Genomic DNA, 141241 nt, shown 5'->3' on the forward strand with positions numbered 1-141241 from the left:
TGCTGGATGAATGTGTTGGCTCATTATAAGACTGATAGCACAGCTGGAACAACTTCTAGGGGTAAATGTATCAAGCTGCAATTTTTTTCGGCGATGTAAAACTGCCGCAAATTTAGAGAGATAACCAGCGATTTAAAGCGCAAAACAGCCATATGTATTAACCAGCAGTTTTGACTTTCCAAAATCCAATCTTTGGCGATATGTTTCGATTTTAAAACCCCTATCTCTCCCATGTTGTAGTCAAACTCGCCGGAGATTAAACACAAATTTGTCCGAGTTTCAACAGAAACTGAAACTCGCCCGAGATAGAGCAGAAATGAAAGCATGTAGTGTAAGCAATCTGGTCAATGTTAGTATAACAGGAGGTACAATGGAAGTTTAAATAAACCAAGTTTTTAGTTTGTAGAGGGGCAAAAATGATTATGAACTTTCTTACGGGGGAGAATTTATTTTAAGAATAAATTGGTGGGCCAAATGTAATTATAGATTAAATGTAAGTGTTTTTTTATTTTTACAGTGGCTTACTATTTCATCACCTGGCAATACTTGAAATTTCCTGATGGGGAAACCATTAAAAGTATATACTTGTGGCACTACAGGTGTTAAAATGCACATGAACACTTGTAGTGTCACAAGTCTGTACTTTAAATGGTGTCCCCATCTGGAAATATAATGTGTTGTCATATCATGAAAATATAAATATTGCCCCACTCGCTGGAAATGCAAAATCACAGCTTGATACATTTACCCCTAGACTGCAAAGGAAGAGCTGGTATCTTTTTTCACTCTTCAACCACTTCAAGTCATTTTTATCATTAGTCATTATTCAAGGCAGGGGTATTTACCAGGATGTCAGGAGGCTAACCAGCCTTAGTAATATTCTTTGGGTCTGAAGATCTGAGCTATTCAAGGATCCTTAGCTCACTTTGGACCCGAGTAGTCTTGGTGGCCCTGCACATGTGGTCGGCTTGCCCAGTATTGTAGGGGAAGAAAGGGACAGTTTAAATTAATCAAAGGGGTAGTCCTAAACTGATCGTAGACCTCATTGGTCTGCCCAACACACTTTAATGTATAGGCATTCCCTACACTCTTAAGAGCTACCTCCACAAACTAGAAGTACTCCTTGGGGTAAATGTATTAACTTGCGATATTTGACGCTATTCGGCGAGTTTGCAATGAAAATTTAAAGTGGCAATGGCTTTATTGGCTAAACAATGACTTTAAAGCCATTGCTGCTTTAAATTTTCACTGCAAACTTGCTGAATAGAGGCGACTTGCAAAGATCGCAAGTTAATACATTTACTGCTCAGTTTAGCCTCCGTTATGGCTTAAAGGAACTATGAGTGTTCGAGAACATGGACACTGACTTTATACACAGTTAAAAAAAAAATGGAGGTGTTGCCCATAGCAACCAATCAGATTCTATCATTTATGTAGTACATTCTAGAAAATGATAGCTAGAATCTGATTGGTGGCTAAGGGCAACACCTCCATGTTTCCTTTTTAGCAGGTTTGATAAATCTACCCCACAATCTGACATTTTCTGCTGTCCCAGTACGATAGACGCTTCTACATCATTTTTAAAAAAACAACACGATCCACTGTCCTAACAAATGTTTAATTCATTCATTAAAAAGCTACTTTTGCATGAAAAACTCAGCATCTTGGGCACATAACAAAATGCAATTATTGGCTGTATAAGGTTGGATGGATATGGTATGCTATGAGCATAGCCTGGTATTGTACACCTGCCTCTCAGCAAGTTTCCACAAGATAAGATTCAGAAGGAATTTAACATGGACTATGGCGTAGAAACACCCAGTGAGAAATTACATTTCCGATGTCAAGTCAAATTTGTGGATAACAGGAAGTTAGACCTAATCAGGGGTGAAATTGGTAGGAGAAGTTAAACTGCCAGAAAAAGTGTAACTATTTAATGGGATACTATGCTATGTAGACTAGTTTATCAACATTACTAGCAATACTTTCTAGCAGTCATTACGAAACAACAAACCAGTTAAAAAACAATACATTTTAAGTTAAATATATGATTTTGCTCTAGAAACTATATCTAGGATGGTAGAATTCCATGGAGGGATATAATTTCTCAATATCATTGTCACACCACTCAAACACAAGAGAAATTCTCACCACAGCCCTTAAATCAAGGGAGAGATATTTATAGGCAGATTTGGTGAGTGGCGTGTAGGGGGTTGTGAGTGGCATGTAGGGGAGTGTGAGTGACAGGAAGGGAAGGTGTGAGTGGCATGTGGGGGGGGTGAGTGACAAGTAGGGGGGTGTAAGTAGAATGTAGGGGAGGTGTGACTGGCATGTGTGGGGGGGGGGGGTGAGTGACAAGTAGGGGGTGTAAGTAGAATGTAGGGAAGGTGTGAGTGGCATGTAGGGGGTTGTGAGTGGCATGTAGGGGAGTGTGAGTGACAGGAAGGGAAGGTGTGAGTGGCATGTGTGAGGGGGTGAGTGACAAGTAGGGGGGTGTAAGTAGAATGTAGGGTAGGTGTGACTGGCATGTGTGTGGGGGGGTGAGTGACAAGTAGGGGGGTGTAAGTGGAATGTAGGGGAGGTGTGACTGGCATGTGTGGGGGGGGGTGAGTGACAAGTAGGGGGGTGTAAGTGGAATGTAGGGGAGGTGTGACTGGCATGTGTGAGGGGGGGGTGAGTGACAAGTAGGGGGGTGTAAGTGGAATGTAGGGGAGGTGTGACTGGCATGTGTGAGGGGGGGGTGAGTGACAAGTAGGGGGGTGTAAGTGGAATGTAGGGGAGGTGTGACTGGCATGTGGGGGGGTGAGTGACAAGTAGGGGGGTGTAAGTGGAATGTAGGGGAGGTGTGACTGGCATGTGGGGGGGTGAGTGACAAATAGGGGGGTGTAAGTAGAATGTAGGGGAGGTGTGAGTGGCATGTAGAGGAGGTGTAAGTGGCATGTAGGGGGGGTGTGAGTGGCATGTAGGGGGGTGTGAGTGGCATGTGGGGGGGGTGTGAGTGGCATGTAGGGGAGTGTGAGTGACAGGAAGGGAAGGTGTGACTGGCATGTGGGGGGGGGTGAGTGACAAGTAGGGGGGTGTAAGTAGAATGTAGGGGAGGTGTGACTGGCTGGTGGGGAGGGGAGAGTGACAAGTAGGGGGGTGTAAGTAGAATGTAGGGGAGGTGTGACTGGCATGTGGGGGGGGGGTGAGTGACAAGTAGGGGGGTGTAAGTAGAATGTAGGGGAGGTGTGACTGGCTGGTGGGGGGGGGGGTGTGAGTGACAAGTAGGGGGGTGTAAGTAGAATGTAGGGGAGGTGTGACTGGCATGTGTGGGGGGGGGGTGAGTGACAAGTAGGGGGTGTAAGTAGAATGTAGGGAAGGTGTGAGTGGCATGTAGGGGGTTGTGAGTGACAGGAAGGGAAGGTGTGAGTGGCATGTGTGAGGGGAGGGGTGAGTGACAAGTAGGGGGGTGTAAGTAGAATGTAGGGGAGGTGTGACTGGCTGGTGGGGAGGGGAGAGTGACAAGTAGGGGGTGTAAGTAGAATGTAGGGGAGGTGTGACTGGCATGTGTGGGGGGGGGGGGTGAGTGACAAGTAGGGGGTGTAAGTAGAATGTAGGGGAGGTGTGACTGGCTGGTGGGGAGGGGAGAGTGACAAGTAGGGGGTGTAAGTAGAATGTAGGGGAGGTGTGACTGGCATGTGTGGGGGGGGGGTGAGTGACAAGTAGGGGGTGTAAGTAGAATGTAGGGAAGGTGTGAGTGGCATGTAGGGGGTTGTGAGTGACAGGAAGGGAAGGTGTGAGTGGCATGTGTGAGGGGGTGAGTGACAAGTAGGGGGGTGTAAGTAGAATGTAGGGTAGGTGTGACTGGCATGTGTGTGGGGGGGTGAGTGACAAGTAGGGGGGTGTAAGTGGAATGTAGGGGAGGTGTGACTGGCATGTGGGGGGGTGAGTGACAAGTAGGGGGGTGTAAGTAGAATGTAGGGGAGGTGTGAGTGGCATGTAGAGGAGGTGTAAGTGGCATGTAGGGGGGGTGTGAGTGACAAGTAGGGGGGTGTAAGTAGAATGTAGGGGAGGTGTGACTGGCATGTGTGGGGGGGGGGTGAGTGACAAGTAGGGGGTGTAAGTAGAATGTAGGGAAGGTGTGAGTGGCATGTAGGGGGTTGTGAGTGACAGGAAGGGAAGGTGTGAGTGGCATGTGTGAGGGGGTGAGTGACAAGTAGGGGGGTGTAAGTAGAATGTAGGGTAGGTGTGACTGGCATGTGTGTGGGGGGGTGAGTGACAAGTAGGGGGGTGTAAGTGGAATGTAGGGGAGGTGTGACTGGCATGTGGGGGGGTGAGTGACAAGTAGGGGGGTGTAAGTAGAATGTAGGGGAGGTGTGAGTGGCATGTAGAGGAGGTGTAAGTGGCATGTAGGGGGGGTGTGAGTGGCATGTAGGGGGGTGTGAGTGGCATGTGTGAGGGGGGGGTGAGTGACAAGTAGGGGGGTGTAAGTGGAATGTAGGGGAGGTGTGAGTGGCATGTAGAGGAGGTGTAAGTGGCATGTAGGGGGGGTGTGAGTGGCATGTAGGGGGGTGTGAGTGGCATGTGGGGGGGGTGTGAGTGGCATGTAGGGGAGTGTGAGTGACAGGAAGGGAAGGTGTGACTGGCATGTGGGGGGGGTGTGAGTGACAAGTAGGGGGTGTAAGTAGAATGTAGGGGAGGTGTGAGTGTCATGTGGGGGGGGTGTGAGTGACAAGTAGGGGGGTGTAAGTGGAATGTAGGGGAGGTGTGAGTGTCATGTGGGGGGGTGTGAGTGACAAGTAGGGGGGTGTAAGTAGAATGTAGGGGAGGTGTGAGTGGCATGTGGGGAGGGGTGAGTGACAAGTAGGGGGTATAAGTGGAATGTAGGGGAGGTGTGAGTGGCAGTTACCATTTTGGTTACTGCCCACTGTCTTCCGTTTCTCCTGTAGCAGCTTCCAAAGAATAAGCCTCTGCTACTATCTGCATAGACCTCATTTTCACTGTCACTACTGATTGATTGCAGGCTGCCAACGGGCCTACACTCTCCTAGCACCACTGAACGCTACAAGTAATTAATTAGCTCAACCATGGACCTCTGAATTTCATGTCTAGTGGTTATATTCTAGCTCTTTTTATGCTAGATAAATTACACCTAAGGGTCTATTTATTAATCTGCAGTGGTACCACTCATTATGTATTGCTGCAAATTGCAGCAATATATGATCCAGTACCGCTGATCTTTGCTGTGCAGGGGCTGCTCAGGGAGCCCCAGAAAAGAAGCCCCTGCTACAGAAAGTGATTGGGTCTTTGCTGACAGCGAATGTAGAATCTGAACTGCGCATACGTGACTAAAGTTTGCACATGCACATAGAAATCATGCAAAAGCCATTCTAGCTTCAGTGGACCCCATAGAGACAGGTAAGTTAACAGCATCCCGAGATAGAGCTAGTTTGTAGTGTAAAAAGAATGCTTTTTACTGCTTAGTAAATTACTAACATCGTAACCCACTAGATGTTTTCTCCAGGTTTATGGCCGATCGTCATAAACACTCCCCTTAAATTTGAACTGCACTTATTTTCAATGCATCTCTATCTCTATTTATTTAAAACAATACTGTAGGGCATTATTTGTGTGAGACAGATAAACAAATACTAACTTACACAAATATCTCTTAGTAAGGGCATTCTAAACTAACACTACATGAGGAACTTTTTGCAATGTTTAGTCTAACAACATTCTACCAGTAACACAATAGTATGCACAATACTAATCTTACCACTAGAGGTCAAGCTTGTTCTTGCACACAGAAAACATTTTCAACAGCAAACTACAGTCCATATTTCTAACCAATATATTTGTCACTAATTATCATATTTAAAGATAATTAGGGAACGTTGTTTAAAGGCCTTGTTTCCTTTTCCTTCATATTTGATTCTGTCCTACTTTTAATGTGTTGCTTTTTTGGTCTCTACATAACAATTTATTGGGATTCAACTCTTTGAGTGTGGAGACAGAAAACAGAGAAAGCAAGTGCTAGGATTGACTGGATGTTTATGGAAGATGAGCTCAGATCCAAAGCACTTATTAACCATTTTTTCCTAGATTATGACAATGATAAACCTACTGGGAAAGAGAATGTTTTCTCTCTTGCCTACTGTGGATCAAAAATGGACTTTTAAAAATCCAATTAAATTTTAAATTGTTATATATGCTTCTTCTCACTAATTTAATTATTTAGAGATATGCTGAGATACTTCATATTTAGACGTTATTTTTATTTAAACTATGACACTACATGGGGAACTTTTTGCAATGTTTAATCTGATCACATTCTGCCAGTTAACACAACAGTATGCACAATACTAATCTTACCACTAGAGGTCAGACTTGCTGAAGACAACTCCCCTTCATCCCTGTTATCCCTGTGATCCTTAAATTGTTTTGACTGGCTCTGTTGTCCTGATATTCTTGGGCTCCTTGGAAAATGTTGATATTCTATCACAGTAGTTCTATATCAGATTCCATTAGGACTCAACCTCCTCCATCTTCCTTTCAAACTGGTCAGTTCTTACCCCAGTAGAGGACAATTCTGATTTTAGACTACGGATAGCCCTTTGGACTTCTAATGTAGTGTGCACCACCCTCATTTTGTTTAGGTTGGCACTTATAATTGTTTTATAATAATTACTTAATAAGATGCTGGTAATTGTAGCACAGGAGCTCTGTCAATACAGATGCCAAGCCATAGCCACAATGTATGGCTAGAATTAATTGTGATAGTGCAGGTAAATCAGGGCTGTCTTTATAACATGTGGAACTTTTATGCGTTATACACTTTGTATTACATTGGCCAGAGTGCTCCAAGAAAACTGGAAGGTGTCTCATTTAGGAGAAGACCTGACTTGTGCCAGCTCTGATGGCAACATTCAGGTTAGTTTGCGGAGTAAGGGCAGCACAGTGGCTCAGTGGTTAGCACTTCTGCCTCACAGCACTGGGGTCATGAGTTCAATTCCCGACCATGGCCTTATCTGTGTGGAGTTTGCATGTTCTCCCCGTGTTTGCGTGGGTTTCCTCCGGGTGCTCCGGTTTCCTCCCACACTCCAAAAACATACTGGTAGGTTAATTGGCTGCTATCAAAATTGACCCTAGTCTCTCTCTGTCTGTGTGTGTGTGTGTTAGGGAATTTAGACTGTAAGCTCCAATGGGGCAGGGACTGATGTGAGTGAGTTCTCTGTACAGCGCTGCGGAATCAGTGGCGCTATATAAATAAATGGTGATGATGATGATGGAGTGAAAATGGCTGTGGGCTCCTTCACACAGCAAGGAGCACTCTCTAAAATGCACCTTTTATCTCAATTCAGTAATCCTGCTCTGCTGGTTATTCTTTCACTCACACATCAACGCCAACATCACCATAGTTAAGTAGTCTTTGTCACTGAAGATCTTGCCAAATGTGCACCGGCTTTCAATATACTTTGGATACCCCCTGTACTCATCTGTCTGTATTTTATTCTGGTTGTTATTATTCCTCCTTATTGCTCTCTAGCTTAATATTGTGCTTAATGCTGCGGTACAAACAATCACATTTGGAGTCAGTAATGTGTTATTGTTAGTAAGCAAAGCTATAACCTAATGTCCACACACTCACAGGTTATATAAAATGCTGTTTGAATAACAGGTGAGTGACCCAGTGAGTACACATTGGAATAAAAGCCAACAGTTCAAAGGTGATTCAATCCTTTAATATGTTGGATCTATCCGGTTTAAAACTCTCTGGAAACATTTTACCTAGTAGCACATCTTCCCAGCTTTGTTTTCTCTACAACAGAGTAAAAGATGTGTTTGCACAATTGATTTACTTGTGCTGGGTGAGGCAGCTGTTCTGGAGAGATGGTCCTTCCTTTGAAGAGTTAAAACTGTATAATTTACAAAGCTGCAAAAAAAAATATAGTCCTGCAGCACAAATGCGTTTTATGTCCTACACATATGTTTGCGTGATAGCCCTCTTGTATTGCATCACATATGGTTAGACCATACTTGTCTACTCTCCCAGAATTTCCGGGAAGCTCCTGAAATTTCCGTGAGGCTCCCAAATTTCAAGCAGTCTTCCAGGACTAGTAGGCATCCTTCCGGAGGTGATGGGGGCAGGGCTTAATGACACGATTTTGTGCCGCTAAACCCCGCCCCCTGCTATGAAGTGCCGGGAATTTTGGCATTTCCTACCAGAGGCAGGGCTACTGTGATGCATTGGTGTCGCCCCGCCCCCTCCTACCTCCTGTCACATGACCTCCTGAATTGAAAAGTGGGCAAGTATGGGCTAGACATGAAAAGGTGGTAGCAACTGGCTGGGGTGCAGAAAGTGATGGGAGGAGCTTGGGGACTGGGGCATTCCTTTCTAAACGTGGGCTAGGAGCGAGGCAGTACCTCACTCTGTGCATGCATCGAAAAATGATTATAGGACAAGATACCCTTTTTAATACAGTAGTAGATTATTTCCACCATGAACATTTGTGGTCCCAGCAATACCACTAAAGGTTGCGCAGAACGCATGTAAAAGGTTGTTCCAAGTAGATGAATGTGGGTGTGTACCTTGCTATGCAGGAGGTGGGCAGATAGACATTATTTCCGGTTTGTAACTTACCCCCATTGTCCAGCCTCCTTCTCTGCAGGGGCTCACAGATTGTATGCGGAGCAGAAAGTAACAAAACAATTTCCTTGGGAATGGTAGATAGACAACTGATGTCAGTTTCAACATTTCTCTTTTTCATTATAGGTAAGTCCCACATTTGTTCTCTTCCTCCTCATGCATCAGTAGCATGGATGTGACGTTACATGGTGACGTATGGTGAAATCCCAAAAATCAGATCGCTATACAATTAGGTTATAATTACAAAAATCCCTATCGAAAGTGAAATGAAAAGTAACCCAGTGGTGAATTGTCTTAACCTCATTTTTCTTACTATAGATTTACAGCATACTGCTCCCTATCACTGCAACAAGGAATATCACACGGTGGCTCAGTGGTTAGGACTTCTGCCTCACAGCACTGGGGTCATGAGTTCAATTCCCGTCCATGGCCTCATTTGTGTAGAGTTTGTATGTTCTCCCCGTGTTTGCGTGGGTTTCCTCCGGGTGCTCCGGTTTCCTCCCACACTCCAAAAACATACTAGCAGGCTATTTGGCTGCTATTAAAATTGACCCTAGTCTCTCTATCTCTCTCTGGGGCATATTTAAGAAAGCACGATAGTGCTTTTACCGAGTAATTAAGGTGCCTCCGTGTCCTCCGCAAATTTATTAAGGGTGCATCGCAGCAGATATCATGGATATCTGCTGCTTTGCATTCCTCTTCGTTTTTGGGAGCAGTCACCATTCAACAGTATGGTGACTGCTCCCAGCTGCAATCTAACAAGTTCCGAAAAAGCTGGCGTACATTATCAGAAATGAAAAAACCCAATGCTGTCAGCTCTGCTCCGAAGAGCAGAGCTGGACAGTGCATGTGTGGAGGGATCACATGATCCCTCCCTGTCACTCACCGCTCGCAGAATTGCAGACAGACCGGGATCTTTGTGGAACTGCACATGCGCAATGGAAAGAAGAAGAGGAACGAAGATGACGTGAAGGAGATCCTAGAGACAGCGCGTCCCGAAGAGGGGGGTAAGTGTAATTTTTTTTATCACAGAAACAGCAGTTTTTCGGAACTGCTGTTTCTGTGTTCCATTTTTAATAAATTTGAGAAATAGATCAATCCTTATCCATGCGATAAGGATTGATAACTATTTCTCATTTCTGCCGATGAATGATAAATGTGCCCCTGAGTCTGTGTGTGTATGTTAGAGAATTTAGACTGTAAGCTACAATGGGGCAGGGACTGATGTGAATGAGTTCTCTGTACAGCGCTGTGGAATCAGTGGCGCTATATAAATAAATGGTGATGATGATGAAATATAAAATTGTGAGTAAACTTTAAGAGATTATACATGTGGAATAGGAGGTTCTAGACTGTGCCAAAATCAATTTGAGTCGAAGTTTAATTATGTATTTTTATCAGTAACACTGAAAAGATTGCCTATACAGCATACACCCTACTTTATTACACAGACAGACTATTTCACATGGATTTTCTTACTTTGCATTCCGATGACACACTCGATACACTAACCATATGGAAGATTACTCTGTTATCATACAATAACCATATACATGCTTGTTTAGCAAGGTGACAGAAAAGCGCAACACAAATATGGTCATTTCTGCTCCCGCACTAGCACAATTCAACAACAGCAGGTTTATAGGATACACACTGTGGGCCTGAGTCATTAAGAAGAGCAAAGCAGAAGAAAGGAGTAACTTTGCACCTGGGCAAAACCATGTTGCATTGGAGGGGGAGGTAAATTTAAAATGTGGGGACAGATTTATAGTTGGGGTAGGGCATGTCCTAGATCAACTTTAAATTTCAGTGTAAAAATAAAGCTATCAAGTATTTGTGTGCTAGATGAAAAAAACAGCCAGTATTTAACTTATGTGCAAAATAATAAACTAATTTGCACCCCTTGTATTGTAACATGGTTTGTACCTGGGAGCATTTACTTTTTTTCCTCTTACTTTCCTTAATGACTCAGGCCCCGTATGTGCAAAATATTATCAGCACTTACACCTATCAGCCACACTATAAAATCCACTGACAAGTGAATTGAACAACATTGATTATCATGTTACAATGGCACCTGTCAAGGTGTGAACAGTCAGTTCAAGTTGATGTATTGGAAGCAGGAAAAATGGACAAGAGTAAGGTTCTGAGTGACTTTGACAAGGGCCAAATTTGTGATAGCTAGAAAAGTGGGTCAAAGGATTTCCGAAATGGCAGGTATTGTGGGCTGTTCCCGAGATACAGTGGTTAGTACATACCAAAAGTTGTCCAAGGAAAGACAACCAATGAACCGGTGAAAGGGTCATGGATGCCCAAGGATCATTGATGTGCATGGGGAGCGAAGGCTAGCTCGTCTGGTCTAATCCCACAGACAAGCTATTGTAGCACAAATTGTTAAAAAAAAGTTAATGCTGGCTATGATAGAAAGGTGGCAGAACACACCGTGCATCGCAGCTGGCTGTGTATGGAGTTGCGTAGCCGCAGACCGATCAGAGTGCCTATGCTGACCCCTATCCACTGCTGAAAGTGCCTACAGTGGGCATGTGAGTGCCAGAACTGCACCATGGGGGAATGGAAGAAGGTAGTCTGTGCTGATGAATCACATTTTCTTTTATATCATATGTAAGGCCGGGTGCGTGTGCATTTACCTGTGGAACAGATGGCTGCAGGATGCACTATGGAAAGAATGCAAGCGGACGGAGCCAGTGTGACGCTCTGAGCAATGATCTGCTGGGAAACTTTGGGTCCTGACATATATCTGGATATTACTTAGACACGTACCACCTACCTAAACCCCTTGACCATGCCTATATGTTTTATGCTTTGAGTTGCTGACACTTAATTGGCTGCTCAGATATTTGCATTAACAAGCAGGTGTAAAGGTGTAGCTAATAACGTGACCACTGAGTGTATATAGTCCAAAACCATCATATTATATACCTCATGTGTATATAGATACCTAATAGTGTAGTATGTTCAGTGTTCTTCCCAGAACATTTTTTCAGCCAGGTGGCATTAAGAAGTAGCCGGATGGAGGCGGTAATACTTTGCAATCATATTGAAAAATGTTGGCGGTTATTGCCCACAGCTGCCAGGACTGGTCAGACTGGTGGTCAGTGGTCTAACACACACTGCTGGCTGTAGTGCTCACATAGTGCCTGTTCTAATAGGAGAAACAATGGTTTATTCTATTATAATAGGACTCTGTTAGGCTCCAAGAGCCGGGTGACAAGTAAAACAGCCGGGTGGAGCACCCAGGAAATAGGTGCTTGGGAGAACGCTAAATTCTTTATGGAAAGTGCCAAAAAAAACCCGTATAGTGGGCAAACTTGTAGTAAAGTTTATCTAGACATTCCAATATTGCTATGTAGCATTGGAAAGGTTAGAAAACAGCCAGGAATTGATCAACTGGTATGTAGGCTCTTCTGCCCAAATGAGGGATCCAGAGATTAGACCAAATAACGTATGGGACACCACCCTACACATTTGGTTTGGGAACTACATCAGGAGTCTGGCCTCCCTTACTGATAAGTGTTCATATATTATATACAGTCAAGAAGACATCCCCCTAATCATGCGCTGTGTGAGCCTTATATTAAAAATAATGAGGGGCGGAAAACCCACCAGAGCCATGATTGGGTATTACTAAATATGAGTGACATTACAATTAGATAGGCATGTCTTTATCTTGTGTCAAATACATTCACTGTGATGACATTACCCAGAAATGTGGTAAATGGGCGTTATGGGGGTGAAGTACTCTAAAAAGGTCATCTTGAGAAACCACAACGTTAAAGAAGTCCTAGATAAAATGAGTGTGGTGGCCTCCCGCAGCTCCCGCGGCTTGGCTTCTACACTTCAGCGGTGATCTGGGTTCAGCGACGACTCTAAGGAGAAGGTGGCGCTGCTTAGAGCTCTCCTCCGGATTCAGATGTAGTGGCAACTGATTACATTTCCTCTCTGCCAGGACTGTGCTGGCCAGATAAGCAATAACTCGTCTTTTTTTTGAATGTATGAATTTTTAACCTGTGTTTTTATATTGAAATGAAAGTACCTTGTAAACAAATGAGTGGCCTCTTTTGGCCTTGTTCTGGTGGTTTGGTTGGTGTGTGGATATCTTTTAGGACCTTTATTAAATTGGAAGGAGAAACCAAAGGTCACAGATCATAGCAACTGAGGAAAATATAAGACATATACTGTAGTTTTCAGATAAACCTGCCTTTATATTACTGAAAGTCGATAAGTTATAGGTGGAAAATGTTCTCTATAGTTTGTAAATTACTACACTATTGGCTTGTAAGTAGCCATATAAATTGCTAGTTCCTGGTGCAAATACACGCTGATGATGGTAATGATCACCAGCTTCTGATTGGCTGATTGTGTTTGACCTGTGAAGATTGCTTCATTGCTCGTGCCGATTATATGGTTTGTGGCCCTACTTTTGAATTAATTTTTTGCTATTTTAATTCGTACACAACAAGGAAGATTAAACCTTGTGAATTAGAAAGTTATTTTGTAATTAAATCAAAGCTAATAGGAAATGCGTTTTTCACTATCAAAACAAATGTAAACAAAGTTTTCTGTGCTTATTCCCTACTCAATCCTCAGATTTACCTATCCTAAACTTTATCTTCTCTTTATCTGGGATTTAGCTTTAATAAGCTGAGTTTTCATTCTTTCAGCTTCCCCTGTACTGTTCTCCATTACCATCTCCAGCCCCCAGTCATTATATCACACACCACTTATCTTCACGTTTCACAAGCATATATTAAGAAAATAAAGGAGAAATCGTGCAAAATATATTTCAAAATACATTTATTAAGATTCTCTTTAAAAGTAAAATATTTACTTGTAATTCTGCATAATAAAATAGGAAAATATTACAAACTTGTTCTATAAGAGAAACAAGATAGTGGCTTCCCCTGGACTCACGTGAAGTCATCCTGCAGCGCTCAGGAGAGGAAAAACCCCCTGTGGAGGAAACCTCTGGGGAACCATGGCTGCAAGGACTGCCCTCCCTCTGGGCATTAAGAGGCTATGCAGAGGTAAATTAATTAAATACGCATATGTAAAGGTGTGAAGATGAAATGTTTGTTGATCATGTTGTAATGTAAAGTAGGTCATACTTGCCAACTTTTTAAACCTCTCCTCCAGGAGATCCTGGAGCTGAGGTCATGTGACAGGGGGTAGGAGAGGGCGTGGCGATGCTATTGCGTCACTGTAGCCCCGCTTCCTGTTAAGAAATGATAAAACTCACGTCATTTCAAAGCAGGGGTCGGGGCTTGATAATGCAAAATGGCATCATTAAGCCCCACCCACATCACCTCTAGGCAAATGCCTGCTCTCCGGGGAGTTCAGGAGGACTCCCCGAAATTCAGGAGTCTCCCGAAAATTCCAGGAGAGTAGGAAAGTATGAAGTAGGTTTGACTAAGAAAATTGGTAAGACTGATGTTCCCATCTTCTACCACTTCCCAATTTGTATTCCTCGCATAGTTGCGCAATTTTCCGGAGAGGGTGGGCATCCTCTTTTAAAATCGCAATAGTAGTAGCATCCTGCTAGAACTGCAAATCTGTAGCATGTTGTTAATGAGACGCAGGGTGAAGCAAACGTCAGCCTCTGTAGAAAATCAGAGTGGATAGGAAGGAAGGGAGGAGTGTGAGGTGTTGGCAGGCTGAGATGTTTGTGACAACAGCTGGGGAAGGAGAGAGGTCAGATAGTAAAGACTTGTAGCCAGATCCAGGGACAGCCAGTGTCGAAGAGGGGCATACAGCTCAGTTGCTGTCTGGATCCTGGAATGTTGGGGTCCTGTTTGGGTAAAAGGGATAAGTACATCAAATATGGAAAGCCTAGCCATGAGAGCACACTCTAGCCCCCTTCCCCAACAAGTCTTAATGTTAAAACAATAGCTCCCACATTTAATAATTAGGCAAACAGTCCTGACATTAAATTAATTGTATTCACATTTATAAAATAAACATATTTCCCCAAAGACATTATTCATGGCATTTAAATTTAATAAATACACATACTCCCCCAAGCAGCCCAGACATTAAATAATTAGTATTTGCTTGTAATAAACTTTTTACCCTTCCTAAAAAGCCCCAACACTAAATAATTAGTATTCTCACTGAACAAAAAAACACCCCAGCATAAAAGTATCCCATAGGCACCACCATCACCCCACCAATAAATTCATATATCTGGCATATATCTCTCAATATATTCATATCTCTGGCATATATCTCTCTATTAATTTAACAACCCACACCCCATCTAAACTACATTGACATCAACCCCCCCCCCCTTCCACACACACACTTAAATTCTTTCATTCCAGCACTGCAGTATCTTCAGTCCTCTTCTCATGCTGCCTGCACGCGTGGGACAGATCCCATGTCCTGTGGTACATGCCTCATGTGTGATGAGGTCAGCAGGGGATGAACAGATCATTATGATATGTGGTCATAAGCAATAGGATGGCTGTATATATCAGGGTAGAATTCCTAATTTCTATGGTGTGAACAATAAATGGCTTAAGTTTTAACTTGTGCAATGATGGGCTTTATAGATGCTTTGTGGCTATTTACCGGTCATCTTACCCCCTATCCCTGGTTCTCTGATTTAAGCCTTTTCCCCTGTTCTCTTGATCTAATTATAGAACACACAAAATCTAAAGTAAAAAAAAATAAATTGTCACTTCTTGTGACAATTCTTATTGTCCCTTTCATATTATGTCACAGAGTAATGTCCCCTTAATATTATGTCACAGACTAATGTCCCCACTTCATATTATGTCCCAGACTAATGTCACCTCCATATTATGTCACAGACTAATGTCACCTTCGTATTATGTCACAGAGTAATGTCCCCTTCATATTATGTCACAGAGAAAAGCCCCCTTCGTATTATGTCACAGAGTAATGTCCCCTTTATATTATGTCACAGAGTAATGTCCCCTTCATATTATGTCACAGAGTTATGCCCCCTCCATATTATGTCACAGAGTAATGCCCCCTCCATATTATGTCACAGAGTAATGTCCCCTTTATATTATGTCACAGAGTAATGTCCCCACTTCATATTATGTCACAGACTAATGCCCCCTCCATATTATGTCACAGTTTAATGTCCCCTTCATATTATGTCACAGAGTAATGTCCCCTCCATATTATGTCACAGACTAATGTCACCTTCATATTATGTCACAGAGTAATGTCACCTTCGTATTATGTCACATAGTAATATCACTTTCATATTATGTCACAGAGTACTGTCACCTTCATATTATGTCACAGACTAATGTCACCTTCATATTATGTTACAGAGTAATGTCCCCTTCGTATTATGTCACAGACTAATGTCCCCTTCATTATATGTCACAGACTAATGTACCCTTCGTATTATGTCACAGACTAATGTCCTCTTCATATTATGTCACAGACTAATGTCCCCTCCATATTATGTCAGACTAATGTCCCCTTCATATTATGTCACAGAGTAATGTCCCCTTCATATTATGTCACAGAGTAATGTCCCCTCCATATTATGTCACAGACTAATGTCACCTTCACATTATGTCACAGAGTAATGTCACCTTCACATTATGTCACAGAGTAATGTCACCTTCGTATTATGTCACATAGTAATATCACTTTCGTATTATGTCACAGAGTAATGTCACCTTCATATTATGTCACAGACTAATGTCACCTTCATATTATGTCACAGACTAATGTCCCCTCCATATTATGTCAGACTAATGTCCCCTTCATATTATGTCACAGACTAATGTCCCCTCCATATTATGTCAGACTAATGTCCCCTTCATATTGTGTCTCAGACTAATGTCCCCTCCATATTATGTCAGACTAATGTCACCTCCATATTATGTCACAGACTAATGTCACCTTCATATTATGTCAAAATCCCATGTGTACACATATCGTAAGTACTTACGAATATGCCTGTCAAAGTTTTTTTCTTTTTGATTGTAAAAATTTGTCTGTATTGTAGCATGTCCCTCCTCTCATTGAGTTCTTGTATTATGAATCCTCTAACATAAGCCTCCTGCACGAGATGCACCAGAATTGTTTCTCTGTGATAGTGACTTCCTTGTTTTTTGGAATGTTGTCCGCGTTTCGAATGCCGAACTTCCAGTTTCGGCGGTTACTAGGTGGAAGGCATGAGGTCTTCAATGTTCCACTGTAGTACAATTGGCTGGGTATGTCGGTAGTAATCAGATTAAGCTCTCTGGGCCAGGGTGGGCTCCGCCTACAAAGAAAAGGGGGTGTGGTCCTAAGGCATCGTGGCAAATCGGGGATTCTCCCAGTATCCCGGTGGGCCAGTCCTATGCTGGGGACAGCTAGCAAGATCAGACTTGCTGGTAGTCCATGAGCCACAAGTGGCTGAGATCTTCATCTAGAAGGAGAAAGATAAGTAGTAACACACCAATCCCTGTGACACCATTATTGGTGCAGTAAGAAAATAACACTATCCCTCTAATGCTACAGGTTATATCTTCTTACATTAATCTGTACATATATCAGAGACTGTGCTACCTATCAGAGATATAGAGACATTCCAAGTCTAAGAGATCTAATGCAAGTTACCAATGTTTCTACAAGTGCAATAGCGTTAACTAGTTAATCTTGCCAGGACTGTGATTATTGTGGTAAATCTTTGTTGATTTATATTTTTCACACTGTGTGTGAGGGAGTTGTGGGAGAGTTTGGGAGCCAGAGAATGCACATGTGGCGGCCATCTTGTTTGTTCGTTATTAAATAAACACCCAGTTGATTGCTTGTAACCACGGTGAGTGGTCTATTATGATTTAGAAGGTTAGTGTGGTTGGGTACAAGGGGCTTCCTGAATCAACCCTTGGTGGATTCAGTCATAGTCTGCATCCTACCATACTGTGTAGAAGACTCGGGTGGAGGCACTGAAGAGAGAAACATTTGACAACCCCATTGAGAGTGCTAGGGAAAGGGGTGCTACATTAGAAGATCCAAACAAGCTCAAGCTCTTATTTTAGGGTAGACACAGGTACATCCAAATGAGGTATAGCTCTTTTTGGTGACATACTTACATAATGCAGGTCTTTTTCGGCAAGATGGCTACAAGTTTGTGAAGCACAAGTCAGAGGACGGCAAGGTGCAGAGGATGTAGTACGTGCAGGACAGCTTGTGATGTATGCTGGTGCTGTGTCTGTGTCCTGGTTGTGTGTGAGACAGGATGGAATCTTGAAGCCTGATATCAGCAGTTACCATTATGATGTCACATCATGACCTCACTCAGTTCAATATTCCATACTGTAGAAATGTCCACAGGCTATCTATCACACAACTGTTCATTTACCAAGTCCTCTGTCACCAGATGTTCTTCTCTTCTCACCTAATTCCACACAACTCCTATCACCTCCTGTCATCTAGTATATTTGATTTATCTGCCATTCTTTTCAATTTATTTCTGGACCTCTAAATGTTCTGCTAATTAGATCCATAACTACCAAAAGGCTGCAGTCATTAAAGGAAAGAAAAAGAAAACAGTTGATGGTTTTATAGCTTACAAAGTGATAATGGCCAGGCCTATAGTATTAGGTACTTATCCTATAATTGACATTATTAAAAAATAAAGAAAATAATGCTGTTCAAATAAAACACTGCTCCCCTTTACACACAATACAGCTTTATTGCATTAAAAGAGTTTTGTTTTTTATTAAGAAGTATAAATAATCTCCTCCCTCCATGATAATAGTACTCTGGTAGTGGTCCCTCCCCTCTCCATAAGAGGGTGGATCCACCTGGAGGGTCTAAGGCAGGCCTGTCCAACCTGCGGCCCTTCAGATGTTGTGAAACTACAAGCCCCAGCATGCTTTGCCGGTAGACAAGCAGTTGATAGCTGGAAGGGCATGCTGGAACTTGTAGTTTCACAAACACCTGGAGGGCCGCAGGTTGGACAGGCCTGGTCTAAGACTTCCAATTAATGACATTGAGTTGGATCTTTCCTGCTGTGCAGAGAGCCAATTAGCGCTGAAGGTGATCAGCAACGGCCCCAGCTATATGTGAGCACCAGGACCCTGCTACATAGAGTAAATGAATTAAGAGGGACCCCACCAAAGTACCATTATTAGGAAGGGATGGATGTATTCATTTTAAATAAAGTTTAAATATCCTTTAACAACAATAAGCAGTTTGAGTTTACACTTAATGAAATCATTTATGTACGAAACTCTCAAAATAAGTGTTTCGTAAATGTCATTATCTGCTGGATAGCACTAAGAGATTGTACTTCTGTCCCTTGTTTAGCAAAACATGTTTTTAATCCCTGAAATTACAGGTATGATGCAATACAAATTAACTGCCAACAATGAGCGTAATACAGGTCTCCTTGTATGTGTCATATTATTATAGTGAATATATCTAGTAGAGATTTGTGAAGTAAACAGGTTAATATTTATACATCTATAATAATGATCCTCATTATTCTTGCTGGCAGCACATTTTAAGCTTCCAGTTCTAACATGATCCTAATGATCTCAAAGTATATTTATCATGCAAATGAAAACTAAAATAGTACACACGGTATTTATAATTACATCCTAATTATTCATTTGCCACCTTTATGCACACATCTTTGCCCTGCAGTACAATTGTTACCCCCTAAAGCGTATAATATATATGTAAATTGCACTACCAGTGTTCAGATGGGTGAACGCATGCTTATAAACTTGATCGAAATATGGGTATAAGTTAAAATAATTAAATAAAAAACCAGAGCCTTGTACACATAATCCAGTCAATGCATCATCATCATCATCCTGCTTTTTATTTCCTGCAGGGAATTGTAATGCAAATATTTTTTGAAATTATTCCACGGTCATCCAGCTGTAACCTGCGATGATAACTTCATGAGAGATGTCAAGGAAAGATGTGGAATTAAGGTGTCATTCCATCTAATTATCTGAACTACTTTTAAATTAAAGCAAAGTACAGCATTTATATACAATCTTTTGATAGTGGATAAATATATTTGTTAAAGCCAGTTTCATTTTATGGGCTTGGTAGATTGTTGTTCAGAAATTCATATACAGTAGACAGGTGTCATTTCTCATCCTCTATTAATGAACTCACCATGAGCTGCCGGGTGTCAGAAAACTGATTAACTCAAAATTTAAATATTGCGGTGTTTAAAGCCCTCACAGAACTCTAGGTAGCCAATGAGCAAGGGGGTGTTTTTAAAATAAATCCCTAGGATGGCTGGGACTCAATGTGGAGGCACTACAGTGAATATAAAACACTAAGAGAGTGACATGGTATCACTCATTTACCGTTTTTAGGCACCCGTATATTGTTTGCGCCATAAGTGTTCGCCTTAGTTCAAATAAAGGTAGCACGAACCCTGTCTATTTTCCTGAATTAGGTCTGTGTTTTAGATGACCCCTATAGTAACTACAAAAATCTATGACGGACACAGTACAAAATCCACATATTTCTGATAGTTACAGATGATACTCAGTGTCTTATGGAAGGTAATTACTGGTCATATAAAACTTCAAATATGAGATTGTGAATTAATTTATAGTAATAGAGTGATATGGCTCAGGGGTTAAACCTGGAACCTGAATCTCAATTATTGTAACCATTTGATTGTGTTAAACTTCTCTATTCTCCCCACTAGGTGTTTATAGATAAAAGAGCCCAGACACTGGTTACAGAGGAGTCCTATAACAATTTATGGCACAGGTTACAAAAGATGAAGCCTTTGAAATATCTCTTTAAGGACAGTGATATGCAACAAACATCTGGCATGTCTCAGACATCTTGACAGCTGAGCCAGGCAGCTGGGTTAGGTGAAATAAGGATGCAGGAAAACGTCATATCACATTTTCTCAAATATCATAATTACAGGACTCATGTTTGGTATACAAATGAAGGGAATCTTATGACCTGTTGCGTGGAGGTAAAATAATATGTGTAATAACTCCTGGTGCAAAGCTAGGCCTGTGTAAAGAAAACCTGACTTGAAAGGTATTTTGAACAAAAGTCATAAATAACTAATTTGCATAAAAAGAACATAAAAACATGTTGAATGTGCTGATCCGTCCGATGTCTTTAGATAGTGATATAGAAACTCCCTCGTTCCAGATGAAAAACTCCTGAATGAAAAAGGGCTTCTTATTCTGGAACAAGGGAGTTTCAATATCACTATCTAAAGACACTGAACGGGGAAGAGACTATGCTAGATTCCTGGGAACTATATCTGTTTTACATCATGTCCATTCTTGTCTCCATCTGGTAGGAACCCTAATATACCATCATGTTCCAGCTGTTTTAATACATGTTTATGTGGATATATTATGAAATAAATATACATTTTAGATAAAAACGGTATTCCGCTAGATCCGTTTTTTATTTTATTTTCTGTATGTGAATATTGGGAAATTTACTTGAGAGGATCAACAAAATTCCATAGGAGAGGCACAGTGCAAGATTTATTTCACGGATATATGACTCCCAAGAAAGAATAAACATTTGAAAGGTTCAGAATTTTAAATGGACATTTATATGTTTGAAACAATATCACACTATGTTTTGTTTTATATTTCTCTCTTTATACGTTACACTATTGTGAACAATTTGTGTGGAGTGGCTGTCACAAACTGGGGAAAAAAAGGAATATATCCCTCAAAAAATATAAGTAATATTTTTTAATTTATTTTCACTATAAATTAAATTTTTGAGCACTTAAATCTATGTGAATGCAGGTGACAGGGCAGAAAACTCTTTTCATTTTTTATAATTATGTTTATAATAGAATATATGTGTGATTCTTTTTAGAGCAGAAAGCAGCAATCGCTAAGAGCGCAGTTCACCACTTGATTCTTATTTCTATCCATGGAACTAAACGTAGACACAAGCAGGGTATACGGTAAAAGAGGGACAGAACAATGGCAGAGTGAGAGAAAAGGAAACATTAATTCATCAAGGGGGCACAGGTGCAGAGGGGGCTAGTAAAACATATTGGGACATGCAAATTGTGGGAGAAGACAATTACGACAAGAGACAAGGGAAAGAGACGTGAGATGAACACGTTGGATGTGTGAGCTTTTGCATCAAACAGAAGTGCGTCTGACGTCACATCTTCCTATATCAGTGTGACAGAAGCCTCACATCACTACCCTCTGCTATTGGGGCTCCAGCCACTGTTTAGTTATAGTCTCTGGCTTTTTAGTTATTTGCATTCCCCTGCTCACATGACACTGCCAGTCATCTGCAAACTTGTCCTCACTAGCACAATGACGCAAATGGAGGGTGCACGGCCCCCAAATAATTAGCACTCTGCTGTGAACATTGTGATGATGTCCTTGGCTATTGTTTGTTGCATCCCCACCCACTTTAAAACCAAGGTCATGCCGAACGCACATAAGACGAAGATTAAAAACAATGAGGTGCCATATCTAGTACTCCACCCTGGATTAACGTTTAAGTCACACACTTCAAAAAAACAATGTTATTTGCCTAACACTTTCTCCAGCAAAGTCTTGTTGAGTTGGATTTGCACATGTTTGTACAGTATTTTCCCTTTATTTTGTTGGAGTTTACTATTGGGGATGTCCATCACAATCAAATGTTCACATTGTAAGACCGTTAATCTCTTTGATGTTTGCATAGTTGCCAACCGTGGAAAGTAATGCCAGGGAAACCTCCATGTGAAGTCATAGCAAAGACTAGTTAGGGAAGTTTTGCAAATTAATATGCAGCATACAAGGTAAATTATGGGGTGCATGCAAATAATTTGGTGTGACTAAAATAAAATAAAATATAACATTACCTGTTGTACCAATAAGGCAGCTGAACCAAGGAGTAAAGCGATAAACCGACATATGAACTAGATCACATACTCTAAGTGACAACTATGATTAAACCTGATGCCAGTGTGGACTGCCGTTGAGGCTCGGTGGTCAAGAGCAAGAAAGTTTGCAAAAACATCATCTTACATGTCATAAACCAGTAATAATGCCCAGCACATTCTAAAATGCCAATGATAACACCCAAAATATATGGCATGCCAATTATAATATAAAGATATAAGATCTAAATTGCCAGGGATAATGCCCAGCAAGATCTACTATGCTAGAGATTCTACCCAGCAATGTACTATCATATGATGTAATATGATTGATAATACCCACCCATAATTTTCCCAAGTCAAGAGATATTGTTGTGGCGATACAGATGTGTTTTATTAAACCGCTGTTTATTGTACAGTCATGGGCAAAAGTTTTGAGAATGACACAAATATTATTTTTCTGCTGTCTCAGTTTTTATGATGCCAATTTGCATAAACTCCAGAATGTCTTGAAGAGTGATCAGATGAATTGCAATTAATTTCTTAGTCCCTCTTTGCCATGGCAATGAACTTTATCCCAAAAACAACATTTCCACAGCATTTCAGCCCTGCCATAAAAGGACAAGCTGACATCAAGTCAGTGATTCTCTCGTTAACACAGGTGAGAATGTTGACAAGAACAAGGCTGGAGATCACTCTGCCATGCTGATTGAGTTAGAATAACAGATTGGAAGCTTTAAAAGGAGGGTGGTGCTTGAAATCATTGTTTTTCCTCTGTTAACCATAGTTACCTACAAGGCAACACATGCAGTCATCATTGCTTTGCACAAAAGGGCTTCACAGGCAAAGATATTGCTGCCAGTACGATTGCACCTAAATCAACCATTTATCGGATCATCAAGAAATTCAAGGAGAGAGGTTCAACATCAATAGATGTGAAGAAGGCTTCAGGGTGCCCAAGAACAACCAGCAAGCGCCAGGACCGTCTCCTAAAGTTGATTCAGCTGCGGGATCGGGGCACCACCAGTGCAGAGCTTGCTCAGGGATGGCAGCAGGCAGGTATGAGTGCATCTGCATGCACAGTAAGGCGAAGACTTTTGGAGGATGGTCTGGTGTCAAGAAGGCCAGCAAAGAAGCCACTACTCTCCAGGAAAAACATCAGGGATAGACTGATATTCTGCAAAAGGTACAGGGATTGGACTGCTGAAGGCTGGGGTAAAGTCTTTTTCTCTGATGAGTCCCCTTTCAGATTGTTTGGGGCATCTGGAAAAACGCTTGTCCGGAGAAGGAAAGGTGAGCACTACCATCAGTTAGTGTCATGCCAACAGTAAAGCATCCTGAGACCATTCATGTGTGGGGTTGCTTCTCAGCCACGGGAGTGGGCTCACTCACAATTTTGCCTAAGAACACAGCCATGAATAAAGAATGGTACCAAAACATCCTCCAAGAGGACTCCCAACCAACCAAGAACAGTTTGGTGATGAACAATGCCTTTTCCAGCATGATGGAGCACCTTGTCATAAGGCAAAAGTGATAAGTGACTCAGGGATCAAAACATCGACATTTTGGGTCCATGGCCCGGAAACTCCCCAGACCTTAATCCCATTGAGAACTTGTGGTCAATCCTCGTGAGGCGGGTGGGCAAACAAAAACCCACAAATTCTGACAAACTCCAAGCATTGATTAGGCAAGAATGGGCGGCCATCAGTCAGTATGTGGCCCAGAAGTTGACTGACAGCATGACAGGGCGAATTGCAGAGGTCTTCAAAAAGAAGAGTCAACACTGCAAATATTGACTCTTTGCATAAACATAATGTAATTGTCAATAAAAGCCTTTAACACATATGAAATATTTGTAATTTTACTTCAGTATACCATAGCAACATCTGAAAAAAAGGTCTAAAAACACTGAAGCAGCAAACTTTGTGAAAGCCAATACTTGTGGCCATGACTGTAAAGTAAGCTATAATAAACAATACTAGGGGAGGGATACATTGTATTATATACATTTTACATGTGTGTATATTAGGTATATGCTATGTGTATATAAATGTGATGTGTTATTTCACAAATTGTAATAGAATGGTGTCATGAAAATCCTATATTCACCACTGCTATATTTCTTATTCAACTATACTTTTATTCATGCACTCATCATCTCCCGCATAGACTATTGCAATTCCCTCCTTACTGGTCTTCCCAAAGCCAGACTTGAAGCCCTACAATCTATTTTGCACGCAGCAACTAGGTTGATTTTACTTGCAAACAGTTCTTCCACTGCTGAGCCACTCTGTCAGTCTCAACATTGGTTGCCTGTATTGCAACAAATCTAATATAAAATTCTTCTACTAACATATAAGGCCATCAACAAAATTGCACCTACATACATCTCCTCACTTGTCTCAAAATATCTCCCTACTCAACACCTCCGTTCTGCACAAGATCTGCGTCTCTCTTCCACTCTCATCAAATCCTCCCATTCTCGGTTACAGGACTTTTTTCGGGCTGCACCCACTTACTGTGGGTGCAGCACAGTAAGACTTTCCTCTAGTCTTCAAACCTTCAAGCGTTCTCTGAAAAACCACCTCTGCAGACAAACTGATGATATTCCTCAACCATCATCTTAATCTCCCTAGGTTACCCTATTACCACCCTCTACACAGCTAACACAAGACAACAACCCTCTGACCAACATTGCTACACACACAGCCCACTTTTACCTTTGCATTCTAGCTGGTCCAGTGTGCAATATGATGTAGCACATGTCCTTGTGTTTCAAACTCCCATTGTTCCATAGATTGTAAGCTTGCGAGCAGGGTTCTCTTACCTCTCTGTCTGTATGTATTACCCAGTATTGTTTTATTAATGTTTGTTCCCAATTGTAAAGCTACGGAATTTGTTATATAAATTAATGTTGATGATGATGATGGAATCCCACCCTCTAAATCCTGCACTTGCCCCTAGCCAGAGAACAGAAAACAACTGTGATAATGTAATTATACCATTTATAAACAAGTTTGCCTCTGATAACTATTACCTTGCTTAATAGTTAAGTTAGAATTTCAGTCCTTGGGTATGAGGTTATTTCCTGCAGTGAGACATGGATAGGGCTAATACGTGTCTTGGTTTTCCAAAACAGCCCTGCTTTTACCACTGGAGGTCTTTAACTTTTCCAGGAATTCAGACTTGTACATCAATATAAACTTGTAATACGTGAGACTGAGGAGTGAGTGTGACAACCCGTTGGGCATGGTGAGAATGGTAGCAGGACCTGAGTGTTTAAAATATGTAACTTATCCTTAAGGTTTAAGATCGAGCTGCTTCTGTTTCCGAGGTGACTATGTAAGCTGGTCTGTCGGCCTACGAGTCTGATTGTGTCCTTATTTGAGTGCTCCTGAGTTCCAAGAGATCTGCTCTTGTATTACAATAAAAATGGTTGGGGAATTATTCATTAAGGGCATATTGTTTTCTTGAAAGTTCAGTCATTAACAGATACTCTTTGAGCTCACGTGTACTTATTGCCATCTCATCTCTTAATCTAGGCGTATATTTAATTAATCCAGTATAATTTATGTTTCTGTATTATGAAAATAATTTTCAGATCGGTATATCAGATTTTATCTTGTTTCCAAAATATTGTTAACATGCCGACACAGACCACGTGATGAGGTCAGGCTGAGTCAATAGAGAGTTTTGCAAGACTTCAGAAAATCATAGAGATGGCATTGGCTAAGTTAGGGCACATTCACTACTCTTTATTGTATCCAGTTTAATGCATATTTTTAATGCAAGCTATGTTACTAATTACAATGTACATATTATAACTCCATCCAAAGGTCAGCTTTACTAATGAGGCATGGGCATCCTGCAAGTGACTGTGTCTATTCGGTATAGTTTTGACATAGCTGTTTTTAAAAGAAGGGAATCTCAGATAATTTGATGAAGAATAGAGTCAAGTTTATTAACTCTCGTGTACATGGACCAATGAGTCTATTCAGATCAGAAGGTAACAATAATACATTTGCAGATATGTTTTATAAACAATAAGCTTGAGGGAACTGTGATGTTAGATGATTTATCAAGTTCCGAAAATCTTACATTTTCAGAACTTAAGAACTTCAGTCCTCCTTAATGTACCTGATCTCAGGGTGGCGTTTACTAGCGTGGAAGTTAGTTTTCAGCTCTGCTCAAGAGGAGAGTTTGGCAGCGTCTGTGTAGAGGGATTTTCGGATCCGTCCCCTGCCATGCTGCAGCTCCTGCTGTACTGATTGTCTGTGTTCACAGTGTGTATTATGATCCTCTGCAGTGTCCCGTGTGTGTAGTATATGACCCATATGAACATTTTCCCCACAATCTTTAGACAATATTCCTTGTTAAGTACAATTTTTTTTAATGTGCTATAAATAAAAATGTTAATAAATGTTTATACAGTATGTGATTTTAGCACTTTTAAAGTATTGTATAAAGCAATTGAACTTATGTTTTTTATGTAACCATAATTGATTTTTATTGATTAATTCTTGAAATTTTCAATGTTCAATTTATATGTATTTATATTGTGATGTGTGGATATTTTTTTATATATCATCTTTTTACAGATACCATTTACCCTATAATGAAAATATGTATGTTTTCATATAATTATATAATACATTCATTGTGACAGGATGGACTGCCTGTGCCACCCAGACTGTTTTTGCTGGGAACCGGCTGGGCTTACTTTGCCACCGTTCCCTTTCGCTATCCCAAATGCGCCCTCTTGCTGCAGTAGGAGGGGCTTACAACTGCTGCCACCACTGGACTCCTGACCGGCATCCAGTAACGGGTTTCTTCTGGGTAACTGACGCTATTAATGTACCCCTTGCTGGTGTATCTGGACTGGTACTCCTGACCTCTTCCGATTGATCAGAGTTGCTGTGGATGGATCCCCCTTGGCCTATCACATTGGCCAGAGCTGCTGGGTAGCGGGCAGATCGAGGGTACCAGAAAAGCTGGGTCCAAACCTCAGTAACAGCGGGGAATGGATTACATTTTGGGCCTAATCTGTAGGTCACAGGAATAGAGAAGTTTCCAGGCAGGTCTTTGAAGCAAGTGTTGTTTATTTGCTCACACTGGTTGAAGGTACCAGGAGCAGGTCAGATGAAGCAAAAAAGATCAATTTTCAATGCAAGACAGGGCTTTTTATACCGATTTGAACACAGCCTCACATGCTATTTTTAGAATCAGGATGCAGTTTGTTTACCCAAACATGGATTTACATGCAATGCAAGGCTAACAATATTTACACTTCTGTGCTAAAACTTGATGCTTGCATTATCTGAGATACAGACACCCCAGCAAGCCAGGCAGCGACCCCCTGCTGGGTATACAAACCTCTTCCTCTCTGTTCTATGTTTCCTGTTATCTTCTTTTGTTTTACCATTCTACCTGTGCATACCCTCTTTGCCAGTTGCTCAACTAGATTCCGATCTACTACCAAATCTAGTTTGTTTTCCTTCTAAAATCTTATCCCTCCACCAATCATCCCAAAGCCAATCTACATCTTCAACTTCATTTAACGCTACACTCCGTTCCATCCCCTCAACTCTGCCATCCATCGCTGCCACAGTACCGCACTCATTTGCTCATTTCTTACCAGTCTACAGCATTTAAAATGTGCTGCTCCAAAAGTGTTAGATGCACTCTCATGCCCTATCATAATAGTCAATAATCTACAGGTTTCCTACCTATTCCCTAAAATCATCTGTACATCCAATCCTTTCAGCCCTCCTCCAGATAATTGCTCTGTCACTGCTTATACCTCTGTATTCCAGGTGTATTATGTCTCCCTTTTTCTTGAAGAATGTAAGTTCTCACACGAAGGGCCCTCCTACCTTGGGTGTCCCTCCCAACCACTGCACCTCCATTCCTGTGTCATCATAAAATTATCTCAACCCTTCCGGGTAAAGACCATCTTCATGGCGGTGCTAATGTGAAGTGTTTTTTCACACCTTTGTCAGTAGGCGGATACATGTTCTCTCCATGTAATAAGTTGACTCAGTGACTAAGTATAAATTCATATGTTGAAATTTTCTCTAAGTTGTTGATGTCCGTGGATTTGGTAAATATTGTAACAAATTGTATTCTGCTCACCCTCTATGCTCTGTGTTGCTGGCCTTTTTAAGTCACATATTTATTAAATTTAACAGTAGATAATAAATGTAATTTAAATTATTTTGGAGTAACTAATATTGTCATGACGTATTTTTAATTATTTTGTAATAAATAACAATAATATACTTTTTCTAGGATAATCGCTGAGCCACGATGTAGCAATAAATGTACAAGTCATCCCATGATGTTGAAACCATTTATCAAAGGACTTACAGAATTGTTTTTTTTAATTATTGTTTTTCCATTTTGGTGCACATTGCTGATTTAATTGGTCTATTTGTGTCACAAGGCTCTTCACAAGGACAAAATGATTTTACTTCTTAACAATTAATAAATAGTGTTTGTTATTGGATACATCATAACTAGGTTACTAATAAAAATTTGTTAAACTTTTGCTCTTTTCTTTCATTCTATGGAGCACACTTTTGACACATGGGGGAAACTTATCAAGCTACGTTTTAAAAAAGTGGAGATGTTGTCTATAGCAACCAATCAGATTCTAGTTGTCATTTATTTAGTACATTCTACAAAATGACAGCTAGAATCTGATTGGTTGCTATAGGCAACATCTCCATGGTGTTGGATGGGGTGATCTTAATGTTGGCCTTATCAATTGTTTGTTTAATCCTCTACCTAGTTGTATGGAAACCCTAATGATGTTTACTTTGATTTTAACATGGAATATTTATATATGAGAGCTGTATATATGATTACTGAAGACTTTGTCTTTTTTAAAAATTCAGCCTTCATCATATCAAAATAACATATTTCTAAAACTTTTTTTTTGTTTTCCTTCTATGTAGAAAAAGATGTATAGAAAAAGCCACCAGACCAACTTTGACAGAAGATTAATGATCGCCTATGGAAGCTATGAGGAAGAAAATGCTCGGCGTGGGAGCTATTATATTCCTTCCTTTGAAATTATTGCCAATAGTGAAGCAAAGTGAAAACTGTCATTATATTACATTTCAGCAAACTCTTTTCTTCTACATTCAGGTTGTAAAAATCCCCTTCTTTCCACAGTAAGGTCTACATACCAGTACGCCACTCGTTACATCTCCAATGTGACTCACACTCCTTTCCGCAAATCCAAAGTCAACCCCTTCTGGTATCAAAAATCTTATAGCGTTACACTCTAATCCAGGAAAAAGGTAATGAAACCAAGAACTGATCAACAGTCTATATATGTCTTTATTGCAAACATGACAATTGTGTTAGTAAATTAAAAATCTACATCTGAAAATACACTCTTGCACGTGATATACATGCATATTGAGAGTCAAATCATAGCCAGGACATCTGCTCACTATTGTATCAGTAATACAGCGTATGTCAAAGTGAGCGCACAAAGATGGGTGTGTAAGTTGAAGTAGTGTAAGGTATTGAAATATCTCAGACATTGTAAAATCGTTGAGTACCTCAACTTATAAATACCATTGTCAAATTCAACGTATGCTATCCGTGGATTGATGCCGAGCTTATACACAATCAAAGGCAATCTTCCTGCTTGCATTATGATCGATCGGAGACCAGAATATACACAACATCTTTTCTGTATCAACTCTGTTCTGCTTTATTGCATACAAGGTATATACATTTATAGTACGGTTGAGGAACTTGTTCATGTGCAAAATCAGCTGATGAATCACAAGATCAGTCTCCTGACAAGCCTGCGGTTGTACTTATTCTAGCCTTATGGTGCAATTTTAAAAGAAGCCTTGAGGTAGTAGGTTATTTGTAATTAGCTACTGCTGCATATTCTTTACTTCTGCTTCTATGCTCTGCAAACTTCTTACACATTCTAGAATATATCCCCGAGCTATTAAAATGTGAAGCATTCTTAAAGTTACAATGCATTTCGTGTAAAATATATTATCACCATTGTTGTGTTTGTTGTTGTTGGTGTCTTCATATATCTGTTCACTCCATCCTCTATATAACCCTTAGTTATGCTCGCTATTATTAGAATAGAGCTACATCCGTACTTAGATCTTTTATATCATATCAACAGTTCTAAAAAGATTATTGAAAAATAATCTTCTCTTTCTTTACTAATACACAAGACAAGACCTCCTTGCAGGGGCGCACGTAGGATTTTTAAGTGGGGGGTTCCCCACCCAAAAAAAAAAACAACCAAAAAAAAAAAACTAGAGAGCGTGCATGCGCAGCTCCATTTTGGCAGCACTGTACTATACAGTAGCCGCGGCGCTGTCAAAGACGCATCCGCGGCAGTGCTGTATACAATACAGCACCGCCGCGGATGCTTCTTTGACAGCACCGAGGCTGCTGCATAGTACAGTGCCGCTATGGATGGGCACCTCTTTAGCAGAGGGAGGAGTTTCTGGAAACCCAGAAACCCCCCTGCATGCGCCCCTGCCCTACCTCTTTTAACACTTTTCCTTCTTCAAAAGAAAAGACAAAGTTTAAAATGTGTCTTTTAATGATTTCATGCTTAACTTTGGTTGTTTTTCGGACAGATAACGTTGTGCTGTCTAGACTTGTGTGACACAATAACGGTGGCTATATAAATAAATTTTATTAATCTCCTGCAACCCATTGTTGGAAAAACAAACCTGGTTTCAATGCTGTTAATTACATGTTATCTCAAGGCATTTTTTGAGCTCAAAAGGGTAGTCTTTAGATGTATTTCAAACAATCCTGAAGACCCTTTGTTAAGCTGGGTACACACTACAGAAATTTCGACCAACTTTTTATGCCGAGCGATTTTACATGCGATCGATGGTCCGATCGCTCGGTCCATGGACTGCATACACACTAGCCTTGTTTAGGACGAGAAAGAGAAGAGCGTATGTCCCGTTAGCGACTTTTTACAGCCATGTTGTTGTGAGCAATGACTGTAATTTCGTTCTCACTGTTGTGGATCGGTCGGAAGTTTATACACACTACACAGCGGAAACGAGATTGGAACGAAAATATTAAATGGTACGACCAACCAAATGAGGCGATAATCGTCCATTTGGGCAGACTTTCGACCATCGTGTAACTGTACACACTGACCCGACTTTTGAACGAGCGGTCGTATGTCGGCTGTTTGAGCCGATTATTGGACGAAAACAGTGTACCCAGCTTTATTGCATGAGTCAAGATAATAAAAGTAGGCTACTTACATTTGTACTTACAATTTATCTCCACTTCCAGGGACACATATTACAGGTCTGTCTTAATAAGTTTTTTTTAAGGTAATGTAAGTGAAAGCAAATGCATGTTCTTTTAGGGCCTCATTTAGAGTCGGACTCAAAGTCCATTTCAGGCGCATCGTGCACATTTCCACTGACGCGCATGCGCAGTAAGCATCAGTTCGTCTGCTTTTCAGACGCAGTGTACACTTGCAACAGCTTGTGTCTCGGTACGAGGGAAAAGGTGGAACACGGAGTTATATAGGCGTGACCGTGAATAATTTAGATACTATGTGCATCTACCCGCAAAAACAACCCTAGACGGATCAAGACGCAGACGGAACACACCTCAAAAAACACTGAAAAAGTGCGGCAGGAATTAGGTGGCACAAGTAGTTAGCTAGCTGCGGGAACTGGTCACAGCTCAGTAGGTATACTCATAATACATTATCAAGCTGCGGCACAATCCCACTCCTTGTCTTACATGTACGTCTTAGACGCACATTGCGTTCGACTCTAAATGAGGCCCTTAATCTCTACTCACAATCATTAAAACAAATGAATATAGTTCATTTGTTATTAAAAAAAAAGTTAATTTAAATGCTAGAAAATAACATAACATGCTACTTATTTATTTAAAGAAAACTTAAATGAGCATGCTTTAAATCTCCATTACCTTAAGAATAAATTTAATTATAAAATTGTAAGAAGCCATTTAGATGTAATGAACCATACTACTATCTCAATCTGTGTTATACATTTATGTGAAGCAGGATTTCATAATATAAAACAGGTGGTTGGAAGAAAGGAGCAACGGGAATTTGCGTTAATGTTTTATAATATATTATTTGAATTACTATCTTGTATCCAAGGAGTAAGACAATAATTTTTATTTATCCAATGAGTTGTGGACTAAAGTGCAAGTAATGTTTTGATGTGACCACTTCCTATGGATTGGAGATTTCAATATATAACTGACAAGAAGTAAGTAATCATATGTATATTAAAAATAATTTTTCATTCAGCTACACTGAGATAAAACATTGTATATTTGATACATTTTATATACATAATGCTGTGACAATTTTTGTTTGCTTGTTTACAAAGCTAAATTAAAGTACATTTGGGAATTATATATATATTAGTTACCCTGATATATCAGATTACATTTTAATAATTTGTATTTAATGTGCACTGTTGTAAACTTTTTGTTTAACCAGCAACACATAAAAACTGACATGGCTCTTCTATAGTTTTCTTTTATTAACTATTAATTATGAAAACATGTGCTCACTAGAATTATTTTCATGCTTTGTACTGCCAGATTTACAAAAAGAAATCTATTACAATATAATTTTTTGGTCTGTAAAATATATAAATACAGACTGCATCGGCAAGTTTTTATGGTCTATCTAGTATAAATTTTTATGCTTTTCATATAAAACTTTAGAATTATATGAAAACTTTATATATGATTATTTGGATTTTATTTATATATTTATGCACTGTCTTTTGCAAGATTATTTCAGTGTAGAAGAAAATGAGTTTATATTTGTTATTGATAACTGTACAATAGCATTGAAAGGAAAATTCATGAAATGAGCAAAATGTTTAGATAAAAGATTTATGTTTTTTTAATATAACTGTAAAGAATTTTGAAGACCTAAAACTCAACATTACAGATAAATATACCTTTTAGTATTGTGATGTGTTTGGAGAAAGACCAATAAAGTTTTCAAAAATTTACTTTGTGTGTTTTATTTATTCTTTAAAGTATTTTATTCATAATAAATGTCATTAAAATATGTATGTATCAATAGTCTTTAGTATAATATTAAAGAATATAATATGTAGTACAGAAGTTCAATTACTACATCTTTTATTTTTAGATAATTCATTCTTATTTGTGCCTACATATTTTATTTACTATTTCAAAACTATAGAATATAATTTATAGTGCTTTTCACACAACATGACGCCCTTATTAAAAATAGGTCTGGCTTCTGTTAGTCTACAGAGGTAAATATTGTAAAATATTTTATAACATTTGGGTAACATATGTATAAGAACACTGAAATAAATAAACAAAATGTAAGTTCAGTAAAAAGTTTAGAAAACCTTATTTTAATAATTGAAAAAACAAACATATGAATATAAGCGTTTACAATTTTAAAATATTTAAAGATATATTCAGAAATAGGAAAATATTAACAAATATAGAACTCTATTTTAAAAAGTTCAATGCAAATAAATAATAAAGTATTCATATTTTATATATAAACTCTATAAACCAAGAAATAACAGTTATTACAATATAATTAATATATTTATTAGAAAAAATAAAATAAAAATTGTACTTTATTAGGGCACTCAGATGATCTATATAATAAATTTGCAATCTTCTTATTAAAGTATTCATAAATCCTGATTACTGAACTTTCGCGAAACACATAAAAATGAGTGAACTCATAATGTGACAGTGTATGGTAGTGAAAAAAAGTGAATTTAAATTGCAGTATATATCTGCTGTACTTTGTTGTTTATATCTATTTTGAAATAAATACTTTTATTTGTGTATCAATAATGACTCTGTGTACTTAATCACTGCTACTAATACATTTATCTTCCTATAAGAAAACTGATATTACATAGATTTATATAATTAATTGTTAAGGCGGTATTAATTTATTTACACTTAAGTAATTGTACTGGTGAATAAACACATTCTTTCTTTCTTTTTTCTCCAAAAACTGTACAATTATATGTGTGTGGGTGCACCTCCCAAAGTACAGAATTGTTAGATAACTTGGGTGGATGAAATCATTTTGATAATTCTGGAGGATGTTGATTACTTGATGCAGTTGGGTCCAATTGGTACTTTCAACTTCCTTAATATACTGATAAATACTAAATATTATAAAAAAAAATTAGTAATGTGTAGGTCACAATGTAATGTAATATCAATAATAATTGGCATGTACACTCTCTTTATCAACACTCACAAATTTGGTGTTTAGTGATGTGCCATCGGTTGAAGATGTGCTTGTGTTTATGTTACCTTCATTATTACTTATGGATAGTACCAAAAACATATCTCAACTAATTTTTTTAAATTAAGACATCAACATGTCATGGTTATTCAATTGCATTTCTGCCATACGGGTAACATTATGGAGCATGACTCTTTGTCGCCCATAACACTGCTAAGTTAAAAATTGTGGGGGGTTTTATAGTTAAACTTTCATAAAAATTTAATTTCCAAATACTATGTCGTTTTTCATAAATTCTAACACTAATTTTTTCCTATGCAGTATTATCTTTAACTTCTATAATATATTCGGTCCTAATTTAAATAAAAATTGTGAAAAATTAAAAATATGTTAGGAACTCGGACATGACAGAAAGGTAATTACAAAAGTGAGGTGTCTAAAATTTTGGGTGGTCCAGGAATATAACTTTCAAAATTATATTTTCGCATTCTTTATGAATATACTCTCTTAGAGGTTTTTTCATGTTTACAGAACTAAATAGAGTTACCAGATCACTTACAGCTTCAGATATTACAGAAGAAGAAGCACAATCAAGTATGGAAATGAAAATCAGCCTGTTCTTTCCATAAAGGATAATCACCCACCCATCCTTCAAAATTCCAAACTGGATTTGCAAAGCAATATATTGAGTGGCCAGGAGTCTGTAACACTTTTGGTAGTATCGTGTGACAATCAAGATGCAGAAATGACAAAGGATCAGCCACATAGTAGTAAAAATACAAGTGACACTTACATGACTAGGGAAAAAATTAGAGTTCGGGAAAAAACATATTTAAAGGAACTAGCAAAGAAAATATTTGAACATCAGTTCTTAAAATATGCTTGGTGAAATATGAAAGACTGAAGTAGCTTCAGAACTAAATGTCAATGTACTGTGTATACTTTTAAAAGAATACTGTAATAATGTTACCCAGAAATGCAATTGAACAACCATATCAAGTTGTGCCTAAATTCAACAAATTTCGCTGAGATATGCTATTAGCACTGTCTATAAGTAATAATGAAGGTAGCACAAACACACACATCTTCAACCAATAGCACATCACTAAACATTGAATTTGTGAGTGTTGATAAAGAGAGTGTTCATGCCAATTATCATTGATATTACATTGCATTGTGACTTACACATTACTAAAAGTTATTTTTATAATATTTTGTATTTATTAGTTTATTAAGGATGTTGTAATAACTGTTATTGTTTTAGTTTATAATGTTTATATATACACAATATGTTTTTTTATTTGTTTGCATTGCACTTCAAAAAAAAAGTTCTATTTTTAACAATATTTTCCTGTGATTGAATATGTTTTAAATATATGAAAAACGTAAAAAGTTTATATTTAATTTTTGGGTGTTTGTTTTTAAATTATTAAAATAAATGTTTTGTAAACTTTTTACTGAAGCTACATTTTGTTTGTTTATGCTAGCGTTCTTATACATACTAAAATGTTGTTCAAATGTTATAAAATATTTTACAATCTCTTAGTAGACTCACCGAAACCAAAACTTTTTTTAGCAAGGGTGCCAAGTTGTGTACAAACCACCATAAATTACATTTTATAGTTTTGTAATGGTAAATTAAATTGTATAGGCTCAATTAATACTGAGTTATATAAAAATAAAGATGTAGTGATTAAACTGTATTACTCACAAATTATATTCTTTAATATTATACTAAAAACTATTTTTAATGATACATCTTATACACTATTTTAATGACATTTATGATTTAAAAAAAAGAACAAATAAAACCTACAAATTTAATATCAAAAACTTTATTGGTCATTCTCTAAACACATCACAATGCTAAAAGGTTTTTTTGAGTTTTAGTATAAAATAAATAATAGAATACGATCTTAAAAAATGTTACAGTTATATTATAAAAATATAAATCATTTATCGGAACATGTTGCTCAGAAGATCACATCTTATACATATTATATTAAATTTACATATTATATTGCTTTTTCATGAATTCTCTATTGATAATGCTATTGTACAATTGGTATCTGTAAGCAAAATAAATACATTTGTATACATTAAAAAACTTTTATTTATATATATATATATATATATACAAATAAGGAAGCATAGAGAGATAAATTTTGATTGCAAAAATCGCTTGTTTCTTCTATCCTCATATATCATTTTGACATATATAAATTTATAATAGTAATCTAACGGGAAGAAAAAAAAGAGAGGAGGGGATAAACCTAAATCTGTCGCACAAGTGATTCAGAGCATCACCCCATTAATTCCTGTATCACGGCAAATACCAAACAATACCATAAAGCGGACGCAGTCTTTCACTGTAGTAATGAGAGCAAAAACAAAAAGGAGAGCTCATATAAGGTGCACTGATGCTCTCTCGTAGCTCATGATACTCATGAAGAAAATATGGAACTGATATAGAAAACTTAACTTTTATTGGCTGTATAAATTCAGCAAAATATTTTAAAAAATCACATAAACCATAAAAACAACTGTATGCTTTAAAAATCTGCTGGCTGCACTGTTAGCCTTATATTCAAGTATATGAGGGAAAATAGCAATCAGAACATTCTCAGATTGCTACAAATTATCCAATATAATCAGGACATAATTCTAAAGATAAGGCAATCACTAACCTCCTAGCTAACCTGTAGTACCACAGGTTATATATAGCTAGTGAATCTGTAAGTGTCTTGCTAACTACCTATCTATTGCTCCATCTAACTTTGGATCTATTGGAGCGGATTAGGTATAGAGAAAATCCCATTCAGTATGCGAGGCAACAGGAACAACTAGCGAGACGCAGAAGCGCGTTTCGCTGTGTGTGCTTAGTCGTGGCAAGATGGGAACTGTTCTGACAGTTGTTAAACAAATGGAGACAAAATACGAGAAGTGTACCAAATGTCACTAGCACCCCATTTAAGCAATCTCTGTTAGTTGCCCATGCCGTCACAGCATTCTCTATGATTATTACTTAAAGCTCACTGAAAATTCTATTTCTATTCACATTTGCTATATAACTCAAAGGTGAAAATGCCTTTTATCTCAAAACCATAGTCAAATGGTTTGATTCGTGGAGCCCTTGAGAAACCACAGTGCAAAGTGTATGAATCCAGTCGGCCTCCTTTTATTTTTAGCAAATTCAATCCCTCATCACCTCCTTTCGGCAAGGGAGGCACCAAATCAATCATCATGTATCAAACAAATTATTACTTACAGCTCACTGAAAAATCTATTTCTATTCACATTTGCTATATAACTCAAAGGTAATTTGATTGATACATGATGATTGATTTGGTGCCTCCCTTGCCGAAAGGAGGTGATTAGGTATTGATTTTGCTAAAAATAAAAGGAGGCCGACTGAGTTATAAAGCCAGAGACATTCTTAATAGTACACAGATATGGTATTGGACCCAAATGAAACAGAGTGGCAGAGCAGCAACAGATAGGATAGCAGCTTAGTAAATGATACAGGAGGTTATAGCTCAGCATTTCTTAATACTACATGGAGATGGTATTGAACCAAAATGAAACAGAGTGGCAGAGCAGCAGCAGATAGGATAGCAGCTTAATAAATGATACAGGAGGTCATAGCTCGACATTTCTTAATACTACAGGGAGAATGGTGTTGGACCCAAATGAAACAGAGTGGCAAAGCAGCACCAGTTAGTATGGAGGTTTAATTAAAGATACCAGAGGTTAATAATAGTAACCTCACATCCTCCCTTAGGATGTAGATAAACAGGACATGCAGCATAAACAACCAAGCACATCAGTGAAAGGGAACGTCACTTTTATGGCTGAGGTGAAGTGCTTGGATTATTTGTCCCCCCCACACACACCATAATAAACGTCAATATGATTAAAATCAATGACACATTTCTCTTATAACTATTTAACTACTCTGCAGTTACAGTTATTCAGTTAATTAAACAATTATTTGATGGCAAGCAAAACTTAATGAAGTAATGCAATAATTTGGGTAATACCATGTAAGGCTATTTAACATTAGACCAAAGGTGCAGCTAGTCATCTTTGCCGTCAGATTGGCACTAAGAAACATTCTTGGCACATAAGCCCACATTTTATATACACTTCTAAAGCCAAAAACTAGCTCTGCTCACCCAGATGATTCCACTGAGAACTTTATCATTCATTGAGCCGCTCCGATCTCACTAATACTCGGAGGCACATTGGCCTTTCTGGCAAAAGCCCCTTAACCAGTCCAGGCCTAGAGTTAGGTTCCCTCCACTGAACTGATATTACGTGGCTCTGTGGCTGTAGATCACCTATATCTCTTCTCCCATTTCTTTCAGTAGGCTTATCTACTTACCAATGCACAGACACAAGTAAATGGAGAAGAGTAAAGAGTGGAAAAAGAAGCCACATGAAAAAATCACAGAAAAGTTATTTTTTATCATAATTCATGGTTATAAATAATGATATCAGAACTTATTGTTTATAGAGGTAACATTGATAGAGGATGGCGCACACGTTTTCATTACAACTTTATTATTTATCTCCTTTATTTTTCAGACATCATTTGGCCTTTTTGATGGATATCATTTAACATTGTCTTGTCAGTTACTGTTATGACAACTGTCTGCATCTGCAATAAAACCTGCGTTGTCAGGGATTAGGAACCGTGCACCACTGTCTCTGCATGTTCTGATCTGCATGGGCATCCACCTAAATAGTCATCAAGGACGGATCAGCGAAACTTGCTCTGTGTTTATAGAAAACATGATTATCGCTGACAATTACCTTCTATAAAATACCAAGTCATTTTAACATGTGTTTCAAAGATGAGCAATTACCTGGAATTCACAGAACACAGAAAAGCACAAAAGTAAAAAGCAACAGAGCATTAATGCACTCAATATCTGAGGCTAAACACACAAACGGAAGGATTTAGAGGATTGAGGCAGTTTTTTCATAAATACATGTTGATGTTGACTTACTTTATCTGCCTTTTACTTTTTGTTGACTTTTTCTTTCTATTCCCTTGAGACCTTATTATTTGTGTAAGATCAAGACTATATTCAGATGCTCTTAGATGCACCATGTTCAAAACTTTAGAAAATAGGCATTTTGGCTTCATTTACTCCATATGGAATACTGTTGTGTGAGGGAAAGGAGATGTCTAAAAGGTGCATCACTGTAAAAGGGATCATTTACATATATGTTTATATGTTTACTTGCATTTGTTATGGAACACTGAAAAAAAGGATGTCTCACTAAATGTGTTGGTAGTAAACATTTAAAATGTCTCTTTAAAATATTTTCTGGAATATCAACCTTAATGCACAGAGACAAGCTGGTGTCTTGCGAAAAATACTAGATAAGTATTATGATTAAAATGTACAAAACATGTTTTCAATTTTAAATGATGTCATGTGCATGTGTGTGACGTGTATGTAAACAATTGTTTTTCATTTTAATCACTTACAAGATAGACTAGTAGGGTTTTTCCACTACATCTGTGATGCAGGGTCAGTTGTAGACAAAATTGTGTATGTATATATGTATGTATATATATATATATATATATATATATATATATATGTGTGTATATATATATATACACATATATATATATATATATATATATATATATATATATATATATATCTATAATATAAATGTCTAGTGGTGTGTGTTAGTCTGTCTGTGTGTGGAAAAAATAAAACCAAGCTGCAGCACCACCTGCTGGGCGGAGTTATACACTGACCTACTAAATTCTTAGTGTGTATGTAAAAAAAAATTCAGAAAGGGCTGAAATTTGGTGTACTAAGATGTTTTTAATTTGTTAATTGTTAAAAGTGTTTATAAAGATATAAAGATTTAAAAAAAATATATATATATTTCTTGAAGGAGAAGTGGCAGTTGAGAGTGGTTGGTGGTTGCCGGGGGTGACAGTGGGGAGTGGTTGGTGGTTGCCGGGGGTGACAGAGTGAGAGTAGTGTGATACTCAGGACCGCTGAGAGAGATCCCTGTGTTTGGATAGACATCTGGATAGATGTGGCGATGAAAATGAAGGATGAGGTTTTATATATATATATATATATATATATATGTGTATATAAGGGGGGATGATGGAAGTTAACTGACTTCACTATTCTAATTTTTTTGTCAAATAATGTCAGTATACCAAATTTCAGTTCAATTGGATGAGTCCTTTCTGAGCAAATAGTTTTTTCCACACACACACACACACACACGCCGCTAGGCTTTTACTTTTATATATTAGATAATGCTAAGAATTTAGTAGGTCAGTGTATAACTCCGCCCAGCAGGTGGCGCTGCAGCTTGTTTTTTATTTTTTTCACACACAGACTAACACACGCCGCAAGGCTTATATATATTAGATTGTGTTTTCAAAAGATTTTGATAGATAGCCTAGTGTTTATAAATTAAAAATATTATATTCAAATTAAGATTTTGTGTCACATAACTTTCTGCATGCCTATAGTACTATAGCACAAATTGACAAATGTATGTTTAACATATTTTTTATAATTTTAAAAAATTTAAAATCCATTAAATACACATATTATACACACTTTATTTCAATAACCTCATAAATATAAAAATAAAATTAATAACTAATTATTTTGTTATTTTAACATATTTTCTTAACAGGAAAAAGTGAAGAAAAATTGCCAATATCATCACATTCTAAACATCATTTGGTGGAAGCAGAAACTGAAATGTCCACTGTATGTGAGGGTAAAAATCCTTGATTACATGTAACATATAAAGAGGATCAGCTTTTAGTACTATCTGTTACATTTATTAAATACGTTCTGCTGTGTATAATTTAACATATTACTTTTTTTAACCTTGGAATCCTTGCCCTTTTTTAAATTGTTAGCAGCTGAGGACTTAATTGAGCTAGATGATGATGACGATAGTCAAAATTTGCTTTCCTATGATGATGATGACAGCAATATCAATACAGACAACAGTCAAAGTTGATAGTAAACAAGACATTAGTACACAGCCATCTAATGTCTTTACACGGAGGTGATCCATCTAGTTCCTCCTAAGTTACAATGATAGAAAGGCCAATGGATAACAGCAAGTCAAGTAATAAAATGATAATAATTTTAGATTCTACAGGCGCAGAAAAGAGCAATGCAGCCCTTCCTTCTCAATGTAGTGTCACCTCCTACATACAAATATACAAATCACAAAAAGGGAAAAGGATAATAGGCGCCTACTCAAATGAAAGCACAGACAATACATATGTACACTTATCGTTTATTAAAAATAATAAAATCACATCCAAAAGTATGCTGCCAATATTATCACTCTTAAATTAGCCACCTTCCCGATCATGTGACTTCAGCAGCCCTTCAAGTCAAGTGATGTTTTTGAGAGATGTGCTATCCCCATCATGAACAAAATAAACAATATATCAAATAGCTCTGTAAAAACTATGAACATTGTCGGTGGACTTAGATAAGATCTAATACAGTTTTATTTCAAAAGTATACACATTACATTGAGTTTTTGTTCTGTAGCTACTTGTTCTATTTCACCAAGCATATCTAAGAATTAATGTTCAAATCTTTTCTTTGCTAGATTCTTTAAATATTTTTTTTCTAGACTCCAGAATTTGTATTCCCCTCATCATGTAAGTGTCACTTGTATTTTTACTACTATGTGGCTGATCCTTTGTCATTTCTGCATCTTGATTGTCACATGATACTACCAAAAGTATTAGAGACTCCTGACTACTCAATATATTGCTTTACAAATCCAGTTTGGAATTTTGAAGGGTGGGTGGGTGATTATCCTTTATGTTAAGAACAGGCTGATGAATATTCTATTCTATTTCTTTTTCTGGAATTTCTGAAGATGTAAGTGATCTGAAAACTCTATTTAGTTCTGTAAACATGAAAAACCTTTAGGAGAGTGCATTGATAAAGTATACGCTATTGCAATTTTGAAAATTATTTTTCTGGACCATCGAAAATTTTAGACACCTCACTTTGTAACTACCTTTCTGTCATGCCCGAAATCCTAACAAATAAAACTTATCAATTTTAAATTTTTCTCAGTTTTTAATTGTGACCAAAAATATTTTATTAAAAACAAAATCACCTTTAAATTGTTACGAGCCGCGGCGGTGCCCAGCCGCCGCGACTCACTAACCTGCGTCCCAGCCGTCGCTATGGCGACCGGGACGTCACTTCCGGCCCTGACCCGGCCGTTGCCGGGGCAACGAGAAGACGCTTCAGCGCTGCGTCCCGGCAATGAGAGGAAGCCGGGCGCAGCGCTCACCATATTCTCTAGCCTGTGGGCTAATTAATGCAACCTATTAATTATGCTGGGGGCTGTGTCTAATTCAGAGCTAGGCTCTGATTGGTGGCCACTGGTATTTAGGGCAATGAGGTCTGCTGCCTCATTGCCGGATATAGCTTCTGTGCTCCAGTCTGCTGACCTGCTTGTTCCAGTTCCTGTTTCCTGTATCTACGTTTTGACTTCCCGTGTATGACCCTTGGCTTCGTATTTGACTTCGCTTGTGTTTCCTGTGACCCTGATCCTTGGCTCGTTTACCCGTTCTGCTACTTTGCCTGTGACCTCTGATCTCAGCTTGTTCGTTGTTACTGTTACCTGCTGCCGGCCTTTGACCTCTGCGTGGACCTGACTCTTCTTGCCTGGGTTCTCCCCAGCCGGTACACACTTCACGACCCTTTGTCAGTCTGCAGCCCAGTCTGTCCCCACCATCAGGGGCTCCAGTGAACACCTGACTGGCAGAGTAGACTCCGGGTTGTGTTGTGCTGGCTGGAGGGGTTCCTAACATTATAACCGGCCCACTCACGGAGACGAGGTTGGAATGGATGCAAGTGGATCCTCACCGTCTCCGGCACAAGCCCTAGCAGCCCATGTTGAGTCCTTATATCAGATGATCCAGGGATTGGCTGAGCGTCTGTCTCTTCAAGAAGAAGCCGCAAAAGTGTCACAACCCACTCCAAGTTCCGTCTGTGAACCTAAGATGAACTTGCCGGATCGCTTCTCTGGAAATAGGTCCCTGTTTCGGAATTTCAGGGAGAGCTGCAAGCTCTATTTCCGATTGAGACCCCGCTCCTCTGGGTCAGAGCATCAAAGAGTCGGGATTATCATTTCCCTTCTACAGGGTGACCCCCAGTCCTGGGCGTTTTCCTTGCCGCAGACCAGTCCTGCCATGCAGTCAGTAGACGCTTTCTTCGAGGCGTTAGGTCTATTATATGACGACCCGGACCGTATTGCCTCCGCTGAAGCTCATCTACGGGCCTTGAAACAAGGCCAGCGCTCGGCAGAGGAATACTGTGCTGAATTCCGTAGATGGTCACCTGATAGTGGATGGAATGATCCTGCCTTGCGGAGTCAGTTCCGTCTTGGCCTGTCGGAACAGGTCAAAGACTCTTTGGGGCAGTACCTATCTCCTACCTCTCCGGAGGATCTGATGCACCTCTCCATTAAAATCGACAGGAGATTTAAAGAGCGGAAAGCCGAAAAGGAGACATCATCACATCTATCCGGCTTCATTCCTGTTCCCACGGATGGTGAGGAACCCATGCAATTGGGACCGTATCGTCTCTCCCCTGAGGAAAGAGACAAGAGAAGATCACAGGGCTTATGTCTCTATTGTGGCACAAAAGGCCACTTCTCCCGTTCCTGCCCGAATAAGCCGGGAAAAGAGCATGCCTAGGGAACGAGGGGAAAGTTCACCTAGGTCTGCAGATTGTCTCCCCGAAAAATGCCTTATTGATCCCTGCACAGCTCACGTTTAGTGCTCGTTCAATGGACCTGTCCGCCTTCGTTGATAGTGGAGCTGCAGGCAACTTCCTGGACATCGGGTTCGCCCGCGCTGCTAAAATTCCGATGGTAGAACTCAAGTCCGCTATTACTGTCTGTGGCTTAGATGGAGGTCCGTTGCCTGGTGGCAAGATTTCCTGGGAGACGTCGCCACTACAATTAAAAATCGGAGCTCTCCATTCAGAGTCAATAACCTTCCTCCTTATCGATTGTTCATCAGTTCCCTTGATCTTGGGCCACCCATGGCTTTCCCGTCATAACCCTGTCATGGACTGGGTAAAAGGAGAAATTGTCCAGTGGAGCTCTTACTGTACACAGTCCTGCTTGTCACTGCCCCTGCGGGTGATTCAGTCTATTCCGGAGCAGCTTCCCTCACAATATCATGAGTTCTGGGATGTGTTCTCCAAGAAAGCTGCTGACACCTTACCACCTCACCGTGACTTCGACTGTGCCATCGAGCTTATTCCTGGTTCCAAGTTGCCTAAGGGTCACCTGTACTCCCTCTCTGGTCCGGAGACCAAGTCCATGCAGGAATACATTGAAGAAAATCTGGAGAAGGGCTTCATCAGGCCATCTAAATCTCCCGTAGGAGCAGGATGCTTCTTTGTATCCAAAAAGGAAGGAGGACTAAGACCCTGTATTGATTACCGGGGATTGAATCTTATTACAATCAAGAATACCTATCCCCTTCCGCTCATCTCCGTATTATTTGATCAGCTGAGAGGTGCTACTGTCTTCTCAAAAATCGATCTTCGTGGAGCGTATAACCTCATCCGTATCAAGGAGGGAGACGAGTGGAAGACGGCATTCAATATGCACTCTGGCCATTATGAATATTTGGTTATGCCGTTCGGTCTTAGCAATGCACATGCAGTATTCCAGGACTTAATCAATGAGGTTCTTCGGGACTTTCTTGGTAGTTTCGTGGTCGTCTATTCTAGATCTCTGTCGGTACATCAAAATCACGTCAAACAAGTTCTACAAAGATTGCGAGAGAACCACCTTTACGCCAAAATAGAAAAGTGTGAGTTCAAGGTGCAGAAAGTATCCTTTTTAGGTTACATAATCTCTTCTGAGGGATTCTCCATGGATCCAACTAAGGTTCAGGCTATTCTAGATAGGGTGCAACCAAACAACCTCAAAGGCGGTGCAGAGGTTTCTGGGCTTCTTCAATTATTATAGAAGGTTCATTCCAGGTTTTGCGGACATCGTGGCTCCCATTGTCGCCCTAACCCATAAAGGAATGGATCCCACTAATTGGTCGCCTCAAGCAGTAGCCTCATTCGAAAGCCTGAAAAAAGCCTTTGTCTCCGTTCAGGTCCTTAGACACCCGGATCCAGCTAAATCATTTGTTCTTGAGGTCGACGCCTCTGACGTCAGTGCTGGGGCCATACTATCACAGAAGGATCCTCATACTAATCGTCTACACCCGTGTGCCTATTTCTCCCGTCAGTTCTCTTCAGCAGAAGCCAACTATGATGTCGGGAATAGAGAACTGTTGGCAATCAAATGGGCCTTCGAGGAGTGGCGACATTGGCTGGAGGGTGCTCCACATCAGATCTCTGTCATTACCGACCACAAGAACTTGCAATACATACAATCGGCCAAACGTCTAAATCCCAGACAGGCCCGTTGGTCATTATTCTTTACCCGGTTCAATTTCCTGATCACTTATCGACCGGGTTCCAAAAATGTCCGGGCAGATGCTCTGTCCAGAAGTTTCTTGGCACACCACGTTCCAGTTTCTAACCCAGAGCCTATTATTCCTCCTTCCATAATCCATGCTGGATTAACCCAAGATCTGAGTATCACACTTCAGAGATTCCAGAGATTGGCCCCTGATACTACTCCGGAGCAACGTCTTTTTGTTCCAGTCCATCTAAGGAAGGCGGTTCTTGCAGAGGCGCATAATAGTAGGTCTGCTGGACACCCTGGAGTTTATAAGACGCTGGAGATCCTTTCCCGTACGGTCTGGTGGCCATCCTTGTCCGCTGACATCAAAAGTCATGTCCTCTCATGTGAGGTTTGTGCCAGGAACAAAATCCCCAGGACTCGCCCGGTGGGTCAATTGCTTCCATTGCCCATTCCTGCAAAACCTTGGACACATTTGTCCATGGATTTTATTGTTGATTTGCCACCTTCTGCAGGACAGAATACTATTTGGGTTGTGGTAGACCGTTTCAGCAAAATGGCACATTTCATTCCATTAACCAGGCTTCCTACAGCTCGAGATCTGGCCATTCTCTTCATACAACATGTTTTCTGGCCCCATGGACTTCCTTCCGATATTGTTTCTGATCGTGGTTCACAATTCATAGCACAATTCTGGAAATCCTTCTGCACCCTTCTCGGAATCCGGATCAGTCTGTCATCTGCATACCACCCTCAGTCTAACGGGCAAACTGAAAGGGTTAACCAAGCACTTGAACAGTTCCTCCGATGTTATTCCTCAGAATTCCATGACAACTGGTCCTCTTTGCTGCCTTGGGCAGAGTTTGCCTACAATAACTCATCTCACTCATCTACTCAAACTTCCCCGTTCTACTGTAACTTCGGTTTCCATCCCAGGTCTAATTCTCTGTACTCTCTCAAATCTGCTGGTATTCCGGAGATTCATTCCACAGCTGCTGATCTGAAAGTAATTTGGGGGAAAGTTCAGTCCTCCTTGAAAAAGTCCTCATTGTCGGCCAAAAATTTTTCGGATCGCCACCGTACCACCTGCTCATTCAAAGTGGGCCAGAAAGTATGGCTATCAACTAGAAATCTTAGGCTCAGGCAGCCTTGTAAAAAACTAGGGCCTAAATTTATTGGGCCGTTCATGATTACCAAACAGATCAATCCGGTAGCTTTTAGATTGAAGATTCCTAGCTCACTAAAAATTCCGAACACATTTCATTGTTCATTGTTGAAGCCGGTATTGTATCCTAGCCAATCCTCAACTGTGCCTGGGGGAAGTTCGAGTGAGCCACGAAGATATGTGGTTCAAAGGATTTTAGATTCCAAAAAAGTGCAAGGACAGGTGCACTTCTTGGTGCAGTGGAAGAACCGCGGGTTAGAAGAGCGATCTTGGGTTCCGCGGAGACAACTCCATGCCCCTAAACAATTGAAGGAATTCTTCAGGAGGTTCCCAAGAAAACCTGGATGTCGGGGTCCCTCGACCCCTCCTCAAGGGGGGGTACTGTTACGAGCCGCGGCGGTGCCCAGCCGCCGCGACTCACTCACCTGCGTCCCAGCCGTTGCTATGGCGACCGGGACGTCACTTCCGGCCCTGACCCGGCCGTTGCCGGGGCAACGAGAAGACGCTTCAGCGCTGCGTCCCGGCAATGAGAGGAAGCCGGGCGCAGCGCTCACCATATTCTCTAGCCTGTGGGCTAATTAATGCAACCTATTAATTATGCTGGGGGCTGTGTCTAATTCAGAGCTAGGCTCTGATTGGTGGCCACTGGTATTTAGGGCAATGAGGTCTGCTGCCTCATTGCCGGTTATAGCTTCTGTGCTCCAGTCTGCTGACCTGCTTGTTCCAGTTCCTGTTTCCTGTATCTACGTTTTGACTTCCCGTGTATGACCCTTGGCTTCGTATTTGACTTCGCTTGTGTTTCCTGTGACCCTGATCCTTGGTTCGTTTACCCGTTCTGCTACTTTGCCTGTGACCTCTGACCTCAGCTTGTTCGTTGTTACTGTTACCTGCTGCCGGCCTTTGACCTCTGCGTGGACCTGACTCTTCTTGCCTGGGTTCTCCCCAGCCGTTACACACTTCACGACCCTCTGTCAGTCTGCAGCCCAGTCTGTCCCCACCATCAGGGGCTCCAGTGAACACCTGACTGGCAGAGTAGACTCCGGGTTGTGTTGTGCTGGCTGGAGGGGTTCCTAACATAAATATTGATGACAGAAGTGAGGCCGTACTATAAAACTAGTGTGAAAACAAATACATTATCCTTTGGTCATATTCCTCAGAGTTTGCATGTTATTACGACAGACAGTATCAGTATAGTGATTTCATGTGCTATTTTCTATCTTAGTATATTCCTTTATTTATACAATTAATAATGGTTTGAAAATAGAATTCAAGAAAATTCTGCATAGAAAAAAAGGATTAATCGAATTTATGAAAAGCAACATGTTATTTGGAAATTATATTTTTTATAAAAGTTTAACTATAAAAAAGAAACAGAATTTACCATTGGGCTACAAAGAGTCATCCTCCTTCGAGTGATCTGCAAATTGCACCGTTTGTCAAAACAGACACTTCAATAATATTATTGGTGCTGCATAAGGTTTTATTACATGTGTAAGTATTTGGTCATCATTGGATGTGTTGAGGGGAACCGAGAGGGAAGGGGAATAAATGGTGCCTGGACCCAGAGCTGCCTTGATGGCAGTGCAGTAGCATTTATAGGTGTGGCGGGGATACAGGGTACTGGGGTCCTCTCAAACTAACTGCAGTTTAGCTGACCGCAAAATGAGGGCAAGTGGCAATTCATGAGAACTTGAAACAAATGCAATCAGCAATGGCTTTTGCTGGGGAGCCCATGAAGTTGCTGCACTAGGGCACAAACTCCCAGTTCTAAAACTAATCATAACATTATTATACCAAAAAAATCAAATATGAAAGGATTCAGATAGCAACGAGAGTAAAAGGTTATTAATAGAAGGTATATAAATGTATGCTAATTAACAATCTCCAAATTAGGAAAAAGTTTCAAACAAAGATTTAGAAAGAACTGAGAGTCACAATCAATAAAGCATATTTCAGACAATTTACAGAAACAGGTTGGAGGCTGTATAAAAGGGGGACATTAATTATCAGGCAGAACCAAGACCAAGAGGAGAGAGGCTCTGTGAATAACAGCGGTAATAGGAGGCACCAAGAGAGGTTTTCTCAAGGAGAAAGCATAGAAGAAGGGATTAGTTTGGGCAAAACAGGTGCATGATTGAATTTGTACTGATATCTTTTTTTAAAAATCAGGTCTGTAGGCAGTCATTGGTTAAAGCAGTATTTATTTACCAAAAAATATATTAGTACAAATACAACAAATTCATATTTTCGAATGAAATATTTTGAAAATATCCAAATTGAATCTAGTACCTCCTGCAGGTGTTGGCTGTGTCGAATCTAAATCAGATTGTTCACCTGTAAGTGTCAGTTTATCAGTTATGAGCTCATCAGCTGGAGAGAATTAAATACACTGCATGGTTTGAGTGTACAATAAACTCTGTTTTATTAGTTACAAGTCCCTATCTATATAGCAAAAATCACGTATTACAGAAAACTACGCCCCAAAAGATTTTAACCACTCATGCTCCCTTCACACAGATGTTACTATATTCTCTCATTATCACACAGGAATACTCCCCAGGGAGGGGGGGGGGTTGGTTTATCTCCTGTCTGCTATGTCCAAGGTTATAAGCATAGTCTTGCAAATAATGAATTACTCCTATTAAGCAGCTGCATCTAATTTGTCTTTAAGCTATAACAGAACAAAATGGCTATAAAGCAACAAGATGGCGTCAGCTTAGCAAAATCACATTTCTCATTTCCCATCTTTTTATTCATTATTTGCCCTAACACTACCTATCAGAGATCACATTCTTGCTGTCGCTTTTAATGGGTACTTATACGCATACACCCTTTTAACAGAATATATGAATAGAATTGCCTAAAACTGGATACATAGAACAACCCATCCCCTACCAATAGCAAGTCCAGGATCCCTCTTCTAGCTGATAGATGGTCAATGAGTCGACAACCGTCTTGCACCCGCTGCATGTCCTGATGTCAGATCTTCACATTTATCAGTGAACATGAGAGGCTCTGGGGCCTCTTGTGCTTTCTTTTTGTCTGTTAACTATGGCTTTTTAGGGAAGGAAAAAAGGAAAGGGAGGGAGAAAATACACAGTGCTCTTGGCAAGTGATATGTGTCTATTATTTCACAATAGAAGGGATTGTCCATTGTGCTGTATATCTTCATAAGGATAGGCTTCAGTAACGACCATGTGGATTCTAAGGATAAGGTTCTTGGTTTCTGCACTGATCACAACTGTCAGTAGTACTGAGAGTTCCACAAGGTTCACACTCATTAGATGGGGTGTACAGTACAGCGGTTAAGACAGATGTGGTAACTTTATTTTTTCTGGAAGAGAAACACTTAGCTTTACTACACTTGTTAGTAAGCCACATAATCAATTTTCTTAGTATATATATTATAATAAGGAATAGTAACAGTCCTTGAAGTACAACATGTATAAAACCTGATAACCATCCTCCTATACCCTTGAACCAATCAGCCAGGTACAGCCATGAAAACTATCCTTCTAGATAAGCATCTCCAGTGTACTCCTTTCAAAATTAATATTTCATGTCTTAATTTTTTGTAAGAGTTCATCAAACATTTTCTCTGGATCATCTGCGTCACTAGTTAAAAAGGTGCAACCCTGGGATTCAATTTACATATTTAGGGTCAGGCAGTACCCTCCAGACTAAGCTGTCAGGTAGTCCAATATTAACCTATTGTCTTGTGGAAATGTAATAATGTGTTGGGTCACAATACTCACAAATACATTTCTGTATTGGGTGTAAACCCCTACAGTCATGGGATGCTCTTTTCTTATTTGGTTGGGTTAAACTTTCATATTTGAATTTTTCTCATTATGTATAATGATGTCTACATTGCTATTGGCATGAGTCTGGTTCTTCAAGACCTAGCTTTCCTTTCTAGACTAGTACACATGTACAGCCTACAGCAAAGGAACATAACATGCAATCAATATTCCTTCTGCTAATATCAATGAACACCACTCTCTGGTCTCCTTTGGACCTTTAAAAAAGTTGTAAAATACATTTTACTCAGACTCCCCTTGTCTGAAGATCTTGCAGTTGGATGCGTGTATTCAGGTGTCATTTCCCTGTACTTCCACTGCCATGGGAGTCGTCAATAAGACCTGGAAAGGACTCTCATATCTGGGTTCAAGACTCTTCCTGACGTGCTTTTTCACGACCACCCCGTCCCCTAGTTGCAGTTTATGGGTACCTGCATCAAAATTAGGGCCTGGAATGGAATTAATCACTTGACCATGTATTTCAGTTAGTTGTTTCTATAATAAAGCAACATAGTTCAACAAATCACCATGTACATGCAGTAGTTGCTATGGAAAGTAACAGCCTGTTCTGTGTGCTGTGCCAAACCTGTGTCTTTTATTAGCAGTGTTTCTTACTGAGATCCATGGCAGGGCTGTTTCAGCCATTATTTTCTGCATTTTCAATTGCAGAGTACCATTAAGGCGCTCCACACATCCCGAACTTTGGGGTCTGTGAGGGGTGTGAAGGGCAGATATGATTCCCATGTCTTTTAACAGTTCCTGGAATCCTTCCCCCGTAAAGTGTGTCCCTCTGTCACTTACAATGACCTCTGGTACCCCATATCAGCAGATTACCTCACTCGTAATTTTCTTGGCTACTGCTTTAGTATTTTCTTTCCTATACAGTCATGTCTCCAGCCAGTGACTAAAGAAGTCCACACAGAATAGCACATTCTCAAAGCCAGAGCATTTGGGAAGTTGTATAAATTCTATCAGTATCCTCTTATAGGGATAATGTGTCTGGGGTGTGCTTTTCCATAGGACAGACTTACCCGGGTTATTCTATGCACAGATTAAGCATCCTGCCCCTAACGCCTGTGCTGTTTGGACAAACCCTGGTGCTATCCATAACCTGTTAGTGAGTACAACCATAGCATCTTTCCCCAGATGCACTTTCTCGTGTGCTATATTGGGCATAATGGGATAAAGTGCTTTTGGCAGACACAAACGCTGACCTTTACACCACTCTCCTTGCACATCTAGTGCTCCATGTTTTTCCCAAGTCTTTTTCTCATTCTCTGTTGCTTGTCTCTGCATAAGTTGGAGTGTGGAACGGTCAAACTTGGGGTCAGGGGGTCACCATGTAAATAGACTCCCCTTGGGTTACTTGGGCTATGGCGGCTTCTCGTGCAGTCTGGTCTACCAGTCTATTTCCCTTAGCTTCAGGGGTAGTGTCTCTGTGTGTGTCTTCATCTTCATCACCAAGTTTGGAGGGCTGCTGGAATGCGTTGACCAGTGCCCTGATATGTTCAGCATGTTGACTGGTTTGCTTGCTGAACCTATATGTCCCTACTTTTTCATATAGGGCTATAATCATGTACACTTAAAAATGCATAACTTGAATCAGTGTAAATTTTTACTGTTTGTCCTTTTGTATATATGCATGCAAGTGTCAGGGCCTTTAATTCAGCTTCTTGAGCTGACATGTGACTCGGTAGAGTTTGTTGAATCACTCTTTCTGTATGTGTGATTACAGCACACGCTGTATAAGAAACACCCTCTATGTGGTAGCGTGAGATGTCTGCATTTGGTAGCGGTGTATCTTTTAATATCAGATAAAACCAAAGATCCTTGTCTCATTAGCTCTACACAATCATATTCAGAAAATTTTGTGTTTGCATTTTTTCTTCCTGTTCAAGCTGGGATGGGATTCCCCCAAACCCCTAGGGGAACCCCAATATATACAAGTACTTCTCCCATCTTTTGATACCTGCTGCAATAAGGCAGCAGGATTCAACATTGTGCACCACTTAAGTGTAATGTTACATGGATTTAGCAGTGCTACTTAGTCTGGCTGATGAGAAGAGTTTTGTTTGTGCTTAATTTAAAATTTCTGTTACAGCATGTGGCACCCTTAGAGTTACTGGGTGCCCTACCCTAGCACAATATCTGTACTTTTTCCAAACACTATGGCCGCTGCAGCCACTGCTCGTATGACTGGGTCTAATTGTGCAGAGTAGTATGCAAGTGACCTTAGCTTGCGACCATGTATCTGTGTCAGTACTCCTTGTGCTTGTGCACTTACTTCATAACAAAATAATGTGAAAGGCTTTTCATAATCTGGCAAAGTCAGTACTGGCGCTGAAGTTACTTCAGCTTAAAATTGGTTAAACATTTGGTTCTGCTCAGAGGAGAGTATAAATGGCTTGCTATCACCCAGAAGTGCTATTGCAGGAGCACAGATAATAGCTCATAAACTCTTAAGGCTTTTTTCATTTATGTACAAACATTGAATTCCCATCAATGCATTACCATACCCATGATACCAAGAGGTATTTACAGTATATGATGATTATAGCACAGTAAATTAAATCCTTCATTAGTTTATACTTATGTTTGTTGTGGCTGTAGCTCAAACCATATTGCAAATTTCTATTCATTGAAAGTTGGATCAATGCAATCTGGATTGCCTAAAGGGTCTTTGTAGTTGTAGACCTGTGAAGAAAAAAACTTTTGCATAGAGATTAACATTTATTCCCTAGGAATTACAGTAACTATCATGCTTGTCAGTATCAGTACACCGTTATCAGGTAACCAGTAAACATTTTTGTGCAGTGAACAGCTGCTAAAAGCTTAACTGTGACGCTATGCGCTCCATGCCATGATTTCCTCAAAGGATTAATCCCTAATCTCACAAACAAGGAATGTGGCTTTGACCTGGGCGTTCAAAGCCACTCCTTTCTCATCATCACCTAGTGCAGCCCCCTTGAATGACTCCATTGAAATCCAGGAAGAAACAATCATTCATCACCAACAGCCCCTGTAAAACTTTCTAAGCATTCAGCCATTTTAAAAGCAACACTGCTCCTCTCATAAACTAGAGTACTCTCGTTAGACACCTCGCATTGTGTCTGTAAATCACTCAACATTTTCTCAACAAAATCTCCCGTGACCAAATATTCACACATATTTCCAGATTCTGTGATTTCCATGTTGAAAGTAAAAATATATATTCACAATTCTCGCTCACAGACGACATTTTATCTCGTAACATTTCTCTATGGGCATAACAAACTCTTTTCAACAATTTTCAACTTCATTAAAGAGAAAACTATTTTTCTCAACTTCAGAAACAAAATTACTTTGTTCAAATACAGAAACGATTTGTTGGACCCCAGCCAGCTTTGGTCTGACACTAGTAATAATAGTGATAATGTACGTTATTTACAGTCTTGTCCGTCCACTGAATCGTGCAGTGACGGACCAAAGATTTTAAAACTTCTTTTGCATCTCTTCACATTATTTACAAATGTACAACTTTTTCAACCTTGAAACATGTCTTTTGTAAAACGGTCAAGACAGACAGACACGGATCTCCCTCACACGCAATAAGACGGAGGTAAAACTCACATACAGAGAAAGAAAAATTAACTGTTATCTTCCAGCCTACTGCTGTGGAACTACAAGTCCCAGCATTAGACTAAATACAAGTTAGCTTCAACATGTTATTACCAAATTACTTAAGCATACTTGAAGAACCTTTTTATCAATGTTACATACATTGCCAGATAACAAAATACAGTCCTTCTTATCTCAACACACTGAAATCTTTTACACAGAATAAGGGAGTGGCACATTTCACTCTTCCAGTTGTGCGGCATCAAACATACATTTTTAGTACACAACCTACTTGATTCATTATTTTAGTCATTATATCATTTAGCTTGTGATACATTTAGCCTATCCACATATATTACAACTTTCCAGTTCTCTTAACTTTCCTTTGCCACCTCAAACTATCTCTTGGGGTTTGGGCTTAATACCCCTTTGTTCTTGTCACATTACCACTTGCAACACCCTTGTTTCTCCATTAACACATATCAGTTCCTTCTTTGGCTATCCCCGCTTTCTTAATAAATTACTTGCAGACCTTCTACTCCCCACACATCCTAGAAATCTGTGCATCATTTCTATGGGGGGGGGGGGGGTTGCTGTCATCTATCTGCTTACTGTCTTTATTCCCCTATATTGACAGTATTTTTGAGTCCCAATATTGGACGTCCTGTTCTGTGGACACATTGCGGTGGATGTCCGGTTCTTTGAACTCCAGACACTGGATGTCCGGTTCTTTGGACTCCAGACACTGGACGTCCTGTTCTTTGGACTCCAGACACTGGATGCCCCAGTGCAGAATAGCCCGACAGTATCTGGGACGAAGGTCTGAAAACTCTTTCTAAACTTCTTGACAAAGTTCTGGGGATGGTGTATCACACATGTACTCAAAATTACCAATACAATTACAATAAACAAATTGTTAGTAACTGTATAATTCTGGGACTTACAGATCTGCGTGCCAGATATCTTAGATGGACATGAGGAAGCTCTAAACAGAGGAGCCTGATGAGTAAAAAAACTCTACTCACCCGGGTTATAGTCAGAGTCCTGTGTCCAGGGCGACCTCCACTTTTCTGTCCTCGGTTCATTGCAGCAATCTCGGTGGAACCTCCAATGCTGTCGAATCAAAATCAAATTGTTCACCTGTAAGTGTCAGTTTATCAGTTATAAGCTCATCAGCTGGAGAGAATTAAATACACTGCATAGTTTGAGTGTACAATAAACTCTGCTTTATTAGTTACAAGTCCCTATCTATATAGCAAAAATCATAGCATAGGCTGTTTCAGAGACCAGCTATGTACATTGTCTAGCAGTCTAGCTCTCTTATTTTTACAGGCATGTACTGTATCTGGGACAATATCTGAGGCTGTCAGTCTAGAGGAGTTTTTTGGTAGTTACAGTGTTTGTTCTTTGCACATTACATATTAAGCATAGTTCAGTAGATTTAGTTTTCACTTCTTATTGATTAGAATTCTACTGACGTATTTACAATACATACCATATTGACATTTTTAACATTTTAATATTTAAGTTTTAAGTATGTTTCACGACTCATACATATTGAATATTTTCAACTGTTTTGTTGCCACTAGTAGGCAGACCCATGGCTTAGAGTAGGTACACACTGGAGGCTTTTCAGCCAATCATGGGGCCAATCAGCCGATATACGACCGTTCGCTCAGATATCGCGTTAGTGTGCATACTTGATGAACGATGAACACGATGAACAACAGTCGTTCCAAAGTGCCGATTGTCGCTTTATTTGGTTGGCCGTACTGTTTATTAATGAGTTTATAGAGTCATGGTCTTTTCAGCAAGTGCCAGCAATGAACATGTCCAAGTGAATAAAGTTAGAGAGTACTGTAGATGGAATAATTCGTTTTGAGATTGAAAATTTTGTTTCAGAGTCACAGAAGCTAACAAAATTCGTTATGACATGTGGATAGCTATAACAAGGCAGGAATGAATGAATGAATGAATGAATGAGTGCATATTGTGCTGTCATTCTCTAAACGACTAGAGGACCAGATGAAGGACCAGATGAAGAGCACACATCTGAAGGTAAATCGTATCAGCATGTACACATGCTAAGTACTTATTAATTGTATTACTTTTTGGTCTCTGTACATGCTACATGTTCATTTCTCATAGCTTCTGTTTGGGTAGGTATGGCCACCTTCTTATAAAAAAAAAGGCACAAAATAACATAGTAAATGTTGAAATAAACATGTAAATCCTTGCTTATTTGATTAATGGTAATCCTAAACCTTTTACTCATAAAGGCGTTGTCTATATGGATTTTCTTTTACATTTTATTATTCGAGTTGGGATTTTTAAATTAGCTATGGAGTTTCTGTGTGCATCTTACTATGTTTTGTTTGCATTAGCAGTTTTATATATTTTACTAAGCTTATCACGGGTGTAATAGCACCTGTAATAAAGTTTATGGGCCTGAGTCATTAAGGAGAGCAAAGCATAAAAAAGAAGCAACTTTGCACCTGGGCAAAACCATGTTACATTAGTGGGGAGGTAAATTTAAAATGTGGAGACAGATTTATAGTTGGGGGAGGGCATTTCCTAGATCAACTTTAAATTTCTGTGTAAAAATAAAGCTATCCAGTATTTGTGTACTAGATGAAAAAACAACCAATATTTAACTTATGTGCAAAATTATAAACTAATTTGCACCCCTTGTATTGTAAGATGGTTTGTCCTGGAGAAAATGTACTCCTTTTTTGCCTTATTTTCCTTAATTACTCAGGCATTATATGTCTCTTTAATCTGAGTAGAGATTGAACTGCTGGCTATATTTTCTCGCATCTCTTCCCAGCTAGAACAGCTTTCTTCGATTGGAATATCTCTTTTTCATTCCTGTTTGTGTCTACTCTGCAAGCCAGGGTAGCACAATTCTGACTGTGAGAAAGTTCACTAACAAAATGGATGCCAGCTTAGGTCCAAGAGATAAAAGGCTCAGGGGTTAAGCCCTGTGGGCTAGATGGATTGTCCCATATTTGAGTAATGGGAGATATAGTGTAGAGGGATTAAACATCTTTGAGCATAGATCCTTTATCCTTAAGGAAACTTATTTGTTGTGAGTGAGTTGATCCGAGGGGTTCTGTGTCTCTTGTGTAGCACACATTTGGAAGAGAGGAGGGCTATATTTAATACTTTGGCTTCGATATATCTACCCAGAAAAATGGTACACAGGGGAGCAAACGTCATAAATTTAAAAAAACAACACAGGAAATAAGTGAACTAAATGAAAATTATATTGTTACTATGATAGAAATCCAGCTAATTGGGAGGGACGCTGGAAAATGTAGACTATCCTGAGTCTTTTATGATTAGAATGCATGACAGTAAATTACACTACATTTCAATCACTCAGTGTGCGTCAGTCTCCTACACGAGCAAATGCCAAAGGTGGACTGACAGCTATTATAATTATATTGTAGAGCTAGTACAAAAGTAGGCAAAATAGTATGTACTTGATGTTCCACTGGAAAAAAGTCACGCAAACTAATTTTTAACTAGTGAAATATGCAAGTAAAGTGAGAAACAGACCATTACAAATAAGTAAGAACAATTTTTCATCCATTGATATCCCTTCAAGACACATTAGTAGTGATGGGGTCTCCACGGGAAGGTATAGGGGGGAATAGCAGGTGAGGTCTGTATTGGAGACAGAAGCAAGTGATCAGCGCTAAGGGCCTGAGTCATTAAGGAGAGCAAAGCATACAAAATGAGTAACTTGGCACCTGGGCAAAATCATGTTGTATTGGAGGGGGAGGTAAACTTATAATGTGGGGACAAATTTATAGTTGGGATAGGACATGTCCTATATCAACTTTAAATTTCATTGTAAAACTAAATCTATCCAGTATTTGTGTGCTGCATGACAAAACAGCCAGTATTTAACTTATGTGAACAATAATAAACTAATTTGCACCCCTTGCATTGAAACATGGTTTGTCCAGGAGAACATTTACTCCTTTTTTTTGCCTTACTCTCCGTAATTACTCAGGCTCTAAGAGAGTGAGTGTTGTTGATAATGTTGTATGGAAATAGTAGGGGGTGCTGTACCATGCCGCCCCTCTCTCCCACATAGGGTGGGGGATGAGTGACATGAGAGGAGGTTTGGTTACATGTCTGACGTAAGAGCATTTTGGGACATATGGGGGTCTGCGGGCATGTGAGGGAATTATAGAGCACCGGGGCTGATGGGCATTTGGAGAAATTTTGGGATGAGAGATGAGAGGGTGCGGAGGTCATGTTGACAATATTTATTTTATTACTGAAATTAAAGATAATGTGCAATCCTTTTAGAGGCTGTATACAATTTCTAAGTCTAGTGATATCCAGGGCCGCTGCTAGGGTCCTCGGCGCCCTAGGCACAATTTCAAAAAAGGACCCACCCCCCCATCACCAGGTACAATTTCAAAATCCGCCCCCCCAGTCATAATTTCAAAATCCACCCCCCCCCCCCTCCCCTGGCACAATTTCAAAATCCGCCCCCCCCCCCATCTTTCGTTACCTTAAATTTGGCTCCATAAAGCTGCTCCTCTCTGCCGGGTCCCTCACTGACACTGTCGGGCCGTGATGATGATGTCATGCCCGACAGTCAGTGAGTGGAGTGGAGGAGACGGAGGGACGGTGCGCCCCATCAGCTGTTGGAGGGGAGGGCAGCGGTGGTGATCCATAGCCCCTTCCCCCTCCCCGTGGATCTATCTGAAGCTGTGCGGCGGCCGTGGAAGGTATGCTCAGCGGTCGCCGCACTGTATTAAACTAAGTGAGTAGTGAATAGTAAATGCATTTTACTTCTGTGGCGCCCACCAGAGCCCGGCGCCCTAGGCAACTGCCTAACATTGCCTAATGGGAGCGCCGGGCCTGGTGATATCATAAATAAATATTTGCCCCAAAAAATAAACTTCACTTAAACTTAGCTTAAAATAAGGTATAAAATTGCTTTATTAAAACAGGTCTTTTATATACAAAAGTGTGAGAATTGCCAGTGGCAGCAGTTCTCAAACAGATTGAATCCATAATTTGTGGAATTAACATGTTTATACTTGGTCTGACGTGTCTAGTCTATTGAAACATAGAACCTGTATGTGTCTACATTTTGTAAAAAAAAATATTTTGCACAGGCTCTGACAGTTATTGTGACAAGTTATTAGTACAATGGCGAGAACTGCATCATGTGTGAGCTGTCAAGAAAAACACACATTCACACAAAATACAGTCCAAAAAGAATTTTCTGCCTATTTGCAAATCTGTGATTCTATAAATGCCATTGCCTGTTGTAGTAACTTCTTGCCAAGTCATCGGACCATTGGATATTAGTGAGAAACTGGGTAGACAGAGGGAAAACATACAGTAATCCAGGGTTTCCCAAACCCAGTCCTCAGGGCTCCCCAACAGTGCAGGTTTTCCATATCTCCTTGCTGGAGCACAGGTGTATTCATTACTGACTGACACATTGTAACAGATCCACAGGTGGCCCTAATTATGTCACATGTGATCCAGAAAACCTGCACTGTTGGGGAGCCCTGAGGACTGGGTTTGGGAAGCCCTGCGAGTAATCCAATATTTATTGGATAGATTAATAACAGGATAGGATTATGGCACACACAGGACAAACCGGGCTGATAAAACTAGACAAACTTTTGTGTGTCAATCAATAAAAACCTCTTAGAGCAGTTTTGAAGTTCATCTGAACTGTATTTACTCTGTAAGATAAAAACACAGTGGGTGGGGGACAAGCCTGTTTGTGGAGTGGGAGGGAGAATTACATCCCATAGACTGTTTAAATTATTATTTACACACACTGAGAGTAGATTAAAAGGCAGATCACAAACCCTACCAGAGACACATGTACAGCACAAGCTACAGGGAAAACCATGGATCTGAAATTGTACCTGCTTCTTTCTCTCTGTTTTATAACATGTAGCTCACATGTGGTGGATTGGACTTACCAAGGTAAGTAGACAAGAGTCAGACTGAAGTCCATTGGCCTTGGTGCTGTTTAGTGTTTAGATGCACTGGAATAACAAATGCATTATATGTTGGTGATGATGAGAAAATTAGTAACATTTACAGTATTAGTTTTTATATGAAGCCTGGAAAAACACTTTCATATCTAAACACCCTTTCAGCTATAATGACAAGCATTATTATATGCTCAAAGTCTTGGTTTCTAAGAATTCAATATATAAAGAATTGCAGCTATGTTAGGTTTACTGAAATTGTAATACTGATCTTTTATAGATTGATTATCTATAATATGTATTATGCAGAATGCTGTAGACTTTGCAGTTTGGAGTTGGCAGAGGTTTTAGAGGACAGTCCCATGATCACATTTAACAGTTCCCTCTCCCTGGTGCTCAATTCCATGTAAAAGGTGCACATTTTTGACATAATGCTTTTTTCTGCTTTGTGTGCTATATTGGATTATGAAATACAAATGGCATAGGAGAATGCATAAAGTTGTATGTGTTGCCTTATGGTTGAAATACAACATTTACAAATTATGTTTTGAACATACATGCTCTGAATTTACTTTTATTATTACAATAGACTGTGACAGAAAGCAGGCTGTTGCCATTTCAAAAACACAACTGGAGATGAGAGCGCAAATACTGAAAAACCAATAGTTATTATATAATGATTTGTAATTTAATATATAAAATCAAATATGATTAAAAATGTTCACAAATTGTAATAACATTCTATACATATTCAATGGAGCGTTAGTAGATATTCAATATATCAAAATTAGCATAACAACCAATACATCTTCTAGAAATTCATAGCATATTGAAAATATGAGTGCACAACTCTATGTAATCAAAGCATATTAAGAATAAACTGAAGTGGTTCTCAGCAGGTAAACGATGGTATATTGGGAGGTTGAAGCCTATAAATACCGCTCAATATACACACATAGTAAGCAAAAATTCAAGCTTAATCCGGAAAAATCAATCCATTAAGGCACCTGAATGTAAAGTGCAACAAATCCTTAGGTCACGTAGATTTTAGGAATCTGTCCGTTTAGTGAGAAATCACATATAATTAATCGGACTGTTCCTACAGGCACACCTTAGTGCACAAATCCTCTTTAGGCATAAAAAACACCCTCTCTGTGAGAGGAGAAACAAAAGTCCTTGAACATAAGGTACTTATCGTTTAATCTCAGGCTGATGATCAAACCTCCACATGGATCGTTCTCCGGACAGTGATGAAAGAAAATAATGATTCTACAGTCCTGAACAGGCTCTACAACCCCGGGGTGTAATAGTTCCTCCGCTGTAAGAACACCAATTGGAAATAAACAGCTGACGCGTTTCTCGGCACTCTGGCCGTTTCATCAGGGTGTAATAGTTCCTCCGCTGTAAGAACACCAATTGGAAATAAACAGCTGACGCGTTTCTCGGCACTCTGGCCGTTTCATCAGGGTGTAATAGTTCCTCCGCTGTAAGAACACCAATTGAAAAATAAACACATGACGCGTTTCTCAGCACTCTGGCCGTTTCATCAGAGGTATACGGCCTTTTCAGAGGTATATGAGGTATACCTCTGATGAAACGGCCAGAGTGCCGAGAAACGCGTCAGCTGTTTATGTCCAATTGGTGTTCTTACAGCGGAGGAACTATTACACCCCGGGGTTGTAGAGCCTGTTCAGGACTGTAGAATCATTATTTTCTTTCATCACTGTCCGGAGAACGATCCATGTGGAGGTTTGATCATCAGCCTGAGATTAAACGATAAGTACCTTATGTCCAAGGACTTTTGTTTCTCCTCTCACAGAGAGGGTGTTTTTTATGCCTAAAGAGGATTTGTGCACTAAGGTGTGCCTGTATGAACAGTCCGATTAATTATATGTGATTTCTCACTAAACGGACGGATTCCTAAAATCTACGTGACCTCAGGATTTGTTGCACTTTACACTCAGGTGCCTTAATGGATTGATTTTTCCGGATTAAGCTTGAATTTTTGCTTACTATGTGTGTATATTGAGCGGTATTTATAGGCTTCAACCTCCCAATATACCATCGTTTACCTGCTGAGAACCACTTCAATTTATTCTTAATATGCTTTGATTATATAGAGTTGTGCACTCATATTTTCAATATGCTATGAATTTCTAGAAGATGTATTGGTTGTTATGCTAATTTTGATATATTGAATATCTACTAACGCTCCATTGAATATGTATAGAATGTTATTACAATTTGTGAACATTTTTAATCATATTTGGTTTTATATATTAAATTACAAATCATTATATAATAACTATTGGTTTTTCAGTATTTGCGCTCTCATCTCCAGTTGTGTTTTTGCATGTATGTATTCAGGTCCCAGAGCCTGCAAGGAGAGCTGCAACTGGCCATAGTTTGATACAATCCATTCATAATATCTACAGGTGATTTTGAGCGCCCATTGTTCATTTATTTCTTTTTTGTTGCCATTTCAGCCTGTTTGACCACTTTTCAAGTTTAAAAGACAGTTTGAATTTACTGTTGTGGAGACGCATAGGTTTAAACAGCACTCACAAGTACTTCATTTCAGCCAAATAATTTAATGAATGATGAGTGGTAATCAAATTTAATAAGTTGTATTATGAATTGTACACAGGAGAAATAGATGAAGCAAACTGGGGGAAAAAGTATCCTCTGTGCACAGCAAAGCACCAGTCTCCCGTTGATATCCAAAGGAAGAAAGTTGTACATAATAAGGAACTTGTCCCCTTGGATTTTGAAGGCTATGACGGACCATTGGTTGGGCACTTCAAGATCACTAACAATGGTCACTCTGGTAAGTAGGTGATTATAAGGGGTATATTTACTAAACGGCGGGTTTGAGAAAGTGGAGATGTTGCCTATAGCAACCAATCAGATTCTAGCTGTCATTTTGTAGAGTGCACTAAATAAATGACAGCTAGAATCTGATTGGCTGCTATAGGCAACATCTCCACTTTTTCAAACCCGCAGTTTAGTAAATCTAGCCCTAAGTGTTTTTTGATATATTATATACTTTTGTTTGCAACAAGCACAGCAGTGAAGGTTGGGAGATATGAAACATTAAAATATTTAAATAATACTAATTTGTTTGAAATGTGAAGTGTCTAAAAGTTACATGCAAGAGTATAAAATGTCTCCGTTCTTCTATATTAAACTAGCAGGGTCACCCAGGGGAGTGCGGGTCCGATTTGTAATATGTAGCAGTTTTGATATATTGGCAAATTATTTGGTAAATAGACCAAAAATGCTGTTTAGAAAATAAGATTAGTTTCTTCGTTACGTGGTCATTATGTCGTGTTGTGGCGAGGTTTCCGTCCAGCAGTCAAACAATTGACAGCCAAAAAATGATGTTTTCAATATTTGTCACTATATGGTCTCATAGGTTACTTTTCTAAACTAAATAACTACCGTATGTGAGATTTGCCAGCTTTACCTTGAGAGCTGTGGAAGATATTCGCCAACAAACAAACAAACTTCTTCTTTTATATACATAGATTTATGTTAATAGAAAAAGACTCAGGGGCAAATTTATCAAGCTGCGTGTTTCCGTCGGGTTTGAAAAGTGGAGGTGTTGCCCATAGCAACCAATTGGATTCTAGCTGTCATTTTGTGGAATATACTAAATAAATGATAACTAGGGGCCTGATTCATTAAGGATCTTAACTTAAGAAACTTCTTATTTCAGTCTCCTGGACAAAACCATGTTACAATGCAAGGGGTGAAAATTAGTTTTCTGTTTTGCACATAAGTTAAATACTGACTGTTTTTTCATGTAGCACACAAATATCAACTCTAAATTCCAGTGTACAAATAAGCTATCAAGTATTTGTGTGCTATATGAAAAAAAAAAACAAGCAGTATTTAACTTATGTGCAAAACATAATACTAATTTGCACCCCTTGCATTGTAACATGGTTTTGTCCAGGAGACTGAAATAAGAAGTTTCTTAAGTTAAGATCCTTAATGATTCAGGCCCCAGAATCAGAGTGATTGCTATAGGCAACATCTCCACTTTTCAAAACGCCGGAAACGCACAGCTTGATAAATTTACCCCCCAGTCTTTGTGCAATCAATTTTGTTGTCCATGCAAATCCACTATTAGAGAGGAGTGTACAACAACTTAGAAAGTAAACTGTTCAAAGGTGAAGGGAAGTGATAGATTTCAGCATGTTGTACTCTGTATGTAAATGTTAGTTCAGAAACAGTAAACAACTTGTTCCCTTTGGTGTCAGCTTTACACAAATGTGCAAGTCAACAGATACAGATAGGTATATTTATCAATGACAAAGAGCCCTATTGCTTCCCTCATTATCGCTTTACCACTGCAGCTGGTAAGATTTGCTGGCTTTTCCCAGTGAAAGCTTCCCCATGCATAGCCTATTTATCTCAGAATGCTGATGTCAATCCGTAAGCATTAAAAAGTACTTTATTTCACAAATAAAGTATTTTGTAAAACCTATTCATTTAATTTTTTTTCCGTTTTGCAAAAATGTTTTATTTAATTTTTTTATTTTTCAATTGGTGCAATTGAAGCCCAAGGGGTAAATGTATGAATGTCCGATTTCTGCAGGTCACCTGAAATCGGCGACTTTGCAGGTAAAATTTAAATTTTCACTGCAAAGTCGCCGATTTTAGGCGGCTTGCAGAAATCAGACATTCATACACTCACCCCCAAATCTTGGTTTTCAATTCCACTGTGCAAGTTGTCTCATGCATGCCCACAACCAACTTGCCCAGTGAAGCAAGTATAACAGGGCGCACGCAGGGGGGGTTTCTGGAGACCCAGAAACCCCTCCCCTCCGCTAACGAAGTGCCACACATAGCGGCACTGTACTATATAGCAGCCGCGGCGCTGTCAAAGAAGCGTACGCGGCGGTGCTGTATTGTTAACTTTTCCTGCTTTGAACCAGTATTGTCAGTGGCAGCTGAATATCGTACAGTGATATGTTTTTGATAAATACTGGTGATAAAATATCCTACTTATTGCCGTGATCAGAGATCAAGCTAGTAGGGCTTATAAATTGTGATGCAGTCCTGTTTCCCTAAAATAAGGATGTCGGTGTCCTTCAATAAATACCAATCCATAAACAGTTTGCCAGGATGAGTGAGCAAAAGAAAGGAGATTTGAAAGAGGTAGAAATGGGAGATGTGTATAAAGTGGAAAGTTTCTGTCTACTTATCCAATATTTAAAATAGCATTTCTATATTATACCAGTATGGTGCAAATCACTTAAACAAATCATGATAATGTACGGTGTAGTGGTGTATGAATAATACAGTCACCTTTTCTTTGGAATTGAACTCCTTGAACTGCCCAGAAGAGGAAAATTTGCTTCTTGTATGTTTGCAGTCAGTGAGAAAAGTGCAAGGAAATAAAAGCTGTCACATCGGTAGTGGTGTTACCCAATAAAGGAACAAATAAATAAATAGATATGTGTTGTGAAAAGTGTCAGCCGCAGCTCCCATTAGCGGTGATACATGTAACAGAGCAGAGAAAGTGAACATAATAGTGAAGTATTGTTAAAACATTTATCTATGGAAATACAGACTCACTCTTACAAAGTATCTTCTTGTGCGTAAATATTTATATATAGTTTAGTATCTCTCGCCCTAAATTGAACTAAAGAGGACAACAAATTGGTGACCCCTACACTAGCGGCAGGAATCTAATCAACAAATTATCCTATTACGGGCAATTTACTGATTGGACAACTAAACCATCAGGAATCAATTGGATTGTTATCAGTTCAAGGAGGACAATTCCAGAGAAAAGGTGTATTATTCATACACCGTGGATTCTCATTATTTGTTTCAGGGATTTGCACCATACCAGTGTAATATAGGAATGCTAATTTGAATGTTGGATAAGTAGACAGAAACTTTCCACATTCCTTCCCCTTTCCAATCCCCTCCATATTGCGCCCTCACCCTAGCAAACTGTTTATGTATTTAGATCATTTACAGCTGGACCTAGTGGAGGTGGATGTCATGCTAATATAATCTTTGTATGCCTACCAGAGTGTCTTGGGGCCCTGCTCTGCTGGAGACCAACTATCACCAACGTCAGTAGAATACTAATGTGTTAGCACATTCTTGCTGTGCAGTAGAATCTTATGATACAAAGCTGGTCGAAGTGGAGGTTTTGAAGTGCTGGTATGGAACTTTCCCTTTAAAATGAACGGCCAGGGGTTTTAGGGGTTTTAACAGAGTGAAATTAATTTTAAATGCATTTTAACAATATATAGTAGAATATTAAACATATTAAATGATGTAAGGCTATCCACCCTGTGTCCCCCACCTCCCCCTGGTCCAATTAACTTTCCTCTGTGTCCCTCTACCTCTCCCTCATCTCTTTGTGTACTTACATTTTCCCTCATATCTCCATAATATTATAATAAAACTTTCAAAAATATCTCCCTTATATCTTCTGTGTTTCCATTTATCTTTCCCTTATCTGTTTCCATTCTCTTTTCCTATGTGCCCCTATCTTCATTGCAGGTAACCCCCTCTCTCCCTCCATCCCCGCTCTCCCCTGTGCCTCACATCTTCCTTCTCCCTCTATCCCTGTTCCTGCTGCTTTTATTTCCGCTCGATGGTGAATACAAAGTAAATACAAAATACTCAAAGGATATTACTAAAATGAGTTACCCATTTCATTACTGTACCCCCTTACTCGTGAGCACACCTGGGGGTAAATGTATCAAGCTGAGAGTTTGTCAGCGGGTTTAAAAAACCAATCAGATTCTAGCTATCATTTATTTAGTACATTCTACAAAATACAGCTAGAATCTGATTGGTTGCTATAGGCAACATCTCACTTTTCAAACCTGCCGGAAAACTCTCAGCTTGATACATTTACCCCCTGATATCAAAACAAAAAAAGCCTGTAAGTTATAGCTATGTGCAATGCAGCAAGAGATGCATATTTAAGAAAAAAACTCTTGTGCCCAACTATAAATCAGGTCCTATGTGTTTAAAAGCACCACAAAATCTATATACTGAACAAGCGACTCTCTTGTAATGAGGCAATATTTACAAATATATAATTCCTTGACAGAACTTAAACAAAAGTTTTTTTTTACATGAGGGTGTTCCCATAGATGCAGTGTTAAGGCTTATAGACACCAAAAACGTAGGTCCATCCTTGATCTATTAATCTGTGCTGCATTCACCGAATGAATGAACGAACAGTAATTTGGGCTTCCGTAGGGAACATGGATCCCTATGTGAGAAGACAATATGTTTGTTCATTGTTATTTTTCCCCAAATAGATAACAGACTACAAATGCTGTTTGTCTTACCTAACGATTGTGCATCCAGTAGTATTACATATTGTCACAATGTTCTAAATCTATTACAATCTCTATTCACCATGCTGGGGCTATTCGATCAATCGCACTGCATTTTAATCTTGGACTTTACCTCTACTCCTCATACGTATTGTATTTTTCTCTTGTCCAGTGCAAATCGCACTTCCATCCACAATGAAAATTAAGGCTGGACTTTCCTACACCTACACTGCAGTACAGATGCATCTGCACTGGGGAGGTTTAGAACTGGAAACCAGCGGATCTGAGCACACTATTGATGGTTTGAGGTACATGGCAGAGGTGAGTGCTGCATTTATCCAGTGTGTGTTCTTTTCATTACTGTTGCTTTTATGTTAATTTACCATTTTTCCCTTAACTTGTCTTTACAGCTGCACATCGTCCACTACAACTCAGACTTATACAAAACCTTTGATGAAGCCAGTACCAAACCTCAAGGCTTAGCAGTGCTTGCATTTCTATATGAGGTAAGAAACACAACGGATTGGCATAGTCTGGTTGTAAAGTTCACAAAATAGAGTTATACTGACAAATACTCTCTCTCTTTCTCTTTCTCTTCCCCCCATTAACTTGGGGCATTTTCCTTATTCTAAATTTTGTGCAGTCCACAGGGAGAACTAGCGTTAAAAGATTGATTTCTCTCTCCTGCCTCCTGCAGCTGTAAAGTATATAGTGTTACCTATAGGAGACCATGCCCCCTGGTGACGGCAAGCCTTGGTCACTGGGGGGGCAACATCATAGCCAAAGAGGTGCCGGTCTCTCAAGAGTTGAGAGTGAATGCTGCAAGGCCATAGCTTGGAAGAAACCCTGGATGGGTTATAAAGGGGAAGAGACCCCCAGTATGTGAATGCTCCATTTTAAAAATAGGGGGGTGCGTGGCAGGGTCTCAAATGGATGACTCCATTAGGGAGTCTAGAATCCCCCATTAGTCAGTACGCCACTGGAAAAGGGCAGTGCGCAGTGGGTGCCATGGAAGCGAATTAATTAACCCATAAGGGGGTGCCCAGGGCCAGGTTATCAGGAGGCAGCAGAGGGATGTTCCCCGTAGTTTGGGGTTGGCCCAATATGTTCAACTGGTAATAATAAGAGCCAGTGGAATGAAGCACAGTAAGGATATATCAGGATGATATAATACCTCTATCATACAGACAATTTATTAGTGGCCAAAGGCGGAACACTTGCTTTTTTCTCAGTGTCCAAGCCACACTTGCAACTGTGCTTTTGAAACGTGGCACCATAAGTAATATTTAGTTATTGCATACAACACACTTCTGAAAAAGAAAGCAGGGCTGACCCTGAGGTGGTGGAGGATTTTGGCGCAGGGTGGGGAGGGACAGAACGACTCATATGACGCATGGCAATGAGACCAATTGTACCCTAGCTCCATCAGGGTACGCCCCTGGTGGATGGCAGCTCATAGTGACAAGGAGGAGGCAAATATGGAGGAAACAGTGGAAATGTTCTTTCCTCCATATTAGTCTTAGTACATAGACTGTTACATTTCTCAATGAGCTGTCTGAGTTATGCACATACAATTCTAAACCATAACAAACTTTTATGAAGACTGTTCTGCTGTGTAAAATAGCTAATGTCTATTGCAACCAATTCTAGTACAGTTAAAATGAAAGCAAAGGTGTGATTGGTTGCTGTAGGCAACACCACCTGTACTACAGTTATCTGTGGAACAGTTTTCATTAATGTCACCCAATGTTTCATAATTCCATCATTATTATCACTTATCAATAGAAATGTTGGTACAAAGCAGGTATGAGAAAGGAGCTTATTATAAAACTGTTCTTCCTTTTGTTTATCTGCAGGATGGCAATTTTGAGAACACATATTATAGCGAGATCATTTCCACGCTAGCCAAGATCCGCCACGCAGGTACTGACCCACTGTGCACCAGATTTCTCACACCTAGTTTCTGAATGGACATGGGCTACCTCAATTGGTCCAATAAACTACAGTAAATACAATCTGACTTTATAAAAAGTGTACTCATACTTCTAATATAGAGAGTACCTCACATAGCGGATGTAAGAGGTGCTCTCTGTATTTTGTATTGCTTATGCCTTCAGATGTAGGTTCAAGAGCGTGGAAGGGATTCAGTTCTTGAGTATCTAGAGAAACATAGACGGATCTCCTACTCTAGTGCCACTCAATTAATGAAGGGGGAAGGGTGTCTATATTTTATAACTATGTGCTTGTGGGATGAAAACTAAAAAGGATGCAAAAAATAGAGTTTGTTAGGGAAATTTGGGGCTGCAGAAACAATCGTAGAGCTACAAATAGCCTGTGGGCTGACAGTTAGGCAGTCCTGCTCGCCTTCATCCTTCTGCAGGAAATGATAATTGGAATCAGGAAGAACACAGACAGCCTCATGAAACACAAAGAACACCATTATCAATTCCTATAATGTATAATGTAATCACTAGATGGCATGGTGCATGTCCAAATCTCTCTCTTCTGTCCAGCCTTGATAAAGAATGGTTGGTTAGTGAATATATTTTAACATTCAAATTGTGAACTTGTCGAAAAGTGGTCCTGTATTCACAAATGCAACACAGTTAGAGAGTGTTCAGATATTTGGTAACAGCTATGTACCAGAGATGCTCAGGCTCGGTTCCTCAAGAAATGGACACACCCGAACTTAGGGGAATCCGAGTACCGAGCCGAGCCAGCTCCGTACTTACGCGTGCCCTCGGAATTGAAAACGAGGCAAAACATCACTGTTAGGTCGTCGGATCTCACAAGTTTTGGATTCCTTGTTGAGATCCAACATAGCGAGGGGTGGGAGGGAGGGAGGACCCCCATTTTTCTTTTCTGCCACTGTGTGCCAATGTGTCCTAGATGTGCTAGGAACTGCCGTGCGTTTGTGTCATTGCTCTGTCGCTTACCATCCAGCCAGGTCGCTGCAGTATTTGTCCGAAAGTGTATGAAAATAATATTATATCTGTGAGGTGGCCAAGTTTGACTGCAAATGACTTGAAATTAGTGTTATTGAGGTTAATAATAATGTAGGAATAAAAAAGAGCAAAATTGTGATTTTAGTATATTTTAGGATTTTTTCTAAAAAATACAAAACCAAAACCAAAACACACAAGGGCGGTTTTGCCAAAACCAAAACACAAAGCTAATCCAGATCCAAAACCAAAACCAGTTCACGGGAGTCAGTGAGCATCTCTACTCTGTACATAGACACAAGTATGAATATGTATTACACTAACCTCACAGGAGGACAGACCTGCTCTCTGCCACTGTGACCAATTTATTTACACAGATACAGAAATATTTCAAATTTTCTGTGTCAATTTTCATATAAAACTTTTTATTTGTTTATCTTTACAAGTACTTGGCTATTTGTTAACAGAACTTTCCTTTTTGTTGTCAGGCCAAGAGACAGAAATAAAATCACTTGATCCTCTGGCGATGCTGCCCGAGAATCTGAACAACTTCTACCGCTACCAAGGTTCCCTCACGACTCCCCCTTGTACTGAGAATGTGCTGTGGACAGTGTTTGACTCTCATATAATCCTGTCTCATAACCAGGTAAAACCCAACACTAATTACTAGGGGTTAGTAGCCTCCCCCCCCCCCTTGGATTTAGAGGGTGTGGTGAACTGTTGTTGTGCTCCAAGACTTAGCGGGAGTGGTGTGGCCCTTCAAGTTTCATTCCCTTGAGCCCTTTCAGGGCTCTGCATCAGAAAGAACTGGAGATTAAGACCTTATTGAAAACTTAGACCATAGGCATTCCCCCTAGCCTTGTGGTGAAAGTAGAATAAAAAAGAAAGAAAAGCAATACTACTACCAATGAACCACACTAAAGACGCAAATATTTAGTCCAATAATGGGAAATTATTCCATATCATTGAGGGGATTGTTGAAGATGGATAATACATAAACATAACTCATAAAACCAAAATTTTTTTATTGATATGCATTAAAAAAGAATTTAATAATTAAAAAGCGAAATATTAAAATGTTGGAGTCTGGGACAGGTAAATGAGATGGGAGTACACATGAGAGTGTAGTGGTGGTAGAATCACCTATATTTATGTATCTCCCTATCCACGATAATCACAGTGAGAATCCCTAATTAACCATCAAACATGATCAAAAACTGCACAGGTCATCTAAATGAATAAATCTTTATATTGTGTTAGTAACACAAATATCTAATGATGTATATAATTAATACAGATGAAGTTCCTGAATGTAAGTTCTGTTTCTATGTCCTTAAATGATGGTAAATATCTGTTCAATATTGTAAAGATCAACAGAGTATTCGTGATACCAGTTTATTTCTGAAATCAGCTTATTTGATATTTTTTATTTGTAAGAAATTATACGAAGATCGTATGGATGGTAAGTATGTTCGCTTATAATGATGTTTCTCATAGTGAGCAGAGAGAAATATATGCGTGACCGCGCATACACATGTCCGGGGACACAATCGCGATCAAGGTAAATATATCAGTTTCACAGATCCTCAATGAACAGTAGAAAAAAGTATATATCTATATCTGTATATTTTCAGGTGTGATCTGGGTTTAGTAATTATCAACTCCACATATACTAAATATTCCTTCAATTCTCACTTTAAAAGTGGCCGCATATAATTTTCCGGCTAGCTGGTCACCCTTTGTAAACTGTTATATAGGGTTATTTTTCACTGACCAGCTATGGCAAAACGGATGCTTAGGAAAAATGTATATGTCTCAATATTACATTGTGTATATTCACATTATTTCATTGAGGGGCCATGATTAAAGAGTATTGAACATATACATTTAGCATTTACCCCAGAGAACTGCTTGGTTCTATAAATAGCAGCTTTAGTATTATTATTGAGAACAAAATAAAGTTGTGTTCTAGTATTTCAAATAGCTACATTTATAACAATCTAGGATTCTGCTCACATGAGAGAGCTGTGTTGATGTGCATAGCTCAAGTCTGATTACTAAGAGCATTAACATACAAAGAAAAGGTATTTTCAACTTCTGTAGTTATATTGTATCAATTAATTGTATCTGTGGTAAGCTAGGGTTAATGCCATGTAAATTGCTAATGTTCTTTTCACATCATTTCATAGTTAAAGTATATTAAGCATATGCATGTGACATTCGCCCAACAGATAAATAGCAGTTTCAATATTGTTGTTAAAAACAGAATGAGGTTTGTATCAAAAAGCTACATTTGTGATAATCTAATCTGAGGTTCAGCTCCTATAAAAGGGCTGTGCTGGTGAACTGCAGCTCTGGTCTAATTACTGGAAACATTCACAAATACAAAGACTGAGTTTATCAGCTCCTATTGTTATATTATTTTAATTAGTTATATCTGTGATTATCTAGGATTAATGTCTTGTAGAAAGAGCGAATCCTCTTAAACAGAATTCATATTATTGATCAAAAAGGCCTGTAATAGCCAACTACACTTAGAACTCCCTGAAACACAGACTCCTTCTAAAAACTACACATACACCTGACATACATTTCACTATTAGTTTCTACTAGGAGGCAACCCATATGTAATTCGGGTTGGGTATTTAAACTGATATCCACCAATGAGCTCAATATAATTTGATTGACACATTTTTCAACCTATCAATTAAGATTTTTTAATGTGTTTACTATGAGGTCACAGGAACAAATATATAAAAGACTGTTTTTTGATAATTAATTATTTAAATTTTTGGGAGAGGGTCCAAACTTATAAACATCTAGATAAAGAGAATATATAAAGTATACATATGTAAGGTACATTATAATATGTTTGTTGTTGATTATCTATAGATATCTACATAATGCTATCCTGAGATTGTCATCTGTACCTAGAAGTTATTGTTTAAATCACTATAAAATACATCTAATGACATACCAGGATAAGTTCACCATATTAATTTTGATTTCATCCGCTGTGAAGATCATTTATTTATATGTTATAAAAGGGAATTTGGAGATTGTTATTATTGGTCCTTCAAGATAATACACATTATTTTCTTGAATTTTAATATTAGTAAATGTGTGTTGATCGGTAACTGAGGATAAAAATAAATAAATAAAAATAATAATAAATATAAATAATAAAAATAAATATAAATAAAAACAATAATGATAAATAAAAATAAATATAAATATAAAAATAATAATAATAAATATAATTAATAATAATAAATATAAATAAAAATAAATAAAAATAAAGATATACCTAGATCACCCGTGAAAAAATATGAGAATGGTATATATAAGGGTTTCCCAATACAAATTGGAAATTATGATATATATGTAGTGTTATGATATGCAAAAAGTGTTTATCCAATATTATAAATCACTAAGAAATTCCAATGGTGAATAAAATTAAATGGCAAATAATAATTGTAAATAAAACAGTGCAGATTGGAAATATCTGTATGTGTTTGTGTGCTAGTGCTTTTTAATTGATGTACAGAGTTATAATAAGTGATATAAGGGAGAAAATAAGATGACTCCATAGGACAAAAAAGTGAAAAAATATGTGAAATAAAAGGGTGATGGCAGATTATGAATAAAAATTGAGGGTGATAACAAGGGAATGTGTCATATAAATATTAAGAGGGACAGAAAATGTTTGTCCCAAAAGGGACCATGAAGTAAATACGAGATCCACATATTATTGGATCATGAGCCATAAAGGGAGCTGATTGAGCAGCGAAATGTGATTATTCAAATAAAATATGAACCAATTTAAAGATATGTAAACATATCACATAAAATATCTACCAGAGATCTTGTGAAAGCTCCTTAACCATTACAGATAAATATTGTTTTGAATAACCCATATCCATTTATATGATCCTTGTATTTTAAAGGGATTTCTCAATTTTGAGGTTAGATGGCTATGAACTAGCATAGCTCTAAGATTTCTTGCTCTTCTGCAGCTCATTGTAATATGGTCCCCTAGGATGTTTTTCAGGTCATTGTCTGATTGTAGAATATGATAGTTATTCTGCAAGATGTTGCAAATTTGGTGCCATTGTCTACAATATGTCCCCACGAACCTGATTTCTTTATTCTATTTTTCTTTTTTGTCTTTCCATAAAAAGAGGAGGGTATGTCTATTTTTATATTTAGCTATTTTATATGCTTTTTTTATGAGTGTTTGGCTGTAACCTCTCACTTTTAATCGGTGCCTAAACTCCTCAGCTCTTTTTTCAAAAGTAGTATCGTCTGAGCAATTTCTGCGTAGTGTAAGGAATTCACCCTTTGGTAGGGCTTTGATAGTGGATTGCAAATGGAAGCTCTGACTGTGCAAAAGGCTATTAGTTGCCGTGTCTTTGCGATACAGATCTGTTTTGATTTTTTTATCAGACATGACTGAGATAGATAAATCCAGAAAATTAATTGTATTAGTACTCAATTCATAAGTCAGTTTGAGATTGAAAGTATTGATGTTTAGAAAAGAAATGAATACTTCCAATAATACAATAGGCCCATCTCACAGGATAAAGATGTCATCTTAAAACCTTAAAACCTTGACCTCTGTTGCAAGACATTTTTTGAAAACACATGACGCCAACCCTATAGGGATAAATATTTTGGGCATCATGAGATAAACTTAGGGAATCAAGGAGGGAACCTTATTCAAGAAATGCTGAAAAACTAAAGCAAATACATTTTTCTGTTAAATACTATACACCCTTCTGGCCTAAATGAAAATATTAATTTCACAGCCTTTTTATAATCTAATAAATTTACCTTTTGGAAGAATTTTCTTCCAGATTTGGGTTATTCAAAACAATAATTATCTGTAATGGTTAAGGAGCTTTCACAAGATCTATGGTAGATATTTTATGTGATATGTTCACATATCTTTAAATTGGTTCATATTTTATTTGAATAATCACATTTCACTGCTCAATCAGCTCCCTTTATGGCTCATGATCCAATAATATGTGGATCTCGTATTTACTTCTCGGTCACTTTTAGGTTCAACATTTTCTGTCCCTCTTAATATTTATATGACACATTCCCTTGTTCTCATCCTCACTTTTTTATTTATAATCTGCCATCACCCTTTTATTTCACATATTTTTTCACTTTTTTGTCCTATGGAGTCATCTTATTTTCTCCCTTATATCACTTATTACAACTCTGTACATCAATTAAAAAGCACTAGCACACATAAACACATACAGATATTTCCGATCTGCACTGTTTTATTTACAATTATTATTTACCATTTAATTTTATTCACCATTGGAATTTCTTAGTGATTTATAATATTGGATAAACACTATTTGTATATCATAACACTACATATATATCATAATTTCCAATTTGTATTGGGAAACCCTTATATATATACCATTCTCATATTTTTTCACAGGTGATCTAGGTATATCTTTATTTTCATTTATTTTTATTTATATTTATTATTTTTATTATTATTATTTATATTTATTATTATTATTATTTTTATATTTATATTTATTTTTATTTATTATTATTTCTATTTATCATTATTATTTTTATTTATATTTATTTTTATTATTTATATTTATTATTATTTTTATTTTTTATTTATTTATTTTTATCCTCAGTTACCGATCAACACACATTTACTAATATTAAAATTCAAGAAAATAATGTGTATTATCTTGAAGGACCAATAATAACAATCTCCAAATTCCCTTTTATAACATATAAATAAATGATCTTCACAGCGGATGAAATCAAAATTAATATGGTGAACTTATCCTGGTATGTCATTAGATGTATTTTATAGTGATTTAAACAATAACTTCTAGGTACAGATGACAATCTCGGGATAGCATTATGTAGATATCTATAGATAATCAACAACATACATATTATAATGTACCTTACATATTATGTATACTTTATATATTCTCTTTATCTAGATGTTTATAAGTTTGGACTCTCTCCCAAAAAGTTTGAATAATTAATTATCAAAAAACAGTCTTTTATATATTTGTTCCTGTGACCTCATAGTAAACACATTAAAAAATCTTAATTGATAGGTTGAAAAATGTGTCAATCAAATTATATCGAGCTCATTGGTGGATATCAGTTTAAATACCCAACCCGAATTACATATGGGTTGCCTCCTAGTAGAAGCTAATAGTGAAACGTATGTCAGGTGTATGTGTAGTTTTTAGAAGGAGTCTGTGTTTCAGGGAGTTCTAAGTGTAGCTGGCTATTACAGCCCTTTTTGATCAATAATATGAATTCTGTTTAAAAGAATTAGCTCTTTCTACAAGGCATTAATCCTAGATTATCACAGATATAACTAGTTAAAATAATATAACAATAGGATCTGATAAACTCAGTCTTTGTATTTGTGAATGTTTTCCAGTAATTAGACCAGAGCTGCAGTTCACCAGCACAGGCCTTTTACAGGAGCTGAACCTCAGATTAGATTATCACAAATGCAGTTTTTTGTTATGGTACTAATATATTTGATACAAACCTCATTCTGTTTTTAACAACAATATTAAAACTGCTATTTATCTGTTGGGCGAATGTCACATGCATATGCTTAATATACTTTAACTATGAAATGATGTGAAAAGAACATTAGCAATTTACATGGCATTAACCCTAGCTTGCCACAGATACAATGAATTGATACAATATAACAACAGACGTTGAAAAATACCTTTTCTTTGTATGTTAATGCTCTTAGTAATCAGACTTGAGCTATGCACATTAACACAGCCCTCTCATGTGAGCAGAATCCTAGATTGTTATAAATGTAGCTATTTGAAATACTAGAACACAACTTTATTTTGTTCTCAATAATAATACTAAAGCTGCTATTTATAGAACCAAGCAGTTCTCTGGGGTGAATGCTAAATGTATATGCTTAATACTCTTTAATCATAGTTCCTCAATGAAATAATGTGAATATACACAAAGTAATATTGAGACATATACATTTTTCCTAAGCATCCGTTTTGCCATAGCTGGTCAGTGAATAATAACCCTATATAACACAGTTTACATAGGGTGACCAGCTAGCCGGAAAATTATATGCGGCCACTTTTAAAGTGAGAATAGAAGGAATATTTAGTGTATGTGGGGTTGATAATTACTAAACCCAGATCACACCTGAAAATATACAGATATAGATATATAGCTTTTTTTCTACTGTTCATTGAGGATTTGTGAAACTGATATATTTACCTTGATCGCGAACGTGTCCCCGGACATGTGTATGCGCGGTCGCGCATACATTTCTCTCTGCTCACTTTGAGAAACATCATTATAAGCTAACATACTTACCATCCACACGATCTTCGTATAATTTCTTACAAGTAAAAAATAATTATAACAAATAAGCTGATTTCAGAGATAAACCGGTATCACGAATACTCCGTTGATCTTTACAATATTGAACAGATATTTACCATCATTTAAGGACATAGAAACAGAACTTACATTCAGGAACTTCATCTGTATTAATTATATACATCATTAGATATTTGTGTTATTAACACAATATAAAGATTTATTCATTCAGATGACCTGTGCAGTTTTTGATCATGTTTGATGGTTAATTAGGGATTCTCACTGTGATTATCGTGGATAGGGAGATACATAAATATAGGTGATTCTACCACCACTACACTCTCATGTGTACTCCCATCTCATTTACCTATCCCAGACTCCAACATTTTAATATTTCGCTTTTTAATTCTGAAATTCATTTTTAATGCATATCAATAAAAAAAAAATTGGTTTTATGAGTTATGTTTATGTATTATCCCTCTTCAAAAATTCCCTCAATGATATGGAATAATTTCCCAATATTGGAGTAAATATTTGCGTCTTTAGTGTGCCTTCATTGGTAGTAGTACTGCCTTTCTTTCTTTTTTTTTTTTATTGTGATATATTACTACTAGAAGTAGCACCTAATAGCAATGACCTCAATTTTTGTACTGCCCTTGTGTGTAAAACATTATAGGAGAAAAAGAAACATTTTCTTGTGCGGGGGATATTCTCTAATGATTATCTTGTGGTGAAAGTAGGTCTGAAGACCATTGAAAAAGGAGCACCTCTTTTTAGAGGTTTATAGATATATATTTACATACATATATACAGTGGTCGAAGGGGGAATTTAGTAGTGGCAATATGGCATACACAATATACCAGCCCACTGGGTATATAGACCACACATTCAATATTATCCATTCATGATTGTCCATTTCAAGCAGCGCATATTCTGGAAAAACATCTTTTCCTTATGAATAAACAATAAAAATTACTATATTAAAACACTACATACAATAGCATATGCTAACATGATTAACTCATCAGAGGAAAATCTATAGTATATAAATATATAAGTATACAAAAGCTCCAAGTAGCTCCTTATGTTTCAATAACATCTCCTTATTGACCCCTACATGCCCTGTAATGTGCCTGTAATTCTAAATCACAATTGATTTACAGTTTCAATGTTCAGCTACAATGGCTAGATACTTGTAACTCAATGTTCTTATTGGTTAATGTTTTTAATCTCTTTTAAATGTTAATCTGTGTTTGTTATTCATCAGTTTATGGGACTATTTTGTTTTCCCCATGTAAAACAAATTACAAAGTCATGTCAACAAGCACTGTATTTGTTGATATGAGAGGTCTTGCCTGTGTGTAAATGTATTATCTTTCAACAAGTACTTTGGTTTACAAAAGAACTTTAGTGTGACACCTATATAGAATGACACTAATGAATCCCTGCGATTCCTACCTCTTCTAAAGGATGTACTGTAAAGGATGGGTAGTCCTTAATATTCAAATAAAAGTTCTACATGAACTGCACATTTTTCTTAAGAAATAGGACCAATATTTTATTGCAAGAACCTCTATTTTTCCTCCTGTGATTGATGTACTTTTTAGTCCATTTACTTGAACGTATTAACTATTTCATATCATGGGGTAAATGTAACAAGGTGTGATTTTGCAAATCCAGTGATTTTCTCAGGAGAGATGAACTTACAGATGTATGAAGCTGAGATTTCATGTAAAATCGCCAGAGTTGTGTTTCTATCAAAAGCGCTATTTCCAAAATCGATAGAGATCAAATTCCCGACTGTTTGCCACTCTAGCTATACAAGTCTTAAATGTATGAAACTGTGATTATGCAAACTCTCCTGAGTTTGCTTTAAACATCGCTACATACAACACAGTGCTAGCAGAGTGTTTAGTAAACACATCACTGTTACACTGTCTGTTTATACAGCCGGAGGTCCTGGCAGCTGTCAAAAGTGTTAAAATTTTTAAAAAATAAGCGTGGGGTTTCCCCCGCCCGGCCACTATTAACCCTAGTGCTGCCAACCTACTACTGGTTACATGAAAATCGGGGAAAATTTTGCGTGTGCTCTCCCCCGATTTTCACTTAACCAGCACTAGGCAAACCAGCCTGGGGTAAGTGGCACTGTAGCAGGGGGACACGCGGCAGGGGCCCCCCTGCCATTATGAATAACCAACCCCAGGCTGTTCAGCACAGGGCTGGATCCTCTAGGGAGTGGGGTCTGCCGAAAAAAAACGAGTGGGCCCCCCCTTTAGGGATACCCAGCCCAGTGCTGAAAGCACTAGGGCTCTTCCTACACCCCTGGGCGGTGGGTGTAGGGTAATAACAGCGATATAAATGTAAAAAAATAAATGGATGCCATTTATTTTTGTGGATCTACAAGTCCCAACCAGCCAGGGTGCCATAAACATGGTTACTCTCACATTTAAGTTGGTTTGACAATAGTAGTACCAACTTAAATGTCGGCAGTAATAACACACCAGGTACTAGATGCCCAGTAATATGTGTATCAGTACTCAACCCACTGCTGCTGCTGTTACCCCCCCCCCTCTACCAGTCCAGCCCACTTCATTGGTGTAACCCTTATCCCTTGCAAAGTAATACAGGGATTAAGCAGCACATGGCACAAGGGCAACACTAGTATTGTTTTTCACTCATTCCTGTTAGAGCTACTGGAAATCCTCCATAATTCACTGAATGAGAAAAGAAAAGAAAAATCAATATCCCCACAAGGGGACCGCAGTGGGGCTGGTGGGCGCAGTGGTCTAGACCAGTAATAGACAACCTGATCACATCAGAGGCACATGGACAGCCCTCTAACCTTCAAAATGGCCACACCCTTAATTTCATCAATAAGTTAAACCAATATATTTAATCAAAGAAACGTATCCGCATTCATTTTAACCACATGAGCGCTATGCATTTGAGACGTTATTTTGCACAAATGTCTGCAAAGGATATCAAAGGCAGGTGCAGGAGGGTAACCGTGATACAGTAGCACTGAATGCCACATCTAGACCAAACACACGGTTTTAAAACTTGGAATAAAACAGTTGTACTGCCATTCAAGATTTGCACAAGCAGGGTCCTCATTGTGGACCTGATTCATCTTCCAACCAAGTTCAAAGATGTGTGGAGCAAGTTGTGTTTTTAGAATGAGCAGGGATCTTGACCATACTTGTGACCGTATTCAAATCCTAGTGGATCTAAATCTGGGTGCTCTCTGTCTAAACAGTACTTGTTGTGTGTTAACAGACAGAGCACACTGCAGGATATGCACACACATGTGCAATATCAAGTCCCATAAGAACGTATGCAATAAAACATTTTTTAGAAAAAAATAAGCAACTCATAATACTATAATCATTATTAAAAATATGTTCTTTTAGAAAAAAAATATTCATTTTTTGATACATTAAATACATAAAAACAAAATGTTCTTAATGCATATTGTACATACAATCCGTTTTAAAGTTTTTATTACTTGCATACACATGTTCTGTGCTATCTAGTGGCATGCAGTGGTGTTGTTTGCGATCAGACATGAATTGCATGCAATTGCGTTCATTGGCATAAAGTGTATTTCAGAGCATGATGAATCATGCCCTGTTTGTGTGTGTGTGTATACCTACTAGCCGGCCACTAACTGGCATCAGTGGCCACGCCCAGAAATACAAACAGTGATTTTTTCCTCCACCCCAGCACTACACTACTGTGTGTGCGTGCTGAAAGAGGAGCTCAGAGAAAGTGTAACCCTGTCTACAGCTTGGTTCTACAGACTACCTGGGTTTTTACCTATTTCGCTATTTTTCCCTATATATATATATATATATATATATATATATATATATATATATATTTCATTCAATAAAGTAGAACTAATTTTTTGTAACCATTAGCAACCAATATGATACGTGTTTTACTTAGTACTACTTCATTAGGTAGCTACAAGCTTATCACTGATTGCCTGCTATAGGTTTCAGCCCATCATTAAAAATTGCTCCATGGTATTTTATGAGCCCTATGAAGTGTGTCTATCTACAGAATGTGAATTTTTTTATTGAAAGACAAAGTTGGAATTTCCCCTATGAAAATGCTGTACTGAATCTCATCTTCTCATCTCATATTTGTTTTCTACCTACCTGAAGAAGAATAGTTGCTTACACACTTGGAACATCACAGTGACTTCACAAGCCAGCTTTAGGAACCAGTATATTCTCGCCTCAGTTCATTTGTCAGTATTGTCCCTTTTTATAAATGAGCTCACTATATTATTTTCTGCAGATCAAACTGCTGGAGGGCACTTTGCTGGATTGGGAAAACAAGACATTACGTAATGATTACCGTCATGCACAGCCATTGAATGACCGTGTTGTGCAATCTTCTTTCGGTCCAAAAATTACAAGAGGTGAGTGCAATAAGCAGCCTGAACTGGAGCTTATCTGACCCACTTTTCAAATATATAAAAGAATTGTTGAACGAATGGTCCTAAGCTATTGTGTTTCAAAGGTGACCTGTCATTACAAAGAATTCTAAAATGTTGTATAAACTGTGACGTAATGATTCTTCTTATTTATTTCATTTTTAAGATGTGTGTATTTTACTATATTGATTTCCTTTAATGCTCCTTGTCTTCAGTGTGCTGGAAGTTACCTTCAATGTCTGGAAATAACATTTACATGGAGAGGTTCACTCAATGACGAGAGAAGTACAGTACACTTAAAATGAAGTTTTAAATGGACCTGTCACCTATCCACACCCACACATTAAACCGACATCCGAACAGACAACCTATAGCTAAACATATATTACCTTTACTGTACGTGACAGTCATGTTCTTCTATTTTTATTGGTTATAGAGCATCTTCCGAACAGCTATAAAATATTCAAATATATAGTGAGAGTGCGAATATTATACTGTAAGAAGTCGGACAGCTGTCAGCACATGAGAGCAAACACCATCTTCCAATTCAAATAATACCATTATAGCAGAAAGTATAAGATAGTGAAATGGAGGCACAGTTTTATAGCTGTCTTTCTCAAGAATGCCAGCTGTGATACTAGGGGCTAGATTTACTAAACTGCGGGTTTGAAAAAGTGGAGATGTTGCCTATAGCAACCAATCAGATTCTAGCTGTCATTTTGTAGAATGTTCTAAATAAATGAAAGCTAGAATCTGATTGGTTGCTATAGACAACATCTCCACTTTTTCAAACCCGCAGTTTAGTAAATATACCCCTAAGTGTGCGTTGCACAAAGCCTTTTGCTCAAACTGCACTAAGAATGTTAGCTTTTCACAGCTGAATGACACACATTGCACTTTAATGTAGTAACATATTGCAAATTACTTTACTAAGTGGGAAGAAGAGGTGGTTTGAATTGCAAATCACTTGTTCATGTTAAATTAAGTTCTGCATGCAAAGTCACTAGTGGGAGTAAAACAATGCTTTAAAATGTCTTAAATCACAAACGGGTTATGTGAGGTGATATTTTGTTAATCCTTCCCCCGCTCAGTGGCGGTACTACCGTGGGTGCAGGCAGTGCGGCTGTTGCAGGGCACCCGAGCAGAGCGACGACCTCTTCTGCGGTCCAATAATAGACTGGTTTATTAAAAGTCATATATAATGACATGGTAACAACATGTGCACACACATTCATACAATATGCATCTGCAGTATGATATTAGCCAAATTAGAGACATATTTTCCTATTTGGTATCCATAAGAGCTGATATAATATGCATAAGGAATATAAAATGTACCAAAAATGGAGAAACCTACAAATCAGAATGGTATTCACACGGAATCATCAGTAGTGTATAAAGACCCAATCTAGCAAAGCACTGAACATGGGACAATAAGGCAGGGTTAAGATTCTTACCACCAAACAGCAACACACTGCAAGGGACAATCACGTAGTATATAGGAGCAGTCTCCACGCCGATCACCACTGCCCATGTCCGAGCCAGGAAACAAGTGGGTCTACAGAAAGGTTCCCATGTGATGATCACAATCCATGATGTGTCAGTATTGATAATTCTGTGCTGTTACGGATAGCTCGTAGACTTATTGTGCAGGTTTCCAGGCTTATATTGCAGGCTTCCTCCCCGTTAACCATTCCCCACTTGTATCTAAAGTCCAGTAAAGTATTGTAACCATTCTAGGGTTAACATTTATCCATAATGTAATCCCAACTCCGTCCCCCCGAGATCTGGAAACAAATCTGTGGTGATTATGTACAATATAGATAGTAATGTAAGATGGGGTAAACCAGATGTATGTGTGTGTGTGTGTGTGTGTGTGTGTGTGTGTATGTATATATATCTAATATATAAATGCTTAGTGGCGTCTGTCTGTCGGTGTGTGTGTGGAAAAAAAAACCCAAGTTGCAGCGCCACCTGCTGGGCAGAGTTATACACTGACCTACTAAATTCTTTAGTGTGTGTGTGGGAAAAAAATTCAAAAAGGGCTGAAATTTGGTAGGGCTCAAACTAATTTTCGTAAGGTAATTTTACCTCATGAACACACATGTGTAGAGGCATGCGTTAGTGTGTGTGTGTGGAAAAAACTATTTTCTCAGAAAGGGCTCATCCAATTGACCTGAAATTTGGTATACTGACATTATTTGACAAAAAAATTAGAATAGTCAAGTCAGTTAACTTCCATCATCCCCCCTTCCCCCCGTGGGAGGGGTAGTAAAGGCTAAATTTACGAGTTGAGGGGTCAAACTCATTTTCGTGAGGTAATTTTACCTCATGAACACACATTAAAAAGGGCACTTGCGTCGGGAAGTAACGATCTTCCCCTGAGGAGGCCTGGGCTAGGCCCAAATGCATGACAAGAACCTTTTTAACACCTTAAGTATCTTGATTTGACTAGAATGCATGAGTATCATGCACGGGTTAACGTGTGTGTATATATATATATATATATATGTGTATATATATATATATATATATATATATATATATATATATATATATATAGCGCCAATTTTTTTACCTGCTTCTTGGAACCACCCTCTAGAATGACCGACAACTAACTATTTTTACTATTCTTGTTTTTTTGTAAGTCATGGAAACCATAGTTATTAAAACAGACTACAGCATTAAAAAAATATAAATATATATATATATATATATATATATATATATATATATATATATATATATATATGAGAGAGGGATAGGGACTCATTACATAAAGATCATTAAGAATCTACAGCATGAAGAATGGGGAGGTAGGGGGTTTGAGTGTGGTCTAGCATTAATAAACCACTAGCTACACCCCCACAGTAGACTGGCCACACCCCTTGGGCATCGGCAAACATCACAACAACACGTATAGGGGCGCCATTGTCCTGTCTCACCCAGGGCACTAAAATGTCTAGTTACAGCTTTGTCCCGGACGATCACTTTACAAAAACCAACGATTGGCCTCTATCTGATATATATAACCTTTTAAAAGTAATACATTTTAAATAAAGCATATCTCATACATTAAAATCCCCTTACTTTTGGTCATTAAGGAGAACCATGCAAAAAATGGAACTAATGTATGATACTTCCCCGAAGTACAATAATCCAGCATTAACTCTCCACAGATTGCACACATGTGACACATTGCTGTTGGATAAACATGCTGTCTGCCACAAAACAATAATTTATCACAGGAATAATGACACCTAACAAGTAATTTCTGTTGCAGTACATTAGGGATTGCACATGCAGAGGTTATGCAGGTATTAGGAATAATAAACATTTATTAAAAAGCGGCTTCAGTGAAAATTGAAGATGCACCAAAAATTGTGCACGTGTGGTGCATGGATTGTGTAAACCTGTGTACATTCATGGCATGTAGTCTTATCAGGGTCAATAATCCCAAAGCTGTATCCCTGCTAAGTGCTGTCTGTTTGGAATACGCCTCATCAGGCCTCGGCTGATATGTGGTAATGCGACCATAGGAACAAGCACTCATTTTTCAGATAATAGTTCTTATTTTGTTTCTTTCCAGAACTCTGTGAGCAAGAGATCAAAACGAAGCTGACCCAGATTGAGACTGAACTTTTAGATGTGAAGAAGAGGGTGGCACCATCAGGTGATTAAAAAAAAAAAACCTTGTGGATTTCGTATGTAACTGGATTATAGCACTTGTTTCTGTGCAACAACTTTCAGATACGAGTCCTTAAAAAGATCATATAATGGAGATCTCGGGTAATGCTGACCCTTACCCCAGTTTATTCTTTACTCCACTTTCATATATTAAAAAACCCTATTTAAGCTTTAAATAAAGCTTAATCTACATACGACACAACTAACCAGCTTTCTCCTCTACTCCGCCTCCATTTTACCACCACTCACAAATATTGGGCCTGATTCATTAAGGAAAGGAAAGCAAAAAAAGGAGTAACATTTCACCTTGGCAAAACCATGTTGCATTAGTGGGGGAGGAAAATTTACATTTTGATTGCAGATTTATGGTTGGGGTAGGGCATGTCCTAGATCAACTTTAAATTTCAGTGTAAAAATAAAACAGATCATATATATATATATATATATATATATATATATATATATATATACTGATGTTTAAGATATACTTGTCTTACACCTATATTTTCTGCCGGCAGGTTCTCGGGCATTACTGAACTATCCCTCCTTCCGCTTCTCCGGGAACCACCCTGGTGCTCACGTGGAAGTTAATCTTCCTAATCCTTTCCAGCTAACACAATTTACTCTCTGCATCTGGGTGAGAACCAAGCTTGAAGGAAACCAGAAGGTCTTTTCTTATTCCACCCAAAACAATGAAAATGAGCTTGTCCTGAGTGTGGGATCTGACATATGGCTATGGGTGGGAGGTAAGTCAGTGGACTTCAATCTGCATCACACATCGGAGGACTGGGTACATTACTGTGTACAATGGCAATCTACCACTGGGAAGACCGAGCTCTGGGTGAGTGGACTGCAGGGAAAAGAGAAGATTGTCCAGCCTGGGTATTCCATCAGATCCGGAGGTATGCTTCTTCTGGCTAAAGACCGTTATAATCTCATGGGACTGTTCAGCAAAGGTTTCGTTGGAAGATTAAGTCATCTCCACCTGTGGAGTCGTCTGTTGAGCGCTCAAGAGATCATGTCACTGAGCAGGTGTCAAGCGTCAAATCTTAAGGGGGATATCGTGTCTTGGGGAGAGACTTCTATGACATTATCTGGTGGGGTCACTCTTGAGCCTGATAATAGCTGTTTTTAACCTATTCATTCCCAAAATATAAGTGTTACCATAAGCTGACTATAACTTACTTTTAGTAATGCTTTGTTTTTTTTATGTTCTTTTGAAACTCAAACTTCAGCAGAAGATTATTACTTAATTCTATTACGTTAAGGGACCCCCCTCTGAACCAACTACCCTCTGTTTTTCAATTTTTGTTGACAGTCCTTGCATCCAAATCCACTTATCACAGAAGCAAGGTGGACAATAGGGGCCTGATTCATTAAGGATTTTAAATGAAGAGGTATCTTATTTCAGTCTCCTGGACAAAACCATGTTACAATGCAAGGGGTGCAAACTAGTTTTTTGTTTTTGCAAATAAGTTAAATACTGACTGTTTTTTCATGTAGCACACAAATATCAACTTTAAATTTCAGTGTACAAATAAGCTATCAAGTATTTATGTGCTACATGAAAACACAGTCAGTATTTAACTTATGTGCAAAACAGAAAACTAATTTGCACCCCTTGCATTGTAACATGGTTTTGTCCAGGAGACTGAAATAAGATACCTCTTCATTTAAGATCCTTAATGAATCAGACCCTAGGTTATGTCACGTGACCTATGAAATATGTCACTATAATAATGTTTTCTGTCACTATGCCTCTGCAAATGTTTGGAAATCAGGGTTGAAGGTATAAAAGGGTAGCTAAAATAAATATCTATTTGAAATAATGTGGTACTGGGTGAAACAAATTGTTTTAATTTGATATTAAATAATAACATGACATTTAGGTACACAATTTGCACTAAACCATAGCACCCAAACACACACTTGCCTTCATTGCCTAACATGCACTAGACTGATAAAAGCTAGCTGTTGATTGGCTAATGTGATTCAGTGAATGTTTTGCGCCAAAACTATACTGCATTTAAAAGCGATATACACTGTAGTGACAAGTAGGGATTATTTTCATTTGTATATAAACTTTCAGTAAAATACATGGGAATACATTTTTCCATGTAGGGGACCTAACTACTTTACCATCTATTCATTAAGGCAAAGAGTGGTGTATTTTGAAGTATTTCCTGAATATTGTTCTCCTCACAGATGCCTTCCACAGCTATACGCCAAGGGTGTGTCCAGTGGAGTTGGGGCGGAGCTAAGGCATGCTTGTTAATGAGATGATCATTGCGATACAGCCTGTGCACTACTATCTCTCTTCTTCCCTGCTCCAAAATCCTCCAATCGCTGCGTGGGTTTTTAATTTTTTAGAGAGCTGCATTGTATGCAATAACTAAATATTATACATGGCTCCACTCTGCTCCAAAAGCCGCTGTTTGTTTGTATTTATTAACTTAAGTAGAAGTTTCCTTGTTTGACAAAGTAATATCAAACGTTTGTCAAATAGAACAATGCCCCCTAATGGCCATATGGTGGAATGATTATGTGTGTTTACCGGTCCATAGGGTTCAGTTACTAACATTTCATTTAGGTGCAACATTTGGACTGAACCACAACAACCAGCCATTTAGTGCAACTTTTGCAAAATTGTTGGCATATAAGCCCTAATAACTTATGAACAAGGCTTTTTTCATGGATGTAAACTTATTTTATCCAAGGAATCTGATACAAAAATGTGTATTATATTTGAGACTTGGATTGTATGTAGACTGATGAGATTTTGTACTAGCATACTAATGTGGGAATACCTATAGAGTTTACACATAGTTGCCTACTCTCCCGGAATGTCCGGGAGACTCCCGAATTTCTGGGAGTCCTCCTGCTCTCCCGTACTCCCATGAGAGCAGGCAATTCTCCCAGATCCCGGCCAGCGCTGTAAAATTAAATGTAGGGGGTGGAGCTTAGTGACATCATGCACGTGTCATTGTGGACACACACCCTATTTTTATTGAATCAAAATACTGATGCCAGTTTGGGGGTGGGGCTAATGACACAATTCTTTGATCCACGCCCCCCCACACACACACACACCTGCCCCCTGGACCACCCGGGAGACAACTTGCCAATGTTGGCAAGTATACTTACACTGACACATCTGGTCATTCTGCCTGAATGCCCAGATCTGGTTGTTCAGTGGTTTAAGCAACACAGATAGACCACAGTATGACTCCCTGGTATTCCTGATAAATTAGCCAACATAATCACTCCCTGTGTGACCATTGAACTCTGAAGAGTCTACACTTGTATACTAAAATTCAGTTGACCCAAAATGCCCACCACTGCACACACTGTGCAGGGTTTTTTGCTGAGCAGGAATTAATCGTCCACTGGCTTAAGCTTTCCAAGTGAACACTCACACTCTCACACACACACACAATTAACTGTATGCAAGCTACATATCTGCCCATTCCTAGAGCATAGGGGGAGTGAGATACCTAGCCCAATGCTAAGTACCTCCTGGTACCCATCCATCTGAGATGAGAGACCGCTCCTGATTGGCTGCCTATCTACTAAGTACTTCACAGGATATCAACTCATTTTGCTTCGTTTTTAGAGTATTTTTTCCTCTCTGGATAGATCAGATCAAGAACAGAAGAAGATTGTAGGTACCTTTACTAACACTGCACTCTTGTCTGCCTCTAGCTTTACTCATAAGCCTGAAAAGATGCACAGCAGAAACAGTAAATCCATGACATCAAACCTAATTGCCAACATTTAAAAAACATTCAAAAGACCTGCCATTTCTACTGTAGATAAAAATGCAAAAGTCTTAGTTGCACACATTTGCAAATGGTTTTTGCTGGCTATAGCAGTGTGCTGGGGGAATTGTTTGTGTGTTTGTTCCTTTTAGGATAACCCCACCCTTTCGAGCACCTGCTATGAGCCTATAAATTGATTGAGCAACTTCCACTTCTGTATTTGTCTGAGAGGCATGTTGGTGTCAGTAGCTGAGGGGGAGTACTGGCGCTGAATTGCTGTTTGGAGGTTTCTGGGGTACCTCTTTGGTAAGTTAGCTCTCAATTTAAAAACACATATGTATGGCCCAAATATATGGTACTATTACTGTTTAGAGTTAGGACTACCCTATTAGCAAAAGCGCCGTGGCTTTAACGTACATTTGCAATTGTGTGCAACTAAGACTTTTGCATTTTTATTTACAGTAGAAATGACAGGTCCTTTGCTGGCTATAGCAGTGTGCTGGGGGAATTTTTTGTGTGTTTGTTCCTTTTAGGATAACCCCACCCTTTCGAGCACCTGCTATGAGCCTATAAATTGATTGAGCAACTTCCACTTCTGTATTTAAAAAACATTGGCAGGAACACCCCTGGTTTGAAGCTAACAATATGCAGCTCATTTATTAAAATGAGTGGGTGTGGCTACAAGACTGAATTTTTTTAACAATTTTATTTATTAATCATCATTGAAAAAATAGAAATAAGTAACACTTTGAATTGCTATTTTGTATAATTAATCACATACCAGTAGTTTGAATAATTTTGCTTTTGTTATATATAAAATTACAATTAATAAAGTTCTATAGTAAAAGTATACAATGTGCTATATAGTGTATTCACTTTACATCAACATCCGAAGTTAAATAGAAAGAAATAGTAATGCAATTTGGATTGGGTGTTTTTGCTACTTACTCTTAACCGCTTGTGTGTTCTATAATGACGGTGTGGATATGGACCCCTCCCCCCCCTTTTCCCTCTATGTGGACCCCTCCCTCCCCTATATGATATCTATTTAACTTTTTGTTTTCTGTACTCTTGTAATTGAAAAATCATAATAAAAATCATTGTAAGAAGTAGTAATGCAAATAATTGTATGTTATTTTAGAATATCTTAATAATGCTTCATCATCAGCTATTTATATATCGCCACTAAATCCGCAGCGCTGTACAGAGAACTCACTCTTATCAGTCCCTGCCCCAATGGAGCTTACAGTCTAAATTCCCTAACACACACATACACACAGACTAAGGGCAATTTAATAGCAGCCAATTAACCTACTAGTGTGTTTTTGGAGCGTGGGAGGAAACCGGAGCACCTGGAGGAAACACACGCAAACATGGGGAGACAGCGCTCCACACAGATAAGACCATGGTCGGGAATCGAACTCATGACCTCAGTGCTGTGAGGCAGAAGTGCTAACCACTGAGCCACTGTGCTCTTTTAGCCTATAGATAAATAATATACAAGTGTATTGTAAATACTTGCACCCAAATACATATTATTCATACAAAATACATTTTATATATATATGCATACATTAAATTCACACAGCTAAAGATGAACAAAGTCACAATGGAATTTTGTCCAAATATCATAGCGGAACAGGGCGCATCGTTGTAATAACACAATCTTCCAGATCCACTCATGCCTCGTTGTTCTGAGGAATGCCACTCCACACATTATTTGTAACTTCCACATTTCAAAGAAATGAATAGAGCTGGGGTGAAGGTAGTAAGAAGTCATTCTGCTCTATAAGGGAAACGTTCAGGTCCCACAAATATAATAGGGGGATTTGGCGATGAACACTTATGATCAAATTCTGCCAAAGACGTGAAAAACTCTGCACGAATATTTCCCTGAACATTTTAGAAAAATTATATACAGCACATTATAAACATACACATAGAACACACCCACTCAGATATGTCTAGTGTTCATGGAGTCACCCGCGAACAGGATAACACACAAAGCCACTGTCCTCCATGTTTCTCAGTCCCTCATGACCCAGGTAAGGTGGATAGAGCAGCAAATGTGACAAGCAGGCACATCACGCTCTTATGAAAAGACGGTTTATATAGGTGAACACGTCCCTTAAAGAGCTTCTGCAAACATTACTTTAGCCTCGGTTAATAACATTATTACCAGTCCCAAATTATGGACCTGATACCAACTTCACCGGCACAAGTCTTAGCCAATCAGATTCAAAGAACTAGTGTTGTATCTAATTTACTTCAACAAACAGTTGGAGTGAATTAGGTACAGCACCGAAAGTAAAGGGGGCGGTATGACCAGTGGCCAGGGGCATGGAGTGGCATGTGCATTAGGAAATGTTGTGGGAATCTCAAGAAAAAGTAGGGACGTAAGTTTAAAGAGGAAGGGATCTCTAAGAAGTGTAAGGAAAAGAAAATAACTATAGGTCTTAATAAAGTTAAACTAATTTAAGAATTATATAGAGGTAAAACCAGAGTAATAAGTGAAAACATACCGATACTAATTAAATTGTGTACAGTGTGAAAGGACCTCTAGGGTCCTCAGCAATAATGGTAATAATGATATGTGAAGAAGTTAAAAATGTTGGTATTGCCTTAAAAATACATTCAGCGTAATCACCAGCTCCAGCCTTGAACTATCTCAAAGACCCCGGATGAAGGCCCAGGACAGGGGATAATGGATGGTGACATTGGGAGTACTGGCGCCAGCGAAAGTTGATAAGAAGAACCTATAAAAGTGACATGAAGAGAACTATCTAGCTTTGTCAGAAGATTTATATTTACTCAGGAAAATATCAATCATGTGTTTCTATCCTATAACCAGATCAAACGCTTTTTCATGTATAAATGTAACCCACTAATAAATGAGCACAGCTCAGTTCCATCTTGACATTGGCATGTCTGTGTCTTGATTACTGATCTCCTAGTTAATCAGCATCTTATTTCACGGATATCTGAAGGGACTTGATAAAGGAGAGGTAAAATTACCCTAACAGTAAAATGTCAATATTCATCTATATAAATCTATAATAGCATTTGGTGAGACAACCAAGGGAAGCCATTCAAATATAACACTGAAATTGTCTATACAAAATTGTTTATAAATGTTAATGAGAAGAATTGTGAGCTAGCAGCATGTGTTAGTGAAACATGAAAACCAATACTTACACATTTCCTTTTTCATCATTCTATTGAGAGCAGAACTGTAGAAAAGTAGGTTTTGCTGGCATGTGAAATGATCAATGCTTATTATTGATTTTATGTGATATGAGAAGTTTGCTGAGGTTTTCTCCTATACTAGAGTCATTGATATGAGATCTTGTAAGATGAGTTCATATAGATTACAAATAGGATCAATGCATGTTACCCTGGACGTCCAGTGTTCAGGTGATTTGTATATTAAGCTGAACTTAGAGGATAAGGACTGAGCATTTTATGCATACTTACCAACTTTCTCATCTTGAAATCCGGGAGCCTGCGGAGGAGGTGGGCGTAACGGGGGCGGGGCTCCAAAATGCACGTCATTTTGGACCCGCCCCCATGACGTGATGACGCAAAACGCGTCATTTGACAGCGGGGGCGGGGCCAAACGCCGCGATTCACCGGGAATCGCGGTGTTTGGGACTTAATTCTGCCCACTTCACTAGGAAGTGGGCAGAATAATCCAGATGCGGGAGATTGCCACACTCGCCCGGGAGTCCGGGAGACTCTCGCAAAATGCGGGAGTCTCCCGGACATTCCGGGAGAGTTGGCAAGTATGATTTTATGTTGGTAAAGAAGCGTAAGAGCATGATTTTGCAGGAATTATCTTGAGGCCTTAATATAAATTATTTTGTGCCCTCTGGTGACACTAGAAGGTAATACAGCTCTTGTCTACCACATAGATAGCCTGGTGCTTTGCTGCAATGGTAATTGTGATAAAGCTGACTAGTAGTGGGGAAAAGTCCTGCACTGGTTGTTGTGATGTTTTTACGGCTTTCTAATAATATCCTTGATACTTAGGGCTAAGCTGAGTATAGTGTTATCTGTGTTCTGATGTGATTGATGCGAGTTCTCTGTACAGTGCTGCGGCATTAGTGGTGCTATATAAATAGCTGCTGCGGATGAGGATGATAATGATAATTGCTAGGCAATGGTTGCTATGTGACCTGATCTAAGTGTGTCACGGTTACAAACAGAAGTACAGCTAGGAGTCACGAATATGGTGAAAACACTCTGTGTTTATTTGCAAACGAGTATAAATAACAGGTAGTCAGGAGTAGTGGTAATTACAAGGTGCAGGCTGATGCAGGAAATAATATAAATGTCCAGAAACAAGCAGGTACATAGCTAATGCAGGGAAGCAGGGGTATGAACAGATTCCAGGCAGCATGAACCAGAGGAGCAAGGCAGGAGGAAGAATCCACAGGTAACACAGGATATGACATCAGAATAGGACAACAATAACCAGCCATGTGTGCTGGGAGTGACAGGTATATAAAGGGAAAACCACACCCAGGTGCATGAGATAATTGGTGAACATGAAGGTTAACCCCTAATGCACACAATAAGGCACAATAGCAGCACCTCTGGTGAATGGAGGTACTGCCAATACAAATATAATAATAATGACAAAAGGGCAGGAGCTGCCATGCAAAGCAGCATGTAATGCATAAGCTGTAGGCAGATCGTGACAAAGTGCTGCTGAAGAAAGTTCAATAGCGGCAGAGGTGGGGGGAGCAGCTGCGACAGAAGTCTTACTGTCTGCTGGTGTTATGTAGGTAGAAACCCGGAGGGCTGGGGGCCTGGGACCAATGAGTTGTGGTTAATCAAAGCGGGGGGGTCATGTAGATGCCGCAATAGGAAGTAGTCAATCCTGAGGGTTCTTTGAGGATCTCTTCGGTGATGTGGCCCATTGGTAGGCCGCAATATCCGCCAGTACTCACATTCGAAGTTCAGGGACCAGGAGAATTGAGGTAAACCTCCTTGTAATTGATGACGATTTTATGCTGTGCTGGTCTTGTTCTCTGAAGTGGCAGCTAGGCCGATTGTCGTTTTAAATACCGCCGGAAAATTGCCAAAAATTAGCAATTAGACAAGACTGCAGATTAATATATTTATCCCCCCCAGTGTCTGAACAAAAAAAAAGAAAAATAATTATCTCAAAGAATTAGGAAAAGCCAAAGGTCAAAACCGATTCAGGTATCACAAAGTCAGAAACAAGCCAGGTCAATAATCAAGGATCAAGCAATGAATAGAATATTTCATTTAGGAGCTCAGAACAGCAAAGCTGTTTCTCTGGCAGGGAATGACAGACACCGCAGGTTTATATACTGCTTGGAAGTTCAACTCCCCGTCCCTGTGATGTCAGCAGTCAACTTGCATCAGCTGTGCTTACTATAATGCGCAGCGAAAGTTGAATGCTGTATCCTGCATCTAAATACAGGATTTTTGACAGTACCTCCACTCTTAAGGGTGGGCTCTGAACACCCAATCAATGCTTTTTTCTGGATATTTCTTATCAAAAGTTTTCAGGGCTCTATGTGCATGTATTTCAGGGATCTCAAACCGTAAGCGATCTTTAGAACTGTATCCTTTCCAATCTACCAAAAACTGCAAGACTCCCTTAGAGATGTGGGGATACAGTATTTGCTTAAGCTCATAAACCTCCTGTTGCTGAACAATTACAGGAGGGGGAGGATGACAAGAAGATGAATATCTGCTGATAACTAATTGTTTCAACAACAAAAGATGAATGTAGTTGGGTATGTTAGAGGGTTCTTTAAATATATAGGTGCAAATTTCATGAAAGGTACTTCAATTCTGAGATTTAGGGGTATTTAACCGTATCGTATATCCAGGAGACAAACATTGTGCTACATGCCTTTTCTTATCAGTAGCTACTTTATACTGTCTTGAAGTCTTTTCCAATCCCTTCCTGACTTGAGTCCAAATATCTGCAAATTTGAGTAAAGTAGAATTAATTGGCTGCAGGAACCTTGGCTGCTGGTATGGAAGATAGCATGGCTGGGCTGGGGGGCAAGGGGGCATCTGCTCGATGGGCCATTCCAATAGTGGGCTACCCTGGGCTGGATCACTGGGCCACCTGCATTTTTGTCCCTTTAAAATGTTCCTAATAGGCTGCTGAGTCGAGTCTTGCCCCCCGGGCTAAAATTTGCCAGCCCTCCCCTGCATGGGTGTGCATGTATTATACCTATAAAGAGTACAGAAAGGGGACCTAGCGGTACAACCATCGGTATGAAGATCATGAGCAAACTCTGCCCATAGCAACAACTCTACCCAGTTATCTTCATGAGCAGAGACATACATCCTAAGATTTTAGTTTATTTTCTCAGTTTGCTCATTGGTCTGAAGGTGATAGGTGGAAGACAATTTGAGTTTAATAATCATATTTTTTGCATAGCGCTTGCCAAAACTTGGATGTAAATTGTGTATCTCAGTCTGAAATGATCTCCTCCGAGCATCCATGAAGCCAAAAGATTTTATAGAATCGATCTACCACAACCCACATAGTCCTCAGCTGTGTTTAAAGTTTGAGATCTTCGGTGCACACTATGGGAGACTGAACTGAATGCAAGAGGTTAGGACTACTACTAATGGTTCACTCTGTATAGTGAAATGATGCATATCTCAGGTTAGGGGCCACAACCACCATGGCCTCAGAGGGTAAGTGTGATAGTGGGGCACCCGGTTATTCTATTAAGGGTTAATCCTGCCTGGTACCTCCTCTCATAGATAGAACATTTGTTAATATTTGCTTTACATACTTAAATGTTACCATGTGGTACTATGTTTTGTATGTTATGTCGGTTAATCAATGTATCTGTGTCCCAAGGTAGCTACTGTGGCCTCGGAATGTCTCTACTCTCAGCCTTTTATGAAGTCATTTCACACTCCAAAGACTGTAGGCACCGACCAATACCACTCCAAGAACTGAGACTATCTGCTTTAGCATCGGCTACCCTCAACTGTGCTCAAATGTGCCCAAAAACACCACTAAGGTTTAAACTGGGAAAAAACCATGGTATCACCTTTATCCCAGTAATTATGCAACTTTGTGTGTTGCAATGATGCCCATTGCATTGGACTGTTATCTGGAGATTTTATAGTCAGTCTGGTAGTGGGTGATGGGGAATGTGAGGGAGACAACTCCCCCCTGATCCACCCCAGAAAAGAGTGGGGAAATAATCTGAACACGAAGAGTAATCTAATGAACTCCTAACACCCAGCACCCACTACCATGGGATACAGAGGATTGGGATGGACAGTACTAACTGGGGGATTACTCTTCCCGTTGGACTGATCCGGAACAGCATTGCTCCAATCAAGGAGTCAAAGAAGAGAACGTAGTCCAGGGCTATGACAGCTCGCCTAACAATAAACTTTGATCGGCCTCTAGTCGATGTGCTCTTACAAAAATAATGGTAACATTCGGCTTGGTTCTAGAAAGAGCAGGAATGAGCTGGCAACATGTTTGCAGCACTGTTGTATCAATTTGTAGATGGGGTTTAGCCATTCGGTGACACTGTATATAAAACAGTTTTGTTTTAAGATACTTGCCTAGGTGATGAGTAACTTTAACGATAAATGGTCAATGTTTTCTAGGGGAACCCCGCTAGGGGTCAGGCGATTGCAGTGGCCGTCAGTTAGCTTCTTGCCAGTTGGGATGGGATGACAATAACAGTATTGTGACATTTGGTAGCAGCGGTATTGTGACAGGTATTTAAGTGGGAGATTACTACAGGCCCCAATCTGCCAACATGGTACTTTCCTCTCTGTCACACTGTGGTGGAATGATAATGAGAAATCATACGGTATAAAGTGAATGTGTTCCAGTGTAATCAGAGACTGTACGTGTAACTACCAGTGACGGCCGAAGGCAGAGTCTGACCAGACAGCCAGACAAGCGCTAATAGGCTATTGAGACACTGCCAGGATTGATTGAAGAGGCAGTTTACTCAAAATGTGAAAACCCCCAATTATTATCAGTGAAAATGGGAGTTTTAACTGGCGATAGGATTTTTTATTTTTTTATTTTTACTTACATGAAAGGTTTACAGCCAGCGATAACAATGCTATTTTTTTTATATTGTGATAAGCGCCAATAAAAAATTCTTACATATCATCACAAAGGGGCTGTTCATGATAAATAAATAGCCCCCTATATACATTATTTGAATTGAATTTAAAAACACAAATAATCAATAAATATTTTTTTAAATATAGTTCATGATTTAGCAATGCAAACATTCCAATCAATTAGAGTGTTTATATTATTTTGTATTGCAATTTCATGCAAAGTCCACTATGTGTGGTCATTTTACATGCTGGTGTAAAACCCCAATGTGGTCAACTGTAAATAGCCTGGTGTGTTTTCTTTTTCCTTTTTGTGAAGTTTGGGGTGTTTCTACACCTCACACTCATTTTACACTTCCTGATAGTGGTTCAAACAAAACAACTGAATATACAATTTTTGGTTATAAAAAATTGTTTACTGTTAAGCCACTTATGTCAGGTGCTGGCCTGTGTTCCCCCATGTCCCTGCCCTCCCCTGATGTCAGTCACTACTACAGTAGTGGCTAGTTCCCCTTTGTGTTAAGGACTTTCTGATGTCATTACACTACACCTACCATAGGACCAGCATTTTCCCTTATTGTTTTGTCATAACTGCTAATTGAGGTGGGACAGGGCCCTGGGTGAGATCCCTGGGAAATTCCAAAACAAATTCCAAAACATTCCCCAAACAGCTTGAGAATAACACTGAAATTGATGTCTTGCGGTAGTTGTAGATTGGGGGGGGGTGGCGAATGTAATTTTTGTCCTGGTCTCCAGTTGGTCAATAACCGGCTAATTAATACAAACCAATTCATTTTATTACTCTATTTATTCAGAAGATGACCTGGCACCCATCATTTTCACCAACTGCATACATGCCGAGTGCCACATCTCCAGCAATTGAATTCCCCCCTATGATAGAAAAGGAGAATGTTTATTAATTGAGGAACACCATGTACAATAAAAGGAAAGATTCCACATGTCAATATGCTCAAATAGACGTTGGGCAAACAGAATTCCACCATGCGTAGTCATTTATAAAACTGCCGGCCAGCTCTGGTGTTCTGGAAACCTTTATATGAGGGCTGATCGATGCTTCCCACAGCACCGTAACCATGCAAACAGCAGAAAAAGAGTCCAATAAGGAAATGGATGGTCACAGTTGAGTACTATTGACAATATCTTTTTTTTCCTGTGATATTTCATTTGGACATGGGTTAAGATCTTGAAATTCCTTGGAGTCTGTTCTCTCCTCGAGTCCATTTCTCTTTGCCATCAGCTCACTGATCTCCAGGAATGTCTTGCCCTTGGTTTCAGGGACAAAAAAATATATGAAGAAGAATGTAGCTAAACAGATGGCAGCGAAAAGGACGAAACAGTACGGTCCTAATCCATTCTGCAAGGGAACAGGAAAAATCATTGTCAAGATGAATATTAACACAAGCTAACAGCACATGTGCTGGAAAGACACTTAGGGGTAAAGTTACTAAATTGTATTTGAAAAAGAGGAGATGTTGCCTATAGCAACCAATCAGATTCTAGTTATCATTTTGTAGAATGTACTAAATAAATGATAACTAGAATCTGGTTGCTATAGGCAACATCTCCACTTTTTCAAACCCGCAGTTTAGTAAATTTATTTTCCTTATACTAATATAAGGGAAATAAAACTGCATACATTATCCAAACCTATTAGGAGAAAATTATATACACTATAAACTTACTATGTGCTTTTGGTATATGTATGTTTGGATTATGTGTATGCTATGTGTATCTGAGTGTAATATAACACATTTTGTTGTATCAGTGTGACAGCAGCCTCACATCACTACTCTGTGCTGGTGGGGACCCTGCTCCATCCACTATCTAATTCTCAGTCTGTTGCTTTTTGCTTCATCCGTTCCCCTCTTAACATCTTGACACTGGCTGAGTCACATGCAGCCCTGTCCTCACTCACACAAGATCAGCACAGTCACCTACTGCTGTTGTGAATATTCTGATAATCATACAAACATATCCTTACATAACTTAACTCATTTCAAAGTGTTCCATGATAGAACATATAACTATTACCAAGGACAAAAAACACACCAGAAAACAAGAATCACCTAACACAATAAACTTGTTTTGTTTCAAATTGAAACCTATGCATTAGAACGAATAAGGAATATTTTACCCCCTACTAATAAATAAATCATTCTGCAAATTTTAAAGTTAAGTTGTATTTTTTGTAAGATTGCTGGTAGCTGTAGTTCAGTCACGGCAGCCTATACCAGCCACTCACCCTGAGGAATTCAAAGATGAGCCCAACAATGAAGTTTGACAACCAGTGTACACTGCCAGCCACCATAAAGGCTGCGGGACGGGAGGCTTGACGAAACATCTCAGTGGTGATCACGTAGGGTATAGGGCCTGAAGACATAGAGAGAGAAAAATAGTTTATAACCACAGTTTATATAAAAGTTAGAGATATTCAAAAATTTCAAACCGGTTCAAAATGGTTTGAAATTAGATTAAATTTTACCGGTTTGATGGCCAAGAACATGTAGTACATTCACCATTCATCACACCCACTAGCTGGATCTGCTAGTAACTCCTACAGCATCTAATAAGTGATTAAACCTGAGGATCTATCTTGTATTTTTAGACATTATTTATGATGCATTCATTATAGTTGTCTTGAGTAGAAGAATAATGTTGTTGGTTTTTTTTGTTTATGTGTAAATATCCAGAGGGCTTGTGAATTGTAGATGCCATTACAGGTCAGGTGTGTAGGAGTACAAAAGTTAATATCATACAAAACAAAAAGACAGTTGCTGTCAGCACTTATCATTAATACTGCATATCTGGTATCTGGTTCATATTTTGCTCAAATCATTTAAGCCTGCATCTCAGCATCAAAGTTAATTTCATAGCAAAATTTACTTTGTGTTTTTCAATCTCTCGATGTTCCTACGAAGATTTTTGGATGTCGCCCAGGTGAATGTGGTCTTTTCAGGCTGGGGGTGTGTGTAGTGTTATGTTTCATATTCCCTTATAGAAGATTAACAAAATAATTCATGTGGCATAAGCGTACGGTGCCTCTACTTGAGATCATGCAAAAGTCAGGTGGATTGGGCAGAAGTGCAGAAAGTGTGTTCTACCGTTAGAAAAATACACCCAAAAAATCTTGGAATTATGGCAAGCTTTCACACCCCAAGACTATAACTGTTTATTAGATGACTGAAGAAATAGGACAGTAATGATAGCACAAATAGGAGGACATTCCTGTCTATCAGAGAATCTCTCCCTCTACTCTTCTATCTCCTTGTTCACACTCCTCTCTCTCACTCACAATAATTTAGCTGATAGTTCCCAAACACACCTTTCCCAAAATCCCATCCACTTACTGGGTCCTATGGCATGGCCAATGACATAGACGATGACACAGGCAATGCTAAGGTAGGGCATCCAGTGCACAGTTGTCTGAAAGGAAATAAGTTCAGATTAACACAAGTAAATTCCGTAGATAAGTACATTTATGAACTTCCCTGGTGGCAATGAACTTAAGAACACAAAAACATGTAACTACTAACACAAGTAAAAACATGAAGTGTATTCCACACCCATTGTAATAAAACTATTATAATGAACATACGTCCGCTACAGAACGTGAATCAACGCTCACAGTGACACGTATGTTTACATTTTTTTAGATCAGGGGTGTGCAACCTCTGGGTCCAGATCCCAAGGGGGTATGGTTTAGGGGTCTTCTGATTGTCAGATATGCAATGCATTTTATTGGGACCCTTTGGGGTGAAAAGAAAACATGGCATACTGACACTTGGGGATATATTTACTAAACTGTGGGTTTAAAAAAGTGGAGATGTTGGCTATAGCAGCCAATCAGATTCTAGTTATCATTTTTATTTAGTACATTCTATAAAATGACATCTAGAATCTGATTGGTTGCTATAGGCAACATTTCCTCTTTTTCAAACCCGCAGTTTAGTAAATATACCCCTTGGAGTTCTAGAACAAATTCATACAAACATTTGTCGGTCCCAGATAAAAACAAAAAGCTGCCACTATTGAACTTGACCCTGTTTGTTATGCTACCTCCACCCTATTCATCACCAATAAGTTATATGCATCACATCCCATAGGACCAGTGTTACCTAACCTGTGACACTCCAGGTGTTGTGAAACTACAAGTCCCAGCATGCTTTGCCAATATAGCAGCTTATTGCTGTAAAGGTATGCTGGGACTTGTAGTTTCACCTGGAGTGTCACAGGTTAGCCAACACTGCCATAGACCAATACAAGAAATAGATATAGTCTACCAGTAATTTAAAGGATATTTGATTTTTTTAATGTAAGCTGGCATACATAATGCAGAAAGGTGATGTGAAAACGGTGGGCAGCCTGTCCTCTCTGCAATTCTGCCATGCCAGGCAGAGAGCGAGATGGCCTTTCCCCAAATCCAAGCTTTTACCTAAAAAATAACTAATAAGGAATACAAAGCCATTCACAGAGAACAGTAAAACGTTTAATACCCATAGACAGACACTTAAACAAAGCACAAGAGAACATTTCTGTGGAATTTACAGAGCCCGAGTGTTCCAAAGGATAAAATATGTGTCTACCTGGTAAACAAGTGCGATGGTTAACACAACACAAGCTGCGCAACAAGTCCCAAAGCCGAGGAGCAGGAGTAGCCGTCTACCCCAGGAGTCCACAATGAAAATCTGAAGAAAGAGTGGTGGAAGGGAGAACATACATTTATAATATCTGTACACACATAAACCTGGAGAGCAGATATCTGAACCAGAATAAAATGATTGTACACACTAGAGCAGGCCTGTCCAACCTGCGGCCCTCCAGATGTTGTGAAACTACAAGTCCCAGCATGCCTTTCCAGCTATCAACTGGTTGTCTACTGGCAAAGGATGCTGGGACTTGTAGTTTCACAACACCTGGAGGGTCGCAGGTTGGACAAGCCTGCACTAGAGTAAATATTAAGAGAGGGACACAGGTACTTCCCCTTGCTATTGCCAACTTGAGATGGCGAAATACTTGCCTACTTTTAAATTCTCTCCTCCAGGTGATCCTGCAGGAGAGGTCATGTGACCACTGCAGGAGTGGGACATGGTGACCATGGCCCCGCCCCCTGCATTTAATAACAGGGGGTGGGGCTTGATGATGCAATTGCATACTTAACCCCACCTCCTCAACAATCTGGGAAGATGCCTACTCTTCTGGGAAGACTCCTCAAAATTCGTGAGCCTCCCGATAATTCCAGGAGAGCAGGCAAGTATGCTATAAGAGGACAGCGGCAGTACTTGTACCAACCGCTGTCCGTGGTAAATAGGCTTCTCCATACTTTGGGTCAGGTGATACCCTTCTTTAAAACCATGTTTAAACATAAATGGAAACTATACACAATTTTGATGCTTGATTCCATTTAATTAAAATGTAAAAACATACAGGAACAAAAGGTTACATTAGTGGTTACAAATGTCACTGGGTCCATAACATGACACAGGACTTATAGCACTGGGGTACCCGCTCTTATATACAGCCCTGATATCATCATGAGGATAATACCATTGTTTTCTAAATCTCTTTTGATTTTTACTTTCCTCTTCAGGACTATAACAAGCAGCGCATCATCTGTATTTTTGAAGAAATATGAACTTGCCTGTTTGCACAGATCTATACTACACATATATCTAAAAGTTTATATACACTAACTTCTATTACATACCTCTCGACAGTGCGTATATTCTAAGTGAAAAATGGGGGTGGCCTAGTGGGAAACAGCCATGGCATAGGTATACCGGGCGTGCTGTGATGGATCAGTAGAGCTAAGTAACTTGTCTCAAAATTCCCATTGGGAATGTGGTGAGTTGTGCTTTTAACTAGCTGAGTGCACGTAATTCTTCTTTGTACTTCTGACTTTATCAGCACTCTCTATCTTCCTCCTGTGTCCATGAATACAATTGTAGCTTGTAGTATCTCTTTCCTGATAGGACACATCGACTTTCAGATATTTTTAATCCAAGCAGACTCTTGGTGCTTTAACATGTATAATATTTGAGAATTATGATCTTATAAAGAACAAGAGACATGGTACAATAAAAAATATACCTTTTGTTAGCCCTGGATTCTGAGGGCCAGTACTGGATGCTGCTATGTATCATTAATGAATATGTTGCAGGATTAGAGGTTCTACTGCAGCCCTGTCATGTCATTGGCACAGAAACTTATCCATTGGGCGCTATTTATCAAATGACAAACCTTGTTCTCTATCACTGACCAGTACAATACTCTGATTACACACATAGGACTTACCGCAACCACAGTCATCACAACATTGACAGCTCCCGTTGCTACAGTTACATACTGAACTGTTTCATCTGGAACTCCGGCCGTCCGGTATATAGTGTCTGCATAGTAATAAACCTGTAGATGAATAAAGATCGAAATAATACACGTCTTCAAATAGGAGTTCAAATGCATATTACAGGTTGGTGGCACAGTGGTTAGGGTTCCAACCTGGGCCCTATCTGTCTATGATCTCCTTGGGTTTACGTGGGTTTCCTCCCACAGTACAATAACATAACTGGTAGGTTAATCGGCTTCTAAAAAAATTGACCCTAGTATATAAAGTGTGTGGTAGGGAATTAGTCTGTAAGCTCCAATGGGGCCGTGTAATATGATTGGTGCTATATAAATAAAATAATAATAATAATTCATTGGCACTGATCCAAAGCCTGTTACATGGGATAACAATACTGGAAAGGGTCTTGCAAAGATGAGTGTGAGATATATTAGAGCGGAAGGACAGATGTATCACTTATGGTCATTTCTGGTTTATTTATTTAACAAAGTGATGTTTAGCTTGTACTGGGTGAAGAATTTGCCTGTGTGCTAAACCTTCATTATTGTATATATTCCATGTATGAATACTTTTAAATATTAGCATTTTATGATAAAACAAGTGTTTTACAGAAAAGGCTAAGATGCCAAACTAGGCAAAATCCTATGGTTACAAGCCACGGAAAATCAGGGCATACTCCTGGCTGATGTTGGTCAGGCCTCAACTTGAGGACTCAATTTTCCTACTAATCCTACAGAACAGGAATAATTATATACTATTCTGTGCTGGACATACGACCATCAACGGTCTTTTCCCTAAAGCAGTTGTCACTAAAAGGCTTAACGGCTGATATCATGACTTCCTTTACCTTCGTACCTTTATTTAACAATAACCTTAAATAACTGACAGGAGACCTGAGTGTGGCAAATTTAAATATTTTATTTAAATATAGTGGTGGAGAAGAGAGCAGTCAGTCCAACGTCTGCCAGGCAAAACCCAACTACCCCAGCATTAACCATTGGGACCTCATCAACTGGGGAACAACCAATCAAATCCTTGGGTTCAAGTGGGGGACAACCAATCACACTCTTGGAGCACAAATCTATCTTAGCGGCACACTGCGTCCCGGGCTTGCAGAACCTGCCCATCCTCTGGGCTAGACGGAAAGCAACCACAGGGGCGGTACCTGTACCGAGACTATAGCCGATTCACTCGAAGAGAGGCAGGTGCAGTGTGCCCACTACCGTAATGTGCGCCCAAACCACTGGCTGTCGACTGTACTGCATTTTCCGGCAACTCTCCATTCAGGATCACAAGCAGTCGTGCTAGCACGCCAATAACTGAGCACTAACACAATACGCATCTATTCCTGTATCCGTGCTACCAAGTACCGACAACCAGGGAGGGTGGGTGGGCAACGTCCAGAACTGCAAAGACTGATTAATTCTCCGCCCATCCCACTTATAAACCCTGTCTACCCCTCCCCTATGACACCAGATGGGCGTACTCCCATAGTTAACTATTAAACTCCAGAGATTAATCCAGTTTGAAGATACATCCTCAGCTTTTAAATTGCCTTCAGGCTTATTTCAGCCCTCAGTTCTTATTCTGCCGACTCCTTGTCCCGGCCCAGACTCCATGTAAATTCTGTGACGACCTCAAAGAAGAAATGTCTGATTTATATGTGTACAGTAACTTATATGGGAATATTTTGCTTTATGCTATATAAAGCCCAAGAAGTGAGGCACTATGTAGGAAAACAAATGAATCTGTAAAGATGATTTATAAATGCTGCAATTCAGATTGTATCAGGTGAAAGTGACACTCACATGTCCTATGTATACTAATAGGGGCTCTAACTACTAAATTTTAAATACAGTAATTATAAAATTGCTATAACTCTTCTGGACAGCATAACATGTTTGTCAGTTAGCAATGTGTTATCCCTATTGGTTGATACAGGACACAACCTGTATTGAAGCATGTTTAAATGTATTGACATTTTTACAGATCAGTTTTTGGTTTCACTACTTAAGATCACTTTATTTAAGTTAATATTGCTAGTTTTATGTTATAATGCAATTTGAGGTGTTTCCTTTGATTTGGGGGTTAAATAGTTTTTTTTATGTACAGAGAACATGCCATCTCTACATGCTTACATTTATATATATCACAGCAGCTTCTGCATTACCCCACCATACACAACAACAGCACCACTGTCGCCTCTATTGTCATAACCATGAAAATGTCACTGTCTCCCTTACCTGTCCTAGTCATCTTTGCTCATTCTGTACAGATCTGCAGTGTATTTCCTTGCTATTTAAATAATTTATAATAATAATAACTATAATGGTGGAAGCCTAGTTAACGGTGCCTATTACTAAGTAATAAAAGTTCCAGCTCACGGCATTTATCCCCGACAACTGCTGTCCCATGTTCATGACAATAATAGCGATCAGCTGCCAGCGAAGCGGACGGAAAGAACACAGGTTTCTGACAGACAGACGTCCCTCCGCTTTCTCTGATTGGTCTTCTTGATACATTTCCTTTATTTCGTTGTCCACGTCTTCCCAGCCTCTCAAGCGCTGCAGAGCTTTGGGGAAGAAAATAAACAGTAGCTTTAGATATCCAGTAGCATGAACCTCCATAGTGATATCTACCTAACCCCATCAGCCATTCCCAAAAGCCAGATAAAATGCTGGGATGCCTAAGAACCCTGAGGACAGGTGCTGCAGTACCACTTTTGGACAGCAGGGTGCTCCCTAGCTCATCTCTGCAGATTGCGACATAGTTTGAGGTTTCCGCATATATCACATACCCTATTTAAACAAAATTTATTTTTCACATTATTGTCTATAAATGAGTAGTAAATCATGTGCCTGATTCATTAAGGATCTTAACTTAAGAAACTCTACGGAAAAAACGTTAATACGGTAATTTTCACGTTGGATTTCCAGCTGACTATTACCGTAATATTGTTTTTTACCGCGGTGCAGAAACTAAACAATGGAATACGCCCTATTGTGTGAATGGGTTTATTTGTTACATGTGAATGCTATTAATTTATTGCTGGGCTGTTTTGTGGGGAGGGAAATAGTTTTTTTTTATATTAAATGTGTATGCTATTAATTCAATGTCAGGGCTAGTTGGGAGAAACAGTTCTATTATTACTTTTGTATACTATTAAGAGTAGGCAAGTATGCTCCCCACGCGTACTGCGAATGACATAAATTGCAGCTTTGCTGTGCAGGGGGCAGGGATGCGATGTCTTATATCACATAACCTTGCTATACCCTAACTGTATCTCTGCATTCTACATTTTCTGCATTCTGCATGCAGGCCTTCAGCAACGCACCTTTCTTAGCTTTTTCCTCCTTTCCCTTTTGCAGCAACGTGTATCTTGGGCTCTCAGGAAAGAAAGGCAGGAAAATCAGCTCGAGCACAGCAGGGATTCCAGTGAGTGCTAGCAGTATGGGCCAACCTGCAAAGTACATTAACAGGTAAACGATAAGTGTCAATTAAAGTGTCAGTAAAGGTAGATAAAAGTAAATATTCTGATATGTTGTACAGGAGGGTACAGTGTATTGCTGTGCAATTTGTTACATGTTAGAACAGCTGCGGTTATCTGTTAATATCAGAAACAAACCAGAAGTTGCTTTCACTGCATGCTGTCATATTTATGTGAAAGTCCATCCCACATCCACTGTTGCAATCATTAAATTGATAGACCTGTGAGCTTCAATATATGTTACAGCAAACAATATTTTTTGCTTAATTTCTCTGCCTTTCTGTGAACTATTTACAATATTATATACTTTACTGCTTGTATGCAGTCAGATAAATAACTATTACAGCTGCCGGTCGGGTGAGACTGAGATTGTAAAACTAAACTGAGTCAATATAAAACACCTGTTTATCACCTTCACGTATATATAACATGCCTTATGTATGGGGGAAGATTTAATTCACAAAGGGGCACATTTATCATGTATCGGACAAAACGAGAAATACTTATCAATCCTTATCGCATGGATAAGGACTGATGTATTTCTCAAATTTATTAAAAATGGAACCCAGAAACAGCAGTTCCAAAAAACTGCTGTTTCTGTGATAAAAAAAAACCATACTCACCACTGCCTCTTCCTTCGCGCTGTCTCCGAATCTCCTCCTCTTCGGTGCACTTTCTCTTCTTCATGCTACTGCGCATGTGCCGTCCGGAGAGCTTGAGGTTGTGACAGGGAGGGATCACAAGATCACTCCCTGCGCATGCGCTGTCCAGCTCTGCTCTCCAGAGCAGAGCTGGACATAACGAAGAACAGAAGTTTTACCAGCATTTCGGATGATGTACGCCAGCTTCAGCTGGTACATTAACACAACAAGTTCCCGAAAAAAACATTTTTTCGGGACTTGTTAGATTGCGGCCAGGAGCAGTCACCATTCTGTTGAATGGTGACTGCTCGCAAAAACGATCAGGAGTGCAAAGCAGCAGATGTCAATGATATCTGCTGCGATGCACCTTTAATAAATTTGCGGAGAGCACATCCTGGCCTAATTTACACGGTAAGTGCACGATAGTGCACTACCGTGCTTTCTTAAATATACCCCAATGTGTCTACAGAACAGTCCACAGAGACACATAGCGCCTAGAGTGAGTGTAGATTCCTCACCGTAATTGCCGGCAACGTGCACAGTCATACATCGAGGTGATGTCCTGCGGTACCTCTCGGACAATTAAATCTCCCCATGGAGTTTTAAACAATATGCTTTCAATTGTTTTGTACTGTAGTTCTCCTTTATATTATGCCTTAGTAAGCTAGCACAGGATACATATATTAATAATGCTATCCTTATATTAGTGTATCCCACCAGTTGTATTTCCAAGAATGAAACGGATTCCAAAGATCTGTGCCATGAGGATACCAACAGTGATCAACAGTTGGGGCATCACACCAATAGCTCCACGAAGATTTTTAGGAGACATCTCACCAAGGTACATAGGAACAACATTGGAGGAGAGACCTATGAAAGAAACATTAACTCAGAACTTGTGGTTATATTAAGGTAATGGTGGGTATTCTGTAAACACAGAGTAATACTGAAACAGACTTAAATCAAGAAAGAAACTAAATTAAAAATTAAAATTGTCTTAAACATTGATTACTCATGTTACGCAAAAGCTTCTCAATTACTCAAAAGCTTCTCAGTTACTCAAAAGTTTCTCAGTTACTCAGTTACTCAAAAGCTTCTCACTCAGTTACTCAAAAGTTTCTCAGTTACTCAAAAGCTTCTCATTCCATTACTCAAAAGCTTCTCAGTTCTTCAAAAGCTTCTCAGTTACTCAGTTTCTCAAAAGCTTCTCAGTTTCTCAAAAGCTTCTCAGTTCCTCAGTTACCCAAAAGCTTCTCAGTTACTCAGTTACCCAAAAGCTTCTCAGTTACTCAGTTTTTCAAAAGCTTCTCAGTTCCTCAAAAGCTTCTCAGTTACCCAAAAGCTTCTCAGTTACCCAAAAGCTTCTCAGTTCCTCAGTTACTCAAAAGCTTCTCAGTTCCTCAGTTACCCAAAATCTTTTCAGTTACTTAGTTAGTCAAAAGCTTCTCAGTTACACAGTTACTCAAAACATCCAACAAAATAGAAATTAAATAGTATATTTTCATTATTAATAATATGATGTCACTGACATAAAATAACATAAACATTTTTAATGTATTTTTAAATAAATGTTTTCAAGAATTGGGAAAAAAAATATTACTTAAAGTCACAGTTTTTAATCTAGATCTATATGTAACTATATGGATTATTTTTTACATTGCTTTAATATTTAAGCATGTTTAACTTCACTTTCAGCCGCGTACAGAACACCCCACAGACGGTATATTGTGTGTTAGATTCGGTATATTGTGTGTTAGATTTTTTTTACCTGCACAAATTCCTATCACCAACCGACAGACAATGATGACCTCAAAAGATTTGGCCAGGACACTGGTCCCCATTAAAATAGCTGGAACAATGGAGAAGATGTTGTTCAGCAGCAAAGTGCCTTTTCTGGGGATACAGAGATCATGTCCATGTGACACCTATATCATTGTTTACATGAGACAGTCGGCTATTGTTTGCTCCTTCCGTCAAAGTCACCTTTACTTCCTTTTGGATGTCAACTACAGTAAAACCATACTGTTTCTACAATTCATCTTAATGTTAGAGTATCAGAGAGCATTCCAGGAAAATAAACAAGTAATAGATTGCATTGGCAAATATTGGGAGCGTCCTTGACTCCCGTTAAACTGCAACAGATAGAACTTCTACGCAATGTCTCCTTGTAGTGCCCTCCCCACAGCTTTCTAGATGATCCCCTATTAGTATGATGTCCACACCCCAGTGTGGCGAGTTCTCACAGCCCAAGCAATATTTTCCCATGATGGTTGAAGATATCACCATAGATTGCTCTTCGGCACAACCCATGGAATGAGGCCCACTTAGCCACAAGACAAGGAGGTATATTTACTAAACTGCGGGTTTGAAAAAGTGGAGATGTTGCCTATAGCAACCAATCAGATTCTAGCTGTCATTTTGTAGAATGTAGTAAATAAATGATAATTAGAATCTGATTGGTTTCTATAGGCAACATCTCCACTTTTTCAAACCCGCAGTTTAGTAAATATACCCCAAGATGTTTTGCTGTTTTCACTGTCTTGACTAGAGAATTGGTTCATTCTGCAAAGACAGTTTTGCAATCCCTCCCACAACCAAGGCAGAGTGCCCTTGTCCCCACTTTTGTTTAATATAGCCCTTCATCCCCAATTCAAGATATTGTAGTCAGTGGCGGATCCAGAGGGGGGGCGATCGGGGCAATCGCACCCCCCTAGCAGGGGCTTGCTGCCGATGGCTGCACATTATGTGCAGGTCCGTTCTGCAGTGACAGTGTGCTGCCCGAATGCTCTGATTGTGTTTTAAACACAATCAGAGCATTCGGGCAGCACACTGTCACTGCAGAACGGACCTGCACCTAGTGTGCAGTCGCCAGCAGCCTCAGAAGGCAGAAAGGGGGCAGGGCCTAAATTGCCCCCCCTAAATCGCCCCCGGTACACCAATTATCTAGATCCGCCCCTGATTGTAGTCTTGGCATGAGCTTAAAGGTATCAGTGTAGGCAACACTGAAATCAAAATCACGACTGATTCCTGATGTACATGGTCTACTTGATTTTGTTCCTGCCACACTACAGCTTTGTATCAACGTGATGAGAGTGATATTGTCAGTGTGCCCATGTTGGTCAAGCCACCTGCCTGCCTGGGCTGTGGTCGCCACTGATTGGTGAAGGCAGGAGACTTCAGAAGGGGACTAGTAATGTTAAACCCAATTGTTTGGCTCTTATACTGGATTGCAGCAGTGTAAGCTTGTCTCACTAGATCATAATGTCATACTTGCCTACTTTCGTCAAGTTCTGTCTTGGAGAGGGGCGTGACTGGAGGGCGGGAGGGGGCGGGCGCGGCCAAACTCGTAATTTTGGGCCGCCCCGCGACGGAAAACGCCGTTTTGTCGCGGGGGAGGGGCCAAAATTATGCGAATCACCGTGAATCGAGTCATTGTGGGAAGGCAGCTACGGGATGCGGGAGACTTGCCTGCTCTCCCGGGAGTCCGTGACAACACGAATTTCGGGAGTCTCCTGGACATTCCGGGAGAGTTGGCAAGTATGCATAAGGTAGGTAGGTGTACTCTAGAGGGAATTAGGGTACCGTAAGTGTGAATATAACCCAATCTCTAGACATGATCACAGTTATATTGTATCTTAAGCACACATTTATAAATCTTAACTGATGCAGCATACAAGAGAAGAGCAGATACAGATTATTTACTAATTTAGCACATAGAACAATGAAAGTAGCACTTTGCAGGTAGGACACGACACATAAAGCAATTTAAAGGCAAGGATTATCCATGTCCCTGCATTATTCCTCACACCTTATAACCCGATGAAGTACTGTTCCCCTTACCTGCCAATTTTAGTGACCAGAGGTCCAACCAATAATGACCCAAAGAATCCGCCCAGTGGATACAAGGAGACAGTCAGAGACCAGAGCACAGTCTCTAAGCTGACACTAAGGCTGGCGCCGTAACGTTCAGTGTATGTTTCATTGTAAAACGTTTTCATGAACTACAAAGAATTAAAACATGCAGAAAAGTTATATAAAATGTATACATATTTATAGTGCAAAAAGTATTTTCCTGTGGTAGGTTTCATCCAAAAGAGAAAAATATAAATCTCTATTAACTATAGAACTATTTTCTGTGGCCACTGGGTGGTGCTGTTGTTCTGTACAATGCTGCGCCATTAACACCACCTAAAGGTTTTAAACCAGTTAACTTTGAGAAAGTACAGTATTTAATAGGTACTTTCAATTATAACTATAGGTATCCAATAAAAAATGTTGCCGAAATCAATAGAGACCTTTCTTTATTTGAACAACTAAGCACAAATCAGACTAAACCCTATCATTCAATTTCTAAATTCTACAAAATTATTCTTGAACAATCATATAATTCTCTACCACATTTCACAAAAGCATGGGAAAAAAATATGGGACATAAGATTGAAGAAACTAAGTGGCATAAAATGTTTGAAACATAACAGGCTAGTTCATCGAATACCAGTATAATTGAAATTCAATATAAATTACTTTTTAGATAGTACATATGATCTGATACCAAAATGAAAATGAAAATTGGAACATGAAATTTGTGTTAGAGATGTCTCAAAGATATTGGAAATACGTTTTACATATGGTGGGATTGTATATTATTGAAACCCTTTTGGGAAAATGTTTTAAATCTATCTAAAATAATTCTGGGAGAAGATATTTCTAATAACCCGCTAAAATTATAATATCCATACACTGGCAATCCTCCTCTCCTCCAACCATCTCAGAATGGGGCAATAAAATTGATTTATTTATGGATATAGATGATATTAATTCTATAATAAATGAAAATTAAGGGCTAGATTTACTAAGCTGCGGGTTTGAAAAAGTGGGGATGTTGCCTATAGCAACCAATCAGATTCTAGCTTTCATTTATTTAGTACTTTCTACAAAATGACAGCTAAAATCTGATTGGTTGCTATAGGCAACATTCCCACTTTTTCAAACCCGCAGCTTAGTAAATCTAGCCCTAAGACTCTTTTCAAAACACTTGAGGGTAAATGTATCAAGCTGAGAGTTTTCCAGCGGGTTTGAAAAGTGGAGATGTTGCCTATAGCAACCAATCAGATTCTAGCTATCATTTTGTAGAATGTACTAAATAAATGATAGCTAGAATCTGATTGGTTTTTCAAACCCACCAGAAAACTCTCAGCTTGATACATTTACCCCCTGGTTTCAATGGTTAAAATTCAAAGAATCTGCATTTCACATTGTAATATTTAATATTTGGAAAAAAAAAACGTTTAAAAATTAAAGCTATATATAATATAGATTTTTTTTAAAATTAGATATTAAGCTATTTCTATCATTATAAATACTCTCAGTATATCATTTTAATAAGATTACCCCCACCTCTCCCCAAACTTTCCTTATGTTCTTCCCTTTTGTTTGTCTTTATACTTTATTATATCATATCAATAATATTTTTAATGTTAAATATAAATGTTTTTGTTTGCGCTTTATAATATTAATAGTAATTAAATTTATATATTGATGTTAAAAGCTTTGCTGTTGTGAAAACTAATAAAGACAAATTGAAATAAAACTATAAGTATCCCTGAGTTAAAATAAATAAGTAGAGAGAAAAAAAATGGTGTTCCTGCACCAGTGTATTTATAATTTTACCATTCCCCAATCTCATAACTATAATTAAACCGATATACACTATTTATCCTAGTCTATACTTATGTTAGACCAGTGGTTACGTTTATTCAACAATAAATTGCTATGTGGCTGGTAGTCAAACTTTTATATATTAATAAATTCTAGCCCTTTATATTCATATAAATCATATAGTCTCCAAATGGATTATTTGTTCATGTATTTTCCTATTAGAAATTCATGGCAACTCATCGATGCCACTAGTGTATCAGTATGTTCAGTGGCGCACGCAGGGGGGGTTTCTGAGTCTCCAGTAACCCCCCCCCTGCGCTAACTAAGTGGCCACTGTCCTATACAGCAGCCGCGGCGCTGTCAAAGAAGCGTCCGCGGCGGTGCTGTATTGTATACAGCACAGCGGACGCTTCTTAGACAGCGCCGCGGCTGCTGTATAGGACCCGCGCATGCGCAGCAGCTCTCTCTCTGTTTTTTTTATTTTTTATTGGGGGTCGGCAAGGGGAACCCCCCCCCCCTCCCCCCCGACAATCCTCCGTGCGCCCCTGATGTTGTATAGCTTTAAACTAAAATAATAAACACTATCACCTAGGCCTGTATTAATAATATATCCACTGTTCAGCGCACTCCACAGTAGCTTGTTGTTGTTGTTGATGAAATGTTAATCAGTCTCTCTATTAATAGCTAACTTATCAGTCCTTGCCAGCTTTGTGGCTATGTGAGTTTGATTCCCGACCATGGCCTTATCTATGTGGAGTTTATATGTCCTCTGTGTGTGCGTGGTGCTCTGGTTTCCTCCCATAGTCACCAAAAAACATATTGGTAGGTTAATTGTCTGCTGCAAGATTAACCCTGTGTGTGTGCGTGTGTCTTTGTATGCTTGGGAATTTAGGATGCAATCTAATAAATAAAATATGATGCCCTGTTGTATTATATTTTGTGTATCCTTCTCTTTAGCATCTTAAATTCTAGATTCTAAAAAGTTTGTAAAGCCCTGTTGTAGACATCATACTGCTTAAAGGAGCAGCATATCCAGAGGGGATGGACATGTATCCCTAGACTCCCCACCAAACTTACAAACTTTCCAGGCTTATGGGCAGCTGCAGAGTAGTTTTCTCTATGTGGGTTTTTCAACGTACTCTTAGGTGATGGAAACCAGACTTTGGCTTATACTTTCGATGGAAGAAAGGAAGAAAGTATTTGCAAATCGTAGCAGTTTGTGAAGACTGCATTGTCTGAAATTAACTCGTGCTAGGTAGATGGTCATGCTGTAATTTAGACTGCCGTGTTCTTGCTATCATGCCTCACTATAATTTATGCATGAATCTGGGCTAAGTGGTTAGCACTTCTGCCTTACAGCATTGGGGACATGAGTTCAATTCCTGACCATGGCCTTATCCGTGAGGGGTTTGTATGTTTTCCCCGTGTTTGTGTGGGTTTCCTCCGGGTGCTCCGGTTTCCTCCCACACTCCAAAAACATACTGGTAGGTTAATTGGCTGCTAACAAATTGACCCTAGTCTGTGTGTGTGTGTGTGTTTGGGAATTTAATCTGTAAGCTCCAATGGGGCAGGGACTGATGTGAATGAGTTCTCTGTACAGCGCTGCGGAATTAGTGGCGCTATATAAATGATGATGATGATAATGCCCTGCATTTAATAAATGTTCTCCCAGGTTTCAGTGTGACTTAGCACATAGTTACACTGCTGATATATCTCTCATATGCATCCTGATATAGAAATCTCTAAATAATATTTACAACCCACTTGCAAAATACTATCAGAACAATTATTTTTGCTCACTATTTAATGTTGACTAAATTATGTTATCTTAGAGACATTGTCATTTGAGGCATAATATATGAACACAAATTAAAAATCACATATATGTACGTGACCAGTAACTGCAACATCCAGTGTTGTACTTACAGTAGTAGGAGAGTTTATTGAAGCCACATTGTATCCATACTGGAAAGATGACCCAATGGTGGACACTAAAGTCACTAGGACGAGTGTTGTCGTCAGCCGCTGTAACCAGTGAGAGTAAAAAGTGTTGTCACAAACAGAACAATAATCCTAATATATTGATAGCCTTTTCTGTGTCACTAGAGCTGGTCTACATGACTTATTATATATGCCGGGGCCAGAAAGTGATTATTTATTCTATATGTTCACCTCTTGCCAACAGCTGCCGGTTACAGGAGTGTTTATGGCTATTTACCCGGAAATCCCACAGACAAGAAAATAAATGTGCTTTTTTTTCTGTTGTTATACACAATAGCAACAATAGAATCTCTGTCTACCTCCCAATCAGATACAGCTCTGTAGATGAATTTCCTTCTCCTCTTCACTTTTAGACAATGCAAATTCAATAGCATTATTCCAAAAGACATTCTAAAAAGCTGTATGTTTATTGGGCTTTTTATGGGGGGGAAGGGTGGTACACAGTAGTTTTGTATAAGTGGTTAATCATACTTGCCATGTTTTGTGTGTTGACCTCAGGCAGATCGGGGAGAGGTGAACATGTGGGGGTTGGGCTCGACGAATCGCGTAATGACACAATGCGTCACTAAGCCCCGCCCCCACCTACTACACTAATGAAGTGGACAGGATCCGGGAGGTTGCTCTGCTCTCTCGGGAATCCAGGAGGACTCCTAGAAATTCGGAAGTCACCCGGACATTCCGGGAGAGTAGGCAGCTATGTGATTAATTGGCTTTTGCAGTCTCCTAGAAAGGTGTGAAAATGAAACTGAACGTAAGCAAGCACCAATATTTGAGTATTTAATCCATATTTGCAGCAATTTCATTATCATCATAATTATTTTATTTATATGGCACCATAGTAAACCATATAAAAATTTAAAAAGGCACATATAGAACAAAGTAAACATTACAAAGAGGATGAGGAGATAGGAGGTAGATAGGGCCATACTGAGAGTTAAAATTCAAAAGTATAATGGAAGTAAATGGAGACAACAGAAGTGGAGAGGAAGAGCTAGGTAGAGCGAGAGGTGGGGGCTGTTTAGGATGGGGCTGGGGCAGGCGCAGGCTGGCAGATGTCAGCCCGGGGGTCATTGATGACGCGGCCGCATCACGTGCCTGTGCGGCCGCATCACACATGCATCACATTTATCGCTGGTAAAAACCGGCGATATTGCTTCCGGGGGTGATTCTGAGCGGCCCAGGGGGCCGATGCCCCCCTGCCCAGCCCGCCCCTGGGCTGGGGAGCAAATGTAGATAATAATGGTGGAGGGAAAGTAGTGGAAAGGGACAGTGGACCGTGAGGAGGGATTTGTTCTAAGATGGGGCGGGGTGCCCTTGAAATATTCGTGGTTGGGGTCGAAAATGGTTGGGTGGGCCAGGGAGTTCCAAATGTGGGGAGCAGTTCGGTCAAAGTCCTGAAGGCAGTTAGTGTGAGGTGGTGACAGGTGATGAAGGGAGACAAAGGTCATTGACAGAACATGCTGAGCAAGTAAGGGAGTATTTCTTGTCAAGGTCAGAGATGTAGGCACTAAAGAGTAATATTATACTCATTACACTTTATAAATATTACACTTTATAAGTGAGGGTAAGCAACTTGAATTGTATTCTAGAGTAAAAGGGGGCCAATAGAGGGCTTTGGAGAGGCACAGCGGAAAAGGAACTTTGGCAGGGGAAGATTAGTTGCAACGCCGCATTTAGGACAAATTTCAGAGGGGACAGACGTTTGTCAGGCTGGCCAGTAAGGTGAAGGTTGCAATAATCAAGGCAGGAGATGATAAGAGCATGGATGATGGTCTTGTTGGCATCCAGATAGAGGAAAAGCCAAATCTTGGCAGTGTTGCGAAGGTGGAGACATCAGGATTGGGTGAGAAACTGGATGTAGGAAGTGAAATTAAGATTACGGACACTGATGACCCCCAGTCAGCGTGTGATGAGAACAGGGGAGAGGGCGACACTTTCAACCTTAAGGAAGAGAGGAGGAGGGGATGTGACACTGGGCAGTGGATGATAAGCTCAGTTTTGGATATGTTGAGCTTGAGGTAGCACATAGCTATATAGCGAATGGCATAGAGGCAGTCGGACACACAGGAGAGGAGAGAGGGAGAGAGGTAAGGAAAGGATATTGGAGGCCAAAGGAGCGGATGAGTTGATCAAGAGAGAAGGTGTAAAGAGAGATAAGTAATGGGCCAAGAACAGAGCCTTGGGGAACCCCAAAAGATAGTTGGAGAAAAGGGATCAGGCACCAGAGGAAAAGACACTGAAGGAACGATCAGAGAGATAGGAGGTAATCCAGGAAAGGACAGTGCGATGAGGACAGAGGGAGTGAAGGGTGATGAGGAGGAGAGGATGGTCAACTGTGTCAAAAGTGGCAGAGAGTTCAAGGAGCAAGAACAGGGAGATCTGGCCCTTCGACTTGGCCAAGATTATATCATTAGTCACCTTGGTGAGGGCAGTATAGATGGAGATGGAAGAATGATGTAAGGAATCAAGGAGATAGCAAACAGTAAGAAAGTGTGTTACACAGTTGTAGACTAGGCATTCAAGAAGTTTGGAAAGGAATGGGAGTACAGATATGAGTGGTAGCTGGAGAGCGATGGTTTCTTGACAATGGGAGTGATAAGCATTTGTTTGTAGGTGGAAGGGAAGATGCCAGTAGAGAGGGACAGGTTGAACATGTGGGCTTGGTGACTGCAAGTGTTAGAAGAGAGAGTGAAGGAGACAAAGGGGAGCAGAGTCGAGAGAACAGGTTGAGGGGGAAGAGGAGGGGATGAATGAGAGGACCTCATAGTCAGTGACAGGAAGGTAGGTGGACAGGGTGACAGAGAGCTTTGAAATGGGCTGGGGTGAAGGAAGGTAGAGCCTGTAAGGAGAAGGTGTCATGTACTTGGGAGTGAACAAGTGACAAAGAGACAGAATTGACAAAGAAAAAAGTGTAGTTTATCTGGACTAATGAACAAGAGGATGCTCTGCAAGCAGCAAAACAAGTTATTAGAGTACATCATGCTTTAGGCCCACTCCAACCTGCTCAACCAGTTACGTTAAATGTCAATATAACAGGACATGGGATTTCATGGGGTTTATGGCAGAAATCCTCACAAAGTGGTGCAAGAAAAGGTCCATTCAGATCTTGGGCCAAACAGTTTTCGGCGGCCCAGAGAAGATATTCTCAGCTGGAAAAACAATTGTTAGCAGCCTACACAGCATTGGCACATGTTGAAATTACAAACAAGCAACAGCCTGTAACAGTAAGAACTGAATTACCCATGGCAGGGTGGGTGAGACACGAAGGACTGTGAGTGAGAACTGCAGTAGCCAAGAAGTCCACCTAGCGGAAGTGAAAGTGGTCTCTCAGTGTGAAAGCTGGATTGTCTTCACAAGAACCAATAGAAATTAGCCTGCAATTAGCTGGAAAGGTCTCATTTTGAGCCCCAGAGAAAGAAATTCCTCCTCTACAGATAGGAGGTGGAGCAGTAGATGAAGCCCCTCTTTGAGCATTGTTGTCAGAAGATTTGACAACTGCAGCTTGGTTTACTGATGGCTCCACCAGTTCTAACACAGAAAGGAAGAACATGGACTGCAGCTATAGATCAACCTACAACAGAGACCATCCTGCATCAAACAGGAGATGATGGATCCAGCCAGTATGCTATACTCAAAGTCATACACATGGTGCTGGAAGAGACCCAAGGTGCTGTGATACTCTACACGGACATCTGGGCTCTATACAAAGGAGTTACCACTTGGATGTCTACATGGCACCAAGACAACGGAACAGTCAGAGTAAAAGCGATATGGGGAGGACCCGAAATTTGGACACATATTTTATGTAAGCAGAGTAGTAACCATCCTTATTCCTATTCATTGTTCCTTAACTTGCACCTCCAGCCAATTGAGCCTAATAAAAGATGTTGTTATTTATTTTTGACCAAAGCTATAAGTGATCGTTGGCAGTGGTGCTTATTGTAACAAATGCACCTATACAATGTTTTGTAGACTTTGTAGACTGTACAATTATTATAAGTACTATTTATGCTTTTGCATTTGCAATTTCTGGAAAATCTCACCTTACAACATTACCTTTTTCAGTTTATAACAGATGCTCTATCCCCATTTCTTTCTGTTTGGTTTACAACTACTGTTACACATGTTTGGTTAATGGATGTTAAAGAAATCCCAACAACTTTTGAACCGCTCTGCATTCACTTACCCCTTTCCTCTCCGCAGGCTTCTCATGTTCTCCTTCTTCTGCCATTAGAGCCGCAGCCACTCACTCACCTGGGACCAACTCTGTGCAAATGGAGAAAGTGACAAGAGACTTTGTTCTGAACTTTGGCCATGTTATCAATTCAAGCGAAATGAAGTGTTTTGTATTTTTTTTTTTTATCCCTGGGGACTCTGCCAAAAACTCACTATGGCCGACAGGACAACATACAAATGAGGCTAAGTAATTTGCTTGGTGGGGAGTAATATCTTTCTGTATCATTATGTTTATTAAGCAGCTGAAAGGATCATTTGATCATTTAAGCAAATCAATACACAAGGTAATAATGATCTTAAATAGGATTAAATCTCAACAAGTGTTGTTTGATTTGCTGCGGGACAAAATGGATTTGAAGATATTTTTCTCAAAAACGAAAGCATTAGTTTTCGTTTTTATAGAGTTTGTAAGATCCACGTAAACTCAGCTGTGTAAAATTTTCAAAATAGTTCCGTGGAACATTCGCCTCACTACGCATTTGGGTGTGGAATTCTGCACATTTCTCTGGTGGAATTTGTATTCCGTGCAGAATTCTCACTAACCTTTTTGTTCCACCCGGATTTCTCCCTTATCACACATCAATCACACCCCAGGGTGTGATTGATGTATGCCACACAGGTCCCGTCGGGCCCTGTGTGCCACCACATGCTGGCACTTGTGGTTCCCCAAGTGCTAGCATGCTCTGGCAGCCATGGGTATACTGGTGCTTGTAGTACTAGTAGTGCCAGCATGCCCAGACACTTAATGGCAGACTGGACATGCTAGGACCTGTAGTTCACCAGGGACACAATGTTTTTTTTTTACTGTTAAATCTTTTTTTATTACTAGTGCTGGTAATAGTAAAATTGGGGGGAACCACATATTTTGTAGCCCGATTTTGCCAGTACCAACCTAGGTCGACAGCACTAGGGTTGGATAAGCTGTTTGGGGAGGGCAGTGGTGCTGGCAGTATTGCCAGTTTAAATCTAATCCTTTATGTTGATATTGTGACTGTCAACTTTACAACTTGTCGATATTCAGAATGTAGACATTTTAACCCTGTCGACCTAATGAACATGTTGACATTCTGTCTGTCAACATTATGGTGTCGACATCTTTAATGTCAACATTTTCATTGTCAACATTTCATACCCAACTCATTTACATGACTCTTCATTCCACAATAGCTGAATCAAGTGTGCAATTTTATTGTCAGGATCGTAAGGACAGCAGTGTGTTCACCATATAATGATACCTATAGCCTTCCAAAATCCCTGTCACCCTGGCTCTGTCTAGACATACATCTTCTTTCTAGTCACCAACCAACTAACTGGCTTTGGTCGCCCCGTCCATAACAAACAAATGGTTTTTTATTGTCCTCCCAAACACTAATTAATTAGTAATGAAAATAACAAACAAATTACATCCATGTGGTTCCCCTGTGTGTCTGTGTCCTGTATGAAAGAATGAGTGGGAATTTAACCCTGTCTGCAGCCTGTCCCTGCAGGCTCTTTGGGATTTCACCTGTCCCTATGCAGGAGAGGTGTGGAAAATAACCCTCTTTGTCACAATATTTATACATCTATATTGTGTATTATTTGTCACATAACAATAAAATATTCAGACATTATTATACCATCATAAAATATATGTTATTGCTGTCATAGAGCATACTTGGAGTGGAATGCTAGCTGCCGGTATGTAACCCAGTTCTTTGATGTTGTCCTTTGTTTGAAATGCAACACAAGTACTTGATACAGAGACTGTCTTGATTATTGATGATCCTTCATACATTTGTTGTTTGATACCTAACTTTTGAAGTGACTGAATCATCTTTTCTCAATGGCAATTATTTAACTGGTTGTATACTCATTTTGGCCCATCTGAAATGATGAAATCTTTTATCTTCAGGTCTGATAAGATTAACATATATAATCATGTCATGTGTCATTTCTTTTAAAAGGGATACAACCATGAAAATGGTATACTTTAAATGTATGTATAAATATAACATTAAGTAGTATAAACTTGACTGTTTTTGTGAACAATATTTTACATTAAAAGATTAGTGTTTACTTTCATGGTGCTGTGAAGAGTTGGCGGCATTATCATTAATTGACTGACAGCGTTGTTTAAAGCCTGTGGTGCCTGAGCCTAAATATTAGTGAGGGGAACAAGAGATATAGTAATGTGATACTGGCTGCTGTGCAAGTATCTGGTAGAAACAGGGCTGTTCCCCACTTCTCTGACCTCTCAAAGGCTAGGAGAGCCTTATCGATAACCGACAGCAACAATGCTTGGAGAGTGTGGGGTGAGGGGGGGGGGGGGGGGTTGCTTTATAGACAACAGGCTTTAACAATGTCTGGGAGAGGGTCACCCCTCAGGACACATAGATGTTTCAATGTACAAACTACCATCATCAGAACAAGGCCTATAGTTGATACTCCCACTGGAACATTGATAGTAAAGCATTTTTTCATATATAAGGATGCGCTGCATATATTTAAAGTATATATCCACCATTGTAGACTTTGCTATTTTACACATTTACCCCCTCCTCCCCCAAAAAGTAGCATAGTGGACAGCAAGGCCGGGAGCAGCCACTTATGGGGACCCGGGAGAGATATGTCAGTAGGATGTACATTGTGGGTGGTGCATTACTTTCATTAAGCATTGTAACATAAGCCTGTGTTTTAGTTACAGTGTAACTGTTACACTGTTTGCAGATCCTTGTGTAGCTTACAGCAGCCACAGACAACTGTTCTTCTTGCACTTTATTAAAGGACAAGTCCACATTTGAGCTAGACCCCACTATGTTACGTGTCCCATCAAAAAATAAATTTGGAAGGTCCTCCCCATAATGTGAGTGCTGCTTGGAGAGTGAGTCCGTCCGTGCTTCTTCCGTAGAGCTCAATAGAAGTCGCCATTATGTACCATATTTTCCATATTTCACTAAATTGCCTCAGCGTCCTTTAATGCTTCACTTTCCCTACTTCACATGACACTGCCTCCGCCATCTTGCCTTCTTCCCATAGTGCATCCTGGTGCCATCTCTTCCCCAGGTAAAAGACACACCCGGCCATTGACATGATATAAAAGGAAACGTGATTCATCAGACCAGGACACCTTCTTCCATTGCTCCATGGTCCAATTCTGGTGCTCATGTGCCCATTGTAGGTGCTTTCATCTGTGGACAGGGTACTGTGGCATGGGTACTGTGAGTGAGCTGCAGCGCCATACGCAGCCAGCTGCGATGCACTGTGTGTTATGACGCCTTTCAGCATTAACTTTTTCAGCAATTGTTCAACAGTAGCTTTTCTGTGGGATTGGACCAGACAGGTTAGCCTTCGATCCCAACGTGCATCATTGAGCCTTGGCCTCCCATGAACCTTTCACCAGTTCACCGGTTGTCCTTCTTTGGACCACTTTGTTAGGTACTAACCACTGCATACAATTTGGCCCTTGTCAAAGTCGCTCAGATACTTACACATGCCCATTTTTCCTGCTTTCAGCACATCAACTTCAAGAACTGACTGTTCACTTGCTGATTAATATATCCCACCCCTTGACAGGTGCCTTTGTAGCAAGACAATCAATGTTATTCTCTTTATTTGTCAGTGGTTTTGATGTTATGACTGATCGGTGTATGTTGCAATCAATTTCCCTTGTGTCCCTGTTTTCCTAGAATGGCCCCAATTTTTCCATCCTGAATTATTTAATTTACAATTCTTATTTTCCCATCATTCAAATTCCTGATACACAATGATTGACTTGCTAAGGGAGAATGGGTCCATATAACTCATTGATCTTATTTGGGACTTAAAAGAAGCATGGAATGGATTTTATGTCCTGAGTTAAACCTATGGTCACATGGGTGTCCCAGCTTTTAATTAAACTGCTCGGGAGTCCTAATTAGGCTTTGTGTCAGATAATACCATACTGATGCTTTCTGTACAAAAATAAAAAAAGGAAAAGCAGCAAAGTAATGGGTATTGTGGTTCACTCAACCGGCCACCTTCTGTTCACAGATCACAGCTTCTCCAAGGGCAATAGAGTGGTAGTCAAATAATTGAAACTGTAATACTTGGCTGTTTATCACAAAGCAGAAATTAGCTATAGAAGTAGTTTTAATTAGAATAACAGTCAAAATAAAGCTCTATTATTAATAATAAATATCAAAATGCACTAAGGTAAATCCTAGTCTATGAATCACCTGCTGCAATTGGATCCCTATGGTAAATGCTGTCCTCAGTAGGGAACAGTAAGAATATCCACATTCTGTTGTCAGACCGCAGAGACTAAAGTCTGCCATGTTGAAACACATTGTAAATACAGACAGTAAAGTAAATAGTTTTAATGTGATCACATCAACTTACTCAGCATTGTTGTTTTTTGTATTGGAGACAAATATCTCAATCTTCTGTTCATAGTTTAATGCACAACAATACTGGGAACACTGTCAATTATTAGATAAACGGAGCAGTTCAGGTCAATAGTCATTGTACATTTTGAAATTATGCAGTTAAGCGTAAAATGGCTTAAAGAGAAACAATGACTACATAATAAGTTAGGGGCAAATTACCTAAATTATGCAAAAAGCTATTAATAAAATGTCGGTAAATAGTTTTAGGAACTTGTTTAGAACAAAATATTTTTATTTTTTTTTAACTCAAAATTTTATTGCATAATAAAGAATGAATGACATAAACTTTGGACAACAAGCATTTGATTGAAATAACCACAGAGCAGAGTAGAAATCCAGCAATGTCACTCACAAAACAGTAGAATATATTGCAATATAACAAAGTGGTAATGGGTAAGGGGCGGGAGAGGGAGGGGGTGGGCATTGAAGGAGGTGTAGGGTAGGTAAGGGAGGGGGGGGGTGTGATGGCCGTCTCATGGAGTATACTAAGAAAAGTATGTTCATCTTCAGAAGGGAGCGCTATCAGGTCTGAATGGGAGTATTTTAAAGAAGTAAGGGGGTCGATGTTATCTGGAGTTGTGTAGGGAGAGACTATTTGGAGGAAGAGAAAACTGCGGGAATCCTAGGCATAAAGCCAGGGGGCCCAAATTTGATGAAATTTGTCTTCTTTGTCTCACAGCAGCGACGTGATTTTTTCCATGTTGGCAATGAACCATATATATGATCTAAGAGAAGAGATATGGGGGGGTTTGCTTGTTTCCAAAATTTAGCAATCAGGCATCTAGCGGCTGCCAGGACATGTGAAGCAAGTTTTGCAGAGGGGGTGTCTAGGTCCTGTATGGGATAACAGAGCAGGAAGGACCAGGGGTTCTTCCTAATACGGCATTGGAGGAGGGAGGAAAGAAGTCTCGAAACCCTGTCCCAGAAGGAGGAGATAACCGGGCATGACCACCAAATATGCACGAAAGTGCCTCGGTGACCACAATTTCTCCAGCAATCGGGAGAGGCTGACTGGTACATCTTTGCGAGCCTGTCAGGTGTGAGATACCACCTGTAGTAGACTTTGTACGCATTTTCCTTAATTAATGTGGAGATGGAACTAGAAGCCACATTCAGCCTGATGGTCTCCCAGCAGTCCTCCTCCGGGGGAGGGCCCAGATCCCTCTCCCACTCCCTCTCATAGAATAAAATATTTTTAAGCTAAGGTGGTGATTATGGGCATTGCTTGGCCCTAGTATAGGGACCCGGGCCCCAAGTGTCAATCACAGGGCCATTCAATGAAATCTCAAACTACTCAATCTCTGTCATTGTATTGGAACTTTTACAAGTATATTGGATTACTCACTACTTCTATCCACTTTTTCTGATACCATTGATTGTGACTTGTATATTTATTAACAAGATCACTTTTGCATGGCTCTATTATTACTGTTTTGCTGCTTGGGAAAAATAAAATAGCCCCTCGCTTGTATGGAGTCTGGAAATCTATACCTGTGATTATATGTGGTAGTAGAAGAAGAAGCTACACATCACATAGCCAAGACTAGCTTCTTTTGTGGCCATTTTAGTACTATATAAATGTCCTTTGAAGTTATACTAAGAGCGCAGAACAAATGGGGAGGTATGGTACAATGACATGGGTCACTTCTAGATCTTGAGCTAGGATTATTAGGTTTTAGTTTTGGATTAAGGTCAGGTCTAGGGATAATGCTTGGTGTAGGTTCAGATTTAGGGCTTGTGTTAATGTTGGGGTAATGGGCAGCACAGTGGTTTAGTGGTTAGCACTTCTGCCTCACAGCACTGGGGGTCATGAGTTTGATTCCCGACGATGGCCTTATCTGTGAAGAGTTTGTATGTTCTCCCCGTGTTTGTGTGGGTTTCCTCCGGGTGCTCAGGTTTCCTTCCACACTCCAAAAACATACCGGTAGGTTAGTTGACTGCTATCAAATTGACCCTAGTCTCTGTCTGTGTGTGTGTGTGTGTGTTAGGGAATTTAGATTGTAAGCTCCAATGGGGCAGGGACTGATGTGAGTTCTCTGTACAGCGCTGCGGAATTAGTGGCGCTATATAAATAGCTGATGATGTAATTTGACATTGTTAAGGCCTCTATTCTTTCTTTAGCTTTAATTTGCCACAGTATGTTTTAATCTGGCCACATGTGGTAATATTAGCTAATTACAGCAATATCGCTGTGTAGATGTTCTTTAAAAAAAGGTGCAGGTGACAGCTGGCTTGTAGCATAATATTATTATAATGTCTGTGGGGGGGTGGGGGGAGGGGGCTGTGCTGTAACAATATCTTGGAAGTATTCCTGGTCTAGAAGTGAGTATTGTTAATGCAGTAATCTGGGGCACTACTGGTATAATATAGAGGGGGGGGGGGGGAAGATGCTGATACGATTTTGGATTGGAAGAGAGCATTTTATTTTCTTGGTCTGCCACTGGAGATAACCAAGCAATACTACAGGACCAGCACACTATAAAGTCAAATGAGTCTGGGGAGTAGAATGGTTCCACTACTAGGTGAATAATATCCACATTAAACACATCACTGAGTGCACATCAGGATTCTTAACACAATCATATGACAATGCAGGCGATTGTTTACTGTGACTAAATACATGGCAGAAACAGGATGTTTTACAGAGCCAAGTGTACGTACACTTGGATAACACTAATCCCTGTGTACACAAGCTCACTCTTATTATTATCAAACTGAATAGAGTAATATAGTTGCCTAGTCTTCCGGGAATGTCCGGAAAACCCCCGTATTAGGGCAAGAACACCCGAGAGCAGGCAATTCTTCAGGACAGGGGGCTTTTACTTTCCTGAAAGGGGAGTGGCTATGTGCTATGATGATGCAAATGTCAGAATACACCTTGCTCTGCCCTCTTGGTGACTCAAATGACATCACCAGGCCCCGCCCACCAAACAGAGCAGGCAGGGACGTGACGATGACAATAGTATCATGTGTAGTATAATGACACAAATGGCGTCATCAAGTCCAGCCCACCATTTCGCTTCATAACCCCCAGGCAAATATGATATAGTAGCTACAGTGCTCTGAGTGCTGAAGCAGAGACGAACATTACAATGTACATATACCAGAGAGAGGTACTGAAGACATGGGAGAGTTCATAGACCTAGGACAGGCTTACAGAATGTGGGGCTCTACAGATACTTAACAAGTGTAATGTAACATGTAGGGACCTGAAGTTCAACAATGACATCGGTTGCCCAAGGGTGTGATTAAGGAAAGACAAGGTACGTTTAGGAAGTTATAGTATGAAAAATCAAATGAAAAGTCAATTGAAACAACCACAAGAGGGTTTTAGGGGACTACACAGTGTATATGTAAAACAGATAGCACAAAGTCTGCAAACTTTACCAGAGAATATCAGGATTCTGTGAGATCTTAGCGTGCTGCAGTATAACCGTTACTATCATAGGATGTGCTCCACAGATGACATCATGTACTGAGACAAAGCTATTGTATATTGTCCCCTTGGAGTTGACTTGCAAGGTCTGGCAAGAGTTAGATTATTGCTGTACTGCACCTATGTATCTGTGTGTACTCACCTATAGTTCTCTCTCAGGAGCCACGGTCTCACTTGTGTTCCTATAACACAAACACTAAATAAAGTAAATTTATCCTTATCATTATGCAAGGATATGAACACACCTCTTTGGCTTCTCTGCTGGAAATGGGTGGCATTCCTACTTCACGTTTCTTGGTATTTATCCAAACATAAGTATAGTAGTAAACTGTATATGTATAACTGAAAATGTTGTAGTAAATATGTCTTGTTATTGGTACAATGGGTATATATGCCTACGTACTCTTCTATGTTTGCCCATTATTTACAGTACCAGCAGAGCTCTGGTCACCTTGAGCTCTCACTGGTCTATTAATGAACCTGTATGAACCCAAGATGGAATTGAAGGCTTCCACTACCAGCTTCCTGAGTAAATCTGCTCCAATACACGGGGATAAGCAAAATAAATGTTTCTGTTCGCTAAGTGATTAAGTCAGTCATCATTTTCCACAAGTCCAACTCCATGCAGTGGTCAATGTAACACCTTCCCCTCAGACCAAATGCTTAATTAACATGCAACTTACGGTCTCAAACTGCTACACATGTTCTTTCAGCGTCACACAATATCTGCCTCAAAAAGTTATCTCTTCCTATTCTCATGTGGAAAGGGGGAAGGGAGGCGGATCCAACCACAGCTGGAAATATAAACCAGTGCATTTAGTAAAAGATTTAGGGCACATGCTGAAAAAACTAGTAAACTTGTCTGCAAACTCCCCCTTAAACATTTGCTCTGTATTCATTATTGCATTTTGGGAGAAGGGTCTTGAAAACACTTTTACTCATTTAAAATGTGAAAAAATATTTTATCTTTAATATATAGTTGAACATTCTATGTACCATCAGGCCAAACTGCTCTATACACAGGTCAATTATGCACCATTATCTAAATTACTATCCAGTAGGGAAATGGTTTGTGACTGCTGTCTTAAGTAGCCCACAAACAGTCTAAGTTTTAAGGATCTCCATGCTTGAAACAAAATAATTGAGATACTATTTAAGTCTGTTGTACTCAAGCATGGATATTCTTTTTTTTCTCTGGTTTTGTTTCAAAATATTGCCTTTTTGTCATAGCAGCTGTCCATCAAGCCTATTTAAGGCACATTTGGGTGTGGCTCACAAGCCAGCCTTTGCTAGATGTAAACCCCTATACCTGGGAGGTGAGTGCATCTGATTTTAACTGCATTTTAATAGTGTTTAAAGCATATAGGTCAGTGTAGGACAGGGGTGGGCAAACCAGTCCTCAAGGGCCATATAACAGTTCATGTTTTTAGGATTTCTGTCTGTAGAAACAGCTGGGATAATTACTGACCCAGCCAAATAGATTAACTCAGCTGTGCATGATTAAAGAAATCCTAAAAATATGAACTGTTATATGGCCCTTGAGGACTGGTTTGCCTACCCCTGGTGTAGGACCTGCACATAATGAGGTACCCTTGATGTTGGGATGCAGGCTTAAGTCTTTTGATCAAAATATGAACTAATACCTCATGTTTTCATTTTGCTAGACACACACAGATATGCAGTTTAAAGTATAAGCACTGACAACTTTATTTTTGTTTTGTATACATATATGGGCATTTATATTGCCACGCAGCTGGTACCACATACAATATGGGATATACCAAGTGCGGGCTTATTGCCAAGCAGCTGGTACCATATATGATGTGGAATATACCGAGCGCGGGCTTATTTTTCTCTGGTTATGGATATTCTTAAGACCTGGGGGGAAATTTATCAAGCTGCAGGTTTGAAAAAGTGGGGATGTTGCCTATAGCAACCAATCAGATTCTAGCTGTCATTTATTTAGTATACATTCTACAAAATGACAGCTAGAATCTGATTGGTTGCTATAGGCAATATCTCCACTCTTTGAAACCCCAAGTGCAGTCCTCAAGCCCACCCAGGCTGGAGGCTTGAGGATTGCATTTGGGGAACACTGCATTAGGGCTTGTTCAAAAAGGCATCCTTGTTGCTATGGCCGCAAATGTACAAAGTTGCAGAAACAATTTGCATGTTTTAGAAGACTAGTTATGTTGCAATCAAGGGTGTTCACATACAGTAAGTAACTAAATATAGAATGGTTTCCTGCTGAGATTTTATTTTACTGAGCAATATATGATGATGTAAAAAAACAACCAACACAACAAGTGGATAGTGTTGTCTACTGCCTAGGTAGCCTGAACCTGGCTGATAGTAAGAGAAGCAGCTACCTGAGTCTGAGAGCTGTGCAAGGCTCTTGCACAGACACAAATGGGTATATTTACTAAACTGCAGGTTTGAAAAGTGGAGATGTTGCCTATAGCAACCAATCAGATTCTAGTTATTTATTTAGTACATTCTACAAAATGACAGAATCTGATTGGTTGCTATAGGCAACATCCCCACTTTTTCAAAACCCGAATTTTAGTAAGTATTCCCCAAAGGCTCATTTACAAATGCAAAATCGGTATACCCGCAATGCTGCTTTGTGTACATAAGTGTGCCCACTTGTCAGAGAAGCACATTTCAAGGTGCACACCTTTGAATCAATCCCATAAAAATAAATCTGGGATTAGTTTGTGGGCAAGTGGAAAACTCACCAAATGGAAACATTAATATTACATCAACGTCCAACCTCCTAGGACCACCCTCTTCATTCATTTAAGTTTTACAGTTATTTTCATAATAGAACTTTGTTTAGACTCATTTATGGCTTAAGTATATTGTGAGACTTATATTGGGACTGTCTATATTACATGTAGAATCTTGTGGATTTGAAGTGCAACTGGAAAGTTCTTCTGCATCGTTTCCACCCATTATTTCCATTTAAATAAACTCGCCCCACAAAATTAATACCTGTTTCTACATTTCAGCAGAGCAATGCTCCCAATCCCCAGCTCCTCACATAGACCGGTCCAGACCTTTGTACAGTCAATTTTAATAAACCAAGTAATTACAACAGGCAGATACAAATTTGTAAGTTGTAATTCCAGGTTTATAGTTGACTATATGCAGTTATCAAACATAAGAGTCTATTTATTTGTCTTTATACTACAATGCCAGCCAGTACTTGGGGAAAAGCGCTTCCCCAGCAGGTACATGATGCAGTTACCGTTTGGTGCCAGGTTATGTACACCTGTGTACACAAGGTTTCTGTATGTTCTAGAATTAGTATCCAGCAATCTTTTTCTGGATCTGTCCTCGACTTTTATAGACACCCAACCCTACTAAATCTGCTCCAGCAAATGTGTATACATATTTATGAAGGTCTTCAAAACCATTAGACATCTGCATTCAGTTAGGTTCCTTTCTCAAAAAACAAGAACAGGCACAAATAAGGGCTCTTCTAGTTAAGATACAAACACTTGAAATCTCTCACGGAACATTAACCGGACTGTGGCTAAAGCCGCACTAAACAAACGACAATGTCAAACTGTCTATTAGGAAGTGTCAGACCCAGTATTACCAAGAGAGCAATAGGGCTGGGAGATTATTGACCAGAGCCCTTTGAGCCCAACAATCCAAGCCCTTTATACATTCCAATAATGATGAAGATGGAGCAATCTACTGCACATCAGAGAAGTTAGCCAGTTCCTTTCATGCGTATTACTCCAAGCTATATAACCTTTCCTTTTTCTATTTGGGTGGCAATAGGCAAAGATGCCCCCTTTCCCCATTAGTTTTTATTGTATGTACGTAGGCACTGGCGAGGACAATCAGGAGGAGTCCAGATATCAACAGCACAGGGGTTGGTAACAAGGATTATAAAATTAGACTTGTTCGCTGATAAACTTCTAGCACTTGTTTCAAATTCAATTGGGTCTCTTCCAAATCTGTGGTTTTGGACATCACTCTGCCAGAACCTACAATTATTGGACTGAAACCAGTCCTCCCATTTTCGTAGCATCCTTCTCATATAAAATATCTGGGGGTCACCCTAATAAACAGTACATCAAACTTATACAAAGCTAACTTTGCCCCCCCCCTCTTATCAAATAATAAATTGGCGCTCAAGGGCTGGATATCGCACAAATTGTTCTGGCTGGGACGGATCAACATTATCATCATTTATGTAGCGCCAGCAGATTCCGTAGCGCTTTACAATTTAAAGATTAAGGTTAGAGATAAATATACTTCCCAGAGTGCTTTATGTTCTCCTAACTATCCACATTCCACTCCAAATGTTTTGTTGACGTTCAGAAAGCCATCAGGGACTTTGGGGTGGTAAGAGAGCCCCCGCTTTAAGCGTGACCTCTTACACAGATGTAAGACACAAGGTTGAGGTCAACTTCCCTGGTTTCTCAGTTACTGCTATGTGACTATTCTGCACAGGGTCCTGGAGAGGTCCAGGAATACTGACCACAAACAGTAAGTGGCTGTAGAAAATTGTTCTGCTGCTACTCCATCAACCATAGCCCCCTGGACACCAGACATCACACATACATATCATATGACCATCGAACCCACCTGGAAAATCTAAGGACGCGCACATTGACTTCATGTGGTGTATCTCCTCTGATCTCTATTACACTCAAAACGCAGTTTGCATGGGGTTCATCCTCAAGCACTGAAAGTTTGGTGCAAGAGTGGACGGCCCAGTGTGGGTCAACTGGTGGATTAACGTGGGGTGCACCACTTTTCAGCCCTCCAGTGATCTCTCTCCCACTCAAGGAACAATGGACTTATCTACAAATTAAGTATTTCTTACAGGAGCTGGGTCGAGTGCATGTCCGTCATAGGACACTAACCCCCTTAGAAGTATTTGTTCCCCATCTCAGAATCAGTCATGCTATATCTCAACTTTCTCAGTTTATTTTGGATGGCACATACATGTCCCCTCAACTAGTTATACTGAGGCTTGGCATAGGGACCTACAGGTCCCCTTAACTAGTTATACTGAGGCTTGGCATAGGGACCTACATGTCCCCTCAACTAGTTATACTGAGGCTTGGCATAGGGACCTACATGTCCCCTCAACTAGTTATACTGAGGCTTGGCATAGGGACCTACATGTCCCCTCAACTAGTTATACTGAGGCTTGGCATAGGGACCTACATGTCCCCTCAACTAGTTATACTGAGGCTTGGCATAGGGACCTACATGTCCCCTCAACTAGTTATACTGAGGCTTGGCATAGGGACCTACATGTCCCCTCAACTAGTTATACTGAGGCTTGGCATAGGGACCTACATGTCCCCTCAACTAGTTATACTCAGGCTTGGCATAGGCACATACATGTCCCCTCACCTATACTCAGGCTTGGCATAGGGACCTACATATCCCTTTAGAGGATGGGCACCGGCTAAAAAATTTTATAATGGCAAAAATTTGCTTCTCAAGCCTTTACATCATCGAAATGTACTTTAAGATAATGACAAGGTGCTATAGGTGCCCTAGCTTCTGGCTTATTTTACACACTACGATTCCTATCTCCATTTATATGAATTAATCATTGAAGCATTTAAACAACGGTCCATTGGAGATCTGGAAGATCCGTCCATATCAGAGTATTTTAGTTGAAATTAGATTTATATAGACACGGAGGATCAAATTTTCTCATCCCAGGACAAATTCAACTAATTTACAGCTACTTGGCTATGGTAGCTACTGTTTAAAGACACCGCCGCTTACAGTGCTCACATAGACTCCTCCACACACAACCCTCAACTCCCTTTGTCATAAACGTGCTAGGTTGCTCTCTTGCATGCCTGTACTATCATCATCATTTATATAGCACCACTGATTCCGCAGCACTGTACAGAGAACTCATTCACATTAGTGCCTGCCCCATTGGAGCTTACAGTCTAAACTCCCTAACATGCACAGACAGACGAGGGTCAATTTTGATAGCAGCCAATTAACCTACTAGTATATTTTTGGAATGTGGGAGGAAACCGTTCAATAAGGTCATGGTAAGGAATCGAACTCATGACACCAGTGCTGTGAGGCAGAAGTGCTAACCACTCTTTACTCTCGCTCTCCGTCCTATACTGGACCATTGTCTCTACTGAACGACAGGTCTCTAATCCCGGTGGCCTGCCCCAGTCCCTACACCCTCCTTCTACCAGTCTCTTTTACCCTAACATCCCTCCTGATTGTTCTTGTTTATGTTTCCTTGTCACAATGTTCATTCAATAGTTTGACTACTGTTACGTTTCTAACAACTTGAATGATATACCTGTTTATTCAATGTGTGACAAGCAATAAAGAATACATTTAAAAAACAAAACAAAAACATTACACATCAGGTATCATTAGTAGTAAGGACGTAACTTACATATAAGTTATAGAATATGATTATATGTGAGTGTGCCCAGTGGGCAGTTACCTAGATCAGATTGAGGAGTATGATATTACTTTATCTTATGTTATTACAAAAGACACACAATCACTATCTATAAATATTTTGCTTTAATATTGCCTATGTCAGTTTGCTGATAATCACAAGTACATTAAACACATTACAGGAGGCACTTTTCCTGTCTAAAACACCAGGAGTTATTGAATTCTTAGAATTGATCCTCTTAATATATAAAAGATTGTTGTATTTTAGTTTTAACACCCATCATAAACACCTGCACATATACAGTACAAAAACCCACACAACAAACAACAGAACAATAAACATTATTCCGCTAGAATACAAATCCATTGCAATTGATGTGTGTGTGGAAGTGATGTAAGAATAAAGATGTATATACTTTACTTTATACTTAATATAAACCTGTCTCCAATAACTGGCAGCATTTCCTGGAATTCGGTGTCCTCAGACTGCGACCACCTAAACAGAAGTCTGGGACATGTGACTTATAATCACCGAGTTCTGAGGTCAATTGCTTTTCTGTTATTTAGGAAGATGTGTGTATTATAGGGAATAATGCACACACTGCTGCAAATTGTTATTAGACACTCAACCGTGTCATTTACATGGTCGCAGAAGTCTTTGGTGACTACTAATATTCTTATAATATGAATAAAGATATACTTGACCTCACATTTCTCCTTACATGAATGTTCCACACACAGCTATAACTACAGCTAACAATGTACATACATGCTGTACCGTTATGTTACAAGTTACATTGTTCCAATGAAAGGGAAACTATAGCTAGAAAGAAGTGGCACATCCGTAGAAAACTGGACAAGCATTTTTTTTTGTTTTTACAAGTTTCCATACATTGACAATTTTTTTTTTCTTTTTAAAACCATTGTAACCCTTGCATGTTATTCATGTATATCAAAAAGGTATATGTTTTTCTTTGGACGGCTCACTGCCTGGATGATTGTATACCTGGATAGACTTGGAAAGTGAGGAAGACAAAAGAAAATGCCTATTTTGTTCTGTATGGCGACCTTTCCATTTATATACGTGTGAAGTTTACAAGCGTTGAAGAGATCCGCATTTTATGAGCTGTTTTCTATCAAACAAAAACAAAATATCGAAATTGAAAAATAATGTAATGTAACATTAATATATATTTGTAAACAGGATACAGTAAAGGAACATATGTGCAGATTTAGTTAACCAGGTCAGAACAAAGTTGACCAACATGGATGAAAATGGAGCTGGGCGATTAACTACATGGTGTATGTTAGCATGTCGCCTACTGTGCAAATTGCTCTATAATTGCTCTACACTTGGAGGTCAAAGTGAATTGGCTGCTTAAGAGTGGGACCATTGACTGGCTGTGCATTAGAGAAAACATAGTTTGGAAATATCTGTGATGCTAAACTTTGTATCACATTATCCCGATACAGGTGAGATAAAAAAAAAATGTTGAGTCTTCAAAAACAATAATTGTATGAGTTAATATTAACAGTATCTAAATAAGAAATCTTGCACAATAACATCATTATCTTAACCAGACAAAAAAAAGAATAATAAGACCAATTCATCGCTCGTTTGAAATATAAAATTGCATAGATAAGTCATTTAATCCAGTTCATTAAACTGGACACGGCTTTATTCCAAAAATAATGAAAAATCCGAATGAAATCCAGGATTTTCTATGGCACAAAGAATACAAGTCCATAAACTGCAGTGTGCTGCCACAGGCACACAATGATTTAGTTACTCTGCTAAAAAAACAACAACTGCTATCTGATTGGATGCTCTGGCTTACAGTGCATTGTGTCTCACTGTATCATATTATTAAATCACCTCTATTGTAGACAATCAAAGGACGGAATGACACTTATCGGTCATCTTATTCACAGACGAGCCTGTAATGTAAACGCAGAACAGGAGCTTCCCCCAATTGCACATTATTAAATAGTCCTTTATGTTAAATATTGTATAGAAGATGACACAAGTACAACACTACTAGATTTTGCAGCTCATTAAATACTGCTCACTGAAGCTCCACTGGCTACCCAGCTATTGTGTCTATGCTACTACAGGCCTTAAGCCAGTAAAAAAAAACAAAAAAACTAACAAACACTGTCTGTGCAGAATGAAGTCTAAAAATAAAGTTGTACAGGAGTCTTGCTGAGCCTCTGGCTGGAAGGCTGCAGGTACAGTAGCAGGATCAGGTGCTAGGTAGATGCGCAGACCACTTCTGACTGTCTTGGGCTTCCGCTGTGGAGCCATAGCCAGAAGCGTGTCCCTCAGACACAGGACTATCTCTGAAGTCCGTAGACCCAGCAGATTTACAACAGCAGCAGCGTAATGACGTCATCAGACGTGTTCTGATGACACGTGTGCACAGGACAAACATGATGCAGTTCGCTCCTCCCTGGAAGCTATTTCCAATACCCTGCAATAAAGGATGAATAGAAGAATGTGTAAAGTTACAATAACTGTAGCATCTATTATGCTCACATATCATAGGCTACAATGTAACATTCTGTCTCAAAAATGACATTCAAATAAGTGAACAGAAAATACTGTTCTTTTTACCAAGATAAATCTGCTCTGAACCAACTGATGGATTTGATTCTGAGTAAACTGACCTAGTTCAAGCAGCTAAGTCATGAAGAATGCTTTGAATGTATTTTACATTCTACACTAGACCTGTGTTTGTTAAGATATCACATTAGCCTGAGCTACAGCAACATAATAGCAGGGACGGAAGGTTGACACTTCTTTTACCATCTTACTACACAGCAGATGATACTTTCTGTAGGACCTATTTTTACATAGATCTGTGTACGCCTGTTGTGGGTGAGGGAAGCAGGTGTATAAGCACTTGTACAGTAAAATAACAAATCCATGATATTTTGTAAATTAATAGTGAAACACATCTATTTTATACAGATGAACATGGAGGAAGTTGCACGTCTGCCCCGAAGCGGGGGGTCATGTAGCCTGAGCTACTTTTTCTGAAAAATTACCTATTTTCCAATGCATTCTAGTTTTGTAAAGTTTCTACTTCGTGGCTGCAGAGATTTTAGAGAACGGTTATAGATATGGCCACATTTATTAGTTTATTGCATATTGGAATATTGATTGATTGCTTACTGTGGCTATTAGGGAAGCTGGGATTAAGACGGCTACAGGAGGCCCTGACACCTGTGTAGCTGACTCGCACACTATGCCATTATTTATAGTATAGGGAGAAGAAAATAAAAATGCTATTTTCCCATTTAGGATGAAGTACTTACATGCAGGATGAGAAGGACGGGGTTGTGTACTGCTGGGGACTCGCAGAGAGTCAGAATGAAGCGTATGGTGCTCCAGATGCGGAGGACGATGAAGATGACGGGGATGAAGATAAGTTTCTTGTCCGCTATAGTCCTGGGCTGGTAGACGGGAGCGGCAGACAGGATTGGACGGTATTCAGACAAAGCCCTATGCTGCAGAGATAAGGGCAGAGGTCATATCATGGGCGTCGCAGGCACAGAAACATCCCACTGGCTCATGTGTACCGTAATAAGGAGCTTAGCTCACCGAGCCTGGGAACTCTCATCATATGCAAACGATTTCCTCATCCACATGTCTGACACATACCAATTACATGCTGTGAAAAAGGTTATGTTTATATAACTGCAATATGCCTGATAAATATAGATGTATATCTTAGCAGATGTAACAACAGCTTGTGTGCAGAAGATCTATAGGTATCATAATACAAACTGTCTGTCCTGTATCATGCTGGGCTGGGCATCAGGGTGAGATTAGCCATACTGCTTTAGTTAAACATAGGCTTGGGTAAGAATAATACAATTCATAGAGAAAGATCCTCACAGTCAGAAACGCACACAATTTATACATGTAACTCTGGCCCTTTGCTACTCAAAACTGTTGACCTACAAGAAGCCCATGTCTCTGGCGCCCCCTAGTGCCAAAACTGGGTACAGTGAAGTGACATTTTAAAAACCTGTTTAGGAAATAAAAGGAATTATAGATGTAATGTGTAAATCACTATCACTTTTCGTTGAAGTGCAGGACTTGTGAACAAAGTGAGTGTGTATACATGAACACCATCTATCGCACTAGAAGAACAATGGGATGTTCCACCAAGATGCAGGCCTGTGTTTTAAGTTTTCTAGGCAAGCTAGTTAACATTTAATAGTTAAACCATCACTCTATTTGGATGATTGCCTGTCCTGGGCAGCTGATGGTTAGATCATTGGATAATTCAAACTTTTTTCTTTTTTTTACTTTGCAGGCAGTATTTCCTGGAGAATGCAAACCACAGGGGGTATTTATATTGGCAGCTGAGATTTCTATTTATTCCCCAAACATTCTGCTCATGGAATATAGAATATATATATATATATATATATATATATATATATATATATATATATATATATATATATATATATATATATATATATATATATATATATATATATAATGAAATACATATCCATGCAATGCATATGTTTACAGTCTAACGTTGTTTATAATGCATACGTTTACAGCCTGTTTATGATGCATATGTTTACAGTCTATTGTTTATAATGCATATGTTTACAGTCTATTGATGTTTAGAATGCATATGTTTATTGTCTATAAGTATGGGCAACGTTTGGCTGTTCAGCTCTTGCTCGATGCAGTTAGCTTCTGCCTTGTGCCATATATCAAATGTGCTCAATGAGAGACCCTGAAAAAGCAGAGAAATTGAATAGCTTTATACCGCTCTGCCGATGTGCTTCTTTATGCGGATGTACAGCACGGGCAAGACAAGGTAAGCCAGGATCTCCCACGCCTTCCCAGCCAGAAGCATCCACGTGAGCCTGTCCTCAGCCTGTATGTTGATCCAGCACCAGCCGACTGAAACGTAGGACGCATCATACCCAATCTTCTGCAGGCACACAGCAGCAACCGTGATCACCAGCGGAACACCCCAGCTGTGGGAGAAGAACAGAGTTCGTCAAAGTGGGGAAGATTTGTTCAAGAAAACTCTATGTACAACTTAGAAGAGAGAACTAAACATTTAGGGCACCAAAAACATTAGCAAGTTTAACAATATATTATTTACTGCTATATTATTTCATATACAGTTACTCTGATGTGTCATAATATACAGTTGTATATAATATTATGTACTATTTCATACCATTAAGTGTTATATACACACGAGCTAAAGGAATACCATCATCATCATCATTTATTTATATAGCGCCAACATATTCCGTAGCGCTTTACAATTGGGGACAAACATAGTAAACTAATAAACAAACTGGGTAAAAACAGACAAAATCGGAGAGAAGGCCCTGCTCGCAAGCTTACAATCTATGGGACAATGGGAGTTTGATACATGAGGTTAAGCCTACATTTTGGATTTCGGCCCAGCCAGACTGCAAAGGTAAAAGTGACTCATAAGCCAATGCAAACTTTGCGACAGGGTGCTGAAAAAGTTATAGCCAGCGAGGAGAAGCTTACATAGGAAATGCTTTGTTGTCTAAATATTCCGTAGCACTTTACAATTGGAATAGACTAGGTGGGAGGGGCTTGATGCTATAATTTATGTCATCAAGTGGGTGGGGCAATAGAGGCAGCAAGTCCTACCTTCCTTAGTATACTGGAAAAAGATTCCTGAGGTGGGCAGGTCTTGAAATGCAAACTGAGGCATAAACCCATTTGCATTGCGGCAGATAAGGGCTCTCTTGTGGGAGTTGCCTATTTTCTTGGGAGTCCCTAATTCAGGTTTCCCCCAGACATACAAGGAAAGTAACCTATTATGAGCATTATACACAGCATGCTTCAATGCACAAGATAAGCAGCTAAACGTCCCTATAAACCATTTTAAAATAGAGAACAACTATGCAAATATAAAACGAGTCATACTTGCCTACTTTTTTTTTATTTTATTTTTTTTAAACTCCCCTCCGTGAGATCTCAGAGGACAGGTCGGGTGATATCTGTGGTGGGGTGCTTGAGGGGGGAATTCGCATCATTTGGCCCTGGCCCCCACGGCACAAAGCCGTGGGAGACACAAAACGATGAGAATCACTGTCAATCGCCTCACTGAGGCCACCGTCCTGACCCA

General features: G+C 39.3%; 3 protein-coding genes and 1 long non-coding RNA gene across 5 annotated transcripts in view; 1 reads left to right on the top strand and 3 right to left on the bottom strand.

Moving 5' to 3' along the window:
• Positions 1-13427: 13427 nt before the first annotated feature.
• Positions 13428-17981, bottom strand: LOC142107983 (uncharacterized). Of its 2 annotated transcripts, none has more exons than XR_012680061.1 (3): positions 17716-17981; positions 16538-17048; positions 13428-16369 (listed from the first exon to the last, which is right to left on the bottom strand). It is a non-coding gene; the product is annotated as an uncharacterized LOC142107983 (long non-coding RNA). The 2 variants fall into 2 exon arrangements; XR_012680060.1 differs by having other exon boundaries at positions 16509-17048.
• Positions 17982-60616: 42635 nt separating this feature from the next.
• Positions 60617-90084, top strand: CA6 (carbonic anhydrase 6). Its single transcript, XM_075191676.1, has 9 exons — positions 60617-60786; positions 63442-63621; positions 68289-68437; positions 68527-68622; positions 69973-70039; positions 71547-71704; positions 82754-82877; positions 86482-86565; positions 87098-90084. The coding sequence occupies exons 1-9, from the start codon at positions 60708-60710 to the stop codon at positions 87712-87714; spliced, it is 1554 nt and encodes a 517-aa protein (XP_075047777.1). The 5' UTR covers positions 60617-60707; the 3' UTR covers positions 87715-90084.
• Positions 90085-99229: 9145 nt separating this feature from the next.
• On the bottom strand, positions 99230-120871 carry SLC2A5 (solute carrier family 2 member 5). The gene is made up of 12 exons (XM_075190761.1): positions 120775-120871; positions 116514-116612; positions 112770-112930; positions 110698-110822; positions 109647-109799; positions 108136-108261; positions 107186-107373; positions 104753-104863; positions 103045-103146; positions 101809-101884; positions 100704-100831; positions 99230-99815 (listed from the first exon to the last, which is right to left on the bottom strand). The coding sequence occupies exons 1-12, from the start codon at positions 120817-120819 to the stop codon at positions 99576-99578; spliced, it is 1554 nt and encodes a 517-aa protein (XP_075046862.1). The 5' UTR covers positions 120820-120871; the 3' UTR covers positions 99230-99575.
• Positions 120872-135197: 14326 nt separating this feature from the next.
• GPR157 (G protein-coupled receptor 157) overlaps positions 135198-141241 on the bottom strand; it is a 10176-nt gene continuing 4132 nt past the window's right edge. Inside the window, 3 exon segments of the mRNA XM_075191679.1 lie at positions 135198-137557; positions 138405-138596; positions 139886-140099. Of these exon segments, the coding sequence (XP_075047780.1) occupies positions 137330-137557; positions 138405-138596; positions 139886-140099 (634 nt within the window). The 3' untranslated portion in view covers positions 135198-137329.

The sequence above is a fragment of the Mixophyes fleayi genome, chromosome 11 (genome assembly GCF_038048845.1).
Source record: "Mixophyes fleayi isolate aMixFle1 chromosome 11, aMixFle1.hap1, whole genome shotgun sequence".
In the NCBI taxonomy this organism is placed as follows: Eukaryota; Metazoa; Chordata; class Amphibia; order Anura; family Limnodynastidae; genus Mixophyes; species Mixophyes fleayi.

What these genes read in the sequence shown, in the direction of transcription:
- CA6 (XM_075191676.1), top strand. Translation starts at nt 60,708, where the DNA reads ATGGATCTGAAATTGTACCTGCTTCTTTCTCTCTGTTTTATAACATGT. An exon ending in AGCCAAGATCCGCCACGCAG is followed by an intron (nt 70,040 to 71,546) that starts GTACTGACCCAC and finishes TTTTGTTGTCAG; the next exon opens with GCCAAGAGACAGAAATAAAA. An exon ending in CGGTCCAAAAATTACAAGAG is followed by an intron (nt 82,878 to 86,481) that starts GTGAGTGCAATA and finishes GTTTCTTTCCAG; the next exon opens with AACTCTGTGAGCAAGAGATC.
- SLC2A5 (XM_075190761.1), bottom strand. Translation starts at nt 120,819, where the DNA reads ATGGCAGAAGAAGGAGAACATGAGAAGCCTGCGGAGAGGAAAGGG. An exon ending in CATTCTTGGAAATACAACTG is followed by an intron (nt 108,262 to 109,646) that starts GTGGGATACACT and finishes TGTACTTTGCAG; the next exon opens with GTTGGCCCATACTGCTAGCA. An exon ending in TGGCCATGCCATAGGACCCA is followed by an intron (nt 100,832 to 101,808) that starts GTAAGTGGATGG and finishes CTATGTCTTCAG; the next exon opens with GCCCTATACCCTACGTGATC.